Source organism: Equus asinus, chromosome 3, assembly GCF_041296235.1.
Source record: "Equus asinus isolate D_3611 breed Donkey chromosome 3, EquAss-T2T_v2, whole genome shotgun sequence".
Lineage (NCBI taxonomy): Eukaryota > Metazoa > Chordata > Mammalia > Perissodactyla > Equidae > Equus > Equus asinus.
The window spans coordinates 122927099-123048994 of NC_091792.1; the positions used below are offsets into that span (position 1 = coordinate 122927099).

Here is a 121896-nt window from a genome sequence, read left to right on the forward strand (position 1 = left end):
GCGTTAGGTGCTATCTCTTTGGTTTCCCAGATTACCATTATGGGCCTCATCTGTATTTGTAAATTTTTTTTTGAAGTCTACCCTCTCCAGTAGACCACTGGGATGCTAGTAGCAGAAGCTGTGCTGGCGCTGTTTTGGGTCCTAAGCATTGCCTTTGCCTGGCTCCCATCCGGAAACAGGCCCACTTTGAATATAGGTGAATGAATGGGCAGATGGATTAATGATTGGATGTGGTTTATTCTGCCAACTCAGAGGGAATCAAGAGTGTGGCTTTAGTGTTATATCATCTTCTGGTGACAATATTCACGTCTTTTAAATTGGCTGCAATTTATAGTGTGGTATTGAAAACGGAATTGTTGCTCAGAGCACACAAGCTGGTTTTCATGCTGTCTGTTTTTCAATAGCAGGGTGTTGTCAATCATTGTCATAAAGCAGCCTCCACAGCCCTGCTCCAAATGACCCGATGTGAAACTGTCTGGGCTGTGGGTTGGAATATTAAATGACATTGTGTTTCTGCAGCTAGCTGAGCTGCTTGAGTCACAGCCGCAGTAACAACGTTTTAACAAAATTAAAATCTCTGTGGGGGAGGGGAAAGCAGAGAATAAAGAAGGTTGGACAGAATGCTGAGATGAGAGCAGGGGCAAGAGAGAAGACCTTGGTATTGCCTAATTGCTATATTTAGTTATAATAGGAAAGCAGACATTAAGACTGAGAGGTCTCCATTTGTGATTTACAATAGTCTCAATGCTCCCCATTGAATTGAAAAAACGATACAAATTTTCTGGAAAATACATACACTAACTCAAAAGGGGCCATGGGGCAAAGAAATAAAAACTATCTGCTCTGAAAGCAAATTGAAAGAGATCAATTACCTCTTGTCACTTCCTATTTACAAACTAATGAATTACTTTTTCAAAAGCCTGGCTCTCTGCACTGCTGGGTTTGGCACGAAGAAGGAAATTCCTGCTGATTATCGCACGCAAATGGAAAATGATTGGGATGATAGAGTACTGCTGCTTCTTCAGGGAGTCAACATAAAAAGTTCTTGTTTGTATAGAAAAAAACTAGAATTGGAAAAGTCTTTGTGTTAAGTTAAAGCCCTGAGGAGCATGTTGTATTTTATTTTCACTCAAAGGAGTATTTTCAAGTGTCACCTTGAGTAAAAGAAAGAGAAGTAATCTAAAAACCCTAAAATACAAGATAGTTTTCTTTGATTTGCTCTATTAAAAAAGGAAGAAATAACTTGTTGTCTCATTGCTTTCCAGGCCCTGAGGGTACAAAAGTAAGAGGAGATCTCACGACAGATGAAGAAGGATGAGATACAGCCCAATGTGAGGGTGTCAAAGAGCATCAAAGAATGCAAGGGCGGGAAGAAGAGCTGGAGCCCAGGAGCGATCAGAGGCAGGCACTCAAGGTCAGAAATCCGCTTTTCTCTCTGTTTCTTTCCTACTTCCAGGCAGAGGAAGAGCACTTGTGCAGACAGAGAATCGTGGAAGGTCTGCTATGTTCATGTATGAGGAGACTGGAGTCCTAGAGTCCTGGAAGGGTTACAGGGAGAAATGACAAGAGGTGAGAGAGATAAATAGACGTAAGCAGATTGGTCTTAATGTGTAGGCTGTGGAGGGCTGAGTTTATAAGCAAGGAGGGTGATGCTTTTAAGGAAACGCTCTGGCAGCAACATGGAGGCCAGCCCGAATCCATGACTCTGGACCTTTTTCCACTATGACGTCCGTGTTGACAACTCCCCATATTCCCATGTGTAACTAATACAGGGGCTTTCATCCTCGAGAAAGCACACGGAAATGCAATATGAGCTTGACTTGGATCCACTCCAAGTTATTTTAAACTAAATTTGTCACAAACTTTGGTACTTCAATTATTACTAAATTATTGCCAATGCATCTCATGATTGATCACGAAAGAGTTACAATGCCACGGGTGAGAAAGGCTAGCACAAGGATAGTCATCTGTGCTCCACAGAAACCTGGGGCTTCAGGGGAGGTGTCTTGGGAACCAGAGGTCGGCAGGGAGAGCTAAGAAGACAGAGCTCTGACTGCCCCGCCCCCCGCCAATACACACATTTCAACCAGAGCAGCTGCGCTTTTATTATTGTAGATCTTTCACCAAAATTTTGTTTCAATAAGGGGTTTCATTGCTTAAAAAAACTTGCTTGCCAAAATGTACAGAAGATAGAAGAGAGTAGAGGCAGATAAATTAAATAGGAGATAATTGTAATAGTCTGGGTGAAGAATAATAAAATTAGTTCAGCTAAATCTAGTTGAATGGATGAATTAAAGCTCATAAACCAATTTGAATCACATTGCTCAAGATATAAGGCATTTCCATGATATACGTAATAGGAAAACATACTTCTAATTTATTTTGGCGTGAGATGGAGTACAAATGAATAAGTAAAATATATTAGAACAGTGCTTCTCAAACTTTAATGGGTATAGACCTCACCTGGGGATCTTGTTAAAATACAGATTCTGATGCACAGGGTCTGGGGAGTGGCCTGAGAGTCTATATTTCTAACAAGTTCCCAGGTGATGTGTACTGAAGGACCGCTCTTGGAGTAGCAAGGGATCGGAGAATCCTACAGAGATCCCAGCCCGATGAAAGAGCGTGGGCTTTGAAATCAGAGACCTTTGGGTTTAAGTCCATGATTCGCCACCTACAAATTACACCTGACCTCCCAGCCTGTTTCTTCAGCTAATGATAGTCTCCGACCAGCTAGTGAGCTCTTGTGAGGATTCAGAGAGGCAGTACACATAAAGTATTAGCACAATGCCTGGGTCATAGTGAACGTTTAGTAAATGCTAAGTATTATTACTGTAATTTTCTAAAAGCGAATTTTCTAAAACAGTGGTCCACAAATCCCTTTTTCCGAATCACAGTGGTGCTAGGTTAGAATGTGGATACCTGGGCTTCCATCAAATCTACCGAATCAGAACCTCTGAGGGAGAATCGGCATTTTTTTTTTTTAGGAAGATTAGCCCTGAGCTAACTGCTGCCAGTCCTCCTCTTTTCGATGAGGAAGCCTGGCCCTGAGCTAACATCTGTGCCCATCTTCCTCTACTTTATATGTGGGACGCCTACCACAGCATGGCATGCCAAGTGGTGCCATGTCCGCACCCGGGATCCGAACCGGCGAACCTGGGGCCAGCAAAGCAGAATGTGTGCACTTAACCGCTGTGCCACCGGGCTGGCCCCAGAATTGGTGTTTTTAGCAAACCTCTTTGCACACTAAAGCTGAAGGACCACGGCTGGCAGCCACGTGCATGTGTGGCTAGATGCGGGCAAGCCACTTCCAAAGAACATTTATTTATCATGCAGAGCAAACCTTGTTTATGCCATGCCGTGGCTTGTAGTCGGGGAAAGGGAGAACGTGGTCACTGAGCTCCAGAGATAATAGCATTTTTAGAACTAAAGGAGAAATTGATGCCCTGCTTCACTGTACTCCTTGTGAGGTAAGAAGCTCGTGTCCCAGGACAAAAGTGCCGTCTTGAGCCTCTTTCCTTCCCCTGCTTTCACACAAGTTTTCTTGCCAAGATAAGTCAAGAGGAACTGCATCTTTTCAGACCAATTCTGAGCAAAGCTGCCCCTGGACTGAATATCAAAGTTGGTCTCAGTCATTTCTGAGATCTTTCCATTTTGCTTTTTCCCCTTTATCCTACTTCTTAGGCCTTCCTGTCTTCAAACCCCTGGTGCCTCGTGCCATCTTGTTTTTCTAAACCCCCGCTGCAGTGTGTTCCCCCTCATCCACAATCTCGTGCCTCCTTCCTCCTTAGCTTCAGCAGAGGGGTAGGGATAAGCAGGTGCGAGGGGACATCCTTTAGGGGAAACTGGTGGGCTGAACCTAAGTGCCCGCTTGGAAGGACTTGAACTCAACTCCGTGACTGGAGGGACCAAAGCTAGTCCCACCTACAGACAAAGCCAGGACTTTGCTTAGGAAAACACGTTAAACCTGCTCTGACATATGACTAGATGGTCAGAGAGGTCCCCAGAATTACAGAGTGTAAGTTAGATAGCTTAGGCCTAGAAAAAGGCAGATATTACTAGTTGTCTACCACACTCAGAGAATTCTCAACAGTGGCCCAAAAGAACATCCATTTTTGATCAAATGAACTTTTCAATGAGCCTGTCAGGGCCAATCACTCATTTTCTACATTTTTTTGCACCTGTACATATTAGGCAGTCAGTCAACAAATTACTTATTGAATATCTATCACGTGGCAGGCATCGTTCTAGGTCTGGGAGTGCTACTACATAGATTGCATTTATATGTTTATTTTTTAAACACATGAATAAACAAGTTAATTTTAGGTGATTACAGAATCACATGTTGTAATAAATGCTCTTAAGAAGAGAAAATAGGATAATGTGACTGGACACGTGGGTGGGGGTGGTTAGTGGAGCCTCCTCTGTGGAGGCAGCATTCAAGTTGAGATCTACATAAGAGGAGGGTGGTAGCCATGTAAACAGCCAGGGGAAGAGCATTCCAAGCAGAAGGACAGTAATGCAAAGACCTTGGGATAGGAATAAGCTTGGCATGTTTCAGGGACAGAATGAAGACAACCAATACATGTTTGCAATAAATATGTGTGTAGCAAGTCTTTCCTAACAGACACGATTGGAAGCCTCAGCAGATTTTGAACTATGGCATTAGCACATAGTCCATAGTTCATAGTTTGAATTCAGTGAGTATGAAGTACCCCTCAGGTGGAAGGCTCTCTGCTAGAGGCAGAAGATAAGAGGTGCCCCCCAAAGTGGCTGCCCTGAGGAGCTCGTAACTGGTGATGGAGACAAATACGTAAGTGCACAGAGCAACTTTGCAAGTGAGAGACAGCACTGCAGGAGGAGGGTCATGAAGACTGTGGGAGCTTAGAGAAGGAGGGTCTCACTCCTCCAGGAGAAAGGTGGAAAGCTGTCACACAAAAGGTGACCTTTGAATTGAACATTTAAAGATGAGTAGTGTTTAACAAGACGAACTGTTATCAGCAATACTCTAGACTAGATTTTATGAAAAATCATCCAGTTACAAACACCCAAACTGCTAAACTAAGAACAACAAATATCCTTTGAAAACCAGGAACATAGAATGGTGAGCTCGTGCTGAAGCCCATGTTGTCTTGAGGGTGTTTGCCAAAACTGGGACCCCAGAGTCCTGGGGCGAGGCTGGGTAGGGGTGTTTTGGGGACAGGACCGAGGAGACAGAGCCTCAGGTGCCACAAGCTGGTGAGTTGGAAGTAGACACCCCACAGAATGTCAGGAATCTAGAAGAGCCACACCCTCTTCAAAAAGGTAGGAGAGAACACTGTCTGTCCCTTAGCAAAGACAAACCATGGGAAAAGGTAACCTCTTTGTTCCAGTCTAGGTGCTGAGGAAGGGAAGGAAGGGAAAGAGATGTCCCCTGAGAGAATTAGTTTCCAGAATCAGCCCTTCTCGCACCCAGATTGGGGTCTGCTTACACTATTAACTCAACTGACACCCAGAATCCCCAAAGGCTCCAGAATGGGCAGCACCGTATACTTCAGGAAGATGGCGTGAAGGATGGGCTAAAATTAGGATCGTTTGAGAAGCAGTTAGTCAGGTCCACCCTGAAGATCTGTGCATTTCTCTGTATATAAATTATATCTTAGTAAAAACTTTTTCGAAGAAGAAGAAAAGGAGGAGGAGAGGAAGAGGAGGAGAGGGGTGAAATGTCCAGATCTACTCCCCAGATTATGTCTCTAGACAAGCTCCTCTAGACTAGAGGTTCCCTCTCTGGAGAGCATCAGAGATTCTCCATACTGGGAGATATCAGATATAGTCGAAGGTACAAATACAATAAGCAAAAGCAATAGGTGAATGTGTGCACACAAAATACTGTGACTACTCTAGTCTTCTCCTCACTTTGTCCCCAAAACTTGGCAGCTAGAGTCAAAAGATAATGACACTGGAGTTTCCCTAATAAAATGTCCCAGCCAGATCACCCTAAAGGGAAGGCAAGTCCCACCCATGTGCTCAGAGCTTCTGGTCAGCTTTTTAGTCTCCCTCTCTTAAGCATGAGCACACAACCAAAGATTACCAGACATCTAAGGAAAACCTCCAATGTGGAAGCTAGAGACCCACGCAGACAAACAAGCAAGCAAGCAATATAAAAAATACAAACCAAGCAGGGGAAATAGAACCTTTCAAAGTTAAAAAAGACCATTTCAGAGCCAGGCCTGTTGGCCTAGTGGTTAAAGCTTGGCACCCTCTGCCTCGGCAGCCCAGGTTCAGTTCCCTGGTGAGGAACCACACTACTCGTCATCAGTAGCCATGTTCTGGTGGTAGCTCACATGGAAGAGCTAGAAGGACCTACAACTAGCATATATGACAATGTACTGGGGCTTTGGGGAGAAAAAAAGGGGAAGATTGGCAACAGATGTTAGCTCAGGGAGAACCTTTCCCAGCAAAAAAAAAAAAAAAGAAACTTTCAGACATAGGTATTGCAATCACAAAACAAGAACAGTATGCTATAAAAAGGAACATTTAGAGAACAACAAAAAGAGGAAGTCTTAAAAATGAAAACTATGGAGGCAGAAATGAAACACTCAATAGGAAAGTTGGAACATAACTTTTTCTACAAAGTAAAACAAAATGACAGAGGCAGAACATAGGAAAGAAAGATTATAATAGTCATAGTTCAGGCTGCTATAACGAAGTACTGTAGACTGGTTAGCTTATAAACAACAGAAATTTGTCCCTCACAGTTCTGGAGGGTGGAAGTCCAAGATCAGGGTGCCAGCATGGCTGGGTTCTGGTAAGAGCCCGCTTCAGGGTTACAGACTTCTTGTTACAGCCTCACATGGCAAAAGAGAGCAAGCTAGCTCCTTGGCCTCTTCCTATAAAGGCACTAATTCCATTCATAAGGGTTCTACCCTCGTGACCTGATTACCCTCCAAATGTCCCATCTCCTAATACCATCACATTAGATTAGAGTTCAACCTGTGGATTTTGGGGTGACACAAACATTCAGTCCACCACAGAGTCCATAGGCGTAATATCTAATAGGCATTCCTGGAAGGAAGAACAGAGAAAGCTGAGCAAAGTAAATCTTCAGTGAAGTAATTCAAGGACATTTCTCAGGATCTAAGGATGTGATTTGCAGACAAAGGGCCCACTGATAGCCCAGCACAATGGATAAAACAGACTCACCTCAAAGCACATCATTATGAAGTTAAACAATATTAGCATCAAAGTTTATTAGATTCCAGAGAAAGAGAAAGTAAAAACAACAACACAAACTGATCTTATCTAAAGGATCAGGAATCAGAATGGCTTTGGACTTCCTAACAGTAATACTGGAAGTAAATCATTGGAGCATTTCAGTTTCCAGTAATGACAGGCTAGGAAGCTGGGCTATTCTCCTGCTGAAAATAAAAATTTTGAAAATAAAAATACCTTAAAAGCATTAAAGGCATAAAAATACAGTTGGGAACTCTCAGGTCCCTTTTCAGATGGGAACTTCTAACCAGAGAGGCAAGCAGAACATCAGAGCAACAGTGGCAAACCTGAGCTAGCCTTACTGTCCTTCCCCTGGTCTGCAGGGAACTGGGGGACGGGCTGCCTTGGTGCTACCTTGGGGAGCAGGAGAGAAAAAAAGGAGGAAAAAAGGGAAAGAAGCTGTCCTAGGGAGGTCCATGGACAGGTCCTCAAATGAAATCATCCTCAGAAGACATGTAACCTGGGTGGGTCAGGAGCTGCAAACCTCATGTGGTCCTTTCTAATGGTGCCCTTAGGCATCTGGCAGAAACAAATGGAAAGCTCTGCAGGAAGGCACAGCTCTGCTGTCCAGACCCCAGAGAACCACTAAAAGTCATTTTTCTAGGGTAGTGCCCAGCAAGCAGCAGAAGCACACCAGAAAACAAAACACGAACTTGAACGAGAACAGGTGTTGGAATGATCGGTCCTGAGCTTTAAGCAGCTATGCTTACTAAGTTTAAAGAACTAAAGAATTCAACTTAAAAATATCTTCAGGAATCAAGGATTGTGAAAATGACACAGCGGTTTTGAAAAAGAACCAAAGTGAATTTCCAGAAATGAAAAATACATGAAGTTAAAAAAAAAAAAAGACAGGAGGGGCCAGCCCCATGGCCGAGTGGTTAAGTTCGCATGCTGTGCTTCAGCAGCCCAGGGTTTCGCCCAGTTTGGATCCTGGGCGCAGACCTAGCACTGCTCATCAAGCCATGCTGAGGCGGCGTCCCACATTGCAGAACTAGAAGGACCTACAACTGGAATATACAACTATGTATGGGGAGTTTTGGGGAGAAGAAAAAAATAGATTAGCAACAGATGTTAGCTCAAGGCCAATCTTTTTAAAAAAAAAGTAAAAAATAAACAAAATAAAAATCAAAAGATAGTAAAGTCATGCCTTCACCATTCAGAAGGAAAATGATTGCTGACCTGAAATTCTATACCAAGCTAAACTATTAACAAATTACCAGCCTTTACTAGGACAAAGAGGTATTCGACAGGCAGTGTTTCAAAAAACTTACCTCCCCTGCACCCTTTCCGATGGAGATACTGGAGGACGTGGTCCATCAAAATCAAACAGTAAATCAAAAACATGCAAAACAGAAAACAGGAGATTAAACTGGGAGAGACACAAACGGATCTCCAGGAAGATAGTGAAAGGAGTTGCCAGGATGACAGCTGTGCCCCTGACATAGAGGAAACCTGTCTATATTGGAGAAATATGATTCAAGGGACAGACACACTGATAGCTGTCATCACCAAGATCCCTGCCATCATTCAACTGTTTCTTTTTTTTTACCTGAAGACAGAATGCCCAGCCATATTCTATGTATTGACTCTTCTTTTTTGTTGTTGCTTTGTTTTTGTTTTACTTCCCAAATTTTTTGAGATAAAACTGGCATACTATTGTTTAAATTTAAGGTATACAACATGATGATTTGATACATGTATATATTGTGAAATGATTACCACAAAATAAGGTTAGTTAACACCTCCATCACCTCACATAGTTGTCTTTTTTTTTTTTTGAGTGGTGAGAACATTTAAGTATATAATATAGTATTGTTAACTGCAGTCACCATGCTGTGCATTAGATCCCCAGAATTTGTTCATCTCACAACTGGCAGTTTGTACCCTTTGACCAGCATCTCCCCATTTCCCCCACCTGCCAGCCCCTGGCAACCACCAGTCTACTCTCCGTTTCTGTGAGTTCAGCATTTTTAGATTCCACATGTAAGTGAGATCATACAGTACTTGTCTTTCTCCGTCTGACTTATTTCGCTTAACAGAATGTGTGCACTGACTTTTCTTGACCATTGCTATAAAAATTCCTGTTCTCCCCTCCATGTCCATGCAGGGTCAGCTAAGGAGCTCATCCTCCCCAAGGGGTTTGACCTACTCCTGAGAGTGGGAGGTAGATCTTATGATCTTAGAAGCAGGAAATACAGGGCATCCCGCTCCCTTTGACACTATTTTTCATGACAATCTGTATGTTCCACCCTGCAGCCCTGCCAGATGCCCCGAGTTGTGGTCAGTCAACCATCTCTTTCCTAGAACTCATTCTTTTCCTAAACGTTTCCAGAACTCAATCAATTTCCTAAAATCAAACTTGGTGAAACACCTACATACCTGCATGTAAGTAATAAACCCCCATGCTAGGAAGAATACTGATTAAAACAGCACGTACTGGGTACCTTGTAATTAATACAATTGTTATGAACAGCTGACTTGTGAAATCCAGCCACATGCAAGCCTGCACGCTTGGTGCCCTTTTCAAACCATCCTCATGCCATTCTGACGTCTCCTAATTGTTTTTGGAAGTAATTTGAGACTTTACTTATGTATCATTTTGTTTAAAATATTGAATTTGGGGACATAAATAAAAAATCTTTTCTCTACAAACTTCAGCTGAAAAACGTATTGAGAAGCTGCACTCTGTGAAATTGTGGGATTAAAAGCCAACAGGTCTTCTAATGAAAACATCGGCAGAGAAATGCTCTGCCCGTTGTTGCCCCATAGTCTGCAAATCTCTCCTTCAGTGATATTATCCCAGAGCTGATTGCCAAGCTGATTGCCTCAGGAGGAGGGAAGTCCTACTGTCACCTTTGTTCCTGGGAATTTCCACCATCCCAAATAAAGGCTGTCTTTATGGGGGAGAGAGGATGCTCAATAAGACATTCAGGATATCCATCAGTTGTTGAAAAACATGCTGAAAGGATGGTTTCCCCCTTCTTGTCTGATTGGTCAGTTACAATTTGATGATTCGAGTAATTCCAGGAAATGAAATTCATGACGTCAATCTGTGATGCCATTTGTCTCAGCCATTCCATTCTCCCCTTATGACTGGCTGCACTTAGCAGTGTTACAAAGTCAGGTGGGGTCAATTACAGCATAAATTTCACTAGATACTTCTTATTTTAGAGCCTGTACCATTAGAAGAAATTCTGCCAAGAACTTCTACCGCAGTCTTAAAAGAATTCATATGACCCTGACACACGAAATTTATTAACCATTGTCATGCTTCGGGTTGGAAGTTTGCCCAGAAAATAAAGTCCTGGGTTCTTCTGTCTATATCTGTACTTTCAAGGGTTAAAGTGATCATGTAGCTGAATTGAATCATGATTTTGCTAGTTGATACCAAGCTATTTTAAAGGGCTTAAATAACTGGAGTTTTTTTCAGTCTTTTAAATTTGAAACTAAGTAAAATGTCTCTCATGGATGTTTTCCTTAAAGACTTTCATTAAATTATGAAACATTCACTTTAATATTTGCCTGATGCCTGATATTTAATAAATGCCTGATGATATTAATGGTTTATTTTTAAATGAAGACTATTTTGTTTTAAGCAGGATCAGAAATCGTAAGGTAGTGATTCTGATCACCAGTTCCAACGTGTGTGTCGGGGGTGTGGTGGGTGCCACACCACCTAGCAATTCTCTGACACCAATATTTTCAGATCCCATTGGTTAAGGGCTCAGTCCTACAAGACTGTCCCCCACCCACATTTCAGGTGCCAATAACAAGTCCAGATTGCCGCCTGTGCTTCTGACCAGCTGGCTACAGATTGAGCTTCCAACAACCCCCTCCTCAGGTGCAATTTCTTTGCTAGAGCGGCTCGCAGACCTCAGAGAAACATTTTACTTACCAAATTACCAGTTTATTACGAAAGGATATAACTCAGGAACAGCCAAATGGAGGAGATGCACAGGGCAAGGACAGGGCGTGGAGCTTCCATGCCCTCTCTGAGCAGGCCACTCTCCAAATCTCCAAGTGTTCACCAACCTGGAAGCTCTCCGAGCCCCACCCATTTTTGGGTTTTTCTGGCGGCTTCATTGCATAGGCGTGATTGATGACATCATTGGCCATTGGCAATTGATTCGGCCTCCAGCCCCTCTCCCCTCCCTGGAAATCAGGGGGTGGGACTGAAAGTTCCAATTCTCGAATGACACGGTTGGTTCCCCTGGCCCCCGTCCTTAGGTGACATAGGGGCTTTCTAAAAGTCACTTCATTAACATAACAAAAGACACCTTTTTGGCTCTCATCACTTAAGAAATTCCAGTGGTTTTAGGCCCCCTGTGCCAGAAACAAGGATGAAGACCAAATGCATATTTATTATAAATCAGCCTTTTGGGATCCCTGTGAGGTAGAGAATGTTAGCCCTAAGTTTCCTCTTCTTGGGTGGGCCCTGGCCTTGACTCTGTCCCTTTTGCCACAGGCTGCCCAAGGGTGGACAACTCAAGACTCAGTGTTCAGCGTCAGCTAACACCCTTAAGCACAAGGCGGCTTTGGCGCTCAGGTTCTTTCTGCGGACTTCCAGTCAGGCTTTCTCCCATAATTTAGCATGGCAGTTCCCGCTGTCTTTTCAAGTTTTCATTGTTTTTAATGTGACTGTAAATATATTTTATCCAAAACGTCTCATTTTAGAGAAAAGGTTGGTGCTCATTATCTAGCCCGTGATTACTGGAACCTGAATTCCTGTTTGTGAAGGATGTTACGACACACAAACCGTCTCTCTACTTCCTTGGAACACTCCAGTCAGCTAGCCCGGTGGTGGAGGCTCAGAACTGCGTGCTAGATCTGGACTTCATCATCTCATGCAACAGGCAGTACATTTTCTAAAATTGGCTCCCAGGTGTCCAAACCCCAACCATTAAAATAAACAAATTCGATTGTGAGCTCATCTGCAAGCATGTTCTGGCAGGAAGATACCGTGCAGGGCGGGGGTCCCTGAGAGCTTCGTTCTGAGACACTGTGGAGCTTGCAGAGAAATATGAAGGGCGAGGCAGAGAGAGAACCCGCACTGAGAGTCAGCTCCCGCCAGGTGATTTCGCTGGTGATACAGGCAACTAGAGGGGGCCCTAAATATCCAGTGATCAGAGAAGTCAGCTAACTTCAGCTAGAATTGGGGACAGTGGTTTCAGTTCAAGCTAGGCTTACTAAGAAGAGACTAGAGCCTTCTTAGAGCAGGATTTAGACTTGGTGGAAAGTGGGCTGTGGGCATGGTTAAGAGAGCAGAAGCTGGGCCTGCAAGAAATAGTTGCTAATGGCAGGGGTGGAATCGAGATGATGAGTAAACGACAAACAACAGGAGCTATTGGAGTCTATGAGGAAGCCATCTGATTTAAAATGAATTCAGCCTGACCTTGTTTCTCCAAAAGGGCCTGACATGACTGTTGAGCATGTATTGTACATCTGCTTTAACCTTTACCACGTCCCAAAGACAAGAATGATGCCCTTAAAGATAGAGGCGTGGCTTCCTGCCATATCAGCATTTCCTTAAGGATAAGCATCTCTTCCTGGAAACTAAGGATTCATTACCAAGTTGCTGTGCTCACCTTGTGACCACTGACCTGCTGTGCCAGCTGAGCATCTCATGACAGTACTAAAAGGAGCATTCCAGTCACGTGTGATGTATGCTCTTTGTATACACCCCCTCTGTTGACCCCACTTCTTTGCCGTGCCCCCTTCCTTGGGGAAGGAAGCCTTTGGGGCTGTAATCCTCAGACTGTAATACTGACTCATCATAACTCACCCTCAGTTTTGCTTTCTAGATTGACTACGGATTATCTGCATAGACGGGGGTTATTTGGGGAAGTGTTCAGCAGCAGGGTTTTCAGGAGCAGAGGGCCTGGGGCCGAGGGTCTGAAGAGCTCAGAGGACCCTGAGGGCTCGGTGGGCCAGAACTGTTGACCTATATCTCTCTTCTGGCAACTTTTCTGATCTGTCCACTTTTCCTCTTTGCCATTTCTGTTTTCAACCCATGTGTGTCTCCTCTCTGCTTATTTGAACTGTGGATATAGAAAGAGGTGAGTTTTGAAGGCAGACCCTAATAATTAGTGTCTCCTCGTACCGTGTTTCTCAAAGAATACACAGAATCTGCTGGGCGGCACAGAACGCCCTGGGATAAGAGAACATCTCCCTCCAGCTTTCCTGTTGTTAGGAAGAGTTAGGGAACAAATCTTTTTCTTTATTCAGAGGAATCATCTACTTTACAGCCCTCTGCCACCCACTGTCTTTGCTTCTCTTTCTCCATACACTCTTCCAGATCATTTCACGACCAGGGCTTCGTTTCCCAAATATATGCAGTTGAGTCCTCAGTCTACCTTTCCAGCCCTGACACCTGACTCAGACGCCAAGCTTTACGTACAGCGTGCACCTCATGCTCCATATGGCCAAAACTCAGCTCAATCTCTTCTTCCCAAAGTGTACATGTTCTTCTCCTGCATTCATTCATTCATTCATTCACATAGACATTGGGCTCCAAGTACTACACTACACTAGGCACCATAAATGAATGAGGAGCAAGATCTGTCTGGCCCCTGCCTTCACAAAGCTTCTAGTCCAGTGAAGTATACTCATGGGGAAAGAAGAAAATCTTGCAGAACCGAAGAATGTGAATCTCCGAGTTGAAAAGGCCCACAATGATTTTGAAGACCTTAATCAAGAAAAAAATATGATGAACGATCAAAACACTTGGGACAAAGAAAATACCTTTTTGTTTCAGAGGTGGGGAGAGGGGAAGTCCACATTCAAAGGAACAAATAGAATGATGGTAAGACTTTCAATATTAACCCTAAAAATTTGAAGACCATAGAGGAATGCCTTCAATGTTTGGATGAACAATTGTTTTCAAGGGAGAATACTATATCCTTCAAACTATCAGCTATGTATGCGTGTATTAGCTTCTCCAGAGAAACAGAACCAATAGGATGTATATTTAGATAGAAAGAGATTTACTTTAAGGAACTGTCTTATGTGATTATGGATGCTCTCAAGTCCATAATCTGCAGAGCAGGCCAGTAGGCTGGTGACCCAAGGAAGAGCCAATATTGCAGTTCTAGTCCAAAATCCATTTGTGGGCAGAATTCTCTCTTCCTTGGGGGAGGCTAGTCTTTTGTTCTGTTTAGGCCTTCAACTGATTGGATGAGGCCCACCACATTATGGAGGGCAACCTGCTGTACTCAAAGTGCACCCATGGAAATGTTAATCACATTCAAATACACTCTCACAGAAACATCCAGAATAATGTTTGACACATGTTTGGGCACTGTGGCCTAGCCAAGTTGACACATAACATTAACTATCATAATAAGGGAAGAATAAAACATTTTCAAAAATTCAGGGCCTCCAGAAGTTTACCTTTCATGTACCCTTTCCTATAAGCCTCTTAGAAAGTTTCAGCAGAACAAGGGAGTGAACTAAGAAAGAAAACCCATGGATCTAGGAAAAGGTTCTAACAGGCCAATCTCAGGACAACAGCTACGCAGCCGGCTGAGCAAACAACCCGGGCCAATGGGAGCAGCAGAATGGTGCTGTTCAGGGGCCAGGAAACAGAAGACAGATTCTCTGATGTCTCCTTGTATTTTTTCTCTGAGAGTCTCTAGGTGATGGTTATTTAAGGCACAGTCACCAGAGCCCTCCTTCCTAGGTTTCACTCCTGGCTTTACTACTCTGTAGCTAGGTAATACCAGGCAAGCTACTTAATCTCCAGTACCTCAGTTTCTTCACAAGTAAATCAGGGACGATGACGGGATGTCTTGCTTGGAGAGATGGTGGATGGTCAGGATGAGCTAGGTTATGTTGCTCAACAACCCCGAAATCTTAGTGGCTTAATATCACAAAGACATTTTTCTTTCGCATGATGTATGTCCCTGTGGGTTGACTGTGGGCTCCTCGTTGTCCTCACTGAAGCCTGAAAACTGGGGGAGACTCCATCACCTGCAATGACAGTGTTTTCCATGGGAGGGGGAAGGAAAAGTCAGCTCTTACAGGCTCCTGTCCAGAAATAAGATATGTCACTCCTGCTTATGTTCCATTGGCTGAAGCAGGGGAATGAGCAGGGCCATGCCATCCTACCTTATGCCCAGGCGGAGGAGGAGGGGTGTGTTGACGAGTTGGTGGCCACCCTCCCAACCACAGGGAAAGAAGCCATGGCTTTAGAGAAGAAGTGGAGTGGAGCCACTTGAAAGAGGAACAAATGGGTCCTGGAGGGGGGAATAAGGAGAAGGCCAGAGGAAGGGAAGGGAGCCATGAGTCCAGGGACATGGACAGTGGGTGTGGATTTTGAGAGCGAGGAGAGAAATGAGTTCCTTTGGGAAGTGGGAGCTTGGAGAGCGTGAGAGAAGTCTGAATCAGATTTGCAGGAACTCCTGGGGGTGGGCGCCACATAACAACACACCAGAGACGGCTCTCTGATACTCCTTAAGAAACTTTAACAGACTGTTGTTACATTCCTTCGAGATGGACCAGCAGGGTGAGCCAGGCCTCAGGGAGCCCACACTTGTGAATTAGCAAGAGAAGCCAAGGACTTTCCCAGACACTCGGCCCTTGAAGCGAGCTGCCCTGCTCCCATCCTCCGTCCTTTCCTCTGCTGGGAGGGTTCTTTGGTAGGAGTTTGAGAAGCTCAGATAACAATTTTTTTTAATATTTAAGTATTTTAAATATGTCTAATCCTATTTAACGATACCTTCAAATACTTATAGCTCACTCAGCAAAGTTCTTCTTTCCAATACTCAATTCATCCTGCAAATATATTGTTTTTAAAGTATTTTCCATGGTTCCAAAAAGAAATAGAATGGAAATTAGGTTCTGGTCTCACTTTTTTTTAATGTATTTTTTTAATAAACTTTTGATATTGGCATAGTTTAGACTTACAGAAAAGTTACAAAGAGGGGGTGGCCCTGTGGCCAAGAGGTTAAGTTCAGACGCTCTGCTGTGGTGGCCCAGTTCGCTGGTTCAGATCCTGGGCGCAGACATGGCACCGCTCATCAAGCCACGCTGAGGCAGCGTCCCACATGCCACAACCAGAAGGACCTACAACTAAAAATACACAACAATGTACCGGGGGGGGGGGGGGGGGGGGGGGGGGCTTTGGGGAGAAAAAGGAAAAAATAAAATCTTAAAAAAAAAAAGTTGCAAAGATAGTAAGTACAAAGTTCCCATTTATCCTACGCCCAGCTTCCCCTATTGTTAACATCTTACATTAGTATGGGATCTTTGTCACAATTAATGAACCAGTATTGATACATTGTTATTAACCAAAGTCCATACTTTATTCAGATTTCCATAGTTTTTGCCTAATGTCCTTTTTCTGTTTCGGGATCCCACACAAGATACCACGTTACATTTAGTCCTCGTGTCCTCGTTTTATTTTGACAAATATGAAAATCTCACGGATTCCCTTGGACTGAAGATAAATTGAATTCAGAGCAACCTGAGGGCGAGTTGAGATTTTTGAAAACTCCAGGAGAAGACAAGATCTCCCTCTAGTGTTGTAACAGAAAATAGCACTTGACTTTCCAACACTGCATCAATGCTGAAGAATAAATCTTCGTAAAAAAGTATATTTTGGAAATGATAATAAACATCATAGTTTAATATCATCATAGAAAGAGTAGACACAGTCAATTACTAACAAAAATGGCGAACAACCTCAACCACAAATATCCTTGAAAAGAGAAGGAGCCTTGGACCTGGCAGGTGTTCATGTTAAAAGCCTGCAGGGCTGGTCTGGTGGCGTAATGGTTAAGTTTGTGAACTCCACTTTGGTGGCCCGGGGTTCACGGGTTCGGATCCCAGATGTGGACCTACATACTGCTCATCAAGCCATGCTGAGGTGGTGTCCCACGTACAAAATAGGGAAAGACTGGCACAGATGTTAGCTCAGCGACAATCTTCGCAAGCAAAAAGAGGAGGATTGGCCGTAAGCTAACAGCTGTTGACAGTCTTCCTTACCAAAAAAAAAAAAGCCTACAAAATTGGCAATCGATATCATACCCTACAGGGCCTTCTACAGAATAGGTAGTCAAGGCCTGAATGAGCAGTTTTCTGTGGGGTTACATTCTTTTATATTCGTTAAGCAAGATTAATGAATCTGAAAGGTAAGGCATTCAATCCCTGTGTATATTATTATCCTCAACAGCTGTCTGTCTGTTTGACTGGGCTTGATGAGCACTACAGTTAGCAGCACTTTTTCCCTCTCCCTCCGCTTCCCTCCCCAATTACTGGATATCAGATGTCTGGCTATTCAAACATTTGAACATAGTGCAACATCAAAAAGCATGCTAAAAGAGGCCTGTGAAATACCTGTCCCAAAGATGGATAAACAGAAACGAGGCATCCGTGTAGAAATAGGCATAGCTAAGAACTTCCTGACTATTCTTATATGTAACTCTAATAATTTGGATTATCTGATTTGGGTCAGCAGACAAAAGACAGCACCACTGGCTTCTGGCAGGAGGATTGACAGCTGGCAGGCAGAAGGAAAGAAATGTACTGAACACGGAATATAGCCATTGATTTTACCGACGAGCTTCATCATTAAGCAACATCCACATGATTGTGATCAGCATCTTCTGTTTATGAAAGCACCAGAAAAAGATTTTCACTAAAAATAACTAAAATTTAAAAGGTTTTTGGAACTTGGCTAAGTTTCTGTTCTTTAGAAAATTCATTTATTTGTGGCAGACCCTGTTAATTGCTACTCCAACATCCATTCACCCTCTTCTTCCACAAACAAAACTCATTTATTTGGGAAGGCAATGTACTCAATTAAATACTCACTTTCTCAGCTTCCTTTAGCAGGAGTTGCTTTGTGACGAAGTTTTGGCTGATGAGATACAAGCAGAAATCTGCTGGGCCTTTTGGGAAACTTTTGCATTCTTGATGAAAGGGATCAGCTATCCCTGACACTGCCCATTTCCCTCATATTCCTATCTTCAGTAAAGATGTGATGGCTGGATCTGCAGCAGTTATAAAGAACCATGAGGCAACAAGAATGAAGACAAAATTCAACTCTAAGAATGATGGGGCATAAAGTTAGAAAAAGCCTGCATCACTGAAATTATTGATGAATACTGAACCAACACCGCCAATGACCTAACTTGGACTTCCTGCATACTCTGCCTCTGAAAATCAAGTTTTCTGTTACTTGAAGCCCAATATATTATATACTGACCAATTAATATTACTCCTAAATATTATTTTTAGTATTAATAATTACAATAATTAATGGTTACTAAGGCCCAGGCACTATGTGAAGCTTTTTATATATTTTGGCTCTTTTAATATTCACCACAAGTTCATGATATAGATCTTATGATCAAGCCCTTTTTTCAGGGATGGAGGGAGATTCTGAAGTTTAAGGAAGTTAAGTAACCCGATAACATCACTTCTCCACTCTCTGGATAAGTGCTCTTATCCACTCTGCCATGCACTTAGTGTCATTTCCCACAACAGTGTTGAAGACCACCATTTATAATTTTTTTACATACATTTTATCTGTAGGATCTAGTTTTCTATGTTTCTTGTCTCATAGCTTCCCAAACCTTTGCTAAAAAATGAGAATTACAGCATTAAGTTTTTATAGACCAGGCTGGTCTGACAGCTCTTGTGTTTTCCTAATGATTTTCTTCATGGGTAAAATTGGTTTTTCTTTTCTTTTCTTTCTTTCTTTTTCTTTTTTTTTTTGGTGAGGAAGACTGGCCCTGAGCTAACATCTGTTGCTAATCTTCTTCTTTTTGCTTGAAGAAGATTGTTACTGAGCTAACATCTGTGCCCATCTTCCTCTTCTTTGTATGTGGGACACCACCACAGTGTGGTTTGATGACCAGAGTGTAGGTCCGTGCCCAGGATGTGAACCCGTGAACCCCGGGTTGCTGAAGCAGAGAGCATGAACTTAACCACTATGCCACCAGGCCAGCCCTTAAAATTTGTTTTTAATTACTCCATTTACCATTTCCTTGTCTCAGTTCATTATATTTCATCCTGAGGATCTTGCTGTTATATAACTTTTATACTCAAGTTAGTGAATTTTTACATCAGCAATTGAATCTCAGTGATGGTAGGCTTGTAATTACCAACACTAAATGTTAATAAATTATAACAATGTTTTTATCCCTGAAACTCTGGGTGATTTCAACAACTTATTTAGGTCTCACAATTGCATCAATAATACCCTATAACTCTCTGTTGGAATGTCAGTGGCTTAAACATAATGGTTTTTTTCAACCCTATCTTAACATTTTTCCCCCCAAAGCCAACCATCATCATCTTATTCTATCAATTCTTTGCTTGGAACTTTCAACTGTGAAGGACAAGTAGCTTGACCTATATAAGGTAAAAATTTTTAATAAAAGTGGGAAAAAATAATAGTATCTACTTAATACATGGTTGCTACTGTAAGTATTATCATCCCAGCTAACCACATCCCATGCTCTTTAAGGACTTTGCTCTCTTTTGGGCAATGAAACCTAAATAGCCGAATTCTAGAAGAGCAAAATGCTTCAACAAATGAAAACTATTAAAAACCAGGCATTCTGTCTGTCCCTACCAGTCCCGATGTCTTGCCCTCGTCTACTGTCTTATTAGGTGGTTTTTCAGCCACGTATATAATAAGAACAATTGCCCCTTTATAAGGGGTTTGAAAATCTGTATGACTCACACTGAGAACAACTTAGAATGTTCTAAGCATTTATAATAAATTTGTGAAAATGCTATATTATTAACTTTATTGAGATTTCCTATTCATTTTATTGATTTCTGATTAATCTCTTTGCTCTGACATTTAATGAGGAAGCCTATCAAATTTACAATAGGTGAATTAGTCAAAGGATATTGGCACTTAACAGTTCTATGAACAAGGATGCCATTTCAGTCAATTTAGAGAAGCTATATTGTAAAGGCTTGAGGACGTGGTTTGAGTTTCAGTTTTGTTACCCTAAGCAGGAATCCCTTTATATCAAATGTCTGAAAACTGGCTTCTCAGGTCAGGGAGAGTGCAGCTGGGAGCTGCTGCTAGATAAGGTAGTAGACTTAATCACAACCAAGTCTTCCATGAGATAGTAGCATTTGAGGGTGTTTGGGAAAAACTGAAATAACTTAGGATGTATACTCACCAATGTAAGAGTTTCCTACTCCATGAAAATTGCACATAACACAAGTCTGGCACGTAGAAGTTGCTGAATAATATTCTATTGAATGATTATTTCTCTTATAATTCTTTCCTGACTCAGATTTAGAAATTTCAAAATCATTCTCTCTCTTCCTCTCTCTCAAATGTTAGTAACCATTGTCTTCTAATGCACACTCACAGATCTCCTCGAGATTTTGAGAGAAAGAAACTTAAGATTCAGTGAAAATGAGTTGTTGTGCTTCAGATTATCATGGAAACATCTTGTATTTAAAAGAGAAATTTAGGACATCCATTTATAATAAAAACTCTTAATGAAGTGGGTATGGAGGGAATGTACCTCAACATAATAAAGGCCACATATGACGAGCCCACAGCTAACGTCATACTCAATGGTGAAAAGCTGAAGTTTTTCCTCTAAGATCAGAAACAAGAAAAGGAGGCTCACTCTTGTCACTTTTATTCAACTTAGTATTGGAAGTCCCAGCCAGAGCAATTGGGCAAGAAAAAGAAATAAAAGGCATCCAAATCAGAAGGAAGAAGTAAAACTGTCATTATTTGCAGATGACATGATATTAACTAGTGAAAACCCTAAAGACTTCACCAAAAAACTGTTAGAACTAATTAAAAATTCAGTAAAGTTGCAGGATACAAAATCAATATACAAAAATCTGTTGTGTTTCTGTACACTGATAATGAGCTATCAGAAAGAGAAATTAAGAAAACAATCCTATTTACAATTGCACCAAAAAGAATAAAATATCTAGGAATAAATTTAACCAATGAGGTGAAAGACTTTTACAATGAATGCTATAAGACATTGATGAAAGAAAGTGAAGAGATGCAAATAAATGAAAAGATATTCCATGCTCGTGGACTGGAAGAATTAATATTGTTAAAATGTCCATACTACCCAAAGCAATCTACAGGTTCAACGCAATCCTTATCAAAATTCCAATGGCAGTCTTCACAGAAATAGAACAAACAATCCTAAAATCGGTATGGAATCATAAAAGACTGCAAATAACCAAAGCCATTTTGAGAAAGAAGCATAAAGCTGGAGGCATCATGCTCCCTGATTTCAAACTATATTACGAAGACATAGTAATCAAAATGGCATGGTATTGGCATAAAAACAGACACATAGATCAATGGAACAGAATAGAGAGCCCAGAAATAAACCCACACATATATGGTCAATTAATTTATGACAAAGAAGCCAAAAATATACAATGGAGAAAGGACAGTCTCTTTAATAAATGGTGTCGGAAAAATTGGACAGACACATGCAAAAGAATGAAATTGGACCACTGTCTTACATCACACACAAAAATTAACTCAAAATGCATCAAAGATTTGAACATGACCTGAAACCATAAAACTCCTAGAGAAAAACATAAGCAGCATGCTCCCTGACATCAGTCTTGGCAATGATTATTTGAATTTGACACCTAAAGCAAAGGCAACAAAAGCAAAAACAAACAGTGGGACTACATCAAACGAAAATCTTCTGCACAGCAAAGAAAACCATGAACAAAGTGAAAAGGAAACCTACCAAATAAGAGAAAGTATTTGCAAATCATATACCTGATAAGGGATTAATCTCTAAAGTATATAAGGAACACGTACAAATCAGTAGCAAAAAACCAAGCAATCCAATTAAAAAAATGGGTGGATGATCTGAATAGACATTTTTCCAAAAAAGACATTAAGATAACCAACAGATATATGAAAAGGTGCTCACCATCACTAATAATCAGGGAAGTACAAATCAAAACCACAATGAGATATCACCTCACACCTGTTAGAATGGCTATCATCAAAAAGACAAGAAATAACATGTGTTGGCAAGGATGTGGAGAAAAGAGAACCCTTAGGCACTGTTGGTGGGAATACAAATTGGTGCAACCACTATGGAAAACGGTATGCAAGTTCCTCAAAAAATTAAAAAGAGAACTACCATAAGATCCAGCAATTCCACTTACGGGTATCTAACTGGAGGAAACAAAAACACTAATTCGAAAAGATATATGCACCCCCACGTTCATTGCCACATTATTTACAATAGCCAAGAAATGGAAGAAACCTAAGTGTCCATTGATGTATAGATGGATAATGAAAATGTGGTTTATGTATATATTATGTGTGTGTATGTGTATAATATATGTGTATATATGAGTGTGTGTGTATATGTATATAATTCAGCCATAAAAAGTGGGGAATCTTGCCATTTGCAACAACATGAATGGACCTTGAGGGCACTGTGCTAAGTGAAATAAGTCAGACAGAGAAAGACAAATACTATATGATCTCGCTTATATGTGGAACTTAAAAAACAAGACAAAACAAAACCCCAAAACCAGCCAACCAACCAAACCAAGCCCATGGACATAGAAAACAGATTGATGGTTACCAGAGGTGGGGAGAGGGGTTGCGGGGGTGGGCAAAATGGCTGAAGGCGGTTAAAAAGTACAAACTCCCAGGTATAAAATAAAGAAGTAATAGTGATGTAATGTACAGCTTGGGGACTATAGCTAAGAGTACTGTACAGCATATTTGAAACTTGCTAAGAGAGTAGATCTTAAAAGTTTTCATCACAAGAAAAAAAATTTTGTAGCTACACGTGGTGATGGGCGTTCACTAGATTATTGTGGTGATCGTTTCGCCATATATACAAATATCAAATCATTATGTTGTGCACCTGAAACTAATATAATATGTCAGTTATACCTAAATAAAAATAAAAAGCAAATAAATAAAAGAGAAAGCATTAAAGGAACTCTTCCTAGATGTTTATAAATCTGTCTGGTTTGCTGGTATCTACAAGGGAATAACGTATAGGTACCTCCTTTTATCTAAAAGATGTTTGAAGTGTAAACACTCTAAGTAGCTGCCAGCCAAATTATCAATTCTCAAATATAGTTTCCCCCTCCATCCCAACTTTCTAAAAGTGTATATTAAAAGAAGGATGTCTCCCACAGAAACCTGAGTTCTCTAATTAAAACTTTTTCATGTTATATAAAAGTAATCAAGACAGGGGCCAGCCTGGTGGTGTAGTGGTTAAGTTTGTGCGCTCTGCTTCACAGCCTGAGGTTTGCAAGTTTGGATCCCAGGCACGGACCTACACACCGCTTGTCAAGCCACACTGCGGCAGTGTCCCACAAGCAAAATAGAAGAAGATTGGCAACAGATGTTAGCTCAGGGCCAATCTTCCTCCCTCAAAAAAAAAAAAAAAAAGAAAAGAAAAAAGTAATCAAGACAAAGAAACTCGTATAGTTTCTAATTTTTTTGTTTTTTGTAAAAGGACTTTGACAAATTTTGCTTACACATCTTTTTCTTTTTTTTAGAGATTGGCACCTGAGCTAAAATCTGCTGCCAATCTTTTTTTCTTCTTCTCCTCAAAGCCCCCCAGCACATAGTTGTATATTCTAGTTGTGAGTGCCTCTGGCTCTGCTATGTGGGACGTCGCCTCAGCATGGCCTGATGAGCAGTGCCATGTCCACACCTGGGATCTGAACCGGCAAAACCCTGGGCCGCCGAAGCGGAGTGGGCGAACATAACCATTCGGCCACGGGGCCAGTCCCTGCTTACACTTATTTAGTAGTCATAGTCTCCTTTATTTACTATGAAACCAATAATTATAATTTGACTATAAAATTATATTACCAGAACTGATTTTTTCTCAGTCCACAGCAAAGGGCTGTGCAAAGTAAGTTAAACTTACAGAAGTCTTGCTTGCTTGCTGAAGAATGAAAATAGGTAGAAAAATTTAATATTTGGATAAAAAATATAAATATGGCCTCTTCACTTATGTTCACCTTCTTTCTAAGGGAATATTTATATTATAAAATAGAAATATGAACCAGGCTCTGGAAAGGAAGAGGAAGCAAATATGCCACATGAGGTTTCTCCTATTCTCTTTAGGTTCATGATGTTTTTCTGTCTAATTAAAAACTTCTTGGGGCCTGCCCCGTGGCTGAGTGGTTAAGTTTGTGTGCTCCACTTTGCCGGCCCAGGGTTTCACTGGTTCAGATCCCGGGTGCAGACATGGAACAGCTCATCAAGCCATGCTGAGGCGGCATCCCACATAGCACAACCAGAGGCACGCACAACTAGAATATACAACTATGTACCAGGAGGCTCTGGGGAGAAGAAGAAGAAGAAAAAAAAAAAAAAGATTGGCAACAGATGTTAGTGCAGGTGTCAATTTAAAAAAGAAATTGTATTTATGTAAACCACCTTAAAATTTTTGGACCAAGGCAGGCTAAAAAAAATAAATTCAGGGACTAGCCTGGTGGCGCAGCAGTTGAGTTCGCACATTCCGCTTTGGCAGCCCGGGGTTTGCTGGATCATGGCGTTTGTCAAGCCATTCTGTGGCAGGAGTCACACATATAGAGTGGAGGAAGATGGGCATGGATGTTAGCTCAGGGCCAATCTTCCTCAGCAGAAAGAGGAGGATTGGTGGCAGATGTTAGCTCAGGGCTAATCTTTCTCAAAAAAAAATAAATAAATAAATAAATAAATAAATAATTAAGTTCAGTTACTACAATTGAGCATCATATATAGATCTAAACTTTCCTGCAACTGGGACAAAAATGCAAACATGGTAGAGCACACAGGTCTTGTATCCAAGACAGGGAGCCCCAGTTCCTCGAAAGGGACAGTGATTTTCCAGGCACTGCATTCTAAAATAAAGTGCTCGAACAGACCCTTATATAGACGGTGTTGAGCAACATAACGAGCAATGCTCTTGATAATTTTACACCAGAGGCAGAAGCAGCTTTTGTGGTTGTTCTTTATAAAATCCTTGATAAGACTCGAAGCATAACATTAAAGTAAAATTTATGAAAATGTTTTTTGTAGCCCAAATATATAAACTTAAGATGACATAAATGAGAGGGCTAAAAAAATGAAGAGCACATTTCACAGACCAGATTCTACTCATTTAGCTAAGTCAGACGATAGGTTTTTTGGGAGATGGTAGGGAAGTTAGGAGAAGAATTATATTTCTCTTTTACTTTTTGAAAAACCAGTGGGTGGGGCTGGGCTGGTGATGCAGTGGTTAAGTTTGCACGTTCCACTTCAGTGGCCCAGGGTTCACCGGTCTGGATCCCAGGAGCAGACCTATGCACCACTCATCAAGCCATGCTGTGGTAGGCGTCCCACATATAAAATAGAGGAAGATGGGCACGGATGTTAGCTCAGGGCCAGTCTTCCTCAGCAAAAAGAGGAGGATTGGCAGCAGATGTTAGCTCAGGGCTAATCTTCCTCAAAAAAAAAGAAAAAAAGAGAAACCAGCGGGTGTACATATGCACATGGTAAAGAATTCAAACAGTACAAAAAAATATTCACTGGTACTGGTCAAGATGGCAGCAGAGGAGGACTCTGAACTCACCTCCTTCTATAGACACAACAAATTTACAACTACTCTTGGAAAAATTACCCCTGAGAGAGAACTGAAAAGTGGATAAAAAGAACCCTCACAACAAGGGACAGTGCTGACTGAGGTGGAAGGGGAAGAAATGCCTTTCTGGAGAGAAAGAAGCCACCTTCACAAGCTGTGGCACTTCACAGCCAGAAGCGATCTTAAGGTACGAAGTTTTTCCTGGAGGAGTGGGGGATCTGAGTGGGAGAGCTTTGCCACAATAAGCAGCTTTTGAACTCAGCACAACCACGGCAAGTGTCATAATATCTGGCTTTGTGGCTATTAACAAGAGGGAATACTCCCAGAAAAGCTATGGGACATAAGGGGAAAAAAGCCTGCTCTTAAAGGGCCCATGCACAAATTCACCCATTTTGGAAAGCAACCTAAAATCACCAGAAAGCTGCACAGTCCTTTGGTGAAAAGAGACTCACTTGATAGGCTCTGGGCGCATCTCACCAAGAGGTGAGAGCTCCCCAGGCTGGGCTCACTTCTGAAGGGACTGAGACTTTGGTGGCAGCCATTATTGTGACCTAATATAGGCGTGCTGACACAGACACTGGCAGACGCCATTGCAGTTCTTCCCCTGGCCAGTTAGTGCAGGGCTTTGCCCCATCCACTAGAGCACCAATTTAATCCAGCTCAGCCAGGGCAGGCAGCCAGCCCTAGGGACTGGTCCCACCCAACAGCAAACCCTAGGGTAACTTGTGGGCCTGAATATGTGGGGTGTATGGGAACTTTGCAGTGGGGTGAGTGGGTCTGCTTCAGTGGGTCAGGGTGTGTGCATAGGGCAGGGCAGTGTTGACAGGGTGTGTGGACCTTGGGCCATGGGGCTTATCAGCAACAGAAGACCTGACAGCCACACAGGGGATTGGCCCCACCTTCTAGTGCCTGAAACAATTGTGTGCTGCCATGCCTGGGGCTGGCCCCACCCAGCTGCACTCCTGAAAGAGCTGACAACAGCTTTGCAGACTGGAGGCCTACAGCAATTGTAAGCCCCTGAGCCTAGCAACCAGCCACACTGGGGGCCTACACACCTAACAGAAAAACTGCAGCAGAAATGTGCTACTAGACCTTGCAGCCAACTGTGCTGGGGCTCCCCATGCCCAATAAAGTGACTGAAGGGACCATAGCAGCCACATGCAGCTGAGCATTACAACCAGCTGGGCAGGGGGACAGCCCAGCCTCCCCATGCACCTGCAGTGAAAGAAACTCTGCCACAACAGAAGGACACATGTAGCCCACACAGGGACACTCCTGGAACATTCTGAACTGGTGAGAAGAGGAAGTACTCTGCTGGGCCTGGTAAGGCATCTCTTACGTGAGGCCACTGCTCCAAGATTGTGAGCCACAGTTGATCTACCTAAAACACAGATATAAGCACGGAGGAAGAGGCAAGACGAGGAGACAAAGGGATATGTTCCAAGCAAGGGAACAGGACAAATCCTCTGAAAAAGAACTAAACAAAACACAGATAAACAATCTGACAAAGAGTACAAACTAATAGTCATGAGGGTACTCACTGATCTTGGGAGAAGAATGGATGAATTCAATGAGAAGTTCAATAAAGAATGGGAAAATATAAAAAAGGACCCATCAGAAATGAAGAATACAATAACGGAAATGAAAAATTCACTAGAGGGACTCAAGAGTAGAGTAGATGATACAGAAGAATGGATCAGCGAACTGGATGAAAGACTAAAGGAAAGCACCCAAGCTGAACAGATGAAAGAAAAAGAATTTAAAAAGAACAAGCTCAGTCTAAGGGACCTCTGAGACAACATCAAGCACACTAACATCCATATTATTAACATCCCAGAAGGAGAAGAGAGAGCCAAAGGGGCAGAGAATCCATTTGAAGAAATCATAGCTGAGAACTGTCCTAGCCTAAGGAAGGAAACAGACATCCAGGTACAGGAAGCACAGAGAGCACCAAACAAGATAAACCCAAAGAGGCCCACACCGAGACACATTATAATTAAACTGTCAAGAATGAAAGATAAATAGAGAATCCTAAAAACTGCAAGAGAAAGGCAAGTTACACACAAAGGAAACCCCATAAGGCTATCAGCTGACTTCTTAGCAGAAACCTTACAGGCTAGAAAGGACTGGCATGATATATTTAAAGTGCTAAAAGAAAAAAACCTACAGCAAAGAATACCCACCAAGGTTATCATTCAGAATGGAAGGAGAGAGAAAGAGTTTTCCAGACAAGCAAAAAAAACAAACAAAAAAATTCAGGTAAAAGAAGTCTTCTTACCATTATTAACGTAGTCCCCAATTACCCTCTCCACAGGTAGCCAGTCACCAGTTTCTTTTGTATTCTCAGATGGTCATTGCTAATCAAGCAGATATCACACACGAACTGTTTTATTCCACAAATGGCACCACTTGGCATCTCATTTTTACTTTTAACAATGTATCTTGGGTGTCATTCCACCCAATTCCATCATTACATATAGAGCTATTGTATCTTGGTCTTCGTTATGCTGCATAATATTTCAGTGAATAATGTATCATAATTTAACCAGTTTCCTATTGATTGTCATTTAAGTTCAGCCTTTGCCACAAATTATCCTATAAAATATATCCTTGTATTCACATTTACACAAACACATGTGCAGGTATATCTAAGATAAATTCCTAGAAGTTGAATCCCTGGATCTAAAGGTACATTTTAAATTTTGTTACAAGTTGCTCTCTAAAGAGACTCTCAGCAATGCTTTAATTCAATATTTGAGCTCCTACAATGTGCTAGACACTGTTCTGGGCACTTGAGATAAAATGATAAGCAAATCAAAGTTCTCTGCTCCTATGAAGCTTATATTGTGTGTGTGTGTGCGTGCGTGCATGAGAGAAAGAGAAGAGTTATCAAGAATTACTCCCAAGTGTTCAACCTGTTGCCATCAGCCAAGATGGATAAAGCAGGTTCGCAAGATCAGAAGTTTGGTTTTGCACATGTACACCCCAAGATATCTATTGGGTATCCAAGTGAAGATGCTGAGTCAGCAGTTGGGTATGTAAATCTGGAGTTCAGGAGATGGGCCTGAATTCCAGACATGTATAATAGATGATTTCTAAGGCATGAATCACTGAGTGAGTGCAGAAAGAGCAGTGGACCAAGGACTGGTTCCTGGGACACATCATATTAATAGCTGCAAGAATAAAATTGAGAAACTCCTGGTGAAACTGATAAGAGGAAAGGGGAGAGAGAGGGAGAGGGAGAATGCGCAAACACACTGATATCAATATGCGGGACGAAAAGGACAGCACTTCAGATTATGCATTCATTAAAAAGAACCATGAAAAACTTTACTAACAACTATATATATTTATTTATCTAGGACACATATAAAACTCCTACAAATCAGTAAGAGAAAGAGACAATAGAAAATCAGGCAAGCTATTTGAACAGACTTCACAAGAGGATATCCAAATGGTCAATAAGCATATGAAAAAGTACTCACCTATCATAAGTGATCAAGGAAATGAAAAATAAATGCACAAAGATATCACCACATACTCAGAATGACTACAATAAAAAGGACTGTCAAGACCAAACATTGGCAAGGATGTGGAGCAATGGGAATATTTGCACACTGCAGGTGGGAATGTAAGCTGGTACAACCACTTTGAAAATCAGCTTGGAAAACGTGTGAATGTTACACATATGCACACCATTTTACTCAGCAATTCCACTTTTATATATATGCCCAGCAGAAATCCATGCACATGTACAAGAAAATTCATAGCGGCATTACTTTGACTTCATTGATTTTCTCAATTGTTTTGTTTTCAGTTTCGCTTTCTGCTCTCCATTCTTTCTTTCCTTCTGCTTTTCTTTTTCTAATTTCTTAAGGTGGAAGCTCATCATTGATTTGAAGACCTTCTTTTATTAGTTTCCTACGGCTGCTGTAACAAATTACTACAAACTTAGTGGCTTAAAACAACACAAATGTATTATCTCACAGTTCTGGAGACCAGAAGTCTGAAACTACTCTCACCGTGCTAAACTCAAGGGGCCAGCAGGGCTTTATTGCCTTTTCTAGTTTCTGGAGACGGCCCGTATTGCACGGCTTATGGCCTCATTCCTCCAGCAATGCTGGGCTGAGTCTTCACGCTGCCCTCTCTCGGGCTCTCCGTCTTTTGTCTCCCTCCTCCATGGATAAGGACCCTTGTGTTTGTGTTGGACACACCTGGATAATCTCCACATCTCCAAGTCAGCTGATTAACAACCTGAATTCCACCTGCAACCTTAATTGCCCTTTGCCGTGTAACTAACATATTCACGGGTTCAAAGCATTAGGATGCTAGCTCTTTGGAGGGCTATTATTCTGCCAACCACATTTTTTCCTAATATAAGCACTTAAGACTATAAATTTCCTTCTAGTTACACTAGCGTTTTGTACCTTCATTTTCGTTCAACTCAAAATATTTTCTAATTTCTCTTGTGACTTTGTTTTTGATGAATGGGTTATTTAAAAGTATGTTTTCAAGTTTCCAAATAGTTGTGTTTCCAGCTATCTATCTTGCTGGACAGGCACCTCATTTTACCATGCTTTGCTTTATTGTGCTTCACGGATGTTACCTTTTTTACCAGACCCTCCACCAGCAAAAAGATTACGGCTTACTGAAGCCTCAGATGACATTTAGCATTTTTTAGCAATAAAGTATTTTTTAATTATATACATTGTTTTTTTAGACATAATACCATTGCACACTTAATAGGCTATAGTATATTGTAAACATAACTTTTATATGCACTAGAAAACCAAAAAATTCGTGTGACTTGATCACAACGTCCACTTTATTGCAGTGGTCTCGAACCCACAGTATCTCCTAGGTATGCCTGTAATTGATTTCTGCTTTAACTTTGATTCAGAGAAGAAAACTTGTTAAGTTTGTTTTATGACCCAACATATAATGTTTTAGTGAATATTCCACATGCACTTAAAAAAGAAGGCATATTCTGCTGTTATTGGATTGAGTATTCTTTTTTTTTTTTTTTTTGAGGAAGATTAGCCCTGAGCTAACTACTGCCAATCCTCCTCTTTTTGCTGAGGAAGATTGGCCCTGAGCTAACATCCGTGCCTATCTTCCTCTATTTTATATGTGGGACGCCTGCCACAGCATGGCTTTTGCCAAGTGGTGCCATGTCTGCACCCGGGATCCGAACTAGCAAAGCCCAGGCCGCCGAGAAGCAGAATGTGCACACTTAACTGCTGCACCTCTGGGCCGGCCCAGATTGAGTATTCTTTAAATGTCCATTCGGTCAAGTTGGTTGATAGTGTTGTTGAAGTCTTCCATATTCTAATTTTGTCTACTTGTTCTATCAATTATAATTGTGGATTTGTCTATTTCTCCTTTCAATTCTATCAGTTTTTGCTTCATGAAATTGAAGATCTGCTATTAAGTGTACATTTTTAGGACTGTTATATCTTCTTGGTGAATTGACCTTTTATCATTATGTGATTTTCCTTTTTATCCCTGACAATATTCCTTCTTCAGAAGTCTACTTTGTTTGATAATATAGTACCTCCAGCTTTCTTTCAATTGATGTTTGCATTGTACATCCTTTTGCTTCTAACTTGTCTTCATATTTATATAAAGCATAAAGTTATAACAGCATATCATTGGGTCTTGCCCTTATGCAACCTGACAATCTCTTTTAATTTGATGTGTTTAGATCATTTACATTTAATGTAATTATTGGTATAGATGGATTTAGGTCTACCATTTTAATATTTGTTTTCTGTTTGTCCTCTGTTTTTGTTTTTCCATTCTACCTTTCCTGGCTTCTTTTGGATTATTTGAATCTATTTATTATTATAACTTATCTATCCTTTCTCTCAATTGCAACTGCAAGATACATGCTCTAGGGATTGCAATAAACATACCTAATCTTTCATAGTGTACTTAGAATTAATATTTTACCAGTTCAAGTAAAATTTACGTCTTACAGTTATATAGGTCCCTTTACCCTTCTTACAGTTGTCACCTGCATTGTTCCAAAATGCATTGAAAACTTCTCTTGACATTATTGTTTTGCTTTCAACAGTCATACATATTTTAAAGAATTTATAAAACTTGTCTTTTATATTTACCATATATTTAACACTTACGTTGCTTTTCCTTCATTCTTGTAATTCTATGTTTCCCTCTGGCATCATTTACTTTAAAAGCAAGTCTGCAGACAATAAATTCTTAGTTTTCCCTCACTTGAAAAATGTCTTTATTTTGCCTTGATTCCTGAAGAAAATTTTCACTAGATAGAAAATTGAGTTGATAATTCTTTTTTTCAGCACTTTAAAGATATTGTTCACTATCTTCTGGTCTCCAGGGTTTCTGATGAGAAATCTGTGTTCAGTTGAATAGTTGTTCCACTGTATATAATGTTTTTATCTAGCATCTTTCAAGATTTTTTCCCTTTCTCTCTGGTTTTCAGCAGTTTATGATGTGTCCAGGTGTGTTTGAGTCTGTACTGTTTTCTTTGAGTTAAGCAGTTTATGATGTGTCTGAGTGTGGTTTTCTTTGAGTTTATCCTGTTATTAACCCAGATAGGTTCAATCACTGAGATTCTTGAATCTGTAAATTTATGTCTTTCAACAAATTTGGGAAGTTTTAACCATTATTTCTTCAAATAATTTTTCCGTACTTACCCTTTCTCTTCTTTTCCTGGTATTCGAACATGGTGTGCTGGAGTATGCTTGTATCAGCTCACAAGAGTTGATTCTGCACATCTCCTCCCTACTCCACATTCAGCGATGTCATGTTGATAGCTTGAAAATGGCCATGGTGGGAATATTTACATCCAGACATTGGAAAACACTACAAACAAGGGCTTTTTTCTGAGAGCCAGTTTACCACTGGACTCCAGTCACACAAATGTTAGACCTTTTGATTTTGGTCCTCTGCTTTCTGAAACTCTGCTCATTTTTGCTATTTTGTCTCTCTGTTCTCCAGATTGAAAAAACCCTATTGATTTCTCTTCAACTTCACTGACTCTTGTGTCTTCAGTCAGCTACTAAATCCATCTAGCAAATTTTTAAAATTTCAGCTGTTTCAGTTCTAAAATTTCCATTTTTTTAAAATTCTACTCTGAGAACTTCTGTAGTTCCATTCATCTCTAGAGCAGTTTCTTTTACCTCATGTTATAGTTACAACAGCTGCTTTAAATTCTTTCTGACAATTCTAACATCTGGATCATCTTGGTGTTGACATTTGCTGCTTTTCTTCTTGAGAACTGATCACATTTTCCTGGTTCTTTATACATTGAGTAATTTTAAGATTATATGCTGGACATTTTGAATATTATAGTTTACACTCCAGGTCCTGGCAAAATATTCCAGACAATGATGATTTTTAGTTAACAATCAACCCAGACAGGTTCAGACTCTAAGTTCTGTTTCATCTTCTGCTGGCTGTGGTTCCAACTCCTGCTCAGTTTACAAAGGCTTTGTTATGCTATATTGGCTCTCTCTCACATGTGCACTACTCAGTAGTCTGTGTCATGTTCAGTGGTTTAAATTGGAGTTCGGTTCTCAAAGGCTTTGCTATGCTGCTTTGGTCTTTTCTGAGTATGTGTAGCTCAGGGGTAAGCTTGGAGCTTGTGCCAATGAAAGGCCTCCCTTCTCCAGCTCTCCTCTCTCTGGGATCCTTCCTTGTCCCACAGGGCCCCTGCCCTGTCCTTTGACTAGATATATGGGGTTTCTCTCGGAATTTTAATTCTACCACTGTTGCTGTGCAGTTCCCAAAATTCAGGCCCCTTTCAGGACAAAGACAGTAGAGAGAAAAACAGGGATTATCTTCACACTCTTCCCCATTTCCTCTGTCTAGAAAGACAGGGTTTCCATCTATTTTAACTGTTGGCACTGCTGGCTACCAGGGCTTAGCTGTGGGCTTACCAGTGACATGCCATGAGAGAAGAGGAAGGAAATGAAACCCCCAACATGCTCTAGCTTCCAGAAGCTCCTTTTTTTCTTGTCTTTTAGAGTTTTTCTTCCATAGGTGTTTCCTCACAGTTTCCTCTGGTTTAACCTGTCCAGGGATTCACTATGACAGCTCTGCTGGGTGCTCTTTTCCTGGTTCAAGGCCGAGAGAGAACAGAGGGGAAAAACAGGAAACTCACCCTCTCCAGGTTTGATGCTTTTCCCCAATCTGCCTGCTTTTGTTTACTTTCCAGTGTCATCAGTTAGTTGCCTTTTGCATTCTTCCCAAAATTTTCATTTGTAAGTGGGAGAGAGAGGCTTTTGAGGGCATACTCACCCTGACTATGCCTGAAGTCCAAAGTTGCATTATTTTTAAGAGACCCAAACTGGAAACAATCCAACTGTCCTTCAACATTCATTCACCATTAGAATGAACAAATCATGATCTATTTAAACAATAGCATATAATATGGCAATGAGAATGAACAAACTACAGTGACATCAGCAACATGGGTGAACTTCACGTTATTTTTGTCATTTAGTCTCTGAGTCTCAGAGAAACATTTTTAGCCTTTAATCAAAATAAAATTTACAGAAAAAAATGACAGAGAGAATGGTTCCATTTATATAAAGTTCAAAAATAGGCAAAATTAAATTATAATGTAGAAGTCAGGATAGCTGTTATCTTGGAAGAGGAGGAAGTAGTGACTGGCAGGTGGCGTCAGGAGAGCTTCTGGGGTGCTGGGAACAGTCTACTTCTTGCCTACATGGTGGTTACACTGTAGTCACAATAATTCATTTAGCTGAACATTCGTTTTGTACACTTTTCTGTACATATTTTATGTATCAATTTAAAAAACATCAGAAAAATTTACTCTTCCTTCTGGGAAAAATGACAGAATCTTAGCTTAAATTGACCTACATACTAAGGGGAATTTATAATAAGGATACTTTGTTGTTTCATGGAATTCAAGGACAGAAATGATACTGGGCCTCATGAACAACTGAGCCAAGGGCTCAAATACTATCTGAACCTCCTCTCTCACTACAAATGCACCTCCAGGAAAATACGACCACTGACATGAAACAACCATTTTGTATAATATGCACTGAGACATTCGTGGTGTGCACCTGTTGTTTTGTTTGCCCCAGACTAGGCCCATTTACTGGGGACAGCACCACTTTCAGGGAAAATGGTCTTCCCTCATTCCATCCAGATGGTTTTCATAGGAGCTACATAGTTCCTCCTTAACCCCTATCACCTGGCCACAGTCAATTAGTCTAGTGATGGGCACCTGACTTACGCTGGGGACTCCTAGTCCTAGAATTTTTGTTCTTGGGACCAGAGTTCTATTTCTTAATAGGCACGCTTAGGGTGGGGTGCAGAAATCTGTGTTTCAACAACCTGTCGGGTGATTCTAAAGTTTGAGAACCCTAATATAGAGTATCTTGATTCTTTATTTGGTTGTCTATTATTTCTTCAAAGGTAATTTGTTTTAAAACTGGAATTGTATTAATCAATACTGTCAATTCATGGCTTGGTAGACCCTGTGGAGCAGTTCAAGTATCAATAAGAGATACTATATAAAGAACTATGATAATACAGGCTTGGTAAAGATTGATGTTTGTATACTCTTTCTGGAAGTTTTTTTTTTTTTGCAGAATTCACCTAAATCATAGCAGTCATCAGTGACGTCAGAGTCCAGAAAAAGTTACACTGTCAACTATGACTATGATCCTAATTTCATAAGAAAATAAAAAGACAATATCCTCAAATTTAAGTGGTCGAGTACCTATGACATTAAGTGCTTTTTCTTCTATATAATTTGGTTTTCAATAAAAAACAATTTTTCATAAGGAAAATCAATTAATGTTATAAAGATATAAACAACATGACTTGTAAAAAGAAATCAACGAATATCTGCAATCAGGAATTGAAAGACGTGTGTCAATAGCAGTTAATGTATACCTCTGTTCACAAGCGAACTCATGACAGCATTGTAAGTGAAAAATAGTTTCACATCTTGAACAGAGACTTTCTACTCTTTCATTTAATATTTTATAATCATGTCGGGTCAGCACATAAATATTTATTTCTGGATGATGGGATTGTGGGATCCCAAGGTAAAATGTGGGATCAAGCTTTATTTTCTGATTCTTTCTTCTGTTTAAAGAAAAAATATTAAAGTTACCCAGTGTAGACAAAGAATTGCTCTAAAAATTGCCATGCACTTAACACAGTTTTAACCAAGTTGTATTAAGTAAGGCCCATAAGTGAAATCTGTTCCATCTTCAGACTAGTAATGAGAGGGCCATTTAGTCCACTCCGATTCATATTTAGGATCATTCAAAATACATTAAGGGCTGCTAACTGCGGTTTCATGCTCATATGAATATCCTGTTCACTACCTCCCTCCAGGGTGGTTTCTCTATCATTTATTCTGCTTTTGTAACTCAAAGCTAAACTTTGATACAGCAAATACTTTACAAGAACATGGGTTTTCCTGTTGCACTATGTATATTACAAGTTTAAGTTAACTTCTATTAATTGACTTAGAAGAATAGTGACATTTTAAATGGTTCTTAAAAGTTTTTAGGTTGGGCTTGGGAGAAAAATTCAAACATGATGTCATTTCTCTATGCCTCATTAGTGAGACTAATTACACGGAGGACAGTAAAAACTTCCAAACGGAATGTTGGGAACAATTAAACAGTGTACAATTCTTGACTTTTCCCATTCATCCATAAGAGAAAAGATGCACATGATCAACTAAATATTCATATTTGGCTTGAAACTGCATTAATTTTTCCTCTTGGAAACTCTTATATAATGGCCTTTTGCTTGTTTTATATATGTTAGCTTTTTCTAACTAGGTATCAATTCAAACAGGTGAAAAAGTTCCAGGAACACACCAGTTTTGAGTAAACTATAAATTTACTCCAAATAATCCACATATGAAATAACCAGGATGGAGAGAATATAACATGATATATTCCAACCTCATGAAGATCGAGTCTGAAAGGGCAACATGATTTGGGTTCGTGTGTTTAAAAAAATCACAAGAGAAATTTATTAAAACCAATTGTGGGCAACTGGAGGGTGGGGGGCAATCTTATATCCAGAAATTAATAAAACACTTAAAAAACAAATATAAATTTAATAATAAACATTATGGTCAGGCTGTTTATTAAGGAGGCAACCACACATACAAGTTCGGCTATAGAAATGTTTGTAAATCAAACTTCATGTGATCTAAAAGGACCATGCGTAATGGCAAAAATGGACGCCTGTACATTCAATAAAAAGTTAAACATACACATCTAGATCATTCTAGAGTTACACAAACATCTGGGGACACATATGTATCTAATTTCCTTTCCAAAAAAACTTTTTTTATAAAAGTGATGTATTGAGATAATAATTTTAAAAAGTATCTGACTATTATGAATGGTCCCTAGTTTTACAAAATGTGATTTCCAGGGTATGAAAACTGAAAAGAGTCAACTCTTCAGAGAGTGTTTATATTATACAAACAAGTTTTGTAGAAAAATGATCCAGCAAATGCTTGAGTTAAGAATATTTATATTTTTTCCAATTCTTTACACTTTTATTAACACACAAAAAAATAACATTCAAACACTGAGAAAATTAAATAACTTTGGAAGCAGAGCTCATAGCTTTCTGCTTACATATAAGTGACAATTCTGGGCTGTTGGCACAAAAAAATAATCAACATTCATAAAACCCTTACTACTATATATCAAACATAAGTTAAAATCATAGGCACTAGTTTATCAAATCCACATTTCTTCTGTAAAACTAACCACAGTGAATCCTTAGATTTTCCCAAACAGAAAAATTGGCAATACACAAAGGCTTTCTAGTAAAAAGGCAATTTTTCTCTTTAGGAAACTAAAAGCCAATAGTCTGTGGTAGTACAACAGCAGGTAAAATAATACTTTACCCTACTCAGATCCAAATATTCTTTTAACAAGTGATGAAATATTTTAATTAAAAAAAATAGACTTTTTTTTTCTGATGCAGCCATTTAAAAACAAAGTTAAATAACCTGAATACTCCTTTTGAAACTGAAAACCTAACTTAAAAATGTAATGGGTTTTTCATAATAGTTGAAATTCTTTTTAATTATTAGATTGCAGCATTTTTTTGCAACGTTGCACTGAAAACTGAGACTTATTTTGTTTTGTGTATGTGTTGTTTTAAAAAGAGACAGTGGCTAATTCTTTCTTTCACTTAGATTTTTACATGAGATACCCCCCTACCTGAAGCAGATGCTTTCTTTATGTTCCTCTGAAAAGCAACATTTTCTTAGTTCATCATCATGTGGAATTCTGGTGCCATCCTTTCCTGACCCACCCCCATTCACCCTCAAACTCAAGGATAAAATGTCTTCCTTGCATTATACACCAAAATACATTAGCGCTGGCAGTATCAGTCTCCAGCTGCTGTGCTGACTGACTCCCTATTGGTCAAGCTAATAAAGATACCACAGTGTCAGTCATGGCAGAACAGGGGGCTTGGCTGTAAAAGTTTTATCATTCTCTCAACCTATCAACCTCAATGTGATTCTGAATATCAAGCTTCCCATTTCTCTCTCAGTTTCCTTTGCCAACTTACAGAATGTCTTTGACTGATAGGAAAAGAACTTATGTTCAAATCTCTAAAATCCTTTAGGTGACCTGATTGGGAATATTTTAGAGCTGTTCAAATTAAATATTTTAAAACAGACTTCACTATGAAAAATGAGAAGCCTGCTGCAGAAGGAAATTTTAGTCTTGTAATTGTCTAATAAAACCAAAATAAGTGATTTCTAGGATATACATAAGGGCCATTAGAGAGCAAGTATTTAACAGGTTAGAGTCACATGTAGTAGGTTTCATCTGTTACCAAAAATGCCAAAACTGATGAAAGGCAGAATCTAAGTCAAAAGGGACAGTATTTTCAAAGGATGTTTTATACAGTTACTCAGTTTAAAGTGGATCAACTTAAGTAGGATTCAGCAGACTACATTTTCCTACCATACAACAGACCGTTGTGTCAATTAATAGTAACAATACAACTGTCATTACCAGAGATTTCGTAAGTTAAGTGCATAGATTTCCCCCCCCTTTCACTGTATGGTTTTGTTCCAGGTTGTAAGCACTGAGGTGGCGTTATTTATATCAAGAATAAAGACACATACTACTTGCTTTTTCCCATCATGGAAACCTGCCAATAAAAACAAGATCTCTTAGGTTCTGCTACAGATAACAGCATGTGAAGAAGTTGGCTTCAATAGCAAAGGCTATCTTTCCTGAGCCAGGAGCTATAAAGTTTAGAAAGATTGTACAACTGATATCAAGCCCTTTTGGCAATCAAAACAAACACACAGAAGTCCGATGTGTCAATGCAACATGATGGATGCACAGCGTAACACTATCTGGTGGTGGTGATATGTGAGCTACATCCAAAACTTAAGATTAAACAAAATGACAATTTTTCCAATGAATCTGCAAAAATAATTTATAGAATTCTCCCAAATTTAGGTATCATGTTTTAAATCTCTAGCCCAGGTTTCTTTCCGCTCCCCCACCTCCATCTCAATCTAGTTTCTTGGAGTACTAGTGAAACATTTTAGATAATTAGTCAGAATATTACTTCTCATTAACACAAATATTTATTGATACTATTCATACAGTAAATTAGGTTGAACGTGAAGTTTTGGATAGCTTGAATTCACCATTTTATTGTGCACAAAGGTACTCTCTCATTTACAAATGGGCATTTCTCTTTGGCATCCATTAGTTTTTTGCCCAGATATTGGCCTCTGTCAAATATTTAAAAATCAACTTAGTTTCCATTAAACAAAACTAAAAGTGATTCCATAGAGAGTGATTGTATGATTACCAAACACATCAGATGTTAAATGTCATTAAAGTGCTGCTTGATCATCTCTGTCAGTTTGTGCTAATCAAGACAGAGAGGGCTGGGATTTTATAAATCCCAAGAGTCTTATCTGAACAGTCTGCATATAAAAGTTGTCTTTTAGCCTGGTGAAGGGGTATCGGGTATCCATGAAGCTGTGGACCTCTGCATTCTTGTCTTTGCTGGTCAATAACAGCCATCTTTCCAACTGTCATCTTTCATGCTACCATAGGTTTTAGGAGCAGGCAAGGATCTGAAATAAAGCAATTTTATAAAGTGATTTACAAGGCTTTAGGAAACATTATCATATTATCTCCCATATATATTAATTACTTTGCTGGTGGCATCACGATCCAGTGAAGCCTGTTTCAGGGGACCACTGAGATCAAAGTTCTAAACAGCTATTAGTACAACCCAACCCTCCAACACTCAGCATTTCCACAACTGTCAAGTTTCACTGGGCACCACCTGACTCCACCTCTTTTGTTAACACAGCTACTGGAGTAAAAGAAAGGAAAAAATTCTCTCATCTTTTCCAACCACATGGATCACCAACTTCACTTATTTGAGGGGCAGAGTGATGAATGTGATAAAAGGCTTAGTGTCACCATGACTAGAGAGGCAGAATGGGACAGCACCTAAAAGGACTTTTTAGGGGCTGGCCCGGTGGCACAGCAGTTAAGTGCGCACGCTCCCGCTTCTCAGCGGCCTGGGGTTTGCCGGTTCGGATCCCGGGTGCGGACATGGCACCGCTTGGCAAAAGCCATGCTGTGGTAGGCATCCCACATATAAAATAGAGGAAGATGAACACGGATGTTAGCACAGGGCTAATCTTCCTCCAAAAAAAAGGACTTTTTAGTCAGACATACTTGGAACTGAAGGTCTTACTAGTTGTGTAGTCTTTGGCAAATTACATAACCTCGTTAAATTTCAACATTCTCCTCTGAAAAATAGGAATAACAACAGTACCTACATGTTTAATATTATTGTAAAAATTAAATAAGGTATGTATAAGCCAATTAGCATAGTGCATAACAAAAAGCTGTTGTACTCTACTACTGAATTCAGAAATGTACTATGTTTATCTTAGAATAAAAGTAGTAGAGATAATTTTAAATGCCTATGGGAAGAAAGAATTTATTTTCATGCAGATAAATAAAGTTTAATTATATTTGACCCATAAGTTTACTGATGGTGGCAATCACATTCCTGAAAGTAGATAAAGATTACAGATCCATGGTTCCCAACCTGGCTGGGCTCAGAATCACCCGAATATCAAACAAACGGACAAAAACCAGCATACTAACAGATTCTGGGCTTCATATCAGATCTACTCTCTAGGGGTAAAACTTAGGCCTCTATATACTTACATAAATTCTAGAGAAGATTCTTAATTGTAGCAAGATTTGAAAATCACCCTCCTGGATTACATTCCAGGTAGATTGGTAGCTCTAGACTTGGTAGCTAGAAGTGTTATCTTAAATCTCATTCTAGGTTTTAATATACTTTTATTATCTTTATTGAATATCATTATATTCAAAATGAACAAACATCACAACCAAATTGAGTGGTTTTAACGATTTTCTAGGAGTTTTCTGAGATGCTTAATCATATTAGGTATCTGAGCAAATTTAATCTGAATCAAAGTGGCATAATACTTGAATGCTTCAAGTGAGGATTTCTTTAAAACAATTAAGTAATGTTTTATTCAAATTGTACTAAGACTCTAGTGGGAACCCATTAGGACCTGCTATGTTCACTATCAAATGCAGAGATGAGGGTAATTGCAGTCTACTCACTTTCCTATGCTCAAGAATGTTGAAAGAGAGCATTTGCCACTTACCTGCGAACAGGCTGTGCAAGTTTGCTGCGAGGCACTGGTATACCCCCAGCAGAAGGGGCACTGGGTCTGGGCAAGCCACTTCTCATCGCGGTTGTCCCTGCAGGTCTGGTTAGAGTAGTGCTGTTGATATTGCTGGGAGGATTTGCTGGGACTGTGTTCTGAACCATGGGAGGTCCAGGTGAGGAGGTGGCGTGTGTGAGCTGTGTTGTTTCTTGGCTACCAGGAGAACCAGAGCCATGGTTACTAAATGCTTTTACTGGTTGCCGGAGAGCCAAAGGAGACGGTGCTGCAGGGGAGCGGAATTTGCCTGGAGAAGGTACTGCAAATGGCAAAGAAAAATCAATGTTTTCAGTGAAAACCAAGTATAAGTTAAACCACTGCTTTATGTTACACTTGATGACTGGGCACCAGTACATCTGTATTCATGAAAACTCACTCTATAGAAATGCAAGGAATAAAGAATATTTCTGGGCTTAAAAAAAAAAAATTGGCAAGTCCTAAATAACCAAGTGCTTACTCAGAGGATTGCAACTATCCTTGACAACAGTGTTTTAACTAGGCCAGCTAGGAATCCACTATACCAGAAGAGAAAAGGAACGGCAGGATTCTGTTTCACTAGCAACTAACCTGGCCATATTCTAAAGGTTAAAAAAAGGGTCAACTATCAGATGGTTGACTAGAATCTGAAACACACTTTCCCTTCAAAGAAACATTCATGTAAATATGCATCAAGTGGGGCCGGCCCCGTGGCCGCGTGGTTGAGTTTGCGCGCTGTGCTTCAGCGGACCAGGGTTTCACTGGTTCGGATCCTGGGCATGGACATGGCACCGCTCATCAGGCCGTGCTGAGGCTGCGTCCCACATGCCACAACTAGAAGGACCCACAACCAAAAATACACTACTATGTACCCGGGAGCTTTGGAGGGAAAAAGGAAAAATAAAATCTTAGGAAAAAAAAAAAGAATATGCAAAAAAATAAAACGTATCAAGTATCTGGTGGGTGTGCCTCCAAGTCCTATATCACCTACAGTGTACTTAAAATTTAGAAACTAAAAATTATTTTTTAAATAGACTGCTTCTACTGTTGCGCTTCACCAAGCAGGAAAGTTAGAAACCCAGGGGCATATCAAGAGGTACATGAAGTCACAGGTTAAAGGCGGTACATTTTTCTGGAATGTCAATTCTACTAAGTAGTAAGTTAAAACACTTTTTTTTTTTTTGCAGGGCAAGATTCACCCTGAGCTAACATCTGTTGCCAATATTCCTGTTTTTCTTTTGTTCCTCCTCCCCAAAGCCCCAGTGCATGGCTGTGTATCCTAGTTGTAAGTCCTTCTAGTTCTTCTATGTGAACTGCTGTCACAGCATGGCAACTGGCAGACAGGTGGTGTGGCTCCCTGCCTGGGAAATGAACCCGGGTCACCGAAGCGGTGAAAGCACCGGACTTTAACCACTAGAGGTCACCGGGGTTGGCTCTAAGACACGCATATTAAACAAATACTGATACATGAAAGAATAAAAAGTACAATTTGCATTAACTTTTAAGCCAAAATAAGACTTCAAATAAATTTTATTATTGTGGTGGTCCCTTAGCATTATAAGCTCATATCTCCCAGGAGACACATTCATCCTTCCCTGTTTAGTCTGTTTGGATAAATCACTTCTGAAAGAGCATCAATTTTAGTTTCTCCAAATGCCCGTGGATGGCTACAGACAATGTAAATAAAAAATATTACTGTAACATGCTTTATCTAACAAAGAACTCTGGGGTGGGGTTCAGAGAGAATGGGGGTGAGAGGGGACAGGGTGGGGAAGAAACGGATCAGAGGCAGAAAGAGGTCACCCTATTCTTTCCCAAACTCCATTAGTTTGGGGAGGATGTGAAGGGGGGGAAAGCTTGGGCCAGGGACTTTGTCCTAAGACCACAGAAATGGATTATTATACACAACTCCATCCTCCTCATTTCTACTAATCCGTCTAAAGGATGTAAGTAACAGTAAAGTCTACCACAGTAGGGAATAGAATAGGAAAGAATGGATGAATCTGGCCACTATTTTTACCCGGTGTCTGGAAGACAAGAGGATAAGCTTTAGCTTCAAAACTCAAAAATAGGGGAAATTCATCTCCTACTTTCCTTTTAATGAGATTTTTTTGTACATAGCCTCCTTCCTTCCCAACTGATCTTCCCTGCTTTCTGTCTGATCAAAGTCCCAATTGTCAGCACCTCTGTACATAAGATATACTAGGTCCCAGTACCTGATGAGCTCAAATCATCTCTGCTTGACTCCTAAACCTCTAGAGCCATGACTCTCAAACCTGACTGTGTGTCAGAATCCTGAGGGGCTTTTAAAATATACACAGAAGCCCAGGCAGCACCCTTCGAGAATCTAGTCTGAAATGGAACTCGGATATTTCTTTTAAAACCACCATAGGCGCTTCTAGCCATGATGGCAAAACTGGGAAGGAGCTATCAAACTGGACAAAATATATAAAACAGTTTTCAAATACTGGACAACAGGCAGTACAGGACTATAATCCCTGAGAGAAGGAAAATAAATGTGGTGAGTCCTATGAGCACTCTGGCTTTTGTGGGGGGTCAGGTGGGGAGTCTGGAGATACTTTTTGGACTACAGAGTAAGGAGGAGGATCTGGAACAGATCAAAGTTATCTTGCTGAGGTGAGAAGACAAAAATTGGAATTTGAGAGGTGGAGTACCTTGAAGGAGGGAGTTGCTCCAGAAGACCTCTATAACTCAGCTTAGGGGTCTGCTTGACTCTTTGTTGACTATTGAGCTGTGCATGTACCGAGTAAAGCTCTATGAAACTGGGCAAAGGAGGACTGGAGCACTGTAAACTCAACAGTTTCCAAAGCTCATACAGGACTAAAAGACATCTGAGTTTCAACCAGTAAGAGAAGAGAATCCTTGCCAAACACAAGGGCAATCAAGAAACACCCCAAAAGGAATAAACTTGCCCTAGAATAAAGCTACTCTAAAAACTTAAAAATAAGCCTCTAAAGCAGGGGTCAGCAAACTACCACCTATGGGCAAATCAACTTTTTTTTTTTAAAGATTGGCACCTGAGCTAACAACTATTGCCAATCTTTTTTTTCCCCTGCTTTTTCTATACAAAGCCCCCCAGTACATAGTTGTATATTCTAGTTGTGGGTCCTTCTAGTTGTGGCATGTGGGACGCTGCCTCAGCATGGCCTAATGAATGGTGCCATGTCCACAGCCAGGATCCGAATCAACGAAACCCTGGGCTGCTGAAGTGGAGCGCGCGAACTTAACCACTCGGCCATGGGGCTGGCCCCTCAACTGTTTTTATAAATAAAGCTTTATAAGAACATAGCAACACCCACGTGTTTATTTATTGTCTATGGTTGCTTTCCAGCTATAAGAGCAGAGTTGAGGAGTTACAACAGAGACCACATTACTCACAATCCTAAAATATTTACTATCTGGCCCTTTAAGAAAGTGTTTGCTGATCCCTGCTATAAATAATCAAACTAATTCATAAACAACTGCTTGCCACAACACTATTTAAAAGATAACATCTAGCAAAGAACAACATAAAACTGCACAATGTCCACTATCCAATAAAAAATTAGTAGACATATAAAGAAATAGAAAAATCATAACTAAAATCAGGATAAAAATTAGTCAACAGAAACAATCAGGAAGTCAAAGAGATGACTGGATTAGCAGGCAAAGACTTTAAAAGAACTATTACATATATGCTTAGGGATATAAAGAAAAGTATAAACATAAAAGAGATGAGAAATAAAAGACTTTCAAAAGAACTGGATAAAACTTTGAAAGATGAAAAGCTTACCATATATCCAAAATGCTAAGTTCACTAGATGGGAATTATTAGCAGTTTAGATGCTACAGAAGAAGAGGCACCTGAAGACCTAACAATAAGAATTTTCCAAACTAAAGCATATAGAAAACAAAAAGATTCAAAAATAAAACAGTAAAGCCTCAGTGACCTACAGGTCAATATCATGTGGTCTAATATAAGCAACTGGAGTCCCAGATGGAGCAGGGGGGAGTATGAATGGGACAGAAATGACTTGAAGGAAGAATGGCTGAAAATTTTCCAAATTTGATGATAACTATAATGAACTCACATATCTAAGTAGTTCAAAAACACCCCAAGAAGGGAAAAAGACCCCAAGTAGGGCCAACACAGGGAACATCACACCAAGGAACATCATGATCAAATTTCTAAAAGTGACTAATTAAAAAATCTTAATTTTCTTTTTTTTGGGTGAAGATTAGACCTGAGCTAACTACTGCCAGTCCTTCTCTTTTTTGCTGAGGAAGCCTGGCCCTGAGGTAACATCGTGCCCATCTTCCTCTACTTTATACATGGGACGCCTACCACAGCATGGCCTGCCAAGCAGTGCCATGTCCGTACCTGAGATCCGAACCAGCAAACCCTGGGCCGCAGAGAAGCGTAACGTGTGAACTTAACTGCTGCACCACCGGGCCGGCCCCAGATTTTTTTAACAGAAGAACAAAGATAAAGTATTATAGACTTCTCAACAGAAATGAGGTAAATCAAAGACAATGGAATAACACTGTTAATGTGCTTAAAAGCCCGTCAATCTAAAGTTATATATATCTAGCAAAATTATCTTTCAAAACTAAAATAAAAATAAAGACTTTTAAAGACAAACAAAAGCTGAGAAAATCTGTTGCCAACAGTCCTTCACTAAAAGTAATGTTAAAGGAAGTTCTTCAAGTAGAAGGAAAGTGATACTAAAGGGCAACCCTGATCTACATACAGCAATAAGTAGTACCAGGAATGGTAAATATGTTGGGAAACATAAAAGATCTTTAACAAATCATTTTTAAGTTTCACTAAAAGATAATTAACTATTTAAAATAAAAGTAATAAAAACGTACTTTGGGATTTAATACATATGTAGAGTTAAAATAAATGACACAAAGAATGGGGAGGAATGAAAACATACTGCCACAAGGCTCTTACATCTTAAGTGAAGTGGCATATTACTTGAAGGTAAACTGTAGTAAGTTAGATATGCACACTGCACACTCTAGAGCAACCACTTAATAAAAAGCAAAACAATAAGAAATACGTAGAAAATAAGCAAAGAGTGAAAATAAAATGGAATGTTAAAAAGTACTCAGCTGTTTCACGGGGCCGGCTCCAAGGTGTAGTGGTTAAGTTCAGTGCATTCTGCTTCGGTGGCCCAGTTTCATGGGTTCAGATCCCAGGCACAGATCTACACCATCTCAGTCATGCTGTGGCAGCAGCCCACATATAAAATAGAGGAAGACTGGCACAGATGTTAGCTCAGGGCTAACCTTCCTCAGCCAAAAAAAAAAAAGTACTCAGCTATTCCAAAAGAAAGAAAAGAAAGAGGAGGGGGAAAAGGACCAAAGATCTGAAGGGACAAAGAGAAAACAAACCATGAAATGGTAGATTTTTAAACCAACCATACTGATAACTGAATTTAATGTGAACAGTAATCACTCCAATTAAAAGGTAAAGATTGGGGCCAGCCTGGTGGTGTAGTGGTTAAGTTTGTGTGCTCTGCTTTGGTGGCCTGGGGTTTGCGGGTTCGGATCCCAGGCACGGACCTACACATTGCTCAACAAGCCATGCTGTGATGGTGTCCCACATACAAAACAGAGGAAGAGCGGCACAGATGTTAGCTCAGGGACAATTTTCCTCAACAAAAAATAAAAATAAAAAAAGGTAAAGATTGTCACCATGGACAAAAAGCAAGAGCAACATGCCATCTAAAAGAAACACATTTTAGATATAAAGATGTAGGTTAAAAGGACAGAAAAAGATACACCATATAAAACTGATCATGAAAAAGCTGTACTGTCTATAATAATATCAGAAAAAAAGATTACCACCAGAGATAAAGTTCATAACGTTAAAGGGCTTGATTCAGCAAAAGGACATAAGAATTCCATCTGTGTATAGCCAAAAATCGATATACAAAACACACGAAACAAACTGACATAACTCAAAGGTGTGTGTGGTGGGGGGAAGTCCAAAATTAGAGTTAGACATTTCAGGGCCAGCCTTGTGGTGCAGTGGTTAAGTTCGCATGTTCCACTTTGGCAGCCAGGGTTCTCTGCTGTGGCAGGCATCTCACATATAAAATAGAGGAAGATGGGCATGCATGTTAGCTCAGCGCCAATATTCCTCAGCAAAAAGAAAAAGATTGGCAGCAGATGTTAGCTCAGGGCTAATCTTCTTCAAAAATAAAATAAAATGAAATAAAAATTAAAAAACAGACACTTCAATGCTGCTTTCTCAGTAACTGATGAAACAAATAGGAAGAAAATCAGAAAGGAAGTAGAAGACATGAGCAGCACCACCAATTAAGTTGGTCTGACATTTATAGAACACTCCACTCAACCGGACACAGCTCAAATGTCCACAGCAGGTGACTGGGTAAACAAATTGTGATATATCCACACCACAGAATACTACTCAGCAATAAAAAGGAGTAAACTGCTGATACAATAAGGATGACTCTCAAACGTTATACTGAGTGAATCAAGTGCCAGACACAAAACAGGACATACTGTAGAATTCCATTTACATAAAATTCTAGAAAAGGCAAATCTAATTTATGATAACAGAAAGCAGATCCGATTATTTGCCTGGGGTGGGAGGATGACTGGGAAAGGAGTTCAAGAGAACTTTTGGGGCTGGTGAAAATGTTCTATGAATTTACTGTGCAGGTGGTTACATAAATGCATACTTTTGCTGAAATTCAAATTATTCATTTAAAATTCCACCTGAATAAACTTGATTTTAAAAAAATTCCATAAGGGATTCTAAAGTAGAGCCATAGTTGAGAATAATAGCTCTCAAATCAACATGTCCTGGTTTCTAACAATTGTTACACAGTCTTCTCTGGTAGAAAACTGAAGTTGTCCACAGGGCCCAAGTACCCCTGAACTGCAAATCCCATGAACTTCACAGATTTTTTTTACCTTATATAATCCATATTCCCTTTTCTATAAGTGACTATAAAAACGTTTTCTCAATTCCATTCTCTACAGTCCCACCTTTATCTCCCTTGCCAGACCAGTGTCTACCCAAGTTGTTTCACTGTCTTCCTGGAGGCTCACCGGATAACCAAGGCTCCATGTCTCTAACTACTCTCGCTACTAAGGGTGGGGCCTGGACCTTCCAGTACCAATTCCAGAAAAGCCATCTTCAGTCCTAGCTTTTACCATAGTTGGGAGCCTTTGACCAGGGTTTTATTTAGGTAGAAAGGCAGTTTTCAGGTAGGAAAAAGAAGAGTAAAGTTCAGAGGAGGAGCATGAGTTCCAAAGAGTATTTTGGAAGTCTGGGGAGTTGGGGATAGATGGAAATGAAGTCAGATTAAGAGATGCACTGACACTGTGAATGACAATCTGGTAGATGAAGTATGACCAAGGAGTCCTAGGCTTCCTTCTTATGGTGACCGATGTAAAAGGTATGGTGTAATTAGGCAGATTATATTGATGAGGCTAAGAGGGTTTCATTTCCACATGACATACTTATAAATATTGGAATATATCTATAATCTTTTGAATGGCTTACCCAAATCCTATCTTGAAAATAGGATTTGTAAAAAAGTATCTTTTCCTCTAGAAAAACTTCTGACCAACATTTTAACTATTAATAGTCATGCCAGGGAAATAGTTGTCTCCTGAAATTTTTAAAAATATGAATCTCAGACTTTCATTTGGAAAAATGGAATAGATGTATTTTTCCCTATTTATCCCTTTAACTATAATTTAAAACAACGGTACTATATATAAAAAAGACATAAGACAACTCTGAAGGGTAGAGAGAAGAAAGAAAAACCACCTAGGGACCTTGCAACCTGAGGGATGACATGGTAATGAGTTCCCAGGGTTTTCATTTTCCCTCATATCACCCAGATTGGAGCTGAAGAAACTGGCAACTTGGAAACACCATTGGGTATGAAAAAAATCCCTGCTCTCTCCAGCCAAATGACTAGGAAATAAAATTTTTAGAGAGTAACTGCTCTACTCCAGCTAAACACCACAGAAAAATCTGTGGCCCTACTCCCACCCATGCCAACAATGGCCAATGGGTAGCCTAGAATTCTATCCTTGTGAGGCTTGACAAGGCACCACAACACCCCTCAAGGGAGGTGTCAGAGAAGGCAGTAATGAATGAAGTGCTTTTCCCCCTCTTCTTGGGTTGGTGTCAGAAGAGGGCTAGTGGAGAGTTAGTTTTATGATTGCTCAGTGGTAACAAGACATCCCCACCACAGTGTGAGTGGAGACCTTATGGAGAGTCAGAACTCTTACCTCCACCTCTCCCTTGGGTGTCAACAGAGTCTGAGTAGAGAACTTGGGCTTCTATTCTCATCTAGCAGTAATAAAGTGCCCCCACCCCCAATCCATCAAAACCCTAAGTGGTGTCAGAGAAAGAAATATAAAAGAGAAGGTTTAGGGGACGGCCTGGTCGCGCAGCAATTAAGTGCACACATTCCACTTCAGCAGCCTGGGGTTCGGCAGTTCAGATCCTGGGTGCAGACATGGCACCGCTTGGCATGCCATGCTGTAGTAGGCGTCCCACATATAAAGTAGAGGAAGACGGGCATGGATGTTAGCTCAGGGCCACTCTTCCTCAGCAAAAAGAGGAGGATTAGCAGCAGTTAGCTCCAGGCTAATCTTCCTCAAAAAAAAGAGAAGGTTTAAATAAGATCCAGAATCTTATAATTCAAAAAACGTCCACATTTCAATGAAAAGTAACTCATCATACCAAGAACCAGGAAGATCTTAAACTAAACAAAAAAAGAGAATCAATAAATGTCAACACTAAGATGACAGAGATGTTAGAATTATCTGACAAATATTTTAAAGTAGTCATCATAAAACTGAATGAGTAATTCTGAGTGTTTGAAACATGCAAAAATAGAAACTCTCAGCAAAGAAATAGAAGATATAAAGTACCAAACAGAAATTTTACAATTGAAAGATACATTAACCAAAATAAAAAACTCAAAGGTTGAGTTCAACAGCAGAACAGAGAGGACAGAGAAAAATGAGTGAACTAGAAGATAGAACAGAAGAAATTACCCAATCTGAACAACACAGAGAAAATAGATGGAAAAAAACAAATGAACAGAGCTTCAAGGACATGTGGGACTATAACAAAAGACCTAACATTTGCATGTCATCAGAGTCAGGAAGGAAAGAAGAAAGAGAGGACAAAATGCACTCTGAGAAATAATGACTGAAAACTTCCCACATTTGGCAAAAGACATAAACCTACAGATTCAAGAAGCTGAGCAAACACCAAACAAGATAAATCCAAAGAAACTCATACCAAGACACATCATAGTCAAACGTCTGAAAAGTAAAGACAAGAAAAAAACCTCGAAATCAGAGAGAAAAATAACACCTAATCTATAGGGGAAAAACAATTCTAATGATAGTGGATTTTCATCATAATCCAAAGAGGCCAGAAGAAAGTGTCACAATATTTGTCAAGAGTCCCAAGAAAAGAAATGTCAACCCAGAGTCCTATACCCAGAGATAATATCCTACAAGAATTAAGGGAAAATCAAGAGATTCTCAGACAAAAGAAAACCAAGAGAATTTGTGGCCAGTAGACCCACCCCAAGAGAATGGCTAAATGAATCCTCTAAACAGAAAGGAAATGATAAAAAGAAGGAACCTTAGAATATCAGAAAGGAAGATATGCAAAGGGTAAGTAAAAATATGGACAAATACAATAGGCAGTCTCTCTCCTTGAATTTTCAAAATTACATGAAGGGTGAAGAAAAAGTAACACAGAGGTGGTTGGAAATGTATGTAGAGAATCTATTTAAGACAATTATAAATGCGGCAAGGTAAAGGGACATGAAGGAAAGTAAGGTTTATATACTTGACTTGAACTGGTAGAATGATAACACCAATAGACTGTGATATGTATATTATGTAAGTTATGTATACAAAATAGAATGTAATGCAACCACTCCAATAACTGTGCAAATATATACACTCAAAAACACTAGGTAAGTCAAAATGGAACTCTAAAGAACATTCAACTACCCAGAGGAAGGCAGGAAAAATAAAATAGAGGAAACAACTAAAGTGGCAGACCTAAACATATCAATAATTACATGAAATGTAAATGGTCTACCTACATCATTTATAAGACAGAGAGTTGGCAGAGTGCATTAAAAAACATGGCCTACCCTTATGCTTGTCTACAAGAAAGTCACTTCAAATACAACAAAACAGGGAGGTGGAAAGCAAAGGGATGGAAAATGATATACCATGCAAACAATACAAAAGGAAAGCAAGAGTGGCTATATTAATAACAGATAATTTAAAAGAAAATTGCAAGGGACAAAGAGGGATAATATCTAATGATAACATGGTCAAACTACCAAGAAGATATAACAACCCTCAATGTGTATGTACCAAATAACAGAGCTGTAAATATGTGAAGAAAAATGTAAAGAAATGAAATGAGAAAGACACAAATCCACAACTATAGTTGGAGACTTCAACATCCCCATGTCAACAACTGATAGATAGAAAATCAGCAAAGATATAAAAGAATTCAACACCACCATCAACCACAGGATCTACTTGATATTTAGAGAACAATCCACTCATCACAGCAGACCACACATTCTTTTAGGTGCCCACAATATATACACCACGATAGACTGTATCCCGGGCCATAAAGCAAACGTCAACACTTTAAAAAGAACTGAAATTATAAAGAATACTTTCTCTGATCATAATACAATCAAACTAGAAATCAATAACTAAAAGATGACAGAAGGATAACAGGAAAATCACTCGAAAACTAAATACACTTCTCAATGGAAATTTTAAAATACAGAGAACTGAATAAAAATTAAAATACAAAATATCAAAATCTGTAGGTCATAATTAGAAAGAAGAAAAAGTCTCAAGTTAATAATCCAAATTCCTACTTCAAAAGCCTAGAAAAAAAGAGTTAAAATAAACTCAAAGCAAGTAGAGGAAATAATAAAGAGCAGAAAACAACAAAACCGCAAAATAGAAAATTAGAAAAATAGAGAAAAATCAATGAAATGAAGGGCTGGTTCTTTCAAAAGGACAATAAAATTGACAAGCCTGACAAAGAAAAAAAAAGAGAGAAAACACAAATTACCAATCTCAGTAATGAAATGGGATATCACTGCAGACCCTGAAGACATCAGAAGGATCATAAGGGAGCACTATGAACAACCCTACACACATTAATTTGACAACTTAGATGAATAGACTAATGCCTCAAAATGTACAAACTACCACAACTTATTTGATACATAATAGATAAATTGAATGGCCATACAATTATTAGGAAAACTGATTTCATAATTCCAAAACCCTCGAAAAAAGAAATCTTCACGCCCAGATGGTTTCACTAGGAAATTGTACCAAACGTTAAAAGAAGAATTAACATCAATTCTACATACTCTCTACCAGAAAACAGAAGAGGAGAGAACACATCCCAATTCATTTTACGAAGCTAGTATTACCCTGATACTAAAACCAGAAAAAGACAGTATCAAAAAAGAAAACTACAGACCAATATCCCTCATGAATATAGACATAAAACTCCTTAACAAAATATCAGCAAATAGAACTCAGTGATATATAAAAAATAATTAGATATCATGATCAAGTGGGGTTTAATGCAGGATATAAAGTTGGTTCGATATTTGAAAAGTCAATACAATCCACTACAATAGCAAGATAAAGAAGAAAAATCACATGATGACACTTATTGAAGCAAAAAAGCATCTGACAAAATTCAGCATATATTCATGATACAAATTCTCATAAAAAGAGGAGAAGGGGGAACTTCAACCTGATAAAGAACATCTACAAAAAATCTACAGCTAACACGATACTTAATAGTCAAAGACTGAATGTTTCCCCTCTAAGATAAGGAACAAGGCAAGATATATGCTCTCAGCACTCTCATTTAACATAGTGCTGGAAGTTCTAGTCAGTGCCATAAGCAAGAAAAGGAAGTAAAAGGCATTTAGATTAGAAAGAAAGAAAAACTGTCTCCATGATTGTTTACATAGTAAATCCCAAAGAACCTACTAAAAAAACAACTTACAGAAATATTGAGTTCACTAAAGTCACAGGATGGAAGGTTAATATACAAAAATCAACTGTATTTCTATATACCTGCAATGAATGTATGGAAATCAAAATAAAAAATGCAATATCCTTTGCATTGCGCCCCAAAAAGAGAAAAGAAACACTTAGATGTAAATCTAATAAAACAAGTATCATCAAATATCATGGGTTAGCTACAAGGATCAAAAGAATAACGTGTGTGTAAACTGTTGGTAAAATGTAAAATATTACACAAATTGTAAAATATTATCATATCTGTGCATTCCTTACCTAAGAAATATGGTGCCTTTCATCCTGCTGCAGCTGAGTTCTGTGGAAAGATACTCAAACAATGCCACTGAGGACAGTCTCATAGGCTGTCCTTATAAATTAACTAAAATAAAGGGATTAAGTAAATTAGGCTCTATTGTCCAAAGTAATTATGACAGTAGGTTATCATTTCTCTTTACTCATTTGGGATACTGAGAATTACACTTGAATCAAGGCATAAAATGAAGAAGTGTTATCTGCTCTGAGCAAGAATTAGAACTCTGTTTATAAAACTGACATATGACTAAGAATGCTAATCTTGTTAAGTCACAACTAAAATGGAATATGAGGATTCACATTTTTAAAATATTCATTTTTGTCTTTTAATAAGCATTTAATAAAAATGGTATTTGTTTTCTAATCAAGGTTTAGACAACTCAGCAGGCACTTAAAACAACTCTAAAATGGAGAAATTGAGTTAATTATATACTGTTTTTAGCTTGATAATTATTCACTGAATATAAAATGTATTATAAATAATATATCCCATGTGTATCTGGCACTATAAAAATTTGACACTCCAAGTGGTTGTCTTCATAGTGATCTGTCCAAACTATAAATTACATGAATTCTATGATTTTTAAAAATGTGTAAATATCCAATAAATATGTAGTTTGCAATAAAAATACACACATTGCCAAACACTGGCCACCATGACTAATGGGGAGAAAAACATTTATTAAAATACATATGTCATTCAATTATTTAACAAAGAATAATGACAAAAATGCTTCCTTGTCAACTATCCCTTACTATGTTAAGTTACATCCCAGACGCTCAATGGTCTATGCACCATCAAAGATAGTAAAAGGTTACTGACATAATAACCACTTAAAAATAAGTTCCGGTTACTAAAGACCACCGAGATGAAGTACATATGATTCTCTCATTACAGAGTTAAAGAATCCTTGTTAAGACTTCCTAGTGACTATCTACTCCAACCTTTTCACTGTACAGAGAAGGAAAACTGCCACAATCACAGAGATCAATTGAGCAAATAAAGAGGACAGTCAGGACTTGAACCCAGGTCCCCTGATTCCCTGATTGGCATTCCTTACTGGAAACCAAAAAGAGAAATACCTCTGGGAGTAGATATTAAAATGTTATCTTCACCATTTTAACTTTCAACTAGACTCAGAAAGTTTATTTGTGGGGCTACTATCCCAGGCAGGTGTCATTAGATATGACACCAAGGCATAGTGAATTTGTAATGGCTGACAAATCACAAAAAAATAACAAGTCATAGAAGCTTTAATTTCTTCTTCCATTAGTGTACATGACTCACCATTATTTCTGAAAGCATACAGTTATTGAGAGGATTTTTTTTTCCCGAGGAAGATTAGCCCTGAGCTAACATCTGTGCCAATCTTTCTCCACTTTATATGTGGGTTGCCACCATAGCATGGCTAACGAGTGGTATAGGTCCACACCCAGGATCTGAAGCTGTGAACCCAGGCTGCCAAAATGGAGGGTGCCAAACTTAACCACTACACCATGGGGCTGGCCCCAAGAGAGGATTTATTAAACATAAGGGTAGAAGAAAGCTCTGGGAATGGGCTTACTAGCTTTTCTTCCACACATACAAAAAGATTGATAGATATAAATAAATAAGCTCCAGCAAACATTTGCAGCATTAGCAGCATTATTCACAATAGGGAAAAAGTGGAAACAACTCAAATGTCCACCAGCTGATGAATGGATAAACAAAATGTGGTATATCCATACACTGGAATACTACTTGGCAATAAAAAGAAGCAAAGTACTAACATATGCTACAATATGATGGACTTCAGAAATATGCTAAGTGAAAGAAGCCAGTCACAAAGATCACATATTGTATGATTCCATTTATATGAAATGCTCAGCACAGGAAAATCCAAAGAGAACAGAAAGATTAGTGGTTGCCAGGAACTGGAAGGAGTGGGGAATGGAGAGTGACTGTTAATGGGTATGGTGTTTCGTAAGGGCGTGATGAACATCTCTAACATCAAACAACAGTAACAGCTGCTCAATTCTAGGAATATACTAAAAAACAATGAGTTGTATATTTTAAAAGAACGAATTTTAAAAGTAGCAGAAAGTGAATAAAAAAGGCAAGAAATATCAGAAAATAAGTAGCCATATTTTTGAAGAGTTCCCCAAAACAACAGAAGAGGGAACTCTAGAGCCACAAAATTAGAAAATCTTAAATCAAGCTCCTTTTCTAAATGTTTAGAAAAATGAATTTCATGGAAAAAATGAGTAACAGAAAAGGGTTGAGGTCAAATCCCACATAAAGTTATTATAAGAAAAAAGAGAGAAAGCAACAGAATAACATTTCTACTAATGATGGAAACTTGCCAGAAATCATGTCCACCATGTACATACAAAAATCACAATCTACTATTTCAAATTCTAAAGCCATTCAAGAAAATGATACAAGATATGAAAGAACATCGTAAATCAGAATGGGAAACACTCGAAAATGAGGCAATGGAACACAGCAAAGAATGAGACATAAAATAAATCCTTTCACAATGAAGTTTAAGATAGAAGGAACACAAGAGTCATGGTATACAAAGATTATGCTTTAACAGAAATAGACAATGAAAAGAAACTTTATAAAACAAGAAGAAATGAAGAAAGATGAAAAAGATTCAAGAGAAGTCAACAGATACAGAAGACAGGCAAAAGAATATCCAATTTGTGTACAACAGAAATCCCTACCAGAAAGAAAACCAAGGCAAGAGAACAGAATACTAAAAATTATAATCCAAAAGAATTTGTCTAAAATTTAAAAACATTTACAACTCCAGATTGAAAGGACACACCACATATCCGAGAAAATTAATTCAGAATGACCAATACTAAGAGATATTCTCATAAATTATTGAACTTTAAAACATTCTTTGGACATCCAAAGACCAAATGATTCTAACAGACAAAATTCTTTATTCCTGACAAAAATAGACTGATATATTTAATATACTCAAATAAAGAAAATGTGAGCCAAAGATCTCATATCTAGCTAATGACTTTCAAATATAAAAACAGCAGACAGGCTCTCATCAACACGCAAAAACTGAGGGAATGGATTTTGTTTCCACAAGGCCTTCTTGAGGAATCTACTAGAGAATGAGATTCAAACAAGAAAAATGACTGGGGAGACAATAACATACAGACTGGTAGCAAGGATCAAATATATATTTAAATGTAGACCTAAGACTAAATAAATAAGGCATATAAAGGAGAGTAATAGCTATTTAATCTGACAATGGAGATATAGCATAACTAAAAAAAAAAAAAAAATGGAGGGAGCATGCGCAAAAAGTTTCATAAACTGTTTTCAATAATAATATCGTATGGTATTATGCTAATGTCATCCCTACAAGATTTTGTGTGTAATATGGGATAAAACAAATTATTAAATGATACTGTAATTTTGTGTGTTGCTGATAGATAGGATTCTCAGAGCAAAATAAGAGATACAGATGTAAATTAAAAGAGTTAAGTATTTACCCTCAAGCCCTGAATTTGAATAGGAAGTAGCAGAATGAACTCATTAGAGCATTCAATCTTTAAAAATACACAAAGACAAATCTACACATATATTTACTAGCTCTAGTAATTGAAAAGACCTAGAAACAACGACCAACCTGGTACCAACGAGCACAGCTGAAAACTTGGATTTTGGTTTTAAAATACCAATTCCTACCTTCAAAACCAGTCTTTCTGAAGAAATGACTAAATCCAGGTCTGCAGCAGGAAATGTACAAGGTGAGTCTATCTTGTCATACCAGTTAGCAAGAAGTTATCAAAGACTACTAGGGTTGTGTCAGAAAGACTTGAAAGCCAACTTGAAGCAGCTTCCACCAAAGCTGGGAAAATATCCAGAATGGATCGAAACACATAAAAAGATTTACATTTACAAGTTTATAATGATATATATTTAAGAAAAATATTGGTCACCTTTGCAGGATGCTAGGTTGCCAATTTTTTATTTTGTAAACTGGTAAATAAAGGGAAAGAACAAGTATTTATTCTGAATTTCCTAATGAAACTGTATTGCTGGGTGACCAAATAATTAAGAAAAGTTCCTCTTTACACAAGCATTTTGACAAATAAAAAAAGGAATGTTAGAATTGGAATAATCTAGCTCTGTGATACCTGATAAAGTAAGGATATGGGCATTAAGTGTCAATGGCTGTTAACAACACAAAAAAGATGTGATGCACCTTTGGCTGAAGAAGCAGCACCACCTATAAAAGCAGTCTCGCCCAAAATAACAAAACTGAATCTAATTAAGCATCTAGATCCAACTATCAACTTACAGGAAGTACAGAGGAACCTGCTAAATGACACCATGGAAAAGATGCCAGCAAAATTCAGCCTGTGTGAACATCTACAGGACAAATGATCTTTTTGGTTTCTTCAGCAAACAAACAAGGGAGAGTAAAGAGATGGAAGAAAACTGTAAACTAAGAGAAACTCAAAAAGACGTATATTAAAGAAGCAAAACTATAGTTTCATTACTTGGATGATAAAAATCATATAGAGAGGTAAGGAAATGATTCCTATAAAAATTCGGAAGAATGGCTAGTCTGAGGGGAGGGGGATCAAGAGAGGATTATGTTTGGAAGCAGACAGGTGGAGAGTGTCTGAGGTAGCAAGTTCTCATCTTCTGATATGGATGGTGGTTACTAGGGGGTTGCCTGATAAGAATTCATTAAGCTATGTATTACACAGTTTTCTGAAGGTGTGTTATATTTTTTTAAAAAGTTTAAAAACAGGTTTATAAATTAGAAATCCTTTTAAATTTATTAATCCTTCAATTCTTAGATAAATGCACTAGAGTCTATGAAAGGACAAGTCAAAAAGTTCTACAATCTCAAGATATGGAGAGAAATACTTTAACAAGGTTAATGTATAAGTTGAAGGAAAACTAGAGAAGATGATTTGCAAAAAATGTTTCCTCTAATGGTAGCAGCATTCTACTTTATCTATAAACTTTGGGCTAGGGAGGAATAAAAAATATAATGAGGTTACTTGGAATTAGGTCTTTAAACCTTATAGCTGTAACTAACATTCTAAAATGTAGCCAGTATTTAATCTGGAAAAAATCAAGGCACAAATTTCACAGAGGAGAAAATTCTGATCTAGGACTTACTCAGCAAAGGAAATTTATAGATGCAGTCAAGATTTAACCAAAGAGGAAAGAAAGATCTTGGAAAATCATAAAAGCCTTACCATGTCCAAATGCAAATAATCTATTCAATTATCAAATAGCATGAAATGGTCTAACAGGAATTTCTGTGTTTGGAGGGAGCCCCAGGAATAGCCCCCATGCTCTCTCCCTTCCCATTCCCAATTGTACGTAACAAAGCTATGGGAGGGGGAGCAACTCCTATCACTTTAACTGGATCTAGAAACTCTATTTACGGCAGAGGCTGGCTCTGACCACACCTATGACAGAAGAGAAAGTAAAGAGGGGCTAGAACAGGGGAAAAAAAAAAAAAAAAAAAAGGAAAGGATATAATGAGCGTATCCTGTTTCTGATACAGATTCAATAAATACTTGTTGATAGAAAGGGGAACACAAGAAATTTTAAATTTTGGATCCAGGATAATCACGTAATTCCTGGGTTCTCCATTTTCAGACAGTCTGATATCAAACAGTATTTTAAACTCAAATCAACAAGGCCTATTATAAACTTATTTATCTGACCTTGAATATCTGAAAATATAGTGAATTAAAGAAGTTATTAGACAACTACCATCACTAACTCCTCCTTAGTTGCCTTTTTCCTTCTAAATAAAAATGTTTCTATATCTTAATTTGTCCTGATTCTCCACATTCACTTTTTCTAACGAGTCTTCATTTTCTTTCCCTGACTTGGTGAGGTCTGAACCCTGTTTACCTCCACTTGACTGAGTTCCCAACAACTGCGAATGAATAATCTCTTTGTCAAAGCAGTTTGTTTTAGCAGTCACTTCCACGAAGCCTTAAAATACACAATGGATTCTTTTCCTCAAAGAGAAGGATGGGCTAAAGAAACACAAAAACCTTGCAAGAGGAAAACACAAAGAGGAACGTGTCCAGCCTTTCTTGAGTGTGAGTGTGAATGACTGTGTTCATTTAACAAATGTTTATGGTGTGTCTCTTGGTGCCAGGTAACACAGTTTTTACTTCCCTTCTCATCTTCATACTCCAGCTACTACTAAATGCAATTAAAATCAAAGTGATCATATTTCCAATTGTGTACCTTTTCTTCCTCTTCCCATGATGCTGTGAGCCCTTAAAATAAGTACATCAGCTTTCTAGGAAATGTTATAGACTCATCTTCAGGAGGGGACAATTGATTGATGCGACAATTTACTATATAGTCCGTGTTTCTCTACTAATGTGCCTACTCTCTACTAATGGTCTAATGTGCCAAAGTTACCCTACAACGGCAGAAAATTCCACAGTCCCATGCAGATCCCTCTCTCTTAAAGTCTGGATATGAGGGAAAGTTCAAAAATCCATTTTGGCCTTGAATCCAAGAGGTATTCTCCAACTCAGCTTTACCAGTAATTACTAATATTTTAAGTCCTACTGTATACTTGTGTCCATTTTTCAATTGGTTCAGAACTTATAGTGTAAAATGATCATACCAACCAGAAAATATGAGAGTCAGGATTAAGTTAAATAAGTAAGAGATTAAACAAAATGAAACAACACAGAAGAAAACCAAACACACACACTTACAGACTTCTCTCCCTTTACTAAGTCAACTAGACAGCTGGAGGTACCAAGAATTTTGAGATTGGGTTTTCCTGTCATCTTATCATGGAGGGTGGGCAGTTTGGTGCTTAGAGTCACAAAAATAATGGAACCATAGGCAAACTTTTTTAAAAAGTCAGAAGTTATGATCTTCTTAACCTAATAAACAACAACCTAAAATCTAAATAACAATTTACAATGATTTAAACCTACCCGATTCCAAAAAACATTATGAAGCAGCTTACAGAAGCAGACAGCAAATAAAATTTATGTAAACTTACAATCCTCCACTTTTTTATGGTATAGTTAACTCTTGCCCTGTTTTAGACACCACAATCCTTTCATGATCATCTGTTTTCACCTACCTCCCACCCCTAAAAGTACTTTAAAAATACCTAGAAGTCTCATAAAAGAAGCCTGAAGTCCTCAAATAATTTCTATAAAAATCCTTTTCTATAATAATCCCTAAAAAATCATCTTGTTCTCCATCCAAATAACATAATCTATCCAGCCTATAATTTCTGACAGTGGCACCAAAAGACACGTGTATTGGAGGCCTATGATCAACTTCTGATATTCAAAACACGAACATTCACATATCCTACTTTTCAACTATTCTCTGTCCTTCAGATTCTATTATCTAAAACTATTTCCTTAAATTATACTTAATCCACCAAATCAATCCTAAAACATTTGCATTAATGAACTTGTTAAAACATCTATTTCAGTACTTTTGTAACCATATTAACTAAATCTTTTTTTCAACAAATCAAATCTGAAACCTCCTCTTTCCACATAATGTCTTTTAGCGCTTTATCTTCCTTATATATCTTTGTTGTTTATTGAGTTCTGAAGCTATCAGGAAATCTCCATGTCCTGGATAGGGGAAATATTTTTCCTCATTGCCTATGTTTGTTCCATCCCATTTCCTCTGAGAATTCTATTCATTCTTATTCCTGCTGGTCTACCCAATCCCACAGTATTTCTCCCAGTTCTACTTGTTTCTAGCTGCCCATACATCCAATCTCTTGGAACTAATATGACAGCTTTGATGTCCAATCTTCCTGTACTTCTTCAACTCTCAGTTCTTACAGAAGCTACCACTCCCTAAATATTCCAAACATTATCAGTTAACCATAACAACTTCTGACTTAACGTCAATCAACTTCTAATGTGAAAGAATTCCATTTCATCCTACAGATAAATAAATCCAAAAATCAGTCAGGAGAAAACGTATTACATACATGATGTCTGACATCCAGTTCATTTTAAAGCATTTAATAGTTCATCTAACATTAAGCTAAAACAATGACCTTCAGTTTTAGGTTGGTAAGAAAAATGATAAATTCTCTAATATTAAACCTATATATCATTCATTCTGAACAGAATAGCAACCCAATACATACCTCTGTAGAAAAGGAGTTTCTTCTGCATTTATCCAATAACAGAGAATGAATCCACATTATTTTATTTTATTGTTTTTGTTAAAAAGAAAACTAAAACGTGCCCTACAGACATCACTGACTCAGTAGGTCAAAAGGTAGAAGATTTAGCTAACTTAACCAGTGCTGAAATTTAAAACTTAGTAAGAGGCTGTAGTTACCTCTTTTTGTAGATGAAGTTTGAAGCAACTGTTTGGCTTTGAGGGAAGTACGAGGCAAATTTTTCAGCCTTTGCGAAGCTGTTGAAAAATAAGGAACTGTAATATTTGCCTGAAAGGACAAGATAACGGCTATAGCTTCTGTAAACTTGAATATTTTAATACAAACCTGAAAATTTGTCAAGGAATAGAAACCATAAGGTGAAAATGTGTTAGAATCCCAGAAGCAGAGGAATTTTAAAGTGATGCTTAGTGCATTAAGTTGGAAAGGAAAGGGGGATAGAAATCTTTAGTGCAAAGTGCATACTTTCAGAAATAGTTTCTTCTAGATGACAAAATCTACAGTATGTAAACTGATCAAAATACCGAAGAGAAAACAAATCACCAGCAAACATGCTACAGGATGCAAAGAATACAAAGCTAATTAAGTAAAAGTGATGAACACAAGCACATAGTATACAATAAAATAAATGTAATACTTGTTCAATGCAAAGAAGCGGACTTTGGCAAAGCAGTTATTGTTAGATGAATTGCCCTAACATGAAACAGTAATTCCCAAACTCAAAAAGAAGAAAACTCAGAACGAGGCAGGTCCTCAAGGGAGTCACAATCTGGAGACTTTAATGTGTTCAATATCATCTTGCTGTAGAATACAACTAATTTGTACTTTAGACTGTGGGTAGCAACATATCTGGGCTGTGCATATATGCATATGGGGTGGGTAGGGGTGTGTGTGTGTGTGTGTGTGTGTGTGACTACGGTTGAGGGGTTTGGAGGAGTCAGAGCATCTCTTTGTTAAAGTGATCAATGGGGAATTCTAAGCTTTATTCAAAACTCTTAATCTATTAACTGCAATGAAACTCTCAAAACTGGCATGTAAGCAGCAGCCCAGAGCCATCCAGAGTTAAAGATCACTATGGCTCCAATGAACTGATGAGTCCTACACCTATTTAAGTCACCTATTTAAGTGGCTCTAAAACGTCTACCGATTTGAAAGTCAAACTTCATATTATCTCTACGATTGATATGCAAAAAAAAAAAAGGAGATCCCACAATCATAAATCTGGCCTTAGTTTAAAAAAATCATTGCATGGATAAAGGGATACTTGATATATCATCAGAGAATTAAGGAGAATTTTTCCTATGCTCTATTGCTTAACCCTATCAACACTGAAAAACTGTTTTCTCACTGTCTGATAGTAAACATTTTTTAAAAGTAACAAATGTATTTGACTTCAAATTTTACAGCACTCCACACATTACTGTAGCTAAGTAATATTTTATGCTAAGCAGATCTGCAAAAAATTCTCCAAACCTAAAAAAAAATCAGTTTTATAATTTCATTGCCTACTATATCTCCCACAGAAATACAGGATGCTATCAGTGAATAGTCTTCATTTACATATTTATTCATACATGCTTTCATCCCCTTCATATTTTCATTCATTCATTCCTGCTTTCTTTCATTCTTTCAAATAGTTAATTATCTACTTTACTCCAGGTGCTGTTTTAGGTACAATGGATTCATTAGCCAATGAGACAGACAAATTTCCTACTCTCCTGGAACTAGCATTCTAGGAAAGGAAAAATAGACAATAAACAAAGAGTAAAATATATGGCCTGCCAGATGGTGATAGCTGCTAAGGAGAAAACTGAATAGAAAAGGAAAACAGGAAGTAGGAGATTTAAATTGCAATTACAAACAGGGTGATCAGGAAAGATTTTCCTAGGATGATATCTGCACAAAGATCTGAAGAGAGGAAGTGAGCCATATAGATATCTGAGGAAAGCATCCTAGACAGAAGGAAAAGCAATGGTAAAGAACCTGAGGTAGGAGTGTGCCCAGAATGTCTGAAGAACAGAAAGTAGGCCACTGTGACTGGAGTACATGAGGGCAAAAGGTTACCAACTGTATGTACGCTAACAATCCACAATATCTATTAACTATTCAATTTTTTTAAATGAGGGCTTAATACCAACTATAATCATCTGTTTTGGAAAGGTCCTATTTAAATTAATAGCTACGATGACTCCAACGAACCTTACTTATCCCTCAAGTTTCATAGGTGATGTCACAAGAACAGCACCTATAGACAAGTGAAAACTATCATACGCTAATTCAAAGAGTCAGAATGCAAATACAATCAGGCAGTGTACTCTAAATTTGCCTGATACAGACAGAATGAAATGAATGATTTTCATAAGATACCACATAGTCACATGATGTTACCCAAATAGAGCAAAACCTTAATTTTTATCCAAATTATCAATCTTAATTTGATCAGTTTTCTAAGGACAAAATCATTTTTTAAATGATAAAGTGTAAGTACTTAAACTGCAAGTCTCCAAATCTCTCTAAAATAATAGAATTCAATGTGTTAGTTGTTTTAAAATACGTATGGTTTCCCTGGTTTCTCTTTTAATATTTACATAATTTCAAATTAGCAAGATCCCACTGTGAGAGGCAAAGATGGTACAGTGAAAATATTATTCTCTCATGTTATCATTATGTAGGTTAATGTCTTCTCCACAAACCAACTCCAAAACTCTCTGTATTTCTGTTAAACATATACCACCATTTTCCAAATCATTCTAGCTCAAAGTTTTCTTACTTTAAACTCCATTTATTCATCTCCGTAGTTCTGTAGATCTATCCCTTCCTTTCTATCCCCACTGTCTCCTAAAGTCCTAATTCAGACCTTCATCACTCTATTTTTGGACCAGAACAGGGTCCTTCTGGATCTCCCTACATCCAAGTTCTTTCACTTCCTTCATGTACATCAAGGGAAAGGTGGTGAAAGTGTTGCCCTCTACTCCCCCAAAAGCAGGCAATAAGTGAGTGTACTGTTTGCAGGGAATTCAGAAACAAAATAAAACAAGTTTGGTCTGTTTTTTCATTATCATGTCCCAGCAATAATAATCAATGTCAGTGGGGTAGGCCCCGTGGCTGAGCAGTTAAGTTCGTGCGCTCCGTTTCGGTGGCCCGGGGTTTCACCGGTTCGGATCCCGGGTGCAGACATGGCACCACTCGTCAGGCCATGCTGAGGCGGCGTCCCACACAGCACAACCAGAGGCACTCACAACTAGAATATACAACTCTGTACTGGGGGCCTTTGGGGAGAAGAAGAATAAAGAAAAAAAAAAAAGATTGGCAACAGTTGTTAGCTCAGGTGCCAATCTTAAAAAAAAAAAAATCAATGTCAGTGATAAAATGCTCGTCTCTGAAGAAAATAACTTGTTGGCCTAAGTTATAAACAACTGCTGTAGGTAGTGTTGAGTTTTAATAACATATTAGCTTTAAATTAGCACATTTTTAATACCTATCCTTTAATAAACATTGCATTTCACATGAAAGACAACTAGGATAACTCTCAGTTATATAGTTTCCCCTGAAAGAGGTGGATTCAGCTACATGTTTTTTTTCCTGAGCAAGTTTGTAGCAATTTGAAATCAAGCTCACTTCAGCAGAGTATATGCCTCCAATCCCTATGGTACAGTAATATATTCCTATATTTAGACAAATCAGAAATAAACAATGATGGTATAGTGATTATAAAATCAATGAAACAATGTGAGTTACTTTAATTCTGTTGTTATATGTGACTTTGAGTATGTATTTAAAATTTTTCAACTGTGAAGACATTTAAAAATCATTAGACTTGATCCCCAAAGGAACAAAGATATGGACAGTATGGCAATTTCTGGAATTTATTCTAAAATGGATTGTATGAATCTCTGCCAAACTTACCCTTATGTTGAAGACTTTTCCTATTTGTATAGCAGTTGCTTCATGGGGAAAAAAAAATCAAAACCTTTCAGAACTAAAAATTGAAGACTGTTCTTCAATTGATATGAGTGAAGATAAATTGATAAATCTGGCTATAGTGTGTATTGAACAGCAAGACGCAAAGATCAATTCTGAAGAAATTATTGACATCTGCAGAAGCAGATAAGTAAATATTCATAAGTAATAAATAATAAGTAAATGAATAAGTAAATATTCACTACTGTAAAAGACCAATATGTACAAGTATATTTTTCCTTTTTAAAAAAATGATTAATGTAACTTAAAAGTATTAACCCATTAACTTTTTTTTTTTGGTACCATAATGTTGATTTTATTATTTTTTGACACAGTTATAAAATAGGTCAATAAAAGAACATTTTCATTTTCTGCCTTTTTTCTTGGCCATTATTATTATAATTCCATTTGATGATTACTATCAAATATAATTTTGTCATATGGGGGGACTTTAAGAATAATCTCTAGATGCCAAATACTAAGTAAGCATAACCCACTAGAAATGAATGTTAATTACTACTATGTAAAATGATCCTTGTCCCTGTCCCCCTACCATGACATTTTTATTTCAAACCTTTTATTGCTTACAAATTCTCATTCACAGTCATCCTTCAATCCTCTCTCCCTCTCCATCTCCAATCATCTCAACGTTACCAAGCCACATATCTTCACTTCATTTTTTAAATTCATCCAGATCTCATCACCCTCTGCACTACTGCCTTGTTCAGATCTTCATCTCTTGCCTGGATTCTAGTCTCTCCTCAACTTTAATCCCTTCTCCACATTGCCATCAGATTGAATTTTCTAAGCAACCTTGATTAAAACCCTAGCATGGCTCCCTACTCTTACAGATGAAATCCAAATCCTTTAATATGATAATAAAAAAACTCCCACAATCTGTTCCCTACCTACACCTCTCGTCCTTCATCACTGCACCCTCTAATCATCCTGCACCCTACACTTTAGTCATACAAAACTACTATCATCAGGGTGCCATTCTTAAGATTTTATTATTGATGCCACTGTTGGGAAAACCTATACCTTCTTTCTTCATGTAGCAACTCACAAGCTCCTCTTGAGCTGGTTGATATCTCTCTCAATATCTTTCCTGAAAACCTCTTCACACTGAATTTAATGCCTCTCCTCTGTTTCCACAGAAGTTCCTGCCTATCACTCCCTGCTAGTGAAGGGCACAAGTCGTCTCATTCACATTTACACTCCCAGTGCTTGGAATGTAACATACACACAATAAATACCAGTTGAAAAATTAAGGACCACATAAGTGACTGATTGTTGGGTAAAATCCAGAGATCTAAACTAAGCATTCAAGATCCTCCATAGTTGAGGTCTAATCCAAAGGGTGTGAAACTTGAATGTGCCCCAGGATCAGCTGAAATACTTCTAAAAACAGAGAGGCTGGGTCCTCATCCCAGAGATATTCAATCAAAATTTCCAGAAGGGCCAGAAAAACTACATTTATAAAATCTTTTCATGATCAGATAATTGACCCAACCTCACTGCACTACTTATCTTTAAACAGAAGTTCTACAAATATTTCATTCATTCTTACATTAGCCCATTACAAAGATTTATCATGAATTACTTACTTCAATTTATGTTTCATAATTATGTAAAATTCAAGTGTAATCTTTTAGTGTTTTGGTTCCAAGGAAAATCTGGATGAGAATTCCTTCCCCACGGGCCTCAGTGCAGCATCGCTATGCATAAGCTGACAATTACCCTGGATACTCCCTCTTCAGTGAGATGTCCAGAGTACACTATTGATCCTATATGCCTTTTTTCTGGAAGTATACTCTGTATTCTATGCAAAAATATTCTTGGGGCTGGCACTGCAGCGTAGTGGTTAAGTTCATGCACTCTGCTTTGGTGGCTCAGGGTTCATGGGTTCAGATCCTGGGCATGGACCTACACACTGCTTATCAAGCCATGCTGTGGCAGGCGTCCCACATATAAAATAGAGGAAGATGGGCACAGATGTTAGCTCAGGGTTAATCTTCCTCAAAAAATAAAGAAAAAATCTTCCATTTGGCTAAACGTAAGCAAATGGATAAATATTACATTGAATTATTTTACTCTTTTGTGGTAATTTACAAAGTATTTATAGTTCAACCTCAAATCACACTCCAATAGAGTCATCCAAGAATATTTTCCAAGATGCCTACTCATTTGCAGTTAGGTCAGCATGATGTAATTCAAACAATGATTGGGAGGACAACAGGAGACTCAGGGAGGAGTTGGGAGTAATTTGGTTTGGTTTTGCCACTTATCTAGTTATATGAAGTTATATATATAATTTATATGGATTTCTGCTCTCTCTAAAAATAAGAAATGGGTTGTTGTGAGGTTCAACTGAGATAATATATGTGAAAGTAAACAGTTAAAAATACTAACCAAAGTTTGAGTATTATTACTTTTTTTAAACCAGCAGATTGTCTTAGGTTTTTCTCCCTTCTCTTTCCTTATTTCTGAACCAAAAATTCCTGTATTTTTCTGAAAACAAAACTTGCTACTTAACCTGTGTTCTAGTAGTCTTAGAAAGCAAGCAAGGCACTAGTCTTTCTAAGAACTCTACCCCTGACACACATTCCTTCTTTTAATTGGAGAAACTGAGAAAATGACACGTATCCATGACCTCTGCAGTGCTCTGGTTTTCTTAAACTTTTTAAGTTACTCACATTTTTGAAATATAAAAGTTGAAAATTGTAATAGCTATAAAAATGAAAATATATTAGAACTCTCATAATATTCATATTTGAATGCCAGCATCCACAATAATGCAGCCACAGCAAATAAGCATATAAAAATAGTGATTGGCACAGTAACAAGGCAAAAGAAGTGGTCCCTTAGGTGGAAATAACAGCAACCTTGCAAAGTTAGGTTCATGCAGACCAGCAAGTAAGAACCAAAGCTTTACCACTTAAGAGCTGGAAAAACAAATGCTTAAAAAAACCCAAAATGCAACATCTATTATACTAACTGGTTTATACAAAAAAAAATAATAATTCATGTATAGAATGTATGAAACTTGCTATTATAATATTTGTACATGATTATCAAAATTTAAAAGGTACTATGAAAACAGTATATATTTATATACAAATAACACTAAAAGAAAGCATACACACTTTTATGTATCAAAGATATATGCAAACTTTTAAGAGAAAGAGACTAACATTTTGCTTCATAATGTATTAACTTTAAACATAAAGCTTTAAATATTTTTATAAAATAAACAATATTAAGTTTCAAACTTCCTAATATTCTGGATTTACTACTTTCCAAATACATTTTTGTGAATAGTGTGATTCTACACTAAAACAAATGTTTGTGACATTTTAAGTATAAATAAGCTTCACCACAGCTACAAATATAAACATAAACAAGCATATGCACTTAAAAAAACAGACGGTACCTTACTTTCTCTTCTACCTGTACATTATTCAAATATTGAAATACACCATTATGAAACTACATTTTCCACTTATAAGTAAATCAGTGATTAGAACCTCATTATGTTTCCCTATATATTTTTCTTAATTATCAACTTCTGGGGAAGAAGGAAAAATAATTCACGCACAGAAAAAAATTCTAGGGAATCAGCAGGTGATTATACAACCCTAATTCTACCACTAGCGAAGGTGAGCTAATTACCATAAAGTTTAGGATATGGTCAATATATTCTTCTATTATAAACATTTTTATCCTAGGTTCTCAACTTTTCTATTTTATTCTGTTTTTGTGAAAAATTGTTTTTCATTTCCATACAGCATTGAGGTGCTAGAATAGTTCAAATAAAGAGCATGTATGAGGGCATGAGGGAACAACCCTGAGTAAAAAGTTAGTACTGACAATAATGGAATGAGGCAAAGAGGACGTAGATCTAGCTGGTTTTATCAAACAGCTGGGAAGCTGTTTGGAGATGTATCATGCAAAGTTTTGAGAAATTGGAACTTAACAATTCAAACTAAGTATGAAACACCTTTGCAACCCAAGTACAAATGATGTTTTGGATTACTTGTGCATAGGCTATAAAAGTGTAGCTTATAATATACGGGAGTTTTATTACTTCATCTTCTTAATGATATAACATTTTCTTTCCTCTTATACTAACATCGTGGATTGCTTTTTGTTTCAGGCAACTATACCAAGGGCATGTGGTGCGGGGGGGGGGGGGGGTGGGGTGGGGGGGCGCGAGGTGGGGAGTGGGGGTGACCAGAAACAAGATTGTCTCAAGTGTCAAATTAACTTAATTTGTAGGTTTAAAGGCACAAAACCTATCATTCACCATTCCAGGGATAACAGACTTTAGATTGTATCTTTACTTTCATTTTTAAAAGTTTTGTGATTCCCTATTTTCTATACCAGTTATGAATACCGTATGAGTATCATAATGGCACTCAATGACACAGCTCATAAGAGCTGTGTATACTGGAATACGAAGAATATTGGAGTACTAAGTTTAAAATTTAATTTGGTACAAAACCATGTTTTTCGTATATATCCAAGTGAAAAAAATGAGGTACACAAATCTCTAGGTAACAATTTTCCACAGTGCCTTAAATTTTAGAGTTTACCTTATGAAAGACAGAAATAATATTTCTGGATAATTTTTATGTCTTACTACTAAATCACGAATGTGACAAATCTCTCTAGGTGGATTTGGGCTCTCGAGCAGGATCAACATGGGTTTGAGTCCTAACTTGCCACTTACAAGCCGTATGATCATACACAAGTTATTTAACCATTCAAAGCTTAAATTTCCTAATTTGTAAAATGTGTTAACTGTACCTACCTCATAGAATTGTTCTGAGGATTAAATAGGATTATGCATGTACAGTACAGTATAATGTGAGTTTCTGTAACATAAATAATAATATATGCAACTGGTAAAGAAGGAAAATTTATCAATATTATCACAAAAGTCATTTTGGTTCAAATGTACTTTTTCCTCTCTGTTGATTTTTGAGCTACCAACTAACAGCAGCTTCATACAAAGTATACAAAGTCAGCTAAACACAATAGAGCCAAGGAAGAGGACAGGGAATTAAAAAAGAATTGAATGCTTTCAAAAGTCGTGTTACTCAATAAACAAGTTACAGATGAACAGACAGTCAATAATCTCATGTTTGTATCACTTCTTCCTCAAAGCTTTGAGGAAATGAAGGAACACATCACAGCCACCACTTCAACCATTGGTAATATGCTACAAAGGAACTGAGTGAATCAGACTACAGGACTGATGTAAGCTGTGGGATACAAAGCACACACAGTGAGCATTTCTAAGACTACAGAAATAACTGAGATAGTTCATTTAAAATTGATTTGACTACATGCTCATATCTATCCTAGTCAATAAGTAATACTTTTTTTTCCCAAAGGAAAATTAGCCCTGAGCTAACCTCCACTGCTAATCCTTCTCTTTTTGCTGAGGAAGACCAGCCCTGAGCTAACACCTGTGACCATCTTCCTCTCTAAGTGGGACGCCCACCACAGCATGGCTTGATAAGTGGTGAGTCGGATCCAAACCAGCGAACCCTGGGCTGCAGAAGCGAAGCACACAAATTCAACTGCTGCGCCACCGGGCCAGCCCCCATAAGCAATACTATTTGGAAAGTGTTCAATTCTTTTTTAATCACCTTGTACAGTAAAGTACACAGCGGTACCTACTGCTACATCACTTCTTGGCTCAGTTTGGCCACTTTGTCTCAGAAGTTCTTTCTGCATGATTCTCTCTGATCTTTGTTTATATTGCATATGTCTCCTTAATTCAATAGTCTCAGCCCTTCCCTTCCATCAAGTTATCTTCAACTTTAATTTTTTTAATGAAGTTCTATATTTGCTGGAGTATTTATTTTATGAAGAATTTAACATGCCTTTAATTGTGCTAGCATTTTTATAGGATCATTATGGTTTTTACTAATGCTCTAGTAAGAAAGCTGCTTGGGTTTTAAGTGTTCTGTTCTAGGATTATTTCCTCCCAAAATCCTGTCATTTTTAATGTGCAGTATTGCAGAATGTGAGGTTTTTAAGAAATATATATTTATATATTAAATAGCTAGACTTTGCTTATTTTAAAATTCTGGAGAGATCGGAGTCTCATGTAAATATAATTACTGATGCAACTGGGTATCTTAGAGGGACAAATTTTAAATTTTAATATAGCTATGATTATCTTATAGCAATTACTAATCATATTGTACTACACATATAGTTTAATATACCTACCAGCAAAGAATATCTAATTTTCATTTTCCTTTAAATAACTAACACATGAAAGATACTTACTGGCTGAAGCCTGAGGTTGCATGCGAGGTATTCCTCCATTTGGCACTTGGAAATTTGAGTCACTTCTGCTGCTCTTCACAGAGTCAACTTGTGTATTAGATGTTCGGGACAGGTTTGGAAGACTGCGTCTTAGTTTTTCTGACAACAGAATTTTAATTGAAAAAAAAATCAAACCATTTGTTCAGATGGAGAAAACTAAAATATTAATTATCATTCAAAATCAAATTCTTTATTGAAGCATTCTGCATATTTTAGAAGAGCTAACAGGAAGTACATGCCTTATAAAAAAACAAACAATTCAACCTAGATTCTATAAAAGGGTAGAATAAGAGAATCTTTAAAAAGAATCATAAATTATTTTATTTTTTAAATTTTTGAAATTTTTTTTTTGAGGAAGAACAGCCCTGAGCTAACATCTGCCAATCCTCCTCTTTTTGCTGAGGAAGACTGGCCCTGAGGTAACATCGTGCCCATCTTCCTCTACTTTATATGTGGGATGCCTGCCACAGCATGACTTGATGAGCAGTGCCATGTCTACACCCGGGATCCAAACTGGCAGACCCCTGATCGCCAAAGCGGAACGTGTGAGCTTAACTGCTGCGCCACCAGGCTGGTCCCTAAATTATTTATTTAAATCACAATCTATATACAGATCACTTCATGAGAGGAATAAAGCAAAACTAACATAATCAAGCAAAATTAAATTCACTTTCTCCTTTACTTTTGTATTGGTTCACTACTAACAAAATGGTAAACTGAATTCTTGATCTACGTATCTGAAATACAAGACCTTTGTAAAAATTGTGTTACTTTCATTCTGAAATACGAAGGACAACTTTTTTTCCAAAAACATTCTAATTACCTTCATTTTTAACATTGCTTGTCTGTAAATCTGTGGGATGGCCTTGAAGTGAAAGGCGAGGCTGCTGTAAGCGGCTAATCATAGGCTGTGGGGACACTCTACTATATTCTATTCCCCGAGCAGGAGATCGTGAACGAGGTGAATTTCTGGGTGACTGCTTAGGTGATGGTCGAGGTGAATTGCGTGGTGATGGCGAGAACCTGTTAACAGCAGGGTATACTGCATGATGCATATTGTCATCTTCATCATCTAAACTTTGTGCATCAAGTTCCTGATCACTAAAAGTACCCCGTCTTGTAGAATTGCAAGATGAACCAGAACTGCGCCGAGATGCGGTGGCTGCATATTCCTGTCGGAGACCTGACAACAATGAACGTGTTATTTATTTAATTACATTTTTAAACATTTAAATATTTAAGGTTTAAAAGCAAAAGATTATCATTGAGAAATTAAAATAGGGTACAAAGTATAAAGGAAAACTCCCTTCTCACTTGAATCATCATGGACATCCTCCCATAATCACATCTAAAGGTTATTTTTAAATTGAATGACATTCTATAAACTTCTGCCCAATTTCAACATTTCTTCTTGAATCTAAAATCTATATTACAAGTGGAATCATAAACTTAAAAATATTTCTACTACTAAAGACAGTAATCCAAATTTGAGATTAACATTAAAGGAATATTGAGGAAAAACAATTACTACCCAACCAGGGAAAAGAATACAGCAGTGAGTAAATAAACTCCCTGGATGCTGAACTCTTGAGTTAGTCTTATTTGTGAAGATGATGAAGGAAACTTCTATCTTGCCCTTAGGAATTCAATAGTTGGGCATAAATGAAATTTCGATTGCTTCATAACCCAAGAGTTTTCAATAAAACAAGCTTAAATTCTAAGCCATCAAAGTAAGAATTTTCAAAGGAGTCCTTTATGTATCTTGATACCTCCAGAAACACTCAAGTAACCTTAGGAGCCCTTCAAATAGCATAAAAACTTCTAGAACAAAAACAAACGTTGAGGGCCGGCCCGTGGCCAAGAGGTTAAAGTTCATGCGCTCTGCTGTGGTGGCCCAGGGTTTCACAGGTTCAGATCCTGGGCACGGACATGGCACCGCTTGTCAGGCCATGCTGAGGCAGCATCCCACACGCCACAACTAGAAGGACCCACAACTAAAACTATACACCTATGTACCAGGGGGGTTTGGGGAGAAAAAGGAAAAATAAAATCTTTAAAAAAGAAACAAACAAAAAACAAATGTTGACACACATTAAACAAGGAAAAAAACTACAATTAAAAAATGTGCGGAATTTAGATAATATTTTGAGCAAGTTCTGATAACTACCGGCAGTCTAGCCTAAAAGATCTGTTATAGAATAGTATTCAAATTTTTAAGTTATATATTCATACACAGAAAGTGCTATCACTATGGTTTCCCCAAAGCAGTGGATGAGAATCACACCAGGGTATCTGTAAAACTACAGATTCCTGGGGCCCATCTAGGCCTTTGGGAACCACTGTGGTATCCAACAAGTTATGTAGTGTCTTGTTATATCGTTATAGCAAACGTAGCACTAATGTCACCTAACTAAAGACAACAGAGCTGTGAAAAGAGCAGTATCTTAGAAAAGAAAAATCCAGATCTTGATGTAAGCTTTCCACTAACAAGGGGATCCTAAGGAAGTCACATTCACTGTGGGATTGTGCGTTTCCCATCTTAAAAATGAGGGGGCTTAACCAGGCAACAGCCCAAATCTGTAACTCTACACTTCTGTTAGCAAAAACACTCAATAAACAACGTTATAAAAAAGAAAATCATTCTCTTAAAAAAAAAAAAAAAGCTGGCATTTTCATGGAGGTATCACACACATTTTTAGCATCTTTTTTTATTGACCAGGAAAAGAAATATTTGTGTAGGTTGACAGTTAAGAAAGGATTATTAAAGTAAAGCTAAAGTTTCTGTTATTTGGTATCAAAACACAACATGAAAGCTACAGCAAATGGCTGGTTGAGTTTCTAACAAAATACCGGGGTGTAAGAAGTCAGGGTTCAAAGAAGAAACGAGTGAGTTTACTCTAAGTTACAGTTAAGCAGCATTCTTTATCCTCGTTTCACATCCACAACAACCAGCAGCCCACTAGCTGACAATCACACAGTCTCGGTGAGGAGTTACACAAAATTACAGAAGAAGAAAAGGGTTCCATTCTATTAGTTTCTAGAGCTAAAGATAAATGAAGCAAGTGCCAAGTCTTTCTATCTGTCTAAGGGAAGCTGTGTGAAAATGGGAAATGAATCAGCAGAGTAAGAAACATTCTGCAGTTTCTTAATAAATGTTATAGCTTGATAAAACTTACTACATATTTCCCTAAAAGCAAGGGCCCAAAACAGAAAGCTCTTGAACTGAATGACAGCAATGCTCCATTACCCTCAGCCAATTGTTGAGACTCTGAAATGTGTGCTTCAAAGGTCTTTTCATTGTAAAGGTTAAAGGGATCACTTCAGAGAGATTACTTATTTCCCAGTTAAGCCCATGGCATCTTACAATAAAATGTACAGGCAATAATAGTACTCTCACAACTGCTTACATTCAGATGACAGCCAGGGCATACAGGAACCCTTAAAATAGTATGAAAAATTTTGTGCATATGTACATTTTGGGGATGACAGAGACATCATTTTTATTGGATTCTCAAAAGTGTCTGTGACCTACAAAGTTGAAAGGACCACTTTGCAAAGCAGTATCACATGCTTTGTTTAATTTAACATCACAGTTCCAATTTTCTCACAAAGGTCTTTTTTTATAGTTTATACCATACATTCTAAGAGAGGTGATATTTGCCCCTAAGGGGGCAAAAATTGGTTCCTGGGGTGTGAAAAAAATCTTAGATATCATAATAGTTTGTGGCCCTCATAGTACATAAAGAGATATAGAGTATATCTGTGGTATTAAAATTTCATGGAGGAGGGTAGTTGGCAAAAAGGAAAAAAAAGTATCTAAAAAGGATCCTTAGGGGGGCAATAATGAAAAAAGTTGAGAAACACTGGTCTACACTAAGAAAACACAGTGTAACAGTAATAACTACCGCAGTGAGTGCCAGCGTAGAGACCATGCAGGGTAGGATTACCATCAAAGTAAACTGTTCTACATAACACAGACTCTAAAAACAAGCTAATGAACAAACGAGTCCATGTATGGAAGAAGTCTCTGAAATTGTAACATTTCTACTCTTATGACAGTACTATTCCACGACACTGTAAGACATATTTAATACCCACAACAAAATTATGCAGTAATGAAAGACCTCAACTTTAACAATGAAAATACTTACTTTCTTCTTGCATCCGAGCTAGAATCTGCACATCGGTTACATCATTTAGCTTATAATTCGATCCGATTGAATCTTCATCTAATTCTGAAGCACTTAACTCACTGTCTATAGAGGATTGAGGACTGAGCGGAGGATTTCTATCTGATGAACTTTTCAAATTACCTTAAAAAAAGAAAAAGATTCAAACTTTAGTGAAACAAAAATTGAATAAACATCTGATGCAATTAACTTGATATTATATCTTGTGATTCAGTTATTATTTTGCCTTTTCTGTTGGTAAAAATCCCAAATATTGAAATTAAAAATTGACCTTATTAAGAATAAAGAGGGCTGGGGCTGGCCCCGTGGCCGAGTGGTTAAGTTCGCGCGCTCTGCTGCAGGCGGCCCAGTGTTTCGTCGGTTCGAATCCTGGGCGCGGACATGGCACTGCTCGTCAGACCACGCTGAGGCAGCGTCCCACATGCCACAACTAGAGGAACCCACAACGAAGAATACACAACTATGTACCGGGGGGCTTTGGGGAGAAAAAGGAAAAAATAAAATCTTGAAAAAAAAAAAAAAAAAAAAGAGCACAGGGAGCATTTAAAAAAAAAAAGAATAAAGAGGGCTACAGAGATTCCTCCAAGTACTATGGCAAAACAAATTTTCATTTAACTATAACTTATCTATCTTCTTATGAAATAACTAAGCTTTCACCACAGTGCCTGGCAAGAAGTTAGTGTTCAATAAATATATGTTAGAGGATTTCAACTTTTACAAGATAACCAAAGAAACCAATGAATAGATGAATTCATGATGTGGTGTTTTCCCCCTCCCAAATTCATAGTCATTAGCAAACACCATCATCTTTTCCCTTGAATAAAAGCATCTACTTTTCCTAAACAAGAAAACTATAATTTGAGGAAAATCAGGATTCCTTAGAGATTTAGGAACAAACCAAAAAAGGACATCAGGCTCATTTCTCCTACATTATGCCATATTTATAAAATTCCTTTGCCAAACTAGTAATGGGGATCCAAGGAGTCCTCTGAAGTTTAGTAGTAAAGCACAAAGATGGGATGAAGAAAATTACTAGATTAAAAAAAGTACTTTATCACTCTAAAAGGGGATAGAAGACAGGTCAGAGGAATAAAGGATATACATGTGCAGAAGAGTCCAACTTGTTTCTAAGGAAATGCTTTCACCAGATCATCACCTTCTAGTGAAGAATAATAAAATTACAACACTGTCACTAATATTTCTAACAGACTTATTTGAAACGATTTTTTTCCAGAATTCTTCACCAAAACAATCAGCTCCAAAATGAAAGGAACATAAGAAGAGCAAGAAGAATACAAAATAGTTAATGCTTATATCATCAAGAAGAGCATAGCACACATGATAGGAAAAATACTATAAGGTCAGGCTCACATAGTATCTGAATAAAACTCTTTATTCTGCTAAACAAATATAGCAGATTAAACTTTTTAGTATGACAGTCATAGGTGAAATAAGTAGCACCTAACAACCTATGTGCAAAGTAAAGAGCAGGGTCAATAAAGTCATTAGACTACAGAGGTCACAGGTCAAAAATCTGAAGCAGTTAACAATAGTCTAATTTTTAAGGAAGCTAATATAATTAGCCATAAGAATAGCAGCAATAAGAGTACAGTAAGGGGCCGGCCCGGTGGCGCAGTAGCTAAGTGTGCATGTTCCGCTTCTTGGCGGCCTGGGGTTCACCGGTTCGGATCCCGGGTGCAGACATGGCACTGCTTGGCAAGCCATGCTGTGGTAGGCATCCCATGTATAAAGTGGAGGAAGATGGGCACGGATGTTAGCTCAGGGCCAGTCCTTCCTCAGAAAAAAGAGGAGGATTGGCAGTAGTTAGCTCAGGGTTAATCATCCTCAAAAAAAAAAAAAAGAGTACAGTAATAACTGAGTGAATTCTAAAGAAAAGTAAGCTACAAAGTAACAGTCTTAGTCACAGAATCACAGCAGAACATTCTGACCCCAATTTACAGCAATTTATCCCCCTTCCCATATCATTTAGGGCTCCAAACACTCTTTTGGCACATTCATATATAGCCTTGCACTATTATTTAAGTGCAATACCAAACCTTATGAAAACTCATATAAAAAAAGTTTTAAACTCTGTGACTATTACAACCCAAGCAAGTTATTCACTAAGCATCTACTGGTTAAAAGAAGCATGCTTGTGACCCTATTTAATCAAGCCAGATTAGAAACATTTAAGCATATGCTAAAGCAAACTTTGCGTATGTAACCTGGCTTATCCGAATCCCTGGTGCCTTGTACAGTACTTAGTGCCAAGTAGCTCCTCAATGCTATTTTCTCTAACCAGTTAAAAGTTGCATAAATAAAAAAACTTGAACTGCTAATGAATAAGTTATTTTCTGAGGTAGGACAGTAAGTTAAAAACCATTCCTTAAATACTTCAATTCATTTTCTCCTTACCTGAATTTCCAGGAAGTATTAGCTGTTTGACTATAGGAGGTCGCACCGGGGTTGAAGATGGAGAATTGAAACCACTGCTGTATGGGCTACTTGCATTTGGACTGTAAGGGCTTGTGTAACTCACAGAGTTGAAAGGATTATTATATAAATTCTGCCTCTTGAGAGCTGCATTAATAAGAAAGGGGGAAATCAAATTTAATAACTGAGGAAGAGTTAACATTTTATTTCAAAATTTTTCCTATTAGGAAATTCATTAAGTCATTATCTATCTCAACTTAAATACAGAAACATCTTATAATAGTGGGGAAAATATATCATATTAATAATCCCAACAAAATATTCCCACTATCTTAAATTGCGTTAGGCAAATAATAGCCACACCAAACAACAAAAATAATATCACAGCAAGACAATCTCGACAAATTCTTAACCACAAAATTAATTTACTTCTATCTTGTTAGAAAGTTTATTCCAACTGTATCAACCCTAAATGGCTTTTAAAAATAAAATGAATGTAAAAGCATATTTGTGTTCTCATTTTTCCATAACAAATATATTGCCCCCCCCCCAAAAAAAACTATGAAATAATGAGTTTTAAAAACAGCCTTTCCAAAGTTTGGGATTTTTTTTTTTTTTAAAAGATTGGCACCTGAGCTAACATCTGTTACCAATCTTGGTTGATTTCTTTTTTTCCTTCTTCTTCTTCTTCTCCCTGAAGCCCCCCAGTACATAGTTGTGTATTCTAACTGTGAGTGCCTCTGGTTGTGCCATGTGGGACGCCACCTCAGCAAGGGCTGATGAGCGGTGCCATGTCCGCGCCCAGGATCCGAACCGGCGAAACCCTGGGCCGCTGAAGCGGAGTGCGCGAACTTAACCACTTGGCCAAAGGGCCGGCCCCAAAGCTTGAATTTTTTAAAAGATAAAGTAATACTGACTATTTAGGCCAGGTTAACGTCAAAACGTGCAAGAATTCTCTTTTTAACAAGAAAAAAGCTCACCCTCCCCCCCATTTTTTGACCTAAGGAGAATACTTCTGTCAAAAAAAGGAAAAAAAATTATGCCATGCATATCAAATTATAGAAATATAAAGATAGTGATAAGTATCAAGTACAATTACATACAAGAAAACTTAATACTTAAGACAGTATTTCTTAATTCCACCCTATTCTAAAATCCACGGCTTATTCAGTATTTATGACCACTGGCAAGCACTGTGTGGAAAACATAGACAAGTGTGACATGGTGCTTTTTCTCAAGGGGCCTATAGCTAAGTGGTGAAGGCAGAAAAAACAGTATCTCAAGCCAAAATAAAATAAGTACTATCATAAAGGTGCAAAGGCCTGTGGAAATGATGAGATAGGAGTTAATTCATTACAACTGCGAGAAACTAGGTAAGGCTTTTTGGAAGGAGAGGCACTAGAGCAGTCTTGAGAGGATGTGGAGGAATTTGATAGGCCATTCAAAGTGGAGAAAATATGTGTTTTCATCTGTGTTTATAACATGAACAAAAGCAGTGTCTTGAAAATGCACAGTATGTTCCGGGAATGACAGTGAGCACTCTAGAAAGGTAAAGCACATGATGAGGGACAACACAGGAAAAACCAGCTGGGGCCACATGATGGAAGGCCTGGAACACCATGCTCAGGAGTCTGAACTCTATTGAGTAGGAATGATAACCCCATCAGTGATTTCTGAGTAACAGTGATATGATCCAATCACTGTAGGAAAAAATTTGATGGAAATTTTGATGTTGATAGATTAGATTGAACTAGGCAGTACAAGCGACAAATTAAAAAAAGGAAAAAAAAGGATAGATATTAAAAACCAAAAAGGATTACTAAAGGGAAAAAAAATAAGATAAGTTTCTGGTTTGCCTACTGGAAGGGTAGTGGTTTTGGGAGGAGGAACATATGTTTTCTGTTTAGTTGGATAGTGCAGGAAGCTGGACAGTGTAGTTTTATACATATTCACTATGAGACAAGAGACCACATTTTAAACATTTAGTATGTAGTATGCAGCATGATCTCAGAAATATCAACCTGAGCAGAAACAGAGGTGCTAATTTCTTCCTAATCTCTTTACTCTTTGATCTCCTTTGAAGCTTATTCTCTTTTACTTGGTTATTTATCTAATCACTAGCATTTCAAGTCCTCAGTCCTTTCCATTACTTATATCTCTAGTCCTAAATTTTCCTTAGCTTCAGTGCCATATACGCTGCCCATTTAATGTCTCCCCTGTGGATATGGCAAACGTACCCCAGAGCCAACATGTCCAAATCCACACTCATCATTTGCCTGCTACAGTCAAATTCTTTTTCTGGGGTCCCTATAGCAGGATGATAACATTCATCCTGTTATACAGGCTGGAAACCTAGAAACTACTGTTGATACTTTCTTCTTGCTCATTTCCTCATACTTGGCTCATTCCTTTTTCCTTATATATCTTTTCCTTTCCACTACCACTCTTTTGCCTCAACACACCCTGCCCAGCTACAATCATCAATTCCCCTCAAAAGCGTCCTACATTCCACTCTACTCTCCATACTAAAGCTAGGCATGACTTTATCAAAATGCAATGCGATATGGAGCAACAAAAGACCCCGAATTGCTAAAGCAATCCTGAGAAAAAAGAACAAAGCTGCAGGCATCACAATCCCCGACTTCAAAACATACAACAAAGCTACAGAAATCAAAACAGCATGGTATTGGTACAAAAACAGGTGCACAGACCAATGGAACAGACTTGAAAGCCCAGAAACAAAACCACACATCTGTCGACAGCTAATCTTGGACAAAGGAACTGAGGGCCTACAATGGAGAAAAGAAAGTCTTTTCAACAAATGGTGCTGGAAAAACTGGAAAGCCACAAGTAAAAGAATGAAAATTGACCATTCTTTTTCACTGTTCACAAAAATAAACTCAAAATGGATCAAAGACCTAAAGGCAAGACCTGGAACCACAAGGCTTCTAGAAGAAAATATAGGCAGTACACTCTTTGACATCAGTATTAAAAGGATCTTTTCAGACACCATGTCTCTCAGAGAAGGGAAACAATAGAAAGAATAAACAAATGGGACTTCATCAGACTAAACAGCTTCTTCAAGGAAAGGGAAAACAGGATTGAAACAAAAAAACAACCCACTAATTGGGAAAAAATATTTGCAAGTCATATATCCAACAAAGAGTTAATATCCATAATATGTAAAGAACTCACACAACTCAACAACAAAAAAAATCAATCAACCTGATCAAAAAATGGGCAGGAGACAGGAACAGACATTTCTCCAAAGAAGATATACGGATAGCCAACAGGCACATGAAAAGATGCTCATCATCACTGATCATCAGGGAAATGCAAATCAAAACTACACTAAGATATCACCTTACACTCATTAGAATGGCAAAAATAACCAAAACAAAAAGTAACATTGTTGGAGAGGTTGTGGAGAAAAAGGAACCCTCATACACTGCTGGTAGGAATGCAAACTGGTGCAGCCACTATGGAAAACAGTATGGAGATTTCTCAAAAAATTAAAAATAGAAATACCATATGACCCAGCCATCCCACTACTGGGTATCTATCCAAAGAGCTTGAAGTCACCAATTCCAAAAGTCCCATGCACCCCTATGTTTATTGCAGCATTATTTACAATAGCCAAGACATGGAAGCAACCTAAGTGCCCACAACTGATGACTGGATAAAGAAGATATGGGGTGTGTGTGTGTGTGTGTGTGTATATATATACATATATATATATATACACACACACAATGGGATACTACTCAGCCATGAAAAAGAATAAAATCGTCCCATTCACAACAACATGGATGGACCTTGAGGGAATTATGTTAAGTGAAATAAGTCAGATAGAGAAAGACAATCTCTGTATGACTCCACTCACATGTAGAAGTTAAATATGTAGACAAAGAAGAGATTAGTGGCTACAAGGAGAAAGGGGAGACGGAGGGTGAGCACAAAGGGTGAAGTGGTGCACCTACAAACATAGCTGACAAGCAATAACGTACAACTGAAATTTCACAAGGGTATAAACTATCATAAACTCAATAAAAACTAAAAAAAAAATCAGCAATGTGATCATGTCTTCCCACCGACACACACCAGACCCTTGATAAAGCCCTTCAGTATCTTCCCATTGCTTTTAGAATAAAGTCCAAAATATTTAACATGGCCTATAAAGCCTTGCAGAGTCTGGCTCCTACATATCTTTGTGGCCTTACCTCACGTCTCTCCCTTCCTTACTGTTCCCTAGCCACCCTGGCTTGGTCCAGTTCCTCATGCATGTCAGGCTCCCTCCACATGCAGCCACAGGCTTCTCACAAAGCCTCTGCACATGCTGTTTTCTCTACCTGCAACACCCTACTCTTTCTCCTTCCCCCTTACCCTACTTAAATTTTTCTTTATGACTCAGGAATTTTATCTCCTGATGTTTGACCTATTTCTCAAAGCACTGTATTTATTACATATTCTTCTATTACTTATCACCAGTTATAAAAATTATTTGTATTAATATGTTTCCCCCTTTAGATGATAAACTCCATGACTGCAGGAACAGTGTTAGTTCTTCCCCATCATGTATCCTTCAACTTTTCCCCAAAGCCTAATACATAACAGGCTCTCAATAAATATTAATGGAATATATGCATGAATGAATGAGATTAATTTGAACAGAGATAATCCTGGACAACATATGAATGGATGAAATCATCAAAACAGAGAGAAGAGGGGCAAAAGAGACCTAGGGTACCCTAAACTTGAAAGATGGGTAGATGGGGGCAAGGGGGAATGGGAAGTTTAACGGGTACAGAATTTTAGTATAAGACCATAAAAAAGTTCTGGAGATGGACAATGGTGATGGTTGCACAGCAATATGAATGTACTTAATGCCACTGACCTGTATATTTAAAAATGGTTATTAAAGTGGGAAATTTTATGTTATATAAATTTTGCCACAATAAAAAAAAGATGGGCAGAGAAGGAAAAATCTTCAACATAAACTGAACACAGCAGGGAGGGTAAGACAGGGTGAAAAAGATAATGCACAATCATAAAAAACAAGAGAAGAACAGCTTAGGAACAAGAGGTAGTGCCTGAGTGTGATGGAGCAGAAACTGTTCCGCTAGAATACAATAGTCCCAGAAAGTTTTGCCTTATCCAAAAATACAATTAAAAAACAATCTCCCGGGGCCGGCCCCACGGCCGAGTGGTTAAGTTTGCAAGCTCTGCTTCAGCGGCCTGGGGTTTCACTGGTTTGGATCCTGGGCGAGGACATGGCAACACTCGTCAGGCCACGTTGAGGCAGCATCCCACATGCCACCACTAGAAGGACCCACAACTAAAATATACAACTATATACTGGAGGGATTTGGGGAGAAAAAGCAGGAAAAAAAAAAAAGAAGATTGGCAACAGTTGTTAGCTCAGGTGCCAATCTTTAAAAAACAAACAAACAAACAAACAAAAACTCCCCTCTAACTTGGGAAAAGGGAGGTTTAGGACTACAAGGTTCAAACTTGCAATAGCCAAGTTATTTTTCCTTTAAATAGACATTATATTGATAGCTGTAGCTACTGCTCTGTGCATATAGCTATAAAGTTTAAACACTGTTAAAAAGATCCTGCACTTGATTGCATCTAGTTTTGGTTCAAGAGTAACAGGATTTCCTACACACTCCTACTATCTTCAATATCCTTGTTATAATAAAGCAAAAAACCACTCACTCAAATTGCTATTTTTGAGGTGCAACAGCTTTGGTTTTCTCTCCTAAGTCCAAGTTACTAATTATCAATTGCTAATATTTCCTATTCCTTAGGATGTTTTAAGCCAGGGATTGCCTGTGAGCCAAATCCAGCTTGCCACCTGTTTGTAAATAAAATTTTATTGGAACACAGCCATGCCCATTCATTAATGTCTTATTTACGGCTGTTTGTGTGCAATAAGGGCAAAGCTGAGTAACTGCAACAGAGACCTTATAGCCCACAAAGCCTAAATTGTTCACTATCTGACTTTTTACAGAAAAAGTTTGCCAATCTCTGTTTTATATGTTTAACTTATTCTGTTTATTGTCTGCCTCCCCCATTAGAATACAAGCTCCAGGAGGTAAGGGATGTTTTGGTCTATTTTATTCATTGCTATATCTTCATAGTTGAGAATAATGCCTAGCACATAGTAGGTTATGAACATACACTGTTCAATAATGAAAATTCCTAATTAAACTGTAAAATATACTTACATTATTTCTAAGGTAAGACAGAGTACTGGAAAATTGTTACTAAAAAATACATATATATTTTTTCCTGGGAAAGATTCGCCCTGAGCTAACCTTCTGTTGCCAACCTTCCTCTCTCTCTCTTTTTTTGTTTTCCTCCCCAAAGCCGCAGGACATAGCTGCACATTCTAGTTGTAAGTCCTTCTAGTTCCTCCATGTGAGCCACTGCCACAGCATAGCTACTGACAGAAGAATGGTATGGTTTTGTGCCCGGGAACCAAACCTAGGCCACTGAAGCAGAATACACCAAACTTTAACCACTAGGCCATCAGGGCTGGTTCTAAAACTATTTTTAATAAATGTCTAAATAATATCATCTGAGTTATAAGTTTTCCACTTATTTCAAATTGTCTACTAGCTTGTCTACCTATTTCTAATAATCTCTTATGAATATGATTTTAACCAACCTCCAGGATACAATTCTAAAAACACTTGATATTCAGACAAAAACATGTTTAAAAATTACATAAAGGCTATTGCTTTTTCAAAAGAGATTCTCTACACAGAGGAAAAGTAGGACTTTAATGTCAAAACAGACTGAGAAGCTCCGTAATCACATCCTATATGTTATTTTCATATAATAATCATTACTCCTTACAGCCAAGCGAACTACGCTTTTTTAGTATGCCAGTTTAACTTTTTAATCTCCCCTTTGAGTCCTCTGACCATTTTCAGCTTACACTCTAAACAAGAGAGTACATATTTCAATAAGAAAGCCAAAATAAGCAATTTTAAGTACATGGGTGCCAAGTAAATACAATGCAAAAAACAAAAACAAAAAGCTATTTAGAATCAGTAATCATGCATCAATCCTTTACTATGTGAGTATTCCAGAAAACAGTAACATTCTTAAGATACTGAGATAAATTCCAAGAAAGAGCCAATATTTCTCCTACATTTCTACCCCATACTGGCATGCTCCATTAAAGGCCATACATAGTGACAGATATATTTTGTCAGCTTTGTGAATGCTATTAAACAAAAGAAGATAAAAAGAATTTAAATCTAAACACCAAATTAAAGAAAAAAAACAAGAACAACATAACAAGGAAATGAATACATTTATTAAGAATCTACTATGAGCCAGAAAAACATGACAGGCTCTTTCATAAAGATCATGTAATCTTTAAAATAACCTTTTAAGATTCATGATTCTTATGAGAAATCTGAGCTCACAGAAGTTAAATAATGCGCAGAGTCAGACAGTAACCAAGTGCTAGAAGAAGAATAAGGTCTAACTCTGGCTCTCAACCTGTATCTTTCTACCACATCACAATTTCCCTGAGGGTAGGAAGTGAGATGATTTTAGATGATACCAGACAAACATTTTTTAAAATAAGTATTTGTTTTAACTTGTATTAGAAAAACAGCTATCACATAAAATCCATTATTTCATGGCTACTTTTCTTTAGGATGAAGCTAAATAAAAATAAGGAGGCCGAAGAAAAGAAATCTATTAAGTAAATAACAGAACAGGTTATGTGCATATGGCAAAAACTCATGATGGTATGCACAATGAGGTTCAAAAAACACTATCCAAGCAAATAATTGCCTTCCTAAAAACATACCACTCAACATTTATCTGTTTTTTGATTAAAGAAAGCAAAGAGATGAATTCACAAGTAAAATTATAGACATACCTGACATAGTTTGATCAAGTTTGTGGATAAGAGACTTTTTAGCACATTCAACATCAGGACTTGGGTAATCCAAAACTTGCCTGCACCAAACTAATGGACTAACCGATTTCTGCATTGGTGTAAGTTTTTTCTTTGGTGATGAGTACAGCCTAGAAGAAAACAAAAAACAAAAGGGTAACATTCATTATTAAGCACAAGGTTATAAGACAGGGATCCTTTTGGATAGATTTATATTTGGGTGGGGAGTAAAAGTGACAGAGTATTTTAAAATCACCCACAGTTACTTTGTGCACAGGAAGAAAATGACACTACAACGATCAACATAAACCCAAATCTCAACTATTAAATGAACTCAAATGAGCCCAACTGTCCAATCCTAAAATGTCTCTTTTACTCTCATTACAAAAAACTATGAGGAAACATTTATCCTTACAATGGTTTATTCTGTTTACAATAGTACTCGACTAACTCCCTAATATAATGCCTTCCTACCACAAACCACACAAAAATCTACCATTAGTAACTCACTCCTTTCAGTTAAGCAGTAACCATTTTGTAGCCCACTTTTCAAATGATGAAACATCAGAGAAAAGCACTATTTTAAATTCTTAATAATTTAATATGAATCAATTTGTGAAATTACTTCAGTCTCAGGAAAGAAGAGACAGTATTTTATAAGCTCCTGGAGAAGATATATGAAAAGAAAAAGGCGAGAAGATAGGGAAAGGGTGTACTTAAATTGCCTACTTTATAACTTTTCCTCAGATTAGTCCAGATTATGTCAACTGATATTAATTTATTTCAAATGTGACCCCATATGAAAAATGTGAAGTTACTTGAATTCTAACCAGAGTAGTTTCCAAATTAAGATACTTTAAGTGGAATTTATGAGGTAAACAAAATTATGCTTTGATATATCTACCCAGTCAAATGTCTCAATAAGGCAGGGAGTTAATAATTTCATATTTTACATTAGTCAAGTTACGGCAATAAAGTGAAGTGTGTTCTGGTGTAAATATTTAAATATAATCTCTACAGTACCATAATTGACAAACTACTTCCCAGTGGCAAAATGTACATTTTCCGTCCATTCTTTCATCTCCCCTATCTATAACTTAGGTCTGTGACATCAATTATTTAGCTCTGATCAAGATAATCAAGACAATAGGGTGAATAGTCATTTCTCTGGTCCTCAATTCATATTCATTCGGACAGAAATAATGAAATACAATCTCAACTTGTTAAACAACTTATTAAAAATTCAAAATGAAAATGAAACCAATGGAGTTCATTCCCTTTCCAACTTAAATACTACAAATGTTTCACAACAAATCTCTACCTCAGCATTCCGTTTAATTATGATAATTATTATATACTGATATTCTATGTTAGCAAATATTTAGCAAGCGAATCCTCTATAGACTAATGATAGACAATAAAATCACTTTATGACATCATCGCCACTCTTCCAATATATAACTTTTCCGTATACTGACTGGTTTTTCACACAATTTACCCCCATGACTCACATGTACTTAATATGTTTCTCTACTATTAACTATAAAACTCATTTTAAAAAGTGCAAGATACATGAGCGAGCCTCAAAAACATGCTCAGTGAAAGAAGACAGACACAAAAAAACACATATTGTATGATTCCATTTATATGAAACGTCTAGAAAAGAACATGGAGCAGAAAGTAGATTAGTTATTGCTTAGAGATGGAGGTAGGAATGGGGAAAAGGTTCCTCTTCAGGGTGATATAAAAGTTCTAAAATTACATGGTGGTGTTGGTTGTAGTAACAGTGTCACGATTGTAAATACACTGAATTCATCAAAATATACACTTAATTTTATGGTACATAAATTACATAGCTACAGGTAAATTTTATGGTATGTAAATTATATCCTGATAAAGCTGTCTATGAAAAAGTTGTAAGGTGCTTTTAGCATATTTAAAAATATAGAAACTACTATAAGGTAAATGAATAAAACATCAACAATTCAAAATCAATTAAACTAAAACATCATCATTTCTCCTATATTCAATGAATGGTAGTTTTCCTGTTTTTGTCAATGGCAATATAATTCTCTCAGTTACAAAAGCTAAAAACTTAACAGTAATTTTGGGTTCCTTCATCTTTTTTATTTCCTACCCTCATCAATAATCTGTCACTAAGTCTTACTGATTCTACACATATAAACTACATTTCCCCCCACTATTCCCATATTTAATACTCTAACTGGCAATAGAGAATGCTCCTTCCTTCCACTAACAGATAGAAGTTAATGTAGCAACCTGTCCATTCCTAGAGTGATGAAAAGGGGGAGACTGATTCAATAACTCCTGCTTATGCCATCTTCGATCACTCTATTCTCTTATTTTGGTGCCCTATCACTACCCCCAAGACTAAAAATGGAGGGCTTTGGCCCTTACAGTATTGGCACAAAATTATTCTTCAATCAGAAAACCTTCAACTGAGGTTTCAAAGTGCTTCTCAACTGGCCAGAGGACACATGAGTTGGGTTGTAGCATATAACTGGATCCTCCTTTAGCAAGACCTAGGTGTGTTGGTCCCTGAATTTTAAAGAAAATTCCAAGTAAAAATATTTGCAATAACTACATATATCATCTCCTTTGCTCATTTCTTAAAAACACATAGACCTCTTCAAAATAACTATTTTGCCTACTAAAACCATTTTTTTCACTCTGACACTTTTGAATTTCTTGTATAATAATATATGGTTTAATCAAGAGGGACTTAGTTCTGATGGATGCAGCCAGTTTATTGATGGCTAATGCAACTTACAACAGGTTGAGTTTTGTTAAGTTTTTACTTGCCAAGAAAACTTGAAAGATATTACTTCATTACTCTATTTCTGCTAAAATTAAGTCACAGAGGTCCAGTGGGGTGCTGAGACTCCATCCCTGCCCAGCAATAATGAGGCAGAGACATTTGGAAGTGGAACAACTCCTCTCTCTTTTCCTTACCCTCCATGTGTCAGTAGGGCTCAGTAGGGAGCTGATCTTACACCCCATCCATCTGGAAGGAGGTAGTGTGAGGCAGTGCTCTACTTTTGCCAAGGTGGTATCAGCAGGGCCTGGCTGAACATCCACCCCTATCCAGGCCCATCCACTTACACCTAAACAAGGTGACTAACTGCCTACTAAAAAAGAAGAAATATGATTATGAGTCTCACAACATAACACCTAGAATGTCCAAGATACAAGTGGAACTCACTCATCATACCAAGCACACAGTTAAAGGAGGGAGAAAGAACAGAAAGGAAATTGAGTCACATTGAAAACAAACAAAAAAAATGGCAGACATAAATCCAACCACACCAATAATTACATTAAATGTGAATGGACTAAGCATCCTACTCAAAAGACAGAGATGGTCAGACTGGATTAAAAAAAACAAGACCCAACCATATGTTGTCTACAAAAGAAACAGCTTAGATTCAAAGTCACAAATAGGTTGAAAATAAAAGGACAGGAAAAGATACACTATGCAAATAGTAACCATAAGAGAGCTGGAGTTTAAGAAATATTACTAGAGACAAACAAGACATATCAATACATCAGGAAGATATAAAAATTAAATGTAAATATACCTAATAACAGTAGTAAAACTGAAAGAAAAAAGAGATAATTGAGAAATTTTGTTTGGTGTTTTCAATAGCCCCCACTCAATAACTGAAAAAAGAACTACATGCAGAATCGGTAAGGATATAGAAGACTTGAATAACATTATCAATCAGCTTTACTTAATTGACATTTACGAGACACTCCACCCAACAATAACAAGATATACATTCTTTTTACGCACACACAGAACATTCTCCAGGACAGATCATCATCTAGACCACAAAAAAGCCTTTCTGAATGTAAAAGAATTAAAATTCTCCAAAGTCTGTTCAACCACAATAGAATTAAATTAGAAACGAACAAAAAAAAAATTTAGTAAATCCCAAATATTTGGAAATTAAACATACTTACAAATAACCACAGGTGAAAGGATATCACAAGAGAAATTAGAAAATATCTTGAACTGAATAAAAGCAAAAATATAACATAACCACTAATTACATGATGAAGCTAACAAAGTACTCAGAGGAAAATTTATAATTTTAAACACATATTAGGAAAGAAAATCAATCTCAGCATAAAAATTATAAAACAAGAAGAGTAATTAAACCCAAGGCAGTCAGAAGGAGGGAGATTTTAAATATTGGTAGAAATCAATGAAACAAAAACAATAGAGAAAAAAATCAAAGTTCATTCTTTCAAAAAATTAAAAAACTGATAAATCTTTAGCTTTACCTAGAAAAAAGACAGAAAAAATGAAATACCAAAATCAGAAATAAAGGGTGAACATTGCTACAAACATTAACAATATTAAAAGGATTATAAGGGAACATTATCAACAACTTTATGCCAACAAAATAGATAACTTAGGTAAGATAGACAAATTCCTAGAAAGATATAAGTTACCAAACGGGACTCAAGAAGAAACAGATAATCTGAAGAGATTTACTAAGAAGAAATTGAATCAGTAATTAGAAATCTTCCTACAAAGAAAAGCCCAGACCCAAAAGTCTTAACTTATTAATTTTATCAATACTAAGGGGAAAAAAAACACCAATCCTACACAAACTCTCACAAAAATAGCTCGAATGGTGAATGACTGAATGCTTCTTCTAAGACTGAGAACAAAGTTAAGGATGTAGACGCTCATCATTTCTATTCAATGCTGTACTAGAATCAGTGCAAAAAGGCAAGAAAAAGAAATCAAAGGCATCCATTTGGAAAGACAGAAGTAAAAGCGTCTTTATTCACAGACAACATGATCCCATATATAGAAAATCCTTTGTAGGAATCTACAAAAAACAATAAACACAACAAAAAACCAACTAGAATTAATAAATGTGTTTAGCAAGGTCACAAGATATTGACAGGCAAAAACACAACTGTATTTCTATATATTATCAATGAACAATTTGAATATGAAATAAATACAATTCCATTCACAACAGCATCAAAAAGAAAACACTTACAAATAAATTTAACAAACGAAGTACAAGAGTTGTACACTGGCAACAATAAAGCACTGCTGAGAGAAATTAAAGACAAACAGAGAGACGTACCATGTTCATAGATCTCAGGACTCAATACTGTCAAGATGTCAATTCTTCCTAAGTTATCTACAGAATCAACATAATCCCTAAAAAATCTCAGCAGTCATTTTTATAGAAATTGACAAGCTGATTCTAAAAGTTATATGAAAATATAAAGCACAAAGAATGGCCAAAACAATTTTGAAAAAGACAAAATCTTTTTTTTTTTAATTTGAAAAGCTCTGGTCTTGCTCCCTTCCAATCCATTCCATATACTACAGCCAAATTGTTTTCTAAAATATGAATCTGACTTTATTAATATTCATCTGCTAAAAAGTCTGTGCCAGTTTCCTTTTGTCCTTAGGAGAGAGTATTTTCCAAAAACTGGCCCCCACGGCCCTTGAGATGTGAGCAATGATCTAACTGTTGCAGTATTTTTTTTCAGCTACATTTCTCACCCTCCTCCATCATCCAAATCTAAATAACAGCCATATGGTACTAATTTCTATTCCTGGAAAGCCCAACACTTGCTTTTAGTTCATTTGTGCATGCTGTTCCCCTTGCCTGAAACAAGCTCAATTCCACTTCTCGCTTACCTCAACGTCCCCTGCCCAACTTCAGCTCTCATTCCTACTTTCTACTGAGCTTCAGCTTAAATGTCATTTCTTCAAGGAAAGCTCCCTTGAACACTTCTCAGAAGGTTATATTAGGTGCCCCACTACGTATTACATGGTAAAACAAAGTGTTTTAACAAAGCATCTTTGCAGTCACTTAGATATGTGCCATCAAAAAGGAAATTCCATCTCTAACCCTCATTCTAATTACAGGAGACTTACTTTATATTTTATTCATTTTTGTCCTGTTTGAAGTTTTTGAGTTGGTATTTATAGGTTGAAAAGAGATTTAAAAAAAATGTGTTAAAGGCAATAAAAATGCTACAATATGGATGAACCTCAAAAACATTATGCTAAGTAAAAGAAGCCAGCCACAAAAGACCACATATTGTATGACACCATTTATATGGAATGTCTAGAATAGGCAAATCCATGAGACAGAAAGTGGATCAGTGGTTGCCTAGGGACGGGAGAGGGGGCGGGGAGAAGAGGAATAGGAAGTGACTGCTAATGGGTATACAAGGTTTCTTTAGGGGATGTTGAAAACATTCTAAAACAAGATTATGATGATGGTTCTAGTATTCTGTAAATATACTAGAAATCACTAAATACTACAAAGCATCGTACAAACAGGTGGATTTTATGCTATGTAAATTATACCTCAAAAAAGCTGTTTAAAAAAGCTGTTAGAAATAAACTAGTCTTTCAAGATATCACTTTTTCCCTTAGAACAATCATTACCAAGGAATTAACACCATTAAATATAATTATGTATACTGTTAAATACTGAGAGAACTAGTAGAAAGGTAATTAAGAGTATGAATATTATGAAACTGACAATAAGAAGTCATATTGTGACCTATATGTCACACACGCCTATATAAAATGATTGGTGATAAAAACTAAGAATATAACTTTATTATTTTTTTAAAAGTGTAACAACTTTCAGTAATATAGAAATGCATAAATGTAAGGGGTGATGATAATTTCCCTCACCCCACCAATTCTATCCTCCAAAGTTATTTATAGTTCCAAGTATGTCTCTCCTGACTTTTCTATGCATCCACATATAGTAGAGATATAATTAAACGAATGGAGATAGGAAAGGAGACTGGAGTCACCTTGCTGAATTTCTGGTAACCATAGTAATCACTTTTCATATTGTAGTCAGCAGAAAGTAGTCTAGTGAAGCTAATAACAACAAAGATTTAACTTAAGGAAAAATAAAGATATATTAAAATTGTTATTGAAATAAATTTCTTTAGACTAGTATGCAAACTTTACAGGCCAAGGAAAATAATCAAATTTTAATACCTCAAAATCGTCCTTTTCTATCTATTTATTGAGTTAGGCATATTCAAGGCAAAAGAACAGAGCCTCTGTCTTCACAAAGTTCAATACATAATCCCCGGCATATTGACTGACATTTAGAGATGATCAAATATTTGCATCTGAATGAACACTGAATAAAACCACCATATTTACAATGTTTAAAAATGCACATAAAAAAGATAAAGGAAACAACATACCAAAGTAAATAATATCAAAGTGACCATTTTGAGATTGTAATTGTTTCTATTTTTATAATTTTATGTTTTTTAAAAGCTTTAGCTAATAAAAGTATCTTTGGTTTCACCCACAACTAAATATAATTCAATAATTCTAAACTATTAGGATACATTGCTTTATAATGATTTAACAAGCTTGCTTTTTTTTTTTTGTGAGGAAGATTAGCCTTGAGCTAACATCTGCCGCCAATCTTCCTCTTTTTGCTGAGGAAGACTGGCCCTGAGCTAACATCTGTGTCCATCTTCCTCTACTTTATATGTGGGACACCTGCCACAGCGTGGCTTGATAATAAGCAGTGTGTAGGCCCGGGAACCCTGGGCCGCCGAAGCAGAATGTGTGAACTTAACCACTATGCCACCAGGCTGACCCCTAACAAGCTTTCTTAGATGATGTGGCAATAATAATAAACATTATTATTATTATTTATATTTTATCAAGTGCTTATTACATACCAGGCATGTTTCAGTACTTTAAATATACTAACTCCTTCAATCTTCACAACAAATCTGTGAGATAGGTACTATTAATAATCCCTGTTACAGATGAGGTCACTGAGGCACACTGAGATAAATGACTCGTCCAAGGTAGCAGAGCTATTGCGTGGCAAAACCAGGACCGCTCCAGAACCTGTGCTCTTAACTATTATACTTTACTGTCTAATACCATTGTTAAAAAAGAATGCAAAAGATCCTTAAGTTAAAGACTTCAATATAGTAATCATCTAACAGCCTCTTGCTGTTCTGCTCTCTTCTCGTAAACCCTACCAACCATAAAACATAAAGTTGTAATTTATCCTGCTATTATAATAAAAAATCACAACTCAATTGAAGAAAAATATCTTCGGTTCAAATTTCTTGAAATTTTAGATTGATCATCATGCCATTTACTATTATATTTGGCCCACTAGGTGACTTAAAAGCATATGATATTTATATCAAGAAGTAAATCTTTCTGGTTTTTAAAGGATCATCACCAGTATTACCAATAATAATGGTAATTACTAACAAAGTGAATTCATGAATAAAGTCTTAGAAGAGAACAATTTACAAGCACTGAGGTGACATTAGCTGCAGGGTAGGATACATATACAAACAGCAGGTACGACAGTAGAACACATGATGAACCAAAAACAGGGCAGAGCAAGCAGAGCAGACTGAAGAAAAGCTTTAAAGCAGTGAATCCCAAACTTTTAACAGTGATAGTCTACCCTTTCATTTTCATTTCATGACTCTCGTGATTTTCATTCTGGTATGGCATGGGTTTGTTAATTTTAAGAAAATAAAAATAATTTTTATATTCCCTGGAATGCCACAAAACTGAGGTTGGAAATTACTTCTTTAAAAAGAGAAACTTCTAGGGGGCTGGCCCCGTGGTCAAGTGGTTAAGTTCATGCGCTCCGCTGCAGGCGGCCCAGTGTTTCGTTGGTTCGAATCCTGGGCGCGGACATGACACTGCTCATCAAACCACGCTGAGGCGGCGTCCCACATACCACAACTAGAAGGACCCACAACGAAGAATATACAACTATGTACCGGGGGGGGGCTTTGGGGAGAAAAAGGAAAAAATAAAATCTTTAAAAAAAAATAAATAAATAAAATTAAAAAAATAAAAAAAAGAGAAACTTCTAGTGTTGAGGCATAGCCATGAGGCATAACAAAAAAACAGTTGCAATAAGACTGAATGAGAGCACAACAATGAGAAACTGAGTTCTTTCTGAGAAAAGACATCAGGAAGAATGTCTCAAACTACATCAGATGCTGCAAATTGTGGCAACCGCTGCAAAGCAAGAGACAGTCTTTATGTATACTGATTAGTACACATCTTTCCAGCCACAACCGCATAAATAGATAGCAATTACTACTGATAGCAGAATTTTTTAGTCCACAGAAAAAATACATGGGTATATGTATATACATATATATATATATACACATACAGATATATGTGTTACATATATATGAAATGTGTGTGTAATTCACACTGATTCTTTTGGAGTACCTTGCTCATCAATAGCTAACTTTATCTGTGAAATGCCTTAAACAAGATCTTAATTGTAGAAACCATGGTACCTATAGCTAAAAAGTCATAAGTTTTAGCAAATGATACATCCTTCAATTCGCAAATAATAATAATGCATACTATAATGACTTTTAATAGTTTGTCAACTAACGTTAGGTTTTTAAAAATTAATATACTTTTCTTATTGTTGAGAAGGTTTCTACAAAATTCTGAGAAAAGGTATGAGAGCATAAAGTTAGAATCCACAGCACACTGATAACAAAGGTTTATTAATACAATAAAGATTAAGCAACTGTCCTCTCAGAGAATTTCTATTTGCAGTATTCCTACAGAATCTAAAATTGGTTTCTTGAATTAGTATAATATTACAATATTTTATCCACTTTGTGAAAATATGAACCAAATAAGAATAGGAAAATATGAATCAAATAAGAAAAATATAAACCAAATATATTTAAATACATATATTTGTAAATATATGTGCTTAACCTCAACAATAGATCAGCCTAAAATATCAGGTTATTGAAGTGCTACAGAAAATTTGGCAATATTTTTACATTATACACCAGAGGAGGAAGTAAGAGAGAATGGTACCCTGTACTCTGCTTATAGAACTAAAGTTAATGTTAAGAAGACCAGTCCAGACATTCTCTTCTTTTTTTCTTTTGAGTTTCATAGAAAGAAAGATAAGAGTGGGTATGCGAGGATTCCTGAAGTGCCCTGTATACTGAGGGGGTCAGAATGCATAAAATACATTTAGGGAGAGGGAGGGATAATACTTTTAGAACTGGCATTGTCCTAGAGAGAAAACTTAATCTAGCCCTCCATTGTTAGTTTGCAGTTGCATGTATATATACAATTTATATATAATTATATAACTGTCTCTCATATGGGACTCCAAGCATCTCAAGGGCAGAAATAAGAATATTTCACCTGATCTCTTATGCCCCATTCTCACCCCCAAAGAAAACTGTCTGGCACATAGGAGAAAACGAATATAATGACAAAGAATTCATAATAGAGCACTGCATTTTTTCCTGAAAAATTAACCATGGAAATTCTACAGTTATTCTTGATTGTACCGTCTGGTTACTCCAGTTGTAAGATTAGCAGAACTAAATTTTTCCTATTTTAAGTCACAGCCATTCCACCTTATTCATTCCTTTCAAAATACCCATAACAACTAACCAGAATCTCTCCCAAGTGACAGTAATCAAATTATCTCCGTGTCTTTAAGAGGCTAAATTTAACCTATTCTCCAGTCTCTTAACTTTCTCCCCTTTCCCATCAGTTTTTTCCACATAACTTATTAAAGTTTAATTACCAAAGCTAGAAGTGATGACACGAGGGTTTGAAAACACAGTATAAATGTAAAAACTGAGCTCTTCTATTTCTTCACACACTTTTTATATCACATGATTTTTGTTATTTTATCAGCTGCTCCCTCACAAGATACAACTATTTATTTGTTCCTACTATTTTATTCTATGTTTATCAGAAACTTTTATAATTTGAAGGGTTTTTTTGTTTCATCATAACCAACTATCACTTTTTGGACATACATGATTTTCTAATAGTTCTAGCCCTAATCTTTCTCCTGGGTGTTAGTCACAGAGCTCTAACCACTTACTACACATATCCCCCCCAAAATCAAATATTCCCAAACAGACCTAAAATGACACCATTGTTTTTTCCAGTCAACAAATGAAAATTTTTACGCTAACCTTGACTGTTTTCTCTCTCCATGTATTCAGTCAACATACTCTATTAATTCATTAATGCCCTCAAATCCATCCTTTCCTTTTCATTTCCGCTGACCTCACTCTAGTTTAGACCCTCATCTCACACAACACAGGCTATTATTACAATACTCTCTACTGGTTTCCCATTACCTACCAGACTCGCATCCCTCCAATCCATCCACCAGCCCCTATCACTCAGCTCTCTAAGACACAGATCAGTGTAACGTTGTTTCACAGCTCAAAAACCTTCCCACTGGATACAGTCCCCAGCTTAATTTTCAAGATCCTGTGTTACCAAATCCAAAACTTTGTCCTTTGATCCTCTCTCCCAAGCACTTCAGGAAAAAAATCCTCTTGTCTAGTCAAACTGACCAAATAAATGTTCACTCCATGCGTTATAGACAGTTAAACCACAGATGCCTTTGTTCATAAGTTCTTTTTACTACCGGGGGAGAAAAAAGAATTTCCTTTCCATTTTTCTTGTCTAACTCAAGCCTTACTTCAAGACCAATTCAAGACTTAGCTTTTTCACGAGGCTTTCCAATTGCCACAGTTCTTATGATTACTCCTTATTATCTTAACATAATGCTCTGCTCACAGTAGGTACTCAATAAATGTTTGATGATTACTCCTAGAGTGACCGTTCATCTCAATCTGCCCAGGGAAGTCCTAATTTAAGTCTATTGTTTTGGCATCCCAGCACTCCCTTGATTTGCAAACTGTCCAAGTTTGTACAAATAAATTACACAATCACTTTAGTTTTCCCTAATTTTCAGAACATTACTATTTTATAACTTAGGAATATAAGTGGAGCAAAGTTACTAGAATATGATACTAATTCCTGCAATATAGCACTAAATATTTCTGGTTAGGCTGACACCATACCTTAAGTATGCTTTAAAGCAATACTTGTCTCCAGTGGACATCTGGCAATGCCTGGAGACATTTTTGTTTGGCCAGGGATGCTGCTAGACATCCTACAATACACAGGACAGCACCCAAAATGTCAATATCCTCATAGAAGAGAGTTAAGATCAAAATGATATTTTTAAACAATGTGGATGTTTTATAAAAGGAACTAAATAAATCTGATCTTTAATCATTTACCTTGATATGATGATTTTCATGTAATTAATTATAAGTAGTTAGGATGAAATGGAAAGAATATCACTATCGACTCAACATTTTGGTCTGAATTCCAGTTTTGCCATGTGCTTCTGGGCACAAGAGGTATGCAAAGCTCAGAGGCTCAGTTTTCTAGCCCTAAAAGGTAGCTGTGTCTTCTGTTCCCATCTACATACTGCCACACTAATCTTTCCAAAACACCATTTTGTTAAGAATATTCCAACACTCAAAAAATCTCCTCCTAGATTTCAGAGGCCATCCACAGTACGGTCCCCTACCCAATCATTCAACTTTATTTCTCACTTGTTTCCCAACAAACTTTACCTAAGCATCTTCATAGGCTCTCTCTTTACCCTACTCAAATGCAGCACTGATTCTTTTCCCTGCACTCTTTGATTCTGACAGAACAGGAAGAAATACCCTTCCATCTGTACCTAAATCCTAAGTCCCAGCTCTCAAATTCAAGAACATATAAACCTCTCTTCCATGGACTCATTATTGGTTTCAGAGAGAACCGAATTCTGTTTATTCTGTCTCCAAACTCTAAGCACCCTGAAAGCTCAATACCAAGCTCCACACAGTCATTTAAACAAATATTCATATAGCAGCCACCATTGGCCAAGTATGGTGCTACAGAGGAATTCAAAGCTGAATTAAGACAAAAACTAGAACATCGTACCTCACATAGTGCTGGTTGTTAGCCTCTGTCATTCATAGACTGTACTATCATCAAGACCTACAGTGCCTGCTCATCAAGTTCCAAACCTCCAGATCCAGGTTTCAAAGATTCACCAGTTTTTTGGATTTTGTTTTTTAATCCTCTCCAGATCAGCCCTGGCTAAGAATAACCAGTAGCAAACAAGAATTTCACTATGACAAGTCAACAGCAAAACCCATTATGTCCCTCTTAGAGGGTAAATCAGTCAGTCCACTCAAAAGTTATTCATATCCTGAGCCATCCCTGATGGCCTAGAGGTTATAGTTCCACGTGCTCCACTTCAGCAGCCTGGGTTTAGTTCCCGGGTGTGGAACCACATCACTCATTTGTCAGCAGTCATACTGTGGCAGCAGCTCACACAGAACTAACAACTATGTACTGGGGCTTTGGGCGGAGGGGGAAGAGCTGGGTGGGGGAGAAACGGACAACAGCTGTTAGCTTAGGGTGAATCTTCCCCTGTAAAAAAAAAAAGAAAAGAAAGAAAGAAGGAAAAAGATGAAGAAAAAAAGATATTCATATGCTAAAAATACTAAATTAAAGACATACAATCTAATCTCAATATAATTTTAAAATATAGTGCTAATTAGGCACTAAATGCATATTTAAAAACTTTCTTACTAATTTGAAAGCATCTATTAAATCCCATTCTTCAAGCTTATCAGACTCACAGGTCACTTACATACTTAGCCTGGCCCAGCCCTGCTTCTTATTCACACCTTCCAAATAAAACAACCCTTAACAGCCACACATGGTTAACTACTCTTTTTTACTCTCTCACAGAGAGATGAGTCGAAGCTCTTGAATGGAGGAGTGGAGGGCTGTGTATGGGAGGGGTTTCTTTCTAGTAAACTGTAGGAGTGGGAGATGGTTTGATTCACCTCTATGAAATCTAAACTTGTAATTTTTTTTTTATTAAAGATTGGCACCTGGGCTAACAACTGTTGCTAATCTTCCTTTTTTTTTTTTTTTTTCTGCTTTATCTCCCCAAACCCCCCCTGTACACAGTTGCATATCTTAGTTGCATGTCTTTCTAGTTGTGGGATGTGGGATGCCACCTCAACGTGGCCTGACAAGCGGTGCCATGTCTGCTCCCAGGATCCGAACCCTGGGCCACCACAGCAGAGCACACGAACTTAACCACTTGGCCATGGAGCCGGCCCCTAAACTTCTAATTTTTAACTAAACACTACCTTCCTCTTCATCTTATCTTTCCAAATATTTTCACAAACTTCATATCAGATATTATAGCACTGCATTATCTTGCTTCTATTATTTCTCACATTTCAAAGCGATGCAATCGCTTTTTCTTTTCCTTCTTACAGTCCTTTAACACACTTAAGACATTTCAATTTTATTCCAGAATTTGAGCCTTTTCCAAGATCAAAGCAAACTGTATGTTTTGCATTTTTTGAGCCACACCTAGTTTAAAGACCTAGTTTAAAAGCCTTCCTCTTAAATAAGCTAGTTTGTTCCTGAAGGTGTCCATTTCCACCATACTTTAGATTCCCAAATGAAAGCTCCCAGAGGATGTGATTTTGAGTAAACGGAACAGGAAAAATAAGAACTTAGATTACTGAAAGCCTTAAAACGTACATGCTTTTACAAGTTCACTTTTGCTACTAAACTAACACCACAAGAGTCAACGTGTTTTGTGCTCTGGCTAGTACAAGCACTTACTGTAAGGAACAGTACATTATTGTAACTCAACCCATTTACATTAAGACACTATTTAATTCTGCTATTTACTATCCAAATTGTCTCCTTTTAAAAAAGTCATGTCAAAATCAAACTAATTTACAGATACAGTTATAGATATGTTCCTGGCAGAAAGGCAAGGAAGCAGGGGTCTGGGTAAGTGGAGGAAGAAGGGAAGGAACTCTTTTGGGCTACTAGGGCATCAGCACCAGGTTCCCTGGGAAGTCTGACATAGGGGTTTGTGCGCAGGGTAGTTCCAAAGACGGGACTGAGGAGAGCAAGCACATCAGTGACCCAGAAGGCTCACAGGATGTAAGTTACACAGCTTTAGGGTTTCTTATCTGATATTCCTGGAAAATAAAGAAGTTTTGGGGTCTCCCCCACAAAAACAGACAATTTAGGTAAATCTGATAAACTTGGTGATATTTATATTTGTGGAATTTCATTTTTAAAATGCAAAATTAAAAACAATAGATAGGATCATACACATCAGCTGACTTGGGCTCCAGTTTTATCAAACATGCATGTCTAAACTTACTAGAACCAAAATTTCTCCATCTGTGACATATAATCTTACACCACCAAGTAACAAGAAAAACATCAACGGCTTTTTAATGTATCATGTTATAGTATGATCCCTACCCATGTGACCAAAGAATAACGAAACTGATTTAAATCAATAGGATGTTTTTTAATTACAAAAGCAATCTGTGTTCATAAGTGGAAATTTAGAAATCACAAAAAGTACAAAAAAGTTTAAAACAAGGTGCATCTGTTATCCTATCAAAGATAGAGACATCACTATTTTGATTAATTTTAAAACTGACTTTTAAAATCAGACACTGTATCTAGACAGTATTTTCTTAATTCATCATGGGAAAGTACAGATTCAATACTGCCATTATGGAGAATATGTGTGAAATTCCTCATCTGTAACTGGCATAAGGGTCATGCAAATCATGCAAGAAATTTGGTCTTGTAATTTTATAGCTTCACCTCATTTCAACCTAACATTATTGACAACAAGATTGATTTAATTTAATTTAATGTAACTGAACTCTTACTAGATACAAGATACTGAAAGTCTATTCAGACACCAAAGTTAAATATGATACTGCCCCCTGCTTAAATTGCTCACAATCTAGACAGACCAAAGTACAAGGCTGTCATGTTACACACACTCTAAAAAGGATATATAAACAGTGCTAGGTAACGTTGAAGAGGAAGGAAACCAAGTGGGAAATTTAGAATTTCACGAAAGAGAGAATAAAGGTACTCTATGCAGAATGAACATCAAAAGCTAACAGGCATGAATGTTCATGATGTTTTCTGGCAATAGCAAGTAAATCTAGGAAAAAGGTAAATTGAAGTTGGACTGCTGAGGACTTTAAATATCTTGCTAATCCATTTTTGTTCACTAGGCATAATAATGACTTTTAATAGTTTTCAAAACTCAAACCTCAAGAGGAAAAGAATTTGCCGTTGCTGAGGATATTCAAAAAATCGTACCAGGGATTTAGAAAAGAAACATCCATGATGCTTCCATTGCTAAAAAATCTCTCCCACATTTATGCTTAACACTTTGTCTTGAAGGTATCTTACACTCCCAAATAGACTAATATTTTAATCACAGAAACACAGAGTTTAAAAGACACTTAGAAGTAAACTAATTCAACTTTTTACCTCTTTGTAACATCTCTAGCCACAGGACCATTCAGTAGTCCTTACTGCTGAAGATTACTTATAACACTTTTTAAAGGGGGTCCATACCATCTAGGAATAGCTCTATTAGAAAATTCTTGGGGCTGGCCTGGTTGCGTGGTGGTTAAGTTCACGTGCTCCATTTTGGCAGCCCGGGGTTCATGGGTTCAGATGCCGGCCGTGGACCTACACACCACTTATCAAGCCATGCTGTGGCAGCGTCCCACATACAAAGTGGAGGAGGATTGGCACAGATGTTAGCTCAGGGACAATCTTCCTCACCAAAAAAAAAGGAAAAAAGAAAAAAGAAAATTCTTCATTATAGTAAATAAAAATTTGCCTCCCTGATATCTATTGTTCTAGTAATGATCTCCAGAATTATACAGAATAAGTCTAATAAACCTTATTATAGTACTTCAAATATTTAAAAAGTATTCTCAAAGCTAAATATCTACAGGTTAAATAAATCAAGATCAAACGTTTTATTTAGGCATGATTTTCAGGCTTGCTATGAATCTCAATTCATTCACTATATCAGCTATGTGATTTTGAGTTTAGTTTCCTTACCTGTAAAATGGGGATAACATAACACATGCTACAACATGGATGAACTTTGAAGACACAATGCTAAAGGAAATGAACCAGACACAAAAGGACAAATACTGTATTATTCTACTTACATGAGGTATCTAGAATGGTCAAATCTGTAGACACAGAAAGTAGAATGGTGGTTGCCAGGGGCTAAGGACAGGGAGAACAGGAGAACGAGAAGTTACTGTTACACAGTTTTAATTTGGAAAGATAAAAAGTTCCAGAGATGGATGGTGGTGATAACTGCACAACAATGTAAATGTACTTAATATGCCACTGAACTGTACACTCAAAAAATGGTTAAAATGGTAAATTTTTTGTTTTGTATATTTTACCACATAAAAAAATGGGGATAACAATAGCTATAACTCAAAATTGTGCAGATTAAATGATTTAACATGCACAAAATGGCTTATACAATACTGAGCATACAGAATGTGCACGAACAATAGTGATTATAATATACTTTATGAACCATGTGGCCCTTCTGGGCCAAATTCCATTTTTTAAGAAAGCAAGGACCTGCATTATCATGTCTTTCAGTGTTTCCAATATTGCACAGCTCACACATAGGAGCTTTAAGTATTTGTTAGATTAATGAAAAAAATTTAAAGCCGTGTTAGAATTACTTGAGAAAACACTGCTAAGAAGAGAACAAAATGCTCACCCAGATGTATAACATCTGATTTATTTAAAACACTCACACCTTCCTTTAAGGTAACATCTCCTTGTACAGAACAATCTAGTAAACAAAACTTCAAGATGTTAATCAGTGAGTGACTTCCAAAATATTCAGATAAGTGGTGATAATTACACAAATTAAACTGCTTTATTAACCTAGGCTTATCATATTAAATTATGGCTAATTCTACGAATAGCCCCCTACAAAAAGCATACATAAAACAGAGGTCATGTAATAAAGACTATTCTCAGAAGAGAAAGGCTATGAGTAAAAAAACACAGTAAGTAAAAACCACATACCTATCTAGTTGGGGAAGTTTATCAATAAAATTTATTGATAAGAAGTCAGTTTGAGTTTAAAGTATCTTCAAAAATTTGAGAAAACTGATTTAAAGTAAAATGGATTTAACAGAATATGAGAAACTTATATTTCCAATCTCAAAAATTTTTAAGAAACCATCTGCCTCAGCCAGCTTGAATATTAAACAGCTTAAAAACAAGAGGAATGAGCACCTAATCTGCAAGTCCATTTCTAATTTCATTTTCTATGATTTTATATTCTGCAAAAGTTCCTAGAGGCCCTACAAAGAGCCTGACAAGTCATATCAATTTTCCCTAACATCTCTATTCTCAATCTATTGTCTCCACTACAGATATACGGGGTTTATGCCAGCAATAATGGATCTCTCAAAGGTAAGAAAAAGGGGAAAAAATAAAACAAACTGCTGGATACTAACAATTAATTTTAACTAGCAAATACTGATTAGATAATGCAGTCTTTATGAATATATATGCAACAGTAAACTTTCATCTATATCAGTGCAGAGTAGATGAATAAACAATCTAAAACTCATTTAAAAAGTATTTCACACATACACTCCCCTTTTGCCCACATGTAAATTTCTCTTCGATTAGTACAATTAACAGTAGGGATGGAGACAACAATCTTACGAGACTTAAAGAGATGGAGAAGTCAGCTCCTAACCCTTTACCTCAACAACAAATATTTTAAATAGTAATATAAAGACTTTTATGTATTATATGCATTTGTTCATTCTTTTATATGAGGCCTTTGAGAAATTCCAATGAAAACCATTAATAAAGGATCCTTTCTTTGAGACCCAAGACTGTTCCCTTCCTCAGGAAAGAAACATTTTAGATAAATTTAATGAAGAAAACGTAGACTTAGGGAAAATTAGACTAAAATTACTTTGTTCTACAAAAACGTAGGAGTCGGGGCAGGCCTGGTGGCACAGCAGTTAAGTTCACACATTCCGCTTCTCGGTGGCCCGGAGTTCACTGGTTTGGATCCTGGGTGCAGACATGGCACTGCTTGGCACGCCATGCTGTGGTAGGCATCCCACATATAAAGCAGAGGAAGATGAGCATGATGTTAGCTCAGGGCCAGGCTTCCTCAGCAAAAAAGAGGACGACTGGCAGTAGTTAGCTCAGGGCTAATCTTCCTCAAAAAAAAAAAAGAAGAAGAAGAAGTAGGAGCCTGAGAGTACAAATTCATGGGTCAAAGTACAGAGACACTAAAACCAAATTTAACTAAAAATCTTAAATAATTATAAATGTGAAAATAAGGATGATATTATGGAAGTGGATTACAGGCCAAAAGGCCAAGGGAAGATATGAATAATAAAATTCTAATTCTAGTACAAGGATATAACAGTGATATGGACTTGGAGTAGTCAGACATCGCCTGAAAGCTTCACCCTACACACAGCAGAACACTCAAGAAATTCTTGATTCACCCCAACAATTTAATTTCTCAAAAGGCTAGGGAAGAAAGAAGAACTGAACCTGTTTTGACCATCATCAACAAATTAACTGGTGATATAAAAATGATCAAAATGCTGGAAGCAGCCAATTTCATCTTAGAGTTTATAACAGAATAGAAAGAAAATGCTAAACATAGATGTGCAAACCAAGTTTTAGAAAATTTGATCTAGGGGCCGGCCCAGTGGTGCAGCAGTTAAGTGGGCACGTTCTGCTTCGGCGGCCCAGGGTCCCCCAGTTCAGATCCTGGATGCGGACATGGCACCGCGTGGCAAGCCATGGTGTGGTAGGCATCCCACATATAAAGTAGAGGAAGAGGGGCACAGATGTTAGCTCAGGGCCAGTCTTCCTCAGCAAAAAGAGGATGAGATTGGCAGCAGATGTTAGCTCAGGGCTAATCTTCTTCTTCAAAAAAAAATAAAGTAAAAAAGAAAATTTGATCTAAAAACATCCAGAACACATTTGATAATATTAAAGATTTTTAATTGGGAGGTGAAATTGGTATAATGATTACGTTTAAAAAGTGTCCTCTCAAGACTATACTTTCAGGGATCATTTCTATAGTTCGTTAAAAAGTGTCCTCTCTCCCCCCAAGATATAACGAAAAGGACATTCATAGACCAACAGAGAACATTCACACAACAGATGTCTGAGAGATCCATACATCTGAAGGTGGAGGTGCTGGACACCCCCAGGAGGAAGTGGTAGGAGGTAAGGGGATCTCCTCTCCCTCCCCAGCAGCAACCTAGGGCACAGGAACACGTACAGCCCTGAAAAGGGGGTGGGGGGCGGAAGGGCAGCTCACTTCAGGAATGCCTTTGCTCTCTGAGTTGCCTCCCAGCACTGGGAAAGCTGCAGACAGAGGAGGCTAAGCAATTGCGAGGGGTGTCATCATAAAGCCAGCACCGGAGGAGAGCACACAGTGAGGGCAGGGTGAGAATGTCCCAGGGATTATGCATGCAAAAGAAAGCACCCCTCCCCCCACCTGGCACACCACCTCAGCCAGTCAGCCAGGGTGAGGGACCACCACCAAAGTGCATGCATTTGTAAAGAAGCAGTGTGAGCAGGCAATCACAGACAGGTCCTGTCAGCACAGATTCCAAAGGACAGGCACAGATGCCAGGGATGGCAACAAGCTCTGAATACACAGCTCCTGACCCTCCCCAGTGGGGGCAAGCGGAATCTGCAAACAGATACTATCACTATGCAAAGGCACAAATCCACCCCATCAAATAGTATGAAAAAATATATTAATACTCCAGACAAGAAGGGAAATGACAAGCAGAAATCAATCCTGAAGCCACATAAATTTACAATCTCAATGTCAGAGAATTCAAAATAACTATCATTAAAAAAACTCAGCAAGATACAAGAAAACTCAGAAACACGATTCAATGGAATCAGGAATAAAATTAATGAACAGAGGGAATTCTTCACAAGAGATTGAAACTATAAAGAAAAGCCAATCAGAAATGTTGGAGATGAAAAACCACAATGGATGAAATAAACAAAAATCTGGAGTCCTTGAATAATAGAGCTGATATCATGGAGGACAGAATTAGCAATTTGGGGGACAAAAATATGGAACTGCTTCAGATGGAGGAGGAGAACTAAGACTAAAAAGAAATGAAGAAATTCTCCAAGAAATATCCAATTCAATTAGGGAATGCAATATAAGGATTATAGGTATTCCAGAGAGAGAAGACAGGGAGGAAGGAGCAGAAAGCTTGTTCAAAGAAATAATAGATGAGGAAGGAGCTGGAATTACAAGTAAAAGAAGCTAACATAACTCCTAATTACATCAGTGTAAAAAGACCTTCTCCAAGGCATATACTGGTAAAATTGGCAGAACTCAATGACAAAGAAAAAATATTAAGGGCAGCAATGCAGAAGAAAAGAACTTACAAAGGAACCCCTATCAGGCTTTCAGCAGATGTCTCAGCAGAAACTTCACAGGCTAGGAGAGAGTGGAATGATATATTAAAAATTCTGAAAGACAAAAATTTTCAGCCAAGAATACTCTATCCAGCAAAAATATCCTTTAGATATGATGGAGAAATAAAAACTTTCCCAGATAAACAAAAGCTGAGGGAGTTCATTGCCATGAGACCCCCCCCCCCATAAGAAATGACCAAGAAGGCCCTTATACCTGAAAAAAGAGGGAGATTCACAAAGCCTTGAGCAAGGAGATAAATAGGCAGACAAAATCAGAAAATTGCAGCTATCAGAACAGGTTAACAAACAATTATAACACTAAAGATAAAGGAAGGGAAAACATCAAAAATAACTACAAGCTTGTCATTTTAACCACAAATTTGCAACACAAAACAGACTAAGGTGTGACAACAATCACTTAGAAGGGGAAGAGGAAAGAGACAGAACCTGCTTAAACTAAGAAAATAAGAGGCTATCAGAAAATGGACTATCTATAAGACTTTTTACACAAACCTCACAAAAACACTAAACAAATAATCAGAACAAGGACACAAACGATAAATAAAGAGAAAACGAGAAAACCAACATAGAGAACTACCAAACTGAATTGGCAGTCCTAAATACATGGGATGAGAAACAAGGGAAATACAGAACAACTGGAAAACAAGTGATAAAAGGGCAGCATTAAGCCCTCATATATCAATAATCACTGTAAATGTAGATGGACTGAATTCTCCAATCAAAAGACAGAATGGCTGGATAGATTAAAAAACAAGACCCAACAGTATGCTACCTCCAGGAAACACATCTCAGCTCTAAAGACAAACACAGCCTCAGAGCGAAGGGATGGAAGATGATACTCAAGCGAATGGCAAACAAAAGCAGGTGTTGCCATACTTATATCAGAGAAAGTAGACTTCAAGATAAAAAAGGTAGGGGCCGCTGGCCCCACAGCCAAGTGGTTAAGTTTGTGCGCTCCGCTGTGGCACCCAGGGTTTCGCCAGTTTGGATCCTGGGTGCAGACATGGCACCATTCATCAGGCCATGTTGAGGTGGCATCCCACACACCACAACTAGAAGGACCTCCAACTAAGACATACAACTATGTACCAGCGGAGATTTGGGGAGATAAACCAGAAAAAAAAAAAAAAAAGATTGGCAACAGTTGTTAGCTCAGGTGCCAACCTTTTTAAAAACAAAAGAAAAAAGGCAGTGAGAGACAAAGAGGGGCAGTGTATAATGATAAAAGGAACACTCCACCAAGAAGACATTGACACTTATAAATATATATGCACCCAAGACAGGAGCACCAAAGTACATAAAGCAACTCTTAACAAATCTACAAGGAAATATTAACAGCAACACAATAACAGTAGAGGTTCTTCAGACCCCACTTACATCAATGGAGAGATCAACCAGACAGAAAGTCAACAAGGAAATAGTGGAATTAAATGAAAAACTAGACCACATGGACTTAACAGATTTATAGGACACTCCATCCAAAAACAGCAGAATACACATTCTTCTCAAGTGTACATGGAATATTCCCAAAGATAGACCATATGTTGGGTAACAAGGCAAGCCTCAATAAACTTAAGAAGACTGAAATCATATCAAGCATCTTTTCTGACCATAATACTATGAAACTAGAAATCAACTACAACAAAAAAGTTGGGAAAGTGACAAATATATGGAGACTAAACAACATGGTACTGAACAACCAATGGATCACTGAAGACATTAAAGGAGAAATTAAAAAATATCTCTAGACAAATGAAAATACACCATATCAACTCATACGGGATGCAGCAAAAGCAGTCCTAAGAGGGAAATTCACAGTAATATAAGGCCACCTTAACAAACAAGAAAAATCTCAAATAAGTAATCTTAAACCACACCTAACAGAACTAGTAAAAGAAGAACAAAGACCAAAGTCAGCAGAAGGAGGGAAATAATAAAAATTAGAGCAGAAATAAGTGAAATTGAAACAAACAAACAAAAAAGCCCAGTAGAAAGGATCAACAAAACTAAGAGCTGGTTCTTTGAGAAGATAAACAACATTGACAAACCCTTAGCCAGACTCACTAAGAAAAGAAGAGAGAAGGCTCAAATAAATAAAATTAGAAATTAAGAGGAGAAATTACAACAGCTACCATAGAAATACAAAGGATTTCAAATTTTCAAATACCATGAAAAACTATATGCCTACAAATTGGACAATCTAGAAGAAATAAATAAATTCTTAGGCTCACACAACCTCCCAAAACTGAATCAAGAAGAAACAGAGAATCTGAATAGACCAATCACAAGAAATTGAAACAGTAATCAGAAACCTCCAAAAAAATAAAAGTCTAGGACCAAATGGCTTCTCTGGAGAATTCTACCAAACATTCAAAGAAGATTTAATACCTATCCTTCTCAAACTATTCCAAAAAATTGAAGAAGACAGAACACTTCCTAACTCATTTTACAAGACCAACATCACCCTGATCCCAAAGCCCGACGAGGGCAACACAAAGAAGGAAAATTACAGGCCAATACTGCTGATGAACAGAGATGCAAAAATCCTCAACAAAATACTGGCATACCGAACACAGCAATACATTAAAAGGATCACACATCATATCAAGTGGGACTTATACCAGGGACACAGGGATGGTTCAACATCTGCAAATCAATCAATGTGATGTGCATTAACAAAATGAGGAATAAAAACCACATGATGATCTCGATCGATGCAGAGAAAGCAATCATCAAGATTCAGCATCCATTTATGATAAAAACTCTCAATAAAATGGGTATAGAAGGAAAGTACCTCAACATAATAAAGGCCATACACAACCAGTGTCTTGTGCCATACACAAAAATTAACTCAAAATGGATCAAAGACTTGAAGGTAAGACGCTAAAGCATAAAACTCCTGGAAGAAAACACAGGCAGTACACTCTTTGACATCAGTCTTAGAAAGATCTTTTTTGACTACCATGTCTACTCGCACAAGGGAAACAAAAGAAAAAAGTAAATAAATGGGACTTCATTAGACTAAAGAGCTTCTGCAAGGCAAAAGAAATCAAGATCAAAACATAAAGACAACCCACCAACTGGGAGAAAATATTTGCAAATCACATATCTGACAAGGGGTTAATCTCCAAAATAAAGAAAGAATTCATACAACTCAACAAAAAAACAAAGAACCCAATCAAAAAATGGGCAGAGGATCTGAACATTTTTTCAAAGAAGATAGACAGATGGCCAACAGGCACATGAAAAGATGTTCAACATCACTAATCATCAGGAAAATGCAAATCCAAACTACACTGAGATATCACCTAACAGTATAAATCTTTTAAGAATAACATAAAAAATACAGATAATTAGAATTAGGTAAGGGTTGAAAATTTTTAAATATAAAGTCAGGCTAATTAGGTTCCAATCCTAGCTCAGCCATATACTTGAGTGACTATGAGCAAGTTATTTAACCTACACTTTAATTTCCCCATCTTTAAAATGGGGTTAATAACAGTTTGATCATATTGGGTTATTAGGAAGATAACACTTTATATAAAGTGCTTAGTATCTGTCACATGTTAATGCAATAAATAATTGTTAGCTATTATTAAAAATAAAAGAGCAATAAAAATCAAATTGAGGGGGCCGGCCCCGTGGCCAAGTGGTTAAGTTCTTGCGCTCTGCTTTGGCGGCCCAGGGTTTCGCCAGTTCAGATCCTGGGCGCAGACACGGCACCACTCATCAGGCCATGGTGAGGCAGCCTCCCACATGCCACAACTAGGAGGACCCACAACTAAAACATACAACTATGTACTGGGGGGATTTGGAGAGAAAAAGGAGAAAAAGAAAAAAAGAAGATTGGCAACAGTTGTTAGCTCAGGTGCTAATCTTAAAAAAAAAAAAAAAATCACGTTGAGCGGCCAGCCTAGTGGCACAGTAGTTAAGTTCACTCACTCTGCTTCGGTGGTCTGGGGTTTGTGGGTTCAGATCCCAGGTGCAGACCTACACACTGCTCATGAAGCCATGCTGTGGCAGCATACCACACACAAAATAGAGGAAGACGCACAGATGTTAGCTCAGCAACAATCTTCCTCAAGCAAAAAGAGGAAGATTGGTAACAGATATTAGCTCATGGTCAATCTTCTTTACCAAAAAAAAAAAAAAAAATCACATTAAGGGATGTCCACTTTCACCATTTGTACCCAACATTATATTAGATATGCTAGCCAGGGCAATTAGGCAAGAAGTTGAAACAAAAAGCATCCAAGGGGCTGACCCAGTGGTGTAGTGGTTAAATTCGCACGTTCCACTTCAGCGGCCTGGGGTTCGCCAGTTCAGATCCTGGGTGTGGATCTAGGCACTGCTTGTCAAGCCACACTGTGGCAGGCATCCCACATATAACATAGAGGAAGCTGGGTACGGATGTTAGCTCAGGGTCAGTCTTCCTCAGCAAAAAGAGGAGGATTGGTGGCAGATGTTAGCTCAGGGCTAATCTTCCTCAAAATTAATTAATTAAATAGTTAATTAATTAATTAAACATTTGGGGCTGGCCCCATGGCTGAGTGGTTAACATTGGCGTGCTCCGCTTCTGTGGCCCAGGTTCATGGGTTCAGATCCCAGGCACAGACCCACACACCACTCATCAGTCATGCTGTGGAGGCATCCCATGTACAAAATAGAGGAAGACTGGCACAGATGTTAGCTCAGAGCTAATCTTCCTCAAGCAAAAAGGGGAAGATTGGCAATGGATGTTAGCTCAGGGTGAGTCTTCCTCACCAGAAAAAAAGAAAAAAAAGACATTCAGATGGGAACGAATAAGTAGAATTTTCTCTATTAGCAGATGACAGGATCTTATATATAAAAGAATCCCAAGGAATCCACATACACACAAATCTATCACAGCTAATAAATGACCTAAGCAACACTGCAGGATACAAAGATATCAATATACAAAACACAACTGCATTACACAATAGGAATGAACAATCCAAAAGTGAAATTAAGAAAAACAATTCCATTTACAATGGCATCAAAAAAGAATAAAATACCTAGGAATAAAATTTTAAAAAGAAATGCAAGACTCAAACACTGAAAATTATAAAACATAGTTGAAAGAAATTAAAGAAGACCTAAGTGAATGGAAAGACATCCAATTTCCATGGATTGAAAGAATCAATATTGTTAAGATGCCTCAAGCAATCTACAGATTCAATATAAGCTCTACCAAAACTCTAGCTGCCTCTTTTTGACGAAATTTACAAGCTGATTTTAAAACTCATATGGAAATACAAGGGACCTTGAAAAACCAAAACAATCTTGAAAAAGAACAAAATTGTAGGACTCACACTTTCCAATTTCAAAACTTTCTAAAAAGCTACAGTAATCACAACTGTGCAGTACCGGCATAAGGATAGTCATCAATAAATGGAACAGAATTGAGAGTCCTGAAATAAACCCATACATTTATGGGCAACTGATTTTCAGCAAGGGTGCCAAGACAATTTAATGGGGTCAGAAAAGTCTTTTCAACAAATGGTATGGGGAGAACTGGATATCCACATGCAAAAAGAATGAAGTTGGACCCCCTACCTCACACTATATAAAAACTCAAAAAGGATCAAAAGAAATGTCAGCAAGGATGTGGAAAAACTGAAGCCCTTGTATAATGCTGGTCAGAATGTAAAACAGTGCAGCTGCTGTGGAAAACAGTATTGTGGCTCCTCAAAAAATTAAACATAGAATTACCATTTGATCTGGCAATTCCACTTCTGGGTATATACCCCAAAGAAGTGAAAGCGAGCACTTGAACAGATATTCGTACACCCATGTTCATAGCAGCATTATTCACAATAGCCAAGAGGTATCAACAGATGTATGGATAAAGAAAATGTGGTATATACATACAATGGAATATTATCCAGCCTTAAAAAAGAAGGAAACCATGGCATATGCTACAACATGGATGAATCTTGAGGACATTACGCCAAGTAAAATAAGCTAGTCATAAAAAGACAAATACTATAATGATTCCACTTATGAGGTATCTAAAGTAGTTAAACTTATAGAAACAAAGTGGAATGGTAGTTGCCAGAGGCTGGGAGAAGGGGAGGTAAAGAGTCACTGTTCTGTGGGTACAGAGTTTCAGTCACGCAGGATGGGAAGATTCTGGGGATCTGCTGCACAACATGTGCATGTGGTTGACGATATTGAACCGTACACTTAGAAACTGTTGAGAGGCTGAATTTTCCATGTGTTTTGGGGTTTTTTTGTCACATGCACAAAAAAGCATATACATATAAATTCCATATTTAAATATGAACATCATATACTCATCATACAAGCTTAGGTTTGGGATAGAAAGATTTAAGTGCTATTTTCTCTTGCCCATTGAGAATTATGAGATTAAATAAAGCTTTAGAGAATTCTGAGACATGCTACAACATGTATGAATCTTGAAGACATTGTGCTAAGTGAAATAAGCCAGTCACAAAAGTGCACATATTGTATGATTCCATACATACGAGTTACCTAGAGCAGTCAAACTCACAGAGACAAAGCAGAATGATGGCTGTCCGGGGCTGTGGGAAGCAGGAGATGGGGAGTTATTGTTTAATGAGCACGGAGCTCCAGTTTGGGAAGATGAAAAAGTTCTGGAGACGAATGGTTGCACAACAATGTGCATGTACTTAATGCCACTGAACTATATACTTAAAAATGGTTAACACAGTAAATTTGATGTTATGTATATTTTAACACGATAAAAAAAATGGATCAAAGACCTAAATGTAAGAGCTAAATTATAAACCTTCTAGAAGAAAAGATACGAGTAAATCTCATCATCTTGGATAAGGCAGAGGTTTCTTAGATATGACAGGAAAAGCACAAGTAACAAAAGAAAAATTAGATAAATCAAATTTAATAATATTGAAAACTCTGTGCTTCAAAGAGTTCCAAAAACAAAGTGAAAAAACAACACAGAACAGGAGAAAATATTTGCAAATCATGTATCTCACAAGGAATATATAAAAAACTCTTACAACTTAACATAAAGACAGGTAACCCATATGAAAATGAGTAAATGGTTTGAATAGACATTTCTCCAAGGAAGATATACAAACGGCCAACAAATACATGAAAAGATGCTCAACATCTTTAGTCATCAGAGAAATGCAAATCAGAATCACAATGATATATCAGTAGCATGGCTATATAACAAAACAGACAGACAATAACAAGTGTCGATGAGGATGTGGTGAAATTGGAACCCTTGTGTATCGCTGGTGGGAATGTAAAATGGTGCAGCCACAGAAAACAGTGTGGCAGTTTCTCAAAAAGTTAAACATGAAGCTACCATTTGCCCTAGTAATTTCATTCCCAGGTATATGTACCCAAGAAAAAATGAAAACATGACAATATAAAAACCTGAGAAGAAATGTTCACAGCAGCATTTTTCATAATAGCTAAAAGCTGGAAACAAATCAAATGTCCATCAACTGAGGAATGGATAAACAAAATGTGGTAATATTATTCAGATATAAAATAGAACAAAGAAAGGGAATGTTTTGATACGTGCTACAACATGGATAAACCCTGAAAACATCATACTAAATGAAAGAAGCCAGACACAAAAAGCCACATATTATATGCTTTCATTTACATGAAATAACCAGAATGGGCAATTCCATCGACACAAAGTAGATAAGTGAAGGCGAGATGAGAGGGAAATGGGAAGTGACTGATAGTGGGCTGCAGTTTTTTGGGGGTATGATGAAGATGTTCTGGAATTAGATAGTGATAACAGTTGCACAATTTTGTGAATACACTAAAAAGCACTGAATTACAAACTATAAAAGGGCAAATTTCATTGTATGTGAATTATATCTCAACAAATAGAAACTCAACGAGAAAAAAATTACATTGAGAGCATTAGTACAAAAAAGTCTTGGGACTAAAATATGCAATGATACTAAATGACAAAGGGAAGGCAGAAATTATTCTTTAGCTTCTGTTTTTCTACCAATAGTCTGTTCAAAGGGACAGGTTGAATACACATTCTTTGAAGGAAACTGAAGTTCAAATGAGGCAAGATGACAGATAGTAAGCTGGAATGTAGCTGTTTTTTTAAAAAAAGTTTGGCCCTGAGCTAACATCTGTTGCCAGTCTTCCTCTTTTTTTTTCCCTCTCTCCAAAGCTCCCCAGTACATACTTGTATATGTAGTTGTGATCCTTCTGGTTGAGCTATGTGGGACACCGCCTCAGCATGGCTTGATGAGTGGTGCTAGGTCCGCGCCCAGGATCCGAACCAACAAAACCCTGGGCTGCCGAAGCAAAGTGTGCAAACTTAACCACTTGGCCATGGGCCCAGTCCCTGGAACGTAGCTTGAAACAGGCTTAGGCCTAGCCTTCCAAATAATGGAAAAGAATTGAAATTTTATTACCAGTTATTGTTGATCTGAAACATCATGGCAGGGTCAAAAGCCTGGATGAGAGGAAATATGATCATTCCTCAAGAGAAAAATAAGTAGTGTCTAGAAATTCCAAACCAAACTTATTCCTTGCAAAATTCAAAACTGGCTTCAACAAAATGTTTGTGAAGTTAGAAAAGGAAAAAGTCAGAGGGTTCACCCTGAACAAGTCAAACCAAATTAACTACAATTTCTATTTTAATAGGTGTACTTCATTGCAGGTAAGAACCCTGCAGGCACAGTATAGCCTAATTACAGCAAGTCATTTGGCAAAATCTTTCATAATATTCATACACAAAAAATGGCATAAGGGCTTGACAATAATAAGTGGAACTAATAGTTATTTAACAACCACAATGCATGTTGATTAATGGATTGATGTTAATCTGGAGGGAGTCCAGTCGAGCTGCACACTTCAGAGCCCTTTCTGCTGTCATTTTAATATTTTTATTAACAACTTGAATGAAGACCCAATAGGTATGCATACCAAATATGAAAATGACAAAAAAATGAGAAAGAATAGATAATATTAAGTGGCTAGATCAAGACTAACAAAATGAAATATAAAAGCCTAATATTTATGCTAAAAAAATTCATTACACAAAAAGAGGGTGAGGGAGACTTAGTTTAACAACTTATGTATAAAAGATACAGAGTGTAACTGACACTCCTAGCTTATATTAAGCAGAAGTAACAGAGGTTAAAACTATTAATAAAATATTTCAAAATAATAGCATTTAGCTCAAGCAAGGTATATCCACCAAACACTTTCTGGTCAGGTACCATCTAAAATGCAGAATACAGTTCCGAGTACCATGTTTAATGACAACAGCAACTAGAAATTCATTATGAGAAAAATGGCCATGGTTGAAGGATCAGAGAGTTACATTATCTCAGGAATGATTAAATAAACTGGGATTGCCTTACTCTGAAGAAGTGATGAGAATGTGTATGTGCTGGAGAGAAGGGATCAGCAGGATGATAGTAGTCTTCAAATATTTTAAGGGGCCATTCACATGGAAAAGGGATTATACTTGGAAAAAACAAAATATAGTGGGAACAGCATAGGCTTTGATGTTCAGACCCTGGCTCCATCATCTACTGTGTGTTATTTGATGCTTAGAGATTAAGCTTCCTTATCTAGAAAATGATACCTACCTCATAAATGGATAAAAATTAAATGCAATTAAGAACAAAAGTGTTTATAAGCTGCCTGGCATAGCCCAACACACCGTGATACACTACGATGTTAGTTCCCTTCTCTAGACTTTTCTGAGTTGTTCTAGAACAGTGTTTTTCAAAAAGTTACAACCCATTGACGAGTCACAAAATCAGCTTAGTGGGCTGTAACCAACATTTTTTTCTAAAGAAACAGAACAGAAAATATTAGAACTTAGCACATGTACTAAAAGTAACTATAGTTTTGTGAAACTTTTGTTTCAATTATTCATATACATGTGTGTACTGGGCTATGATGTAAAATGTATTTCTTATCATGAAGCTGGGCCAAAAAAAAAAAAGGGGGAGCTGTGAAAGCCACTGCTCTAGAGCATTGTTTTCTAAGTGTGTTCTATAGATACTAGTTCCTTGGGAGCTCAAATAAGTTTAGGAAACAAACCATACCACTTAGAGGTTTACCATATTTAATACACAGTAGCATATCAAAAAGTCCAGCATTAAAGAAACCTGTTTATTTTTGTTGAACCTCGTTTTTCCCACATATACATGACCTCAGATCTATCATTATTTTTCACACATCTACTAACACCTTCAGGACTAGCATTTGGTGGTACACACTTGGGAAAAACATTCCCCTAGATGAAAAAGAAGGTACAACGGGTATAAATAAAGATTTTTAGCTTGCCAAGAAAAAAACTCTTGACTCTTTGAATCTTCCTCCTCCTGCCACCAACATCCACCCCTTTCAACTTATACTCCTAACACATACTCCAAAACACTTTAAATATGATTTATGAAACTTTAAATTCACACAAATCTTTTCAGAAAAAGTGTAGGACATCTACAATATCAAGCTACATAGCTAGGATCAAAGCAGTAAGCAGGAACCATTTGGTCAAAAGAAACTTCTGGCATAGTATTTAAGAAGACTCGCTTTACCTAAACAAACCCTATGCTCAGAAACCAAACCAGCAAAGGACAACTTCTCCAAGTGGAGCCAATGTGTTCTAATAATACATAATCTAAAATGGGCTGATGGGTGCAGCTAATCCTCATTATTAAGAGCATCATTATCATCATCACTTGGAAGAGGCATGTGATGATATTTAGATGATTCTGGGCTCTTTTAAACCGTATACATACCCAGGATTCCTTTGGGAGGACGTGATTTCACACTAATATGAGAAACTGTCACTACCGCAGTCAGTTCTAATAATATTTGGTATCACTTGGTAATAAAATAAAGGCTTGACATCATGTATTCAAGAGTATCCCTGTATTTCAAACCTTCCTAATTGGGAGTTACAAATATCTCTGACCCTGCTCTGGCAGTTGTCAAGAGCATAAACTGCCCTTCCCACTCTTTCCCCACCCCCAGGCTCCAAAGCAACCTCTCCTCAAAGTTTGCCCCAACTACTTTAGACTATTTTCTTCCCAATTTCTGAGCACTCTCAATACATTTTGTTCCTATCACTCTTTTTAGCAATTCACTGTATATGTCCTGGCTTATATAAACTTGGCTCCCAACAAGACTGTCACTGCCTTAATGAACAGGGATCAACACTCAAGAATCTTTAATCTGGAGAATCCTTTTATCTTTAGAATCTTCCACAAGATCTTCCAAGAACTCACTAAATATTTCTTGACTTAAATAACCAGGCTTGAGAATAACAGCAGCTAGTCTTGGAGAGGTTACTATATGCCAGACCCAGTGCTAAAAGTATACGTGCATTATCTCCCATAATCTTCACAACTCCACAGAGTAAGAACTATTCTTTTCTCCATCAGATAGAAAGTGAAGCTCAGAGTAACTTGCCCAAGGTCATACAACAAGTAAGTGGCAGAGCCAGGGCCTGAAGCCAGGCAAAGCTCTTAACCACCTCAGTACACTGAGTTGCAGCCCTGCAATACCAGAGTCCATGCAGGATTTCGATTTCACTAAGTTAGAAGTTTCCATTTCAACGGAGAGTAGAGACATTTTAGCCAAAAGTTAAAACTTTAAACAGGGATAAATTAAGACAAAGAATTTCACACGGACATCTTTATACGGTTGCAATAAACTACAAGGAAAAACGCCTCCCATGTCCTTTCTATTTATGGAGGCGATATTACGGTGCGGGTCACAATTTTACCCAGAAGTGGCCTACGGCGATACAACCTTTGGTTTAGATTTTTAAATAGGGCTCTCTTTCTCTACCCCTAGGATGACAGGGAAACGAAAGACAGACGTGATAACTGTCACTTCACAGATCCGGAAAACGCCAGCCCCGATTCTTGTTTAAAAAACAAGACCCAGGGCTCTCGTTCCACCCTGGACTCTTCACACAAAGCAGCACCATCCTCTGCCCTCTTCACACAAAGCAGGCTTTGCCCTACTACCCAAAGGGGAGTGCTGATTCACACCGTCTCCCCATCACCGCCAGGAATGTACCCATCTCCCACTGATCCAAAACCCCGACCACGGCACAGACGTAGCCCACTCTGGCTGCTCCCCGCACCGGTGATACCCCATCAAGCAGACTCCTCCCCGACGTCCAAAATGCCCAGGCCACCATCCGAAAGCCAGGATTTCACACAAAGCAGGATCCCTTCCTATAAAGCAGAGCAGCCCTCCCCAGGTTGCGCCAGCCCACAGAACCCACTGGGGTCCACGACCCAGAGGAGAACTAGCTGCCAACCCTGTTCCCCTGGCACGCCTCGACTGCCCAACTTCAGCTGACCTTTCCGCAGCCAAAAGCAAAAACAGTCACGGGTCCCCGTCAGAGCGCGGATCCGACTACACAAAGCGACGTGTCCCACCGCGGGGACCCTCGGAGAACGCTCTCCGCCCCCGGCCCGTCCCCGCCCAGCCCCGGCCCGGCGCCCCGCGCTCACCAGCTCTCCTCCTCCTCCTCCCAGCCTGACAGGCGCTCCAGCTCCTCGGGCCGCAGCGGCTCCACCTCGTCCAGCAAGCCGCCCTCGCCCGCGGCCAGCAAGGAGGTGGCGTCCCGCAGCTCCTCGCTGCTCGTCCGTCTCGGGCCCGAGCCCGCCCCGCTGCCCGACTTGGCGCCGAGGCCCAAGGGGAAGCCGCGAGGGGACGCGGTGCCGGAGGAGGGAGTGGACGCGCCGGCCCGAACCGGGCTGCCCGGCCCGAGCGAGCCGGCGCCCTGCACGGCCCCCGAGCGGCTCCTCAGCTGTTCGTTCTGCTTCTCCAGCTTCTTCACCAGCTCCTGCAGCTTCCGCACCTCCTGGTCCGCGTTCACGTTGGAGTTAACGTCCTCCATCCCGGCCCCGCCGCTTCTGCCGCCCGCCGCCGGCCCGCACTAGCGAAACAGCCGGAGGAAAGAGGCGTCGCCGCCGCCGCCGCTCACTCTAGCGGAGGCACCGGCACATAGCAGGACCAGGCCCCACCGCCAGGGTCCCCCCAGCTCCGGTTCCCAAGCGCCGCTGGCCCCAGCCGAGCCGCCTCATCTGCGCCGGCTCCAGGATTGGGGGAGGCGGCGCCAATATCCGGCCTCGGCCGCCATCTTCCCTCCGTCCCTCCGCCCCCCGTAGGCCGGCCCCGTCGGTGACCTCAGAGCGTCGGGGGTGGGCCAGGCCGCCGGCCGGCGCTGAGAGGACCCGGCGCCCAGCTCGCCGCGGGGCGGGGCCGCGGGGGGCGGGGCCTCGGCCGGAAGGGACGTGCCCGGGCGCCGGCGGATTGGGGGACGCTGCTAGGCTGGCTGGGAAGAGCGATTCCGACAGCAGGCTGGGCCTGAGCTGGGGAGATAGGCGCGCCGCCGCCCGGGAGGGGTGGGGACTGGGGCGCGGGTGGGGCTGAGATCGCAAACGGGAGCTCTCGCTCAGCCACGCCTATTGGTCTTGGATGAGGGGCGTGTAGCGTGCTCTCCACCCCCAAACACGGACGTGTGGGACCAGCGGGCCAATCCTGTCCTCCCTCCCGGCTGGTTCTCAGATGGGC

General features: G+C 38.0%; 1 protein-coding gene across 2 annotated transcripts; it reads right to left on the reverse strand.

Annotated features, from left to right (window-relative positions):
• Nucleotides 1-36912: 36912 nt before the first annotated feature.
• Nucleotides 36913-121586, reverse strand: SLAIN2 (SLAIN motif family member 2). Of its 2 annotated transcripts, XM_014857117.3 has the most exons (9): nucleotides 120831-121586; nucleotides 87012-87160; nucleotides 79088-79252; nucleotides 76634-76795; nucleotides 73306-73665; nucleotides 72444-72581; nucleotides 62339-62416; nucleotides 41530-41848; nucleotides 36913-39939 (listed from the first exon to the last, which is right to left on the reverse strand). In XM_014857117.3, the coding sequence occupies exons 1-9, from the start codon at nucleotides 121217-121219 to the stop codon at nucleotides 39873-39875; spliced, it is 1827 nt and encodes a 608-aa protein (XP_014712603.1). In that variant the 5' UTR covers nucleotides 121220-121586; the 3' UTR covers nucleotides 36913-39872. The 2 variants fall into 2 exon arrangements, with proteins under 2 accessions (XP_014712603.1, XP_014712604.1); XM_014857118.3 differs by lacking the exon at nucleotides 62339-62416.
• Nucleotides 121587-121896: the final 310 nt, after the last annotated feature.

Bases quoted from the DNA above. Each gene is read 5' to 3' on its own strand.
- SLAIN2 (XM_014857117.3), bottom strand. From the start codon at position 121,219: ATGGAGGACGTTAACTCCAACGTGAACGCGGACCAGGAGGTGCGGAAG. The intron at 87,161-120,830 runs GTGAGCGCGGGG...GTTTTCTTCTAG, and splicing joins GAGGAGGAGGAGGAGAGCTG to GCTGTACTCATCACCAAAGA. The intron at 41,849-62,338 runs GTAACTACAGCC...TGCCATTTGCAG, and splicing joins AACTTCATCTACAAAAAGAG to TACCTTCTCCAGGCAAATTC.